This window comes from Xenopus tropicalis, chromosome 8, assembly GCF_000004195.4.
Source record: "Xenopus tropicalis strain Nigerian chromosome 8, UCB_Xtro_10.0, whole genome shotgun sequence".
Taxonomy (NCBI): Eukaryota; Metazoa; Chordata; class Amphibia; order Anura; family Pipidae; genus Xenopus; species Xenopus tropicalis.
In genome coordinates, this window is record NC_030684.2 from 36,900,843 (window position 1) to 37,029,628 (window position 128,786).

Here is a 128,786-nt window from a genome sequence, read left to right on the forward strand (position 1 = left end):
TGGGGTAAAGGTAAACACAAGTCAAGAAAAATGGGCAGGAATAAAATGCAAAGTGGGAAAATAGAACCGAGAGGGATCTGAGAAGATAACATGTAATTGGTAATACCCTGAGCCCCCACTTCTGGCAACTGGCATTGCTGCTTTATACCTGAGACCCTAGCAGTTGTTAAACCACATCTGTCTGCACTGTTTCTGAGCAACTGAAGGATTACTTGTAAAAAAAAAGGCATGATTGGTAGCCACACAGTGTGCTTGAAATCCCCTAAAGTGGTCCTCTGGCCAATACCTGTGCTGAAAAGTATAGCTTCAGCGTAAGTGCAGGTACACAGAGCAGAGAGTGGCCAAAAAATACACGAAAGCGGGAAGCTGTACTTAGAGGTGCAGATACACGGGGATGCGGAAAGCAGCAGACCCCCTTCTCTCAGTCTGCAAAATGATGCCCATGTACCCATGGCCTAACAAGCAAAGGTAGTGCCTGTTGGGCAATCATGGATGCACATGGGGAGATTATTTATATAATTAAACTGACAAACAAACTAAATCCATGATTGACCAATGGGCATTAACTTTTCTAGTAATTTGTACAGTATTTGTTTAGTAGTATAATGGTATTTACTGTAACCCTGAACTATTTCCGCTGTTTCAGTGTTACTATTGCTACAGGGCATTTATATCTGTATTTATTGGGGCAAATTCTAACTTAAGGTCAGGACTTTGACAATGATATAACACGCACAGTCTGCTGTAATTCTGCCCTCCTTTTTGATGTGCCTTCATAACACCAGTCTGTGTTTTAGGAAGACATATTTGCTGACCCCTATTTGTTTTCATGGGTGCCGTTTGCTCCAGGGCATTCACGTGGTGCCAGGTGCTCTAGCTCACAGTGGCGTAACGTAGAGCACTGTTGGAAGAATGATTGTTAATATCTGATTGATTGATGTGGTTTACTTGTCTGGCACCAACTTGGAGTAGCAAATGCATGTGGGTCAGTCTTCAAAGCAAAGTAGATGTTTGGGGGGCTTATTAATTCATTGGATGTTTGTACTGGCATAGATACTGCCATCATTAAGGGCAGTGACACACGGGAAGATTAGTCACTGCAATGCCATCCCACCGGCTAGAATGTAAATCGCTGGTGGGATGGCATACGTGGCGTCGCGATTTGCCGAAGTCGCCTTGAGAGGATAGCGAATCGCCTGCAACAACGAAGATTTGTCGCACAGTGACTAATCTTCCCATGTGTCACTGCCCTAAGAACCCATAATTCTGCACAAGGTGGGACACAATAGCCTTCCCCCTTCTGTAACTCCAAGTGACAGCTGGCTGAGGGAGTGGTGACCGCTTGGATTTTTCCTGTTTCACCTTGTATGTGTCTGTGGGGGAGTGATCGGCAGTGGGCTCTTCCTCTCTCTTGTGCTGCCCCTGACTACTTTAGGAATGCCATACTGACTATAATTAATAATAATTGGTGGGGCTATTACACAATGTAGTGGAATGAAAGGGATATCTAGAGAATTTCACAACATTCCCTACATGATCTGAATGTATTGCTGCACTGTATATGACTGCGGTGTAAGTTTCCTCTATAGACACGATGGAGGAAATTAGTGCACCCGCTGCCTGCTCAAGCAGGTGTGCACGTGCAAGTGGGCACAGAGGGCATGCACATAGTTTGCAGTGCGTAATGGGCCCTTCAAAAGACTTTTTTGCGGGAGGGCCCGGTGCCACTTTATTACGCTGCTGTCACTGAGCCATGCTATAGACAAAGGGGATATTTGACAAGATGATTTCTTTCAGCACAACAGATTGTCTGTATCAGAACTATTATATGTAAAAACGTGTAATGCAGTTTCTTTATCTGTCCCCCTATATCCACCTATATCCCTCACCCAGAACATGTGGGATGATGTTGGCCCCTTCACACTGTAGTTCTTAGAAAGATTTTATTCATTGTGGCCATAGGGCACCCTGGGTCTCCCTGCCCCTTTGATCAGCCTTTGGTTGCTTCCAGCCAGCTAGTACCCAACCTCTAGAGTTAAGCCCAGTGCTAAGCATCTCTAGCTTATGTATTTGATGGCACAAAGGCACACATTTGGGTCAGTGTAATCGGCCCTGGACTGTTTACCAGGAATTGGTCCTGTAGCTATTAGGAGTTATGCAAAATGAACAGACTATAATCCTCTACAGCCATATTTCCATACCATACCAATCAGTGGTTCAGGCTCAGGATTTGGGCACTTAGCCAGTCAGGGCCTGTTCTGATCCATCTTCCAGTTTTTCAAAGCTAATTACTGACTGATTGCTGTTGGTAACTGGACTTGTATCATTCAGGAGCTATGATATTAAATGAGCCCTATAACTGACAGACTTTGCACCGAAATTGTGCCACCGTAGCATTCATATTCATTCAATTCATATAGTCTGCAGCCAGGGGTGCCACCTAGAGGCAGTACTGGGAAAGGGAGTACTTTCTATTGCTCTTATGCTCGTAATTTCTACTGACACTAGCGACGCTTTGTAATGTGATTCTAAATATGTTTAGCATTTGTTTTATCTATTTGTAAATGTGCTACATTAATTAAAAGCCTTTTGTAACTAAATAGCCCATCTTCCTACAGAAATATATTCTCTTAGGATGGAGAGGTTTCAAAATGTGTAGGGGGAGGGTCTCCTTTTCTATTCAGTTATTGTTTTAGGGCAGTGTAAAAGATGTGCCATTGACCTAAGGCGCCATTACTTTTCTGTCTAAATGACCCTATAGTTAGGGGTTGGATAGGGTGCAGAGTGCAGGAGGTCTCAATTTAAATGCAAGTTATCTCTCTGACTGACACACATGAAGTGCCCCTTCACTTCTGGCCCAGTGGGCAGGAATTCTGCATGAGTTGCCAGGTTGACATGGTCGCAGTTCAGGGCATACTTTGTTCCTGAGTTAAGTTGGTCAAATTTGCAGTGGATGTAAGTTTCTGGATAGTTTGGAAGACATTGCCGTATATTGTATAAGAAACCAATAGTGGATTCAACATAAGATCAAAATCTCCTCCCAATATTACCAGGCCTTCAGAAATTGTTGGAAGGTCCTTATTTAGCCTTGGTTTGGTGAGTAAACAGGAGCAATTGTTATCATCATTTCTGCAAAACCTTTAATAAGCAGGTATCTCCCTTCGATATCATTCTTCATATCACTGAACCTTCATATCATTCAAACCGTTTAAGTAAAAACACAACATCTCAGAGAGACTTTTCTAATATGTGTTACAGCAGGGGTGGCCAATACGTCGATCACGGTCCACCACTCGATCCCCCTGTGGATTTCTGGTGGACCATGATGAAGCCGGGGGTGCGGAAGTGCTGTGTGAATGCGTACATATGCTGTGTCACGTACGTGCACATTCATGCCATTCCGGGGTCTTCAGTCGAGCGCGAATGTAAAAAGTTTGCCCCCTCCCCGTGTTATACGTAGCCATTAAAGGGGTGGTTCACCTTTAAGTTGAGTTTTAGGATGTTATATTGCTAGCATCTTTGCAATTGGTTTTCATTATTTATTTTTTTATAGTTTTTGAATGATTTGCCTTTCTTTTCTGCCTCTCTCCCACTGTTAAATGGGGGTCACTGACAAAAACTAATGCTCTGTGAGGCTACAGTTTATTATTTTTCCTTTATATTACTTATCTTTCCATTCAGGTCTTCTCTTCATATTTCAGTCTTTCATTCAAACCACACCCTGGTTGCTAAGGTAAATTTGAATCCTAGCAACCAAACAACTGCCAAACAAAAACTGAACTGAAAAAATGAAGAAGACCAATTGCAAATTGTCTCAGAATATTACTCTCTACATCAGTGATCCACAACCAGTGGTTCGTGAGCAGCACGTTGCTCACCAACCCCTTGGATGTTGCTCCCAGGGGCCTCAAAGCCGGTGTTTATTTTTGAATTCCTGGCTTGGAGGCAAGTTTTGGTTGCATAAAACCCAGTGTAATTGATAAAGAAAGCCTTCTATAGGCTGCCAGTCCACATAGGGCCTACCAAATAGCCTATTATAGCTCTTAATTGCACCCCCAGAACCTTTTTTCATGCTAGTGTTGCTCTCCAAATCCTTTTCCATTTGAATGTGGCTCACGGGTATAAAAGGTTGGGGACCCCTGCTCTACATCATACTAAAAGTTAACTCAACCAGCAACCAGGCAGTGGTTTGAAAGAGAGACTGGAAAATGAATAGGAGAGAGACTCATACAATAATGAGGACCAATTGCAAAGTTGCTAGGAATAACTAAAAGTTAACTTAAAGGTGAACCATTCCTTTAATAACATTCCTTTTGTCAGTTGGACTTGTCAGCTTACAGATTTTCGGGTGGGATAAAGGGGTAAGCTAATATGTTATACAGGGGTTCAGTAACGTGCTGCTGCAGACTTTATGGGGTTCATCCCCTTGGCTGGCAGGTAATGGCTGCAGTTACAGTTGGGGGGTAAATGATTGCTTCTCAGGATGAGGTGGCACTTAAGTGTATGGGCGTCAGGATGCAATGCCAGACTGCAATCAGCTTTCCCTACAGGAATATTATTTAAGTCAGTGAGAGAAGGAGGAATAAACAACACATGGCAGGTATACCCAATAACCAAAACAATAACAAAGTTGTGTAAAACCTTTACAGACAAAAGATTTTGGTATCTTATGTATTCCTTCTTCCTTATGGCTGTAACCTGCTGAGATCCTTTGCAGTCAGTCCTCATGAAAAAGTTAAAGTGGTTCTGACACTAAAAACTATTCTTCAGAATATTAATGTACAATAAAAGTTCCCTATAGGTCATGTTGATCTTTTTCACTGAAAGGGCTCCTTTTGTAAGTAATTCTAACTTGAAGTTCCTAAACCTGACTGTTTTGCCAACTTGACTGTCCCTTCTCAGCCTGACAGTTATAGCTTCTAATGCTAATGGTCTCCTGCTGCACAAATATGGCAGCCCCCTCATAGAGGAACATGGGGAATCAGATCGATAATATAAAAGTAGGGATTTATTGAATCAAGGATTCAGTTTGGGATTCGGCCAAGATTCAGCCATTTTCAGCAGGTTTCGGATTTGGCTGAATCCATGCCTCTGGCCAAACCAAATCATTAAAATCATGTGACTTTTTGTCACATAAACACACGGAAGTTAAAAATGTTTTACCATGCACAAAGCACATGGTTGTCTTTAAAGCAAATTAGGATTCGGTTCAGTATTCGGTCAGATCTTTTGTAAAGGATTCGGGGTTCAGCAGGGTCATAAAATAGTGAATTGGGTGCATCCCTATATAAAAGCATTGGGCAAATACTTTTATGACAAAAGTATAAATAATATGCATAGACAATGTTATGATAGGTATAAAAAAGGGTTTAATTTGTTGTGTTAGTATCTCTTTAAGTGCCCATTTCTAAGTTGCATTGAATTAGAGGGACTTTAGGCGCTCACTGGATCCCTCAGTTTTGGTTTGGATTAGTCACTTGGAGCCATTCTCCTTGGAGAGTAAAGTCCATTGCTTGTGTGCTGCAAGGTTCAGCAGGCCATTCCACTAGGCTGACTTGGGGTAGTTGTCATTCGGTGACAGAACAGATATACAAGTGTACATCTCAAACTTACCTTCTAAAGCCAACATCAGAAATATGATGCAGGAGGTGACGGCCACTATAAAGGGGGAAATACAAGACATATAAAGGGGGAAATACAAGACATAACAAAAACATATGCTTACTCTGACAGCGCGCACCGACGACCTAGAACATAACATAAGTAAGTGCACAACTAATCAGAAAACAATATATATGCATTTATAACAAAACAGTATTATTCTTGACCTCCAAAGACAGTTGGAAGATCAGGAGAACAGAAGTAGGAGAAACAAGAGGTCAGTAACCTCACATATAAGGCCTGTGTCATTAAACTCTCCCAGGATCTCTCTAGAACCATGTTATCCAAGCCACTCACTGACCTGAGGGAGAAGAATATTCCTTACAGATGGGACTGTAGCAGTGATTCACACGCCCACTGACACTACATCTACCAACCAATTACGTTTCCCCAAATTAAAGGTGCATTGCCCTTGTTAAACTATTTCAGCCAAGCGGAACTCCCCCAGTAAATCTACTGCGGCACATTGTTTACACTTTACTTTTGCTATTCAGCTACTTAGTTAGCTGGACTGTTCCCCCTTCCTAACCTCTCCTTTCCCCGTATTTCAAGCTACCAGCAAGTGTCAGCATAGTAATCTAGTAGGGCATGTAGAGTCAACCCACCAGAATGGCTGATCTAACAAATACGGACTGTACTGCCCTTTTCTTTAATGAACCTGTCAAGCAAGGAAAAATTCTATGAGCGTAAAAAAGCAAAGCCAAGATAGTGATCATCCAAGAGTCTCATTTTAGAAAACCATTCTTCAACTATGACCCATAAGTCGTGTCCCCATATATCCATGAGCAACAATCCCACAAAGAAAGCCGCTGGGGTTCTTACTTTTATTCATAAGGACCTACCATTTAAACATATAGACACACTTTTTGACACTGAGGGACAGTTCCTAATGATTAAAGGTAAATTAGCTGACCAGATATGTACAATTGCAAATGTCTGTGTTCCCAATTCAGGGCAGATTTGCTATATTAGACATTTTTGAAAACTTTTTAGAATACTTAAGTGAAGGTTTAATAATACTAGGTGGAGACTTTAATGCTACAGTGAACCCATTAGTAGACTTTTCCTCTAAAAGGAGTAATATCTCATATAAAGGACTCAAAGAGGCCAAAAACCTTTTAGCAGAAATGCAGCTGGTTGATGTAAGGCGGGCATTAAACCCAAAAAAGGGAGACTATACTCATTTTTCTAAAACATTCACAGTTTATTCAAGAATTGATTATATATTGGCTTCACAACAATATTTTCATATTCCCACCTATCCGACCATTCCCCAGTTAGACAAAATGTACAATTCCACGGACACCCAAATTTTAACGACTATTATATAGAGCAGATACAATCATGGATGGCCCAAATAATTCATAACAATTCTTCAGCAGAGATCTCGTCGGCAACGTTCTGGGAAACACCAAAGTGTGTGTTGAGAGGCCTCCTGATTGCGCTTGGCTGTAAAAGAGTAGATGATAAAGAAGTACGTAAGTTACTAGGCGGCATAACTGTTTTAGAGCAAACACACAAAGTGATTCTAGCACAAAACACCTTAACTACACTGGAGAGTAAAAGGCTACAACTGAAAACATTACTTAAAGGACATGTAAATCCCACACACAAAAATGTAATCAGCCTCTTTTAAATCCTTCAGTACCTGCCACTCTGGTTGTCCAGAGGTTAAAAGTAAAAGCCACCATACACGCAACTCGTTTCGTACGATATTCGGTGCCTGTATGGCAGCTCGACGAGACGACCAATATCGCTAAGGTTATGGATATCGGTCGTCTCGTCAATTGGACAGTTTAAAAGATTTTGATCGGGCGTCCGAGAATGTGGTTCCCATAGAAACTCAGCTCTAGACCGATTTCCTATTGTTCCTTTTTGATGACGACACTGTGTGCATGATAATAATTAAGCTAGAATGAACCAATATGGATACCTACGGTTTTATTTTATGTTCCAATGTTTTAGAAGCTTTAAGACAGAACATAGAAAAGATAGAAAGCATAAAACCCTGGTGGGCATTTTATTAGGCACCTCTTCTTTATAAAAACACCAGCAAAGGGTACTTTCCATGTGCCATTGTATCCCCCACTGCTGATTCAAGGTGGGCACAAGCACAGTACAGTAAGATCTGATAAATCTGCGGTAATGCCCCCCCAGGGCAGCCCAAAGGATACCAGGGAGAAACTGGCCCACAGGTTTAAGCTTTTATCCATTTTTAAGGTACATTAGAAAAATACCCCTTCTCTGGAAAACTCATGCTCCCACGTGTTATATAGAAGCCATACCTGTACTAACACAAGAGTCTTGTATTCTGTTCCACTATCTAATACTAATTCCCAAGGAAAGAAAACTAATGTATTAGTTACAGTTATTCCAGTGCTTACGAAAAACAAGATAACGAGCTACTCAATTAAAGTCGAGTTCCCTTTCAGATTGTCTTTCTTGTCACTCTGGCATCCATGTTTCATTCTGTTCCAGAAGCAGTGTATGCTCCCCCCTTTATCAGACAGGGGGTATTTGCATACCAAGTTTAGAACCCCCTGTAAATTCGACAGGGGGTATTTGCATACCGAGTTTAGAACCTGCACTGTGGCATAAGAACCCAGATCATTCAGGATCTGAACCTGCACTGAGACACGACAATGACATGCAAATGCTATCTGCTTTGTGCCACCGGACGTGGTAACGTAATACCAGCTGAAAAGCCGTAGAACTGCACTGAATTTTATCCAAATACCCTCAAAGAGTTACAAAATGGTTTTTATTCTTGCCAGAGCTATTTGGCTCCCATAATCTCTCCAGAGGACTCCCAAGTACAAAAGCCTGCCATTTTGGCTATGGAGAGCTCTTATAAAATACCGTTAACACTATGACAACTAAATACAGTTTGATCAGGTCCTGTTACATAATGAGAAGGCGGCCAGTGCTCAGTTTGCCTTTAAAAATTATTTTTACAAAAAGAGTTGTTAATACCACACTTTGGCCCTTCATTGTATGTGAGTCCTACACTGCCTTTTAGCATTCTAAGTCTATAGTGCAATTAAAATCAATTGTGACTAAGTAGTAAGACCATTTTTCCCTTGAGGGATCTGAATTGCACTACAGACTTAGAATGTTAAAAAGCAGTGTAGGACTCACGTACAATGAGGGGCCTCGACGTGGCACGTGAGCTTACATATTATGGCCAAAGTGTGGTACTAACACCTCATTTTTTGTAAAAATTATTTTTAAAGGCAAACTGAGCGCTGGCAAACTTTCTCCTTCTGTTTGTATACAAATAATGGCTTTTTATTGTTTATAGCAGCTGGTCAACTCCAGAACGTGGGTTAGCCCCTCAGCAGAGAGTCAGAACAAATACAATTGAATTCACAATTCAATTAGAATAGTGATGAGCGAATTTTTTCGGCAGGCATGGATTTGCAGCGAATTTCCGCATTTCAGCATCGGCGCAAAAAATTCGTTGCACAGAATTTTTTTGTTGCGCGTGAAATTGGGCACGGTTGCATCAAATTGGGTGCTGTCGCTTCGAAAAAAGGTGCGGCCGTGTAAAAAAACCGCGGCCGACAAAAAATAGACTTGGGCGACAAAAGAAAAATTGCGCAACAAATGCTTTTCACTAATTTTTTGCCGTTTTGCGAATTTTATGGCGAAACAGGACAGATTTGCTCATCACTAAATTAGAACAGAATTGTGTACATGGCAGTCAGATTGTAAGGTGAGCTCATTAATTACACAAGTGTTCCCTGTGCCCTTGGGTGTGGGCTTACATACCCCTATGGGCTTTGATCTGGATGAGCAATTTTTAAGATGCTCTACACAAGCAATATTAAGTGACTGTACCCTTTAGTATTTACTATGATGTAGACACATATTGCCATTTGAAAAAGAGGCAGAATGGAATGGCGATTAATTGAAAAAACTATAAAAAAGAGATTTGAAAACTTGCTGAGAATAAGAAATGATATAACCCACTAAAAGTTAACTTAAAGGACAAATACCCCTTTACGAATTCAGAAGAGCAATCTCAAGTCACCTATGTTGAGCTTTGTGTATCACACAGCAATATGGCTGGGTTAAGCTCAGCAACTAGAGATCCTCTGCACTCGCCCATTATCAATATATATAGGATATTATGATATTCTGTGCATTGAGCTACCAAGAAATGCCCTCCCCTTTAAGCAAAACGGGGATTGTTTGTCCATATATTGCAATATACTTCAAGCTGGCCAACTGCGTCAAAGTCATCCCTGGTCTGGCCAGTCCTACACTCACTTTTACAGTGGAGGAAATAATTATTTGACCCCTCACTGATTTTGTAAGTTTGTCCAATGACAAAGAAATGAAAAGTCTCAGAACAGTATCATTTCAATGGTAGGTTTATTTTAACAGTGGCAGATAGCACATCAAAAGGAAAATCGAAAAAATAACTTTAAATAAAAGATAGCAACTGATTTGCATTTCATTGAGTGAAATAAGTTTTTGAACCCTCTAACAAAAAAAGACTTAATACTTAGTGGAAAAACCCTTGTTTGCAAGCACAGAGGTCAAACGTTTCTTGTAATTGATGACCAAGTTTGCGCACATTTTAGGAGGAATGTTGGTCCCACTCCTCTTTGCAGATCATCTCTAAATCCCTAAGGTTTCGAGGCTGTCTCTGTGCAACTCTGAGCTTGAGCTCCCTCCATAGGTTTTCTATTGGATTAAGGTCCGGAGACTGACTAGGCCACTCCATGACCTTAATGTGCTTCTTCTTGAGCCACTCCTTTGTTGCCTTTGCTGTATGTTTTGGGTCATTGTCGTGCTGGAACACCCATCCACGACCCATTTTCAGTTTCCTGGCAGAGGGAAGGAGGTTGTCGTTCAGGATTTCACGATACATGGCTCCGTCCATTTTCCGGTTAATGCGAATAAGTTGTCCTGTGCCCTTAGCAGAAAAACACCCCCAAAGCAAAATGTTTCCACCCCCATGCTTGACGGTGGGGACGGTGTTTTGGGGGTCATAGGCAGCATTTTTCTTCCTCCAAACACAGTGAGTTGAGTTAATGCCAAAGAGCTCTATTTTGGTCTCATCAGACCACAGCACCTTCTCCCAGTCACTCACAGAATCATTCAGGTGTTCATTGGCAAACTTCAGACGGGCCTGCACATGTGCCTTCTTGAGCAGGGGGACCTTGCGAGCCCTGCAGGATTTTAATCCATTGCGGTGTAATGTGTTTCCAATGGTTTTCTTGGTGACTGTGGTCCCTGCTAATTTGAGGTCATTAACTAACTCCTCCCGTGTAGTTCTAGGATGCTTTTTCACCTTTCTCAGAATCATTGACACCCCACGAGGTGAGATCTTGCGTGGAGCCCCAGAGCGAGGTCGATTGATGGTCATTTTGTGCTCCTTCCATTTTCGAACAATCGCACCAACAGTTGTCACCTTCTCTCCCAGCTTCTTGCTAATGGTTTTGTAGCCCATTCCAGCCTTGTGCAGGTCTACAATTTTGTCTCTGACATCCTTGGACAGCTCTTTGGTCTTTCCCATGTTGGAGAGTTTGGAGTCTGCTTGATTGATTGATTCTGTGGACAGGTGTCTTTTATACAGGTGACTAGTTAAGACAGGTGTCCTTAATGAGGTTGACTAATTGAGTAGAAGTGTCTAACCACTCTGTGGGAGCCAGAACTCTTAATGGTTGGTAGGGGTTCAAAAACTTATTTCACTCAATGAAATGCAAATCAGTTGCTATCTTTTATTTAAAGTTATTTTTTCGATTTTCCTTTTGATGTGCTATCTGCCACTGTTAAAATAAACCTACCATTGAAATGATACTGTTCTGAGACTTTTCATTTCTTTGTCATTGGACAAACTTACAAAATCAGTGAGGGGTCAAATAATTATTTCCTCCACTGTATGTGGCTCATTTAGAATTCTACCGATACTTTAACTGATTCATTAAGAAATCCAGTGATACAATACACATATTTTTGCATGGCTTCCTTAAATGGAAATACAAACCCACAATATATAAATGGTACATATGCCAAAGTCATTTGCACTGGACTATAGTTATACTGTGCATAAAGTCCCAGCAGCTGCCACATACAGAGAAGGAGGCACGCCAGATAATATAGCGACAGATCTCATGACATTGCATTGAGAGATATGGACCAGAAAGTTTGACTAATCCTGCAAAAGGTGGAGCATATTATTTGTTTGTTTATCATTAGTGCCATGGATTGTCTGTGGAAGGTTTTGCTTTACCATCATCAAGTACCAGTGAGGTGAGAGTTCCTCAAACCATTAGTTTAACTAAAATTAATATATTGCATTTTTATCAGCCATGATCCACCAGAGAAGCCGCAAAAGTGAGGGTACTCTTTTTCCATAAAAATGCTGTGGTTAAGAAGATCATTCTTTATATTTTACAACAATTTTTGTGTTATCAATGCTGCTGGTCACATGACAAGTTTATCAGCAACACTCCCCTGATCTTTATTATCAGTGTTTTATACTTTACTGCTGATAAATGTCCCTCTCCTTCTTTGATGCAGATGACACCGGGTGAGCTGAAGTTTTCTGCCCATGTGGAATCTGTTTTGAATCGTGTGCCTCAGCCAGAGTACCGCCAGCTCCTAGTGGAAGCTATTTTGGTGCTGACCATGCTTGCTGATGTAGATATCCAGAGTGTTGGGGGTATCATCCACGTGGAAAAGATTGTGCATATTGCAAATGAACTGTTCTGTCAGGAGCAGGTAAGGATTTCCACTATGGCTGGATCTTAGTTACCATATTAGCTGAGTAACAAACGGAATAAGCACATGCCCACCCATCCAGGGGACAACATTGCTTTACCATTATCAAAGCCCATATCAGTTGAGTGTAAATCCATAATGTATTCTTTATTTTATCCTTATCTGAAATTTAATCTACAGTGGCTTGCAAAAGTATTCGGCCCCCTTGACCTTTTCCACATTTTGTCATATTACAGCCACAAACATGAATCAATTTTATTGGAATTCCACGTGAAAGACCAATACAAAGTGGTGTACACGTGAGAAGTGGAACGAAAATCATACATGATTCCAAACATTTTTTACAAATAAATAACTGCAAAGTGGGGTGTGCGTAATTATTCAGCCCCCTTTGGTCTGAGTGCAGTCAGTTGCCCATAGACATTGCCTGATGAGTGCTAATGACTAAATAGAGTGCACCTGTGTGTAATCTAATGTCAGTACAAATACAGCTGCTCTGTGACGGCCTCAGAGGTTGTCTAAGAGAATATTGGGAGCAACAACACCATGAAGCCCAAAGAACACACCAGACAGGTCAGGGATAAAGTTATTGAGAAATTTAAAGCAGGCTTAGGCTACAAAAAGATTTCCAAAGCCTTGAACATCCCACGGAGCCCTGTTCAAGCGAAGGAGTATGGCACAACTGTAAACCTACCAAGACAAGGCCGTCCACCTAAACTCACAGGCTGAACAAGGAGAGCGCTGATCAGAAATGCAGCCAAGAGGCCCATGGTGACTCTGGGGGAGCTGCAGAGATCTACAGCTCAGGTGGGGGAATCTGTCCATAGGACAACTATTAGCCGTGCACTGCACAAAGTTGGCCTTTATGGAAGAGTGGCAAGAAGAAAGCCATTGTTAACAGAAAACCATAAGAAGTCCCGTTTGCAGTTTGCCACATGCCATGTGGGGGACACAGCAAACATCTGGAAGAAGGTGCTCTGGTCAGATGAGACCAAAATGGAACTTTTTGGCCAAAATGCAAAACGCTATGTGTGGCGGAAAACTAACACTGCACATCACTCTGAACACACCATCCCCACTGTCACATATGGTGGTGGCAGCATCATGCTCTGGGGGGGCTTCTCTTCAGCAGGGACAGGGAAGCTGGTCAGAGTTGATGGGAAGATGGATGGAGCCAAATACAGGGCAATCTTGGAAGAAAACCTCTTGGAGTCTGCAAAAGACTTGAGACTGGGGCGGAGGTTCACCTTCCAGCAGGACAACGACCCTAAACATAAAGCCAGGGCAACAATGGAATGGTTTAAAACAAAACATATCCATGTGTTAGAATGGCCCAGTCACAGCCCAGATCTAAATCCAATTGAGAATCTGTGGCAAGATCTGAAAACTGCTGTTCACAAACGCTGTCCATCTAATCTGACTGAGCTGGAGCTGTTTTGCAAAGAAGAATGGGCAAGGATTTCAGTCTGTAGATGTGCAAAGCTGGTAGAGACATACCCTAAAAGACTGGCAGCTGGAATTGCAGCAAAAGGTGATTCTACAAAGTATTGACTCAGGGGGCTGAATAATTACGCACACCCCACTTTGCAGTTATTTATTTGTAAAAAATGTTTGGAATCATGTATGATTTTCCTTCCACTTCTCACGTGTACGCCATTTTGTATTGGTCTTTCACATGGAATTCCAATAAAATTGATTCATGTTTGTGGCTGTAATGTGACAAAATGTGGAAAAGTTCAAGGGGGCCGAATACTTTTGCAAGCCACTGTACATCAAGCATGTTATAGTAACCTACCCGTGGAAAGTAATTGTGACAGGAAAAAGGAATGGCACAATGTGTGTTTCATGGTATCCACACCCTGGTTTTTGTCTATGGTTATTGGCTGCTATCGTCAGCCAGATGGCATCAGTGGGCAAACTGTCTATTGTTAACAAAAGCACTGCTGTTCATGCTGGGAAGTCAGCCTCTCACTACTTTGTACCATCCCATGTACATGCATATTCATGTCAAGCAAAATCCCATTGAAATAAAAGTATATGTATTACTGAATAACACTATTCTGCTTTTTACATATAGGGCAGAGTGTTTAAAAGTTAGGTGAATATTATGTATTTTGGGCATAGCCTAGTTTTACAGGCCACTTAAAGGGAATATGCAACTTTTTCAGTTATATCAAAGCGGTGAGACTTAAAAAACAAAATCACTTGAATGTTTTTTTTAGTGTTTTTTATTTAAATACAGCATTTATATTACATAGAACAAATGCAGAGATAGAGATCGACAGTGGCAGCAGTGTGTTCATGTTGCACATGCACCAGTTTCCTCATCATTTGTATAATATTATTTCTGTTGCGTGCCCATAGATTAATAGTATGCAAGTGAGTAAGGACTAGACTAGGAATGCACAGAAGCACTTGAGCCTAGAGGTGGCCATACACTAAAAGATCCACTTGTTTGGCAAGGTCACCAAACGAGCAGTTCTTTCTACCGATATGCCCACCTAAGGTGGGTGGTATTTGGTGTAACCCAATCGTTTGAAACAAATGATTGAATTTCAATGACAGGTACAGTACCCTGCCATCCCCAGTCTGACCGCATCAATTTTAGGTCGGATATCGGTTGGGTAGGCTCTTCAGGGATGCACATAAATGGGCAGATAAGCTGCCTAATCGATCTGAAGAACCCAAATTGGCAGTCTAGATCTGCCCGTGTATGGGCCACCTTTACTGAAGTTGATTTCCCTTTTCCTACTGCCGATCTCTGTCTCTGCATAGTTACCCCTTCTCTAGAGGAGGATCCAAGCCCCTGCGATCAAGAAGGCATATGCGTAGTTTATCTATTGCATGTAATAGAGACATTTATTTTTTAAACAAGTTATGTTGGGGTGAAAAACCTTATTTTGTAGAGTTAAACCACTTTGAAAGGACCTAGGAGAACGGTGCACACATAAGATTTTGTATCCAAAGAACTAAACCATAGTAGATGCATAGCTTCTTTTTATATGCACCAGGGAGAGAGTAGTAAATCTGTGTGCAGGTTGGTAGCTAATACTACAGCATTTAATGCAGGTTTGAGGCCTACTATCTAAAGCTCCATATCTCTAGGTTCCTTACATATTGGGTATGACATACATTTTTGTAGTAATTTAGTCTGAAGACACACACAGCCATCAAGTTTTTTGGGTTTATTTTTCAAAGATGACAGAGTTTGTATTTTCTCCCAAGCATCTGAACAAGAAAGTTGTGATTAAATGGGAACTGTACTAAAAAACAACTTAAACTTTTTAAAAAGCAAACATAGTTTAAACAACTTTGCAATATATATCAATTGAAAAATATGCCTTTTTTTATGATATGCATTTTAATGTAATAATATGGTTTGAAACCGTTACCTAAGCTTAGCCCCCTGTTCTCCATTACAGTGCAATGCATTGTGGATTATGTAGTTCCTGTATGCAGTAAGAGTTAATGAAGTTTAGCTGATGCAAAGCCAAAAACATGTCCATATGAAATCTGACCCTTAATGTGAAAATAAATGGTAACATCTGAAGCACAAATGTTAAGGATGACAGACTTCTGCAAATACCCATATCCCTTTTCTCTGCCCTCTTTCCTATCATTTGCTGCTGTTCTGTAACCAAAGTAATGGGTAAGATGTGCAATTATCAGCACTAGTCTTCAAGTCCAGACACTAGCAGTGCTTTCTAACATGATTTTTACATAAGGATTTTGGAACTGTTATATGATCCTGATACTTCTGCATATCCTAGTGAAAGAATATATTTAAAGAAACAGACACGCAAAACAAATTAAATTGTTCAAGGAAAGTATACTTTGGCACAACTCTGGCACACAGCTTCCTGTGGAGGAAGGTGTCATTGATCGTTTCAAAGTAAAAATCTAACATAAAAGGAATATACGTATACCCTATACAACTGAAAAAGTTATGCAGCACAATCAGTTTAAATATGAAAATGTAAAAGAAGATTAATTGTTCTTAGACATAGAGTAAAAGAAGAATGTCTAATAACCAGCATAGCTGGCAGAGGGACTTGGTACTGTTAATCCCAGTGTAGTTACCAAATTGCAGTAAAAATGAAATTGTTCTATAGCAATTGAACTCCTAAAGCAACTGTACATATCTTGATGGAAGGAAGACCAGATCAGTTATACCATTGTACACTTGAAGTTAGCACTTAAAATTCTGTTCCTGTGTGACATTTATGGATGCACCAGATCCAGGATTTAAACAAATCCCAGCAATGTTCACAGTAGCTAAATTTTTAGTTTCTGCAAATCTGAATAAAATCAAATAGGAGAAAGGTAGAATCATTGGGAGGTGCCAAGTTGCCATCCTGTCTTTGATTCTAGTCGGTAACCTCAGACCACAGGCTGCCACTCTTTTTTCCCATAAAAGCACTGTCCCTGGGTACTTTACTTCTCTCCCTGCTTCTATGGTGCCCCTGCATCCCCTGCATTACCCTAGGCCTAGGTGATCACATGTGCAGGAGTGAAATCTTTGCTGAATTCAGTGATCTACAAGTGTACAGCGTGCTGGGACATTGGAAGAGTATAGCAAATGAATAGTACCTGGGGCTGTGAATTTCTGGAAAACAATGAGGGGTGCTGCTGGGGTCTGAAATAAGTGGCTACTAAAATCACTGGAGGAGGGGGGCAGATAACTTGCCACACCTCAGTGACTCTCCCTTTCCTTGTCCTTTAATGTCATGTGAGAAATGGCAGCGACACTATTTTTTTTCATTGATAATCACATTTTTGTCTTGTGTTACTGACCCCGATCGGCCAAAAAACTATTACTTTCTGAGGCTACAATTTTATTGTTGTTTTTTTATTACTTTCTGTTCAGGCCTTTCCTGTTCATATTCCAGTTTCTCATTCAATCTACTGCCTGGTTGCTAGGGTAATTTAGATCCTAGCAACCAGTTAGTTGCTAAAATTCCAAACTAGAGATATGCTGAACAAATAGCTAAATATTTACAAAACTAAAAAAGAAGACCAATTGCAAATTGTTTTGGAATAGCCCGCTACAACATACTAAAACCCTCTACCCATACTAACCCTCTAGAACATACTAAAAGTTCATTTAAAGGTGAACAACCCCTTTAGATGAGTAAAAGCCATATGTTTAATGTTTTTCTGGTATGGCCAAGTCACCAGACAAGTGGATCTTTATCCAGTTTAATCACACACACAGTGTGGGTGAATTGGGCAGATCTAAATGTTTGTCCCTTAAGCCAGCAATCAAATCACATGCAGCCATCATTGTAGGCCTTGGCCAATAGGATTCTAATGCAAGATAGCTTCATATTGTTCAAATGTGTCCATTATCTTCCGTGTATGTGTACAAACATACCATTTTAGGGAAATAATGGAAAACCTGCCGCCCTACAGATGTGGTTGATGGAGGCTGAAAATTATGGTTCAGCAAGTTCTAGTGGGCTGCACATAGGATTTGCCCGTTTTAGGGCTTTCTCTGAATTCTTTCTGATGCTGGTTTCATTTTAATTATTTCTCCCCATTTTTGTTTTGAGAAATTTTTATTTTGTCCCTGTTTATTTTACCACTCCATCCATACATGGATTGTTACTTCATATTGTGCGTTAGTGAATTCTATACCGTTTTTTGACCTTGTGATAATTTATCCAAATAGACATAAAAGTTTTATGTTTGGTAATATATATATATATATATATATATATATATATATATATTATTGGTCAGTCTTAACACCATTTTGCATTATGCCTCTGCAGAATGAGACATGCACGGGCCTCTGGAAAGGATACATAATGCTTCATATTTAATATAAACATAAGCTGCAATCTGCTTAATATTTGTGCATTGTGCCCAGATTGTCATGGAGGCATCTCCTATTACGCTGGGAATTCTGGGTAAAGAAACGGCAAAATTTGCAAATTGCACTGTTGGGAGATGAGCCACGTTGATAATTCTCTAGCAATGTTATCAGCAATTTGTATGTATATTTTCCCTGAATAATACTGTTTTTATTGAAACACAAAAGTTCTTTAAAAGTTAGAAAATGCCAAGGGAGGCAATTTCCAACAATTAAGCCAGACCACCATGAGTAATAGGCTTTACTTGCAGTGATCTTAATGTTATACTTTAGTAAGTCATTTTTGGGAGATTTGTTGCGCACGATAGTGCAGATTTAACCATCGGCAATAAGTCTTACTGTGTGCCATCACTCTTAGGGTGAAGATACACCGAGCTACTTAGTAGCAGCTACTTGTCACGGCTACTTAACGCCAGAAAATACCCTGACATAGACAATACTGAGAATTATCTCTGGTAAAACACGATTATCAGGAAATACCCAGCCTCCCTGCATTTGTATTGGCATATTTTGTAAAAAGGTAAAACATCCGTTTCTATTACATTGCCTATGCAAGTCCCAAAATGTGTTGTGGCTGCCATGTACATTACCTCTTACTGCAGACAAATCTCTCTCAGAACTGACCATAGAGTTTTATTGTAAACCCTCAGGCAGAAGTCATGTTCAGTGCATAGATGGGCGCAAAGCATAGATTGGTTAATCTGGGACCCTAAAAAGCATTTGTACCAGCTCTTGTTTAAACTAGAAGGGCAATTTCAGTTTTTTCTATGGCGCATTGGCCCAGCATCACTCCATGTGCAATTCACAAAGGCCTTGAGCATACTGGTGCTTCTACATGTGGCTATGATTTGACTAGCAAGTCGCTTCAAGCCTTAACACTTTTAAAGGGATAATAGTTTTAAAAACTGCTAGTGTATTACCCAGGGCCAGCTATTCTGGGGAGTGCCCGTCTTTCTTTAGGCCTCCTAAAGACCCAACTGGAGTTGCAGACTGACGAGGTGAGGAGATTATACTGGAAATGACAGCTGTCCAACCAGGCATGCTTTACAGCAGCTGAGATGCCCATAGTCATACCTTACCACAACTTACCTACCACATTCTGCAAAATTTGGCACTAAATACACGAGGGTACTATTATCACTGTTGGCAGTGTGCCCATTAAAGGATATGTAAAGTCTATTACACTGGGGATTGTCAAAATGCTGGGTCCCCCCCCCCCACTAATATTTTCCTTAGGCAGATTGTAAAGGGAAACAATGATGTTAATCACACATTAAGATTTATTTTATTATTATAATCTATTAAAATTTCTGAGCCCTTCCAAAGATATTAAGGGTATCAAGGGTATTAAGTCTGCCTCATAGAAGGAATGGCACTGCTCTGTTACTACATAAGACCATTTATTACCCAGCTAATATACCTTCTAATACTAATATATCTAACTAATACTAATATACCTATTAATTTGGTTCACCGAACCCATAAATAATGATGCAGACAACAACTTTATGTTAAATATGTGAAGATCACAGCTTTATTAAAAATATAATTTATGAAATGTGATGCTCACTGTAGGGTTATCAGATCACTGGAAATCAGAGGGCACATATAGAAAGAGCTGCACGCTGCAATATAAATGCACCTTCTATACGTGTCCTCCCATCACCAGAGGGTCTGGTAACCCCACCACATAGGGCTGTTTGATCCCAAGGAAGGCAAAAAACCTAGAGAGAAGCTTGGGCCAATCTGCTTCACTAGAGGCAAAAATTCCTTCCTGACTCCTAAATGGCAATCGGAATTATTCCCAGGATCAATACGCCTTATGGAGCTTTGAAAGAGTTAATAAATGTACAGTAATGGATAAATACATGTTTGCCTCTGTTTGTCTGTAGGGAAATGTGTTCAAAGGTAATTAAGAATGTATGGAAAGTGACAGCTCTGCTTGATGATGGTACTGGGTGCCCTGGCAATGTCACCCCCCCATGGTCCAGAAATAGTGATCCCCAATACTGTCACTTGTATTAAATGGTAAGTAGTATGGACATGTAGGCCTCAGTGTGTGCGTGTGTCTATCAGTAAGGAAATATGTATCCATATGGGTGAAGGTACGGCAGTGTATGCATGTATGGGTGCCAGTAGGAATCTGGGGGCATGTATGGGTGCCAGTAGGAATCTGGGGGCATGTATGGGTGCCAGTATGGAGGTGTTGGCATGTAGGGGTGCATGTATACTTGCCTGTATGGATCAGTGGGCCAGTATGTGTTGTGTAGCACATAACCGGCCCCTTCCATGTCCTGAGAATGGCTGGATCTTTCTGCCATCTCTAAGTGCTGGGAACCTGCTGTGTCCCTGGATGTTGATGCCACCTCTGGTGTTCTCTCTCTGCCTTCAGGTAGATGTTGGTTGGTAGGTGTTGCTGCAGGCCTTGTGGTGGGAGGATTAAAAGCTGGAAAGATTGCTGGATAAACTCCTGGCAGCAGCGGACGTAAAAAATAGTGGCCTATAGAGACTAGATGGCAGATCTTTTCCATGCACTCCTCAATTTGGTGTTCTGGGTAGTCAGTGGGGGCCACTTTGACAGGGTTGTTATAACAATAGATTTTATCTGCCACATTGAGGCAGCACAGTGCCATGAGAGATGGTTGGTGCATGTAGAACTCATGATGTTGGTTCAGGCACAGTGCTGCAATGCCTCGGGCAGCTGTTAGGCTTTTGGCTGCTCTTGTGAGCTGGGCAGGGGAACACTCCTCCTTGGTCAGTCTCAACAGGGAGAAGTGCTCCAAAAAGAAATCGATGGTTGGTACCCCCAGGCGAAACAGCAACTTCCTTAGGATGGTTCTCTCCAGGTGACGCATTTCAGCTGGTGTCATTCTGTAGTCAAACAGAGGTAGGAAGAGCTTGGGGGGGAGGGGGTACCGTAATTCAGCCACTTTGTAAGCCATGTAGAGGCAAGTGGCTCCCACTCTTGTTAGGGTGTCGGGGTCAGTAGGAGTGCAGGACACATACCGCTCCAGGAAGTTGATACCCAGGCACAGGGTCTGAAAGTCCAATCTCAGGTACCTGTGCACATTAATCATTAGGGTGGTGATGTGGTTCCAGGATGCAGCATTTATTTCCTTTTGATTTTCTAGGAAAATTTCCATCTGATAATCTCCCTCCAGGCCTTTTTTATAGAGGTAACACTCCTCTCCATACTCCCTGAAGGTCTGCAGGGCATCAGCCAGGTTGGTCAGGGTGTTCCATGGCTCCCCCTCTGGCACCGGTTCCTCAGCTGTAGGGGTGCTGGTCCCACGCAGATCACCCTGGGGCTTGGCCCTTTTGAATTCAGGGCTGCACCCAGGGGAAATGATCTCCTCTTCTTGCTCTTCTTCTTCTTCTCTTCTTCTTTTTCGCATGCCAACGCTCAGAGTCTCCATCATTTAGCTCCTCTCTCACCAACTGTCACAAAAGACTGTTGGGACCAACGATCTGTTAACCACAAGTCACCTCTGTTCTTCCCTGATTGGCTGGACATGTAAACAACTGATAGGCTGAATCTGAAGTACAAATCCATGAGTTGCTCTGACAGTTAACTTCTCCTTTATTTCTAGTGCCTTGCCTTGTACTTCAGCCGAGTGCTAACTATCCAGGATTTTGATTTTCATTATCATTTATACAGCTCATGGAACTCCAAGGTGTGTCTTCTAATATTTTAATGTGTTCTTTATTTTGCATCATGAACAGAATGAGTTTCAATATTTCAACCTTTTTTCATAGATCTCATATACCATTACTATTACAGTTTAAACACCCCCCCCCCCCCGATGGATTTCAGCGCCAAATGATGCCAAAACTTACCAAATAAAGCTGATCAGTTCTTTGTCATGTCAGTGGATATCTTTATGTGTTACTCCCAAACCACCACTAGGTGTCACCCATATATGGGACACTTTAGTCCATAACCAAAACAGTAGATTCATTACAGTCGTTCACAATATGTTACTTGTACCAAAGATCTATAAAAAAAATAAAAACTTTCCACACACAAAATAATTTTTTTTGCAGCAACCTACAGATAATAGGGGAGGATATACATATATATTTTTTTAAAACTAAAAAGCAGCTTAATTGTAACTGCCCAGTGAGCCCTTTGGGTGCCACACAATCTATTTCATGTATCCAGAAAGCCACTCATTTAAGCAAAGACTTTTCCAGGTAACCTCCCCTTGACTGCCTAGGCATGTGATTAATAGGCATTTAAATGTGGTGGGATCATACCAAGCCTTCAGCCAGTGATTAGCTATAGGTTGTTGTGCAAGGTTCTGTTTCTTAAGGGGGCCATACATGGGCCGATTGTAGCTGCCGATATCCGTCCCTTGGACTGATTCGGCAGCTTATCGGCCCATGTAGGGACAGGAACAAGGGGCATGCCCGACCGATATTTGGCCTGAAATTGGCCAGACATCTATCAGGCAGGTTAAAAGATTTAGTCGGATTGGGCACTGCATCGGCTCGTTGATGCGATCCCCGAACCGACTGCCCCATTGCCGCCATAATAATTCCCCAGGGCCAAACGATCGAATTTAGCCTACATGTTCCCCGATATCGCCCAGCCGTATGTGGGGATATCGGGTGAAGATCCACTCGCTTGGCAACCTTGCCAAGCAAGCAAATCTTCACGTGTATGGGCACCTTTAGTGTCCACTTTTCTGTCTGGGTCAAGTGCTGCTTTGATACTGCCTTGATCAATGTTTTAACTACAAGCTACCAGGGCTCCCCCACAAAAAAAACCTCCATTCTCAGCCAATCCTACACGGATCCTCTACCCGACTTTCCACCCTCCTGCCTGACCATATCCCCAGCTCCCACCCTCACTCTCAGGTAGATGATTGGCTGGGAAAGGGGTGATATTATATTATATTATAGAGGAAGCAGACCCCACTGCCTGGCACCCCTGTCACTGACCCTTCAGCAACTGAAGGGTCTGCTTCCTATATAGTGACGCCACTGGCAGCAGTCTATATAGTGGGTAATATAGAGAGTGAAAAGTGTATAAGGGCCAAATGATAAGTCAGAAGTACTGTAAGTATTAAAGGAAAGTTTAAATCATTGGGAGGTGCCAAATGGTAGGCACCCCCCAGTGATTGTAATCTGGCTCTTCCTATTCTTTCTCATTCATGTAATTTTGTTCTAATGTTCCACTATGGCACTATCAGATTTGTATGGTGTGGGGAATATTAGCATTTCTGAGTATTACACACAATAAGGGATGGGGTTTTATTTTGTTGCTGTCCCACTGCCTCCTGTGCCAGAAAAACAAGTTGCAGTCAGGGTCGGACTGGGCTGGAGGGACACCGGAAAAAAACCTGGTGGGCCCCGCCCCTTGTGAGCTTTGCCAACCCAGGCCCAATCACTGCCAGCAGCTTAGGTCCTCCCCTTCTAAGAATGCAACGTGGTGTGCGTGCAGGGGAGGTGAAGTTAATGTTCCGCCAATGGCTGGAGGAGACCTCTGTTTTAAAACAAGTGTTCAAAATTAGTGACAGAGCAAAATAAACAAATATGAAATATATATTCAATATTTTTTCTTAAAAAAAACATTTGTACTTTCACTGAATATAAAAGTAAAGTTTTTTTAATGTTAGATTTGAGGTGAAATGCTAAATATACAGTTCTGGTTTTTCTATGCATCTGTGATAAGAATAGCTTTACAGAGAATTGTATTCATGTTAAACAGTGTGGGTGAGCAGTCAGTAGTGCCACATATAATATTCCATGCAGATTTGGGGATTAATATAACCATAACAAACTCAGAATGAATGAAGGAAACATTTGTTAGACTGGAACTGAAATAGAACGTTCTACTTTATAGGGGCAGTTGGGCCTGGTCAGGGAACCTTAAAATCCAATAACCTCTACTTATCTTGTAAACATTGTGGCTGCTGAGGGGTTAACTCTTTTACTGCCAAGCACGTATGGCATACGTGCTGGCAGTAAAAGGGCTTAAACGCCAACGACGTGTCTCATACGTCGTTGGCGTTTAAGCGCTGCCCTCTGCAGCGGCGGCATGTGCCGCCGCTGCAGAGGGCTTCTAACAATGACAGCCCCCCTGGGCAATGTGCCAGGGGGGCTGTCATCAGGGTCCTGCGAGCCGATCGCTCGCAGGACCCTCCAGGAAGCAGCAGATGCGATCGCATCGCATCTGCTGCTTCCTGCTTCCTCTCTCTCCCCCAGCGCAGGCCCGAATGACGAAGGAGGCGATCGGTCTTCAGGAACAGGTAAGGACTTTTTTTTTTTATTGCATTTACACACTTTTACACACTTTTACACACTTATACATACATTTATACACACTTACATACATTTACACACACTTACAGCACACATTTTAGCATTTTTTTATTTTTTTTTTTTTTTTTTTTTTTTTTCATTTTTCACACTTTTATACACTTATTTACACTCATATACACACTTACACACTATCACACAACTTTTACACATGTACACACATGTATACACAAACACTTTGGGTTTTTTTTGTTTTGCTTTTTTTTTTTTTTTTTTTTCATTTTACCACTTTGTTTTTATTTTCTTTTACCTAAAAACTGTTTATTTTGACAGCGTAACTATTGGATCAGATATTCTGGCCACTAATTACACTGTCATGTAACTTATTTTGTTGTTTCACTGATTTGCACAATTTTTGTGGTTTTATCACATTTTATCCCTATATAAGTGTTCCTGATCTGTTTTTAGCGTAGCTTTGCCAGGTGTAACTTTGGTGTACAAAAATAACTTTACCCTTGTTGGATTTGTCAGAATGTGTACTTTCCAAAAATATATGGTTTTCTGGGGGTCCCTGTGTAGTTTGGGGGTCTTACTGCATATAATAGGCTGTCAGGGGGCTCTGTGTGCAAAAGCTGAGCTGGCAGGCGAGAAATCCTTATGCGCTATTTTCATTTAGGGTTCAGTACATACCGCAGACTTTGGTATATCTATGCATATTGGGCATCAATCTGTTCAGTAGACCTCTGGTGTTCCTATTTGGGGTGACTTGCCTTTGTACGCAAGAAATTGTGTGAGATAAATGCGGCAAATTGCAACATTTTTAGGCGATTTTCTGAAATCTCATAAAAACCGATAACTTTAGGAAAGCTTTGCGGCTTGGTACTTTGGTGTAGAAAGGACTCTTTACCCTTGTTGGATTTGTCAGAATGTGTACTTTCCAAAAATATATGGTTTTGTGGGGGTCTCTGTATAGTTAGGGGAAGTTTTGGCACATAATACACTGACAGGGGGCTCTGTGTGCAAAAGCTGAGCTGGCAGGCGAGAAATCCTTATGCGCTATTTTCATTTAGGGTTCAGTACATACTGCAGACTTTGGTATATCTATGCATATTGGGCATCAAACTGTTCAGTAGGCCTCTGGTGTTCCTATTTGGGGTGACTTGCCTTTGTACGCAAGAAATTGTGTGAGATAAATGCGACAAATTGCAACATTTTTAGGCAATTTTCTGAAATGTCATAAAAACCAATAACTTTAGGAAAGCTCTGCAGATTGGTACTTTGGTGTAGAAAGGACTCTTTACCCTTGTTGGATTTGTCAGAATGTGTACTTTCCAAAAATATATGGTTTTGTGGGGGATCTGTATAGTTAGGGGAAGTTTTGGCACATAATACACTGACAGGGGGCTCTGTGTGCAAAAGCTGAGCTGGCAGGCGAGAAATCCTTATGCGCTATTTTCATTTAGGGTTCAGTACATACCGCAGACTTTGGTATATCTATGCATATTGGGCATCAAACTGTTCAGTAGGCCTCTGGTGTTCCTATTTGGGGTGACTTGCCTTTGTACGCAAGAAATTGTGTGAGATAAATGCGGCAAATTGCAACATTTTTAGGCGATTTTCTGAAATGTCATAAAAACCGATAACTTTAGGAAAGCTTTGCGGCTTGGTACTTTGGTGTAGAAAGGACTCTTTACCTTTGTTGGATTTGTCAGAATGTGTACTTTCCAAAAATATATGGTTTTGTGGGGGTCTCTGTATAGTTAGGGGAAGTTTTGGCACATAATACACTGACAGGGGGCTCTGTGTGCAAAAGCTGAGCTGGCAGGCGAGAAATCCTTATGCGCTATTTTCATTTAGGGTTCAGTACATACCGCAGACTTTGGTATATCTATGCATATTGGGCATCAAACTGTTCAGTAGGCCTCTGGTGTTCCTATTTGGGGTGACTTGCCTTTGTACGCAAGAAATTGTGTGAGATAAATGCGGCAAATTGCAACATTTTTAGGCGATTTTCTGAAATGTCATAAAAACCGATAACTTTAGGAAAGCTTTGCGGCTTGGTACTTTGGTGTAGAAAGGACTCTTTACCTTTGTTGGATTTGTCAGAATGTGTACTTTCCAAAAATATATGGTTTTGTGGGGGTCTCTGTATAGTTAGGGGAAGTTTTGGCACATAATACACTGACAGGGGGCTCTGTGTGCAAAAGCTGAGCTGGCAGGCGAGAAATCCTTATGCGCTATTTTCATTTAGGGTTCAGTACATACTGCAGACTTTGGTATATCTATGCATATTGGGCATCAAACTGTTCAGTAGGCCTCTGGTGTTCCTATTTGGGGTGACTTGCCTTTGTACGCAAGAAATTGTGTGAGATAAATGCGACAAATTGCAACATTTTTAGGCGATTTTCTGAAATGTCATAAAAACCAATAACTTTAGGAAAGCTCTGCAGATTGGTACTTTGGTGTAGAAAGGACTCTTTACCCTTGTTGGATTTGTCAGAATGTGTACTTTCCAAAAATATATGGTTTTCTGGGGGTCACTGTATGGTTAGGGGAAGTTTTGGCACATAATACACTGACAGGGGGCTCTGTGTGCAAAAGCTGAGCTGGCAGGCGAGAAATCCTTATGCGCTATTTTCATTTAGGGTTCAGTACATACCGCAGACTTTGGTATATCTATGCATATTGGGCATCAAACTGTTCAGTAGACCTCTGGTGTTCCTTTTTGGGGTGATTTGTCTTTATCTGATCTTTATCAAGAAATTGTGAGAGATAAATGCGGCAAATTGCAACATTTTTATGCGATTTTCGAAAATGTCATATAAATCTGCAAACTTAGGAAAGCTTTACAGCTTGGTACTTTGTAGCAATAAGAAATATTTACCCATTATAGATTCGGGGGGATGTGTATTTTCCAAAAATATATGGCTTTCTGGGGTGAATGTACTTTTTTTGTAGCATTATCCCACATAAAGGATGTAAATGTGTTGATTTTGCAGGAGCTGAAATGATAGATCATATGGGGGTATGTTCCCATTGGGGCCCCTACATGCCACATACTTAGGTAAACCTATACATATTGGGCATCAAACTGTTCAGTGGACCCCTGGCGTTCAAATTTAGGGTGTTTTATCTTGGTACCTAACACTATGTGGGAGATAAGATGCTGCAAAGTGGAAGCTTTGAGGGGATTTTTGGAAATGTCATCAAAATTGCTAACTTTAGAAAAGCTGTGCGGCTTGGTACTTTGGAGTAGAAAGACATGGGTACCCATTTTAGATTCGGAGGAATGTGTACTTTCCAAAAATATATGACTTACTGGGGTGAGCGTACTTTTTTGTAGCTTTATCCCACATATAATGATGTAAATGTGTTGATTTTGCATGAGCTGAAATGACAGAAATGACAGTATATATGGGGGTATGTTCACATTGGGGCCCCTACATGCCACATACTTAGGTAAACCTATACATATTGGGCATCAAACTGTTCAGTGGACCCCTGGCGTTCAAATTCAGGGTGTTTTATCTTGGTACCTAATGCTATGTGGGAGATAAGATGCTTCAAAGTGGAAGCTTTGAGGGGATTTTTGGAAATGTCATCAAAATTGCTAACTTTAGAAAAGCTGTGCGGCTTGGTACTTTGGAGTAGAAAGACATGGGTACCCATTTTAGATTCGGGGGAATGTGTACTTTCCAAAAATATATGGCTTTCTGGGGTGAGCGTACTTTTTTGTAGCTTTATCTCACATATAATGATGTAAATGTGTTGATTTTGCAGGAGCTGAAATGACAGAAATGACAGTATATATGGGGGTATGTTCACATTCGGGCCCCTACATGCCACATACTTGGGTAAACCTATACATATTGGGCATCAAACTGTTCAGTGGACCCCTGGTGTTCAAATTCAGGGTGTTTTATCTTGGTACCTAATGCTATGTGGGAGATAAGATGCTGCAAAGTGGAAGCTTTGAGGGGATTTTTGGAAATGTCATCAAAATTGCTAACTTTAGAAAAGCTGTGCGGCTTGGTACTTTGGAGTAGAAAGACATGGGTACCCATTTTAGATTCGGGGGAATGTGTACTTTCCAAAAATATATGACTTTCTGGGGTGAGCGTACTTTTTTGTAGCTTTATCCCACATATAATGATGTAAATGTGTTGATTTTGCAGGAGCTGAAATGACAGAAATGACAGTATATATGGGGGTATGTTCACATTGGGGCCCCTACATGCCACATACTTAGGTAAACCTATACATATTGGGCATCAAACTGTTCAGTGGACCCCTGGCGTTCAAATTCAGGGTGTTTTATCTTGGTACCTAATGCTATGTGGGAGATAAGATGCTTCAAAATGGAAGCTTTGAGGGGATTTTTGGAAATGTCATCAAAATTGCTAACTTTAGAAAAGCTGTGCGGCTTGGTACTTTGGAGTAGAAAGACATGGGTACCCATTTTAGATTCGGGGGAATGTGTACTTTCCAAAAATATATGGCTTTCTGGGGTGAGCGTACTTTTTTGTAGCTTTATCTCACATATAATGATGTAAATGTGTTGATTTTGCAGGAGCTGAAATGACAGAAATGACAGTATATATGGGGGTATGTTCACATTCGGGCCCCTACATGCCACATACTTGGGTAAACCTATACATATTGGGCATCAAACTGTTCAGTGGACCCCTGGTGTTCAAATTCAGTGTGTTTTATCTTGGTACCTAATGCTATGTGGGAGATAAGATGCTTCAAAGTGGAAGCTTTGAGGGGATTTTTGGAAATGTCATCAAAATTGCTAACTTTAGAAAAGCTGTGCGGCTTGGTACTTTGGAGTAGAAAGACATAGGTACCCATTTTAGATTCGGGGGAATGTGTACTTTCCAAAAATATATGACTTTCTGGGGTGAGCATACTTTTTACTAGCTTTATCCCACATATAATGATGTAAATGTGTTGATTTTGCAGAAGCTGAAATGACAGAAATGACAGTTCATATGGGGGTATGTTCACATTCGGGCCCCTACATGCCACATACTTGGGTAAACCTATACATATTGGGCATCAAACTGTTCAGTGGACCCCTGGTGTTCAAATTCAGGGTGTTTTATCTTGGTACCTAATGCTATGTGGGAGATAAGATGCTTCAAAATGGAAGCTTTGAGGGGATTTTTGGAAATGTCATCAAAATTGCTAACTTTAGAAAAGCTGTGCGGCTTGGTACTTTGGAGTAGAAAGACATGGGTACCCATTTTAGATTCGGGGGAATGTGTACTTTCCAAAAATATATGACTTTCTGGGGTGAGCGTACTTTTTTGTAGCTTTATCCCACATATAATAATGTAAATGTGTTGATTTTGCAGGAGCTGAAATGACAGAAATGACAGTTCATATGGGGGTATGTTCACATTGGGGCCCCTACATGCCACATACTTAGGTAAACCTATACATATTGGGCATCAAACTGTTCAGTGGACCCCTGGCGTTCAAATTCAGGGTGTTTTATCTTGGTACCTAATGCTATGTGGGAGATAAGATGCTTCAAAGTGGAAGCTTTGAGGGGATTTTTGGAAATGTCATCAAAATTGCTAACTTTAGAAAAGCTGTGCGGCTTGGTACTTTGGAGTAGAAAGACATGGGTACCCATTTTAGATTCGGGGGAATGTGTACTTTCCAAAAATATATGACTTTCTGGGGTGAGCGTACTTTTTACTAGCTTCATCCCACATATAATGATGTAAATGTGTTGATTTTGCAGAAGCTGAAATGACAGAAATGACAGTTCATATGGGGTATGTTCACATTGGGGCCCCTACATGCGACATACTTAGGTAAACCTATACATATTGGGCATCAAACTGTTCAGTGGACCCCAGGCATTCATATTTAGGGTGTTTTATTTGGTTACTTTATGACCTGTAGGAGATAAGATACTATAGACTAGAAGCTTTGAAGCGATTTTTTAAAAAAATCACAAATTTTGATAAAAACCAATAACTTTAGGAAAGCATTGCGACTTGATAGTTTGGAGTAGACAGACAGTTGTGCCTATTCTGTATTCCCCAGAATCTGTTCTTTCCAAAAATGTACAATTTTCTGGGATAAACCTTCTGTTAGTGGAATTTTGGCCTTGAAATCCAAAGTATGCAGTTTTTTTGGAGCAGTGCTTTGGGAATTTGGTAGTGTACTGCTGGGAGTTTTTGACCTATACAAGTGAGAAATCTCCATAAAACTATATATATTTGGTATTGGCACGTTCAGGAGACATGGGACTTTCCAAATCAGTTGTATATTCGTGCATAAAATAATTTTTGTTTCTAGTATGTGTGATTATATTATGGAAAATTTGATTTTTTTTGCATTTTTAGACATTTAGAAGCCTATATCTTGTTACAGAATTGGAATTACACAAAAATTCTACCATATTTTGAAAGCTTAGGTTGTTCTGAAAAAAACGATATATTGTTTTCCTTGGTAAACTAAAAGTCCCCCCGAGGAAAGGCCCCTAAAGTGAAACAGTGCAAAATGTTCAAAAACTGTCTGGCAATACAAGTTCCGCTTTGACCAAAATGGCTGGCAGTAAAAGGGTTAATGGGCTGGGACATTCTGTGCCTTTGTACTACATAACACCATTTTTAATCCCTTTGAATTAGCATGACCATTCTTCAGTTTATTGCCCCCTAAACAGAAAAGGCAGATGATTTACCCTTTAATGCATACAGAATATTTTTTTAAATGTAAATTTGCACAGGACACGAAACCCCGATCAAGTCCACCAGTGGGAGCTTGAGGAGTTTAGCAAAATAATGATTACAAATCAGGTTGTAAATATATATAGAATAGTTCTGTCAGGACTAATGGCAAATATTTAAGGCCCATATTCTAAACAGGATCTAATTAAATATATTTCTGAACCTGCCTCCACTATTTCAGCAAGTTCTTACTGCATCCCCTCTTCTTTCCTGCTGGCACCCCCACCCTCCCACTATGGATTCTGCTCCCATAGTACTGGGGATCATTTACTCAAAGGTGCAACGTGCAAATATTGATTATTGGTTTATACTGGGTGGTGCAACTGGCATGTAAGGGGTTGCTCGTGGGTGCACATACATGGCCATTACCACTCGATTTCACAAGTACTAAAAGGAGCACATGTTGTTGCAAAGCACATTGTATACTTACTGCTGAAGCCTCGCACCTAGTGCCCGTGCTAACAAAGGTGCATGTAGAGCGTATGGTGCAGAGTGCTCTTGCATTGTGCCAGGTTAGGTGCAAGTGCAAGGTGTATAACGCCCTTTTGAGTGCAATCTTGCTTAAAATTACAGACCAATACGCTTTACATCAGTAGGGAACATTTTAGGAGGGATAGTTGGACATGCTATTTAGGAATATATTACAAAGACGTGCAACTGTTATCATATTGGTCCATTGCCTTTTGCTATTTTCCATCCTGGGTGTCTTGCTAAGTGCTACGTTACTATTTACTTGGAGTCTAGGGAAGCAAACATGATTCTACAAATCACTGTATTATACATTATGTTGCAACTTCATAGTTGGATACAGAACTGACATGGAGAGGTTCAGCAAAGAACAGTCAAATTAATGGAAGGGTTTAATAAGTATCTATCAAAGCTCAATATACTGCTGTCTTTAGAATAAAGGTGCCATAGAGAAGATATATTCCTTTTAGGCAAGAAAGGGCACGTGAAGTTATGTTTAAATTAAGCCAGCAGTAGTTTATCCAGCAAGCGTTCTGATAATGTTGTAAAGGGTTTGGGAACAGAAATATTTAACGTCCATCTTACTATATAATCTTAATATATTTATAGCTGAGAATGTGAAATGCTATCTAGCTCTATCTAGCTAGGCCGCAAGTACAGTTAGTGACTCTGGGGCAGAGATTCTTCACTTGTTTCATTTGGGACCCATTTATTTGGGAATTAGGCTGGTGACCCACATATTGGTTTACAATCATTTATTTACCTTATTTTAAATGCTACTGACTATATATGAAGCTTTTTTTTTCAACTATGGATCTTGATGACCCACCCTAAACACCAGTTTTGAGTTCTGACCCACAGATTAACAATCCCTGATATAGAGGTTCTATCTGTTCTCAAATGATGTTATCAATGTAACTTTACTGTGTGATAATTGTAAATAGAGTCCCATTTATACAGAGATTACATGTGCCTTATACAGATTCACAACATGGCTCCAAAATCACTCCCACAGCCAATCACACAGCAATTGTATGTCAGTATCTGGCACAAAGTAACAGAATTGATCTTGTAGATAAAAGTAACTTGTCTCTAGTGTTGCTTTAAAGCAGAGGTTCTGCGGGGTCCTACAGGGACCCAAATCTTCAGATGGGCCAATGAAATTTTGGGGCGAATGCCTATTTGCAGTTCTAGATTTCTCGGGAAGGACAATGATGGTGATATTTGCAGTGCAAATCTATTTGCTCTTTAGGAAAGCCTTGGAACTATGGCAGGATGATTGATACAATTACATTTTCATCTTGAACTTTGTTCTGAGATAAGTGGAACCCTGACAACATGATGGCCCTCAAACAGGTGCTTGGACCCGAAATGTCCAAAAAAGTCTTCAAAGGAAATCACACAAAAAAGATATAAAGAGATTAGCACAGGACAGCTCATGTTACCCAGTGGTGCCCCCAAACCCCCATTTTGGGGGCCAGTGGTCCTTTGTATCCATTTGTGACCCCAGCAGACGAGCACAAGGCTGGACGCATAGTTGTACCTTTTTATCTGATGAGGACACAGATGTGCAAATGTATCCCTGTTACCTGCATCACTCTTTTATGAGTATCCTTCTAAAGAAAACCTACATGGAGTTACAGCAGTTCAGTTTGCGCTTTATGTCGGTAACACAGTCAAGCAATTCATTTGTCTGGGGGCACAAGCAGTTCTGGAGTAAAGTCAAACTCATTCTGCCCCAGCCACAGCTCTGGGAGCTCATTTGCCCTGTCCAGACCCAGCTCCAAAACCAGGGACATGAGCACTTCTTCATCCACACGATCCAGCTCAAGCAGGTTACTGGCGCCACTGAGGGTCCCCTGGTTGTTTAAAGTCCATGCCTGTATCTCTTCCGAATCCTGGTACTGACTGTTGAGCATCTGAAGCTGCATGCTGGCCAGGAGGTTTTGGGGTGTGCCTAGTCCAAAGTTAGCCTGCTTTGAAGATATGGTGGAACCCGAGGAGCTTATAACTCCGACAGTGGCCAAATGCGAGGCTGCAATAACACCCGACTTGTTGCTGTTCATGGTTGATGGCTGGTAGAGATTTATTGCCAACGGTTCTCTATCCTTCATTCCCGGAGCTTTGCCTTTATCTATTGTTGTACACCTAGAAAGAGAAGAGTCATGTTATGTTTAACAAATATGTGCACTATATGTTTTACATAGAAAATACATTACTGAATGAAGTTTTCCATCCAAACACAACTTAAGCTTTTTGAAAAAAGTAAATATGATTTCATGCAACTTTGCAATATAAATCAATTAAAAAATATGCAGCCTTTTTATGATTTTTAATGTAATAATATAGTTTGGAGCAGTTACCTAAGCCTCCTGTTCCCCTGCTGATCCGCCTGGCTACTTTGAGGCTCAAATAAAATGCAACAGTGATCGAATATCCCCAGCCTGCATCTGCCAAATCCCACGATTCCCTGCACATGTGATGTCAATAAGGAAAGGAACATCACAGTGCAATGCATTGTGGGTTATGTAGTTCCTGCATGCTGTCTGTAAGCTGTGGAGAAGGTGTTACAATTTGTAACATCAATGTTTTAGTCCCTCCTCCCCTGCCAGGATTCAAATGATAAGAACTGTTTTGCAGCTGCTTTTCAGCATATAAAATTATATTTATTCTTACTTTTACTTTAAAGGAACAGATTGCAGTGATATATTAGTATATTAGGGTGGTTTTGTGTTGTGTGGGGCACTTTAACAAATTTGGTTAGGAAGCTGGAGTTCCCCTTTAAATAAAAAGTCTGTATTGATGTGTTTAGGCCTCGCCTCTAGCTGCAGGTAGGTGTTCAAATGCACCCAGGGTACACAGCAGCCAGAGTACATGGCAACTCCTTACATTACATACACACCATTGCCGCTTACTACTGCTTCGGAGCATACTGTACCTTGTTCCTGCACCCAGTGGGAGCCCAATTATTTATGTGGGGACACAAGTGGATACAGAAGCTGCAAAAACCCTGTGCATAAACCCGACATTTGGATGCATTTTGCAGCCACTTACCCCCATGTGTAATAAAAGGCACTAACCCATAACAACTAATAATAGCAGGTCACCAGTAAATGCTACCTGCTACTTGGTTGCTATAGGTTACTGCACCCAACAGTGTCTTTTATTGCATAATCCCTTTACAGGGTTATGTAATAAAATGTACAACTTTGCTACAAGCCTATTCTCCGAAAGCAACCAATCAGCAGGTAACTGGTTACCTCTTTAAAAGCAAACTTCTTATTGTACCTTTTATTACTTATGAAGGTTTGTGTCTTATCAGTAGGATATTCATTGCATTTAACGTACATAATAAAAAGTACTAGCAAGGTTTTGTGTCCATGCATCCGCACTGTAAATCCCTAATACCCAGCGCCGGCCCAGTAGCCCCTAGCCGTCACTGCCCCCCTCCCTTACTAACTTACAACCCCCATGGCCCACCTACCAACATAATGGTGGCCTGCACTATTAATAAATAAATAGCATGGTTATCCTACCTGTATCCCTCCCACCACGGAACTTCAGCTCCCAGCATCCCCAGAAAACAATACACCATACTACAGCTGAAGGCCGTACCCTGACACCATCGTAGCTCACTATATTCACAGTCACATGGTTCCAGCCAGCTTCTCTGACACAATCTTCACTCATTACATAATAGGGCAGTTACATTTCTGTTGCCAAACTACTTGATTTACAATACACACTAATCTACAGCAAGAGTGCATATGTCTAACATTTTTTCTTACTATACACATTATTCACTTTACTATACACATTATTCACCACATCTGGAGAAATTCCCCGATCCTATCTTACTAACCATACTCACTATCCCACATTTACCCCATGACACTATCTTGCCCTATATACGCAGTTGAACCCTTCCCAGAAAGAAAATAAATATGTACAGGTATGGGATCCATTGTCTGGAAACCCGTTTTGGAAGGCCGTCTCCCATAGATTCCATTTTATTCAAACAATGTAACAATTTTAACACATATTCCTTTTTTCTCTGTAATAATAAAACAGTACCTGTACTTGATCCCAACTAAGATATAATTACCCCTTATTGGGGGCAGAACAGTCCTATTGGGTTTATTTAATGGTTAAATGATTCCCTTTTCTCTGTAATAATAAAACAGTACCTGTACTTGATCCCAACTAAGATATAATTACCCCTTATTGGGGGCAGAACAGCCCTATTGGGTTTATTTAATGGTTAAATGATTCCCTTTTCTCTGTAATAATAAAACAGTACCTGTACTTGATCCCAACTAAGATATAATTACCCCTTATTGGGGGCAGAACAGCCCTATTGGGTTTATTTCATGGTTAAATGATTCCCTTTTCTCTGTAATAATAAAACAGTACCTGTACTTGATCCCAACTAAGATATAATTACCCCTAATTGCAAAACAATCCTATTGGGTTTATTTAATGCTTAAATTATTTTTTAGCAGACTTAAGGTATAAAGATCCAAATTACAGAAAGATCCCCTACCTGGAAAACCCCAGGCCCAAGCATTCTGGATAACAGGTCCCATACCTGTATGTTAACTTCCTCTTTAAAAATAATTGCTTCTCTCGGGGGGCTTTACAAAGGCTGAGGCCTATGGCTGCCAGGGGTACTGAGAGTTGTAGCTGAATGAACAAAAGTCCATAAGTCATTTACTTTATCTGCCCAAACAATAAAACTTTGATCATAAAAAACATTAAAAAATGGCTGCCCTTGTATATCTGTAACGAGTCAAACTCATTAGTATTTATGTGCCCTGAAATAAACCTGCTATAGTCGCCTAATAATTATGCATTATTAATCCACAGTTCCAATGAGCTCCGGCCGTAGCCACAATAATAACGTTTCCCTCCTCTTGAAGCTGTTTGTGCGGATACACCAGGAGCGGCACAATGGCCTCAGATGGGGAAATCCTCTTTTATTATTATTTCCTTACTCACTGGGAACTAAAATAGCAGCTTTTATTGTGCTTTTCCTCTTCTGGGAATAACATAGTACAGTTACCTAATCTTTTGCAATTCAGTTTAAAAGGGGTGGAACATTTCTATCTGCCAGCGAAATGCCCGCAAAGGCCTTTGTATTTGCCCTATGTCAATCACAGTGTGAAAAACAGTCTAATTACATATTTATGTGAAAAAGTGAGAGTAAATACATGGAACTGTTTATATTGCTGCCTGTGTGAATTGCAACATGTAAAAGGTACTTTCGGAAGCTTTGTTAAACATATTTACAGGCAACAAAATGCCCTTGTGCCATTGCCCTCAGTGTAACTTGTAGAACTACAGTGCAGCTGACCTGCTCTCTTTTGCTGGATCCCATGAAATCTGTGCAAAGTTACAAAAATATTTGATTTGCTTATTTTTATTCTGGAAGTCACGGTAACGCAGACCTTGCAAATCTGCTGTCCAACCTATCTAAAGGTCCCCATACACGGGCCAATTCTAGCTGCCGATATCGGTCCCTTAGTCCAATTTGGCTGCTAATCGGCCCGTGTATGGGCAGTACCGACAGGCCTGCCTGACTGATATCTGGCCTGAAATCGTCCAGATCACGATCAGGCAGGTTAAAAAGTCTAGTTGGATCGGGGACGCGGTCCCTGGACCGACTTTGCCTATACCTGTCATTATAATTTGATCATTTGGCCCCAGGGGTATGGGCACCTTAATTCTGCATGGAGCAGCGATCAAAGAGCTGGGGATCAGCTCAAGTTATGTCCAACAGATCTCAACCTCCATCTTTTTTATACACTGTTGGACAACAAAATACCGGGCCCTGTGCTCTATTTGTGTACAGAACATGCGGTTACGGTGTGCACTATTGTCTAGGGGCCACATGGTACTTCTGCTTACTGTAAGCAGGAGGATAAAATAAACCCAATAAGTGTTGAAGGGAGGACATTGGCTGTCAAATCCTTTATGTATAGCTGCCTTTGTGTGACGCCTGATGCACAAGGAAATGACAGGACTTTCTCTGGAGCACAAGGAACACAAAGCAGTTGACCCGAGCACCAAAGCCAAGTCTCCCTATGCCGGACTCCAGCGCCTGAAAGGGGTTGTTCATCTTTAAGCTAACTTGTTATAGAATGGATAATTCTAAGCAACTTTTTTATTCATTTTTTTTAATAGTTTTTGAATTATTTGCCTCCTGCTTCTACCTCCTTACAGCTTCCAAATAGGGGGTCACTGACCCCGGCAGCCAAAAATCTATTGCTCTAGCAACCAGATAGCTGCTGAAATTCCAAACTGGAGAGCTGCTGCGCCAAAAGCTAAATAATTCAAAAACCACAAATAAAAAACGAAGCCCAATTGCAGGTTGTCTTTAAGTATTACTCTCTACATCATACTAAAAGTTAAGTTGTAGGTGAACAACATTGAGCCATCCCTTCCCTCCTGATCATTAGAAATTGTTTCTTTTTGCTTTTACTTTTCTTTTGTATATGCCTTACATAGCAAGTTTTGGCACGCACACAGCCAGATCCACTTTGCTATTACCGGAGCACCACGGAATAAAGCGATGTTTCACTACTATACATAGAAGCTATTGCACCTCCATAAAATTCCCAAAACTCAAATTGGCAGAAACCTCTCCTAGTATAACTTACCTAACATAGGAAGTAAACATTAGGGTTTGAACCTATTATATGAATAAATATGCTCAGCCTGGCAACTACACCAGGGAACGCTATAGTGGCAATTGTATATTAAAGAGAAGTGGATATTGTACAAACCCTGTGTGCGCTGTACCCTATTGTATACTGATATATAAACATACCACTCCCTTTACCTGTGGATTTGTATATGAACATACACACTTCTATACTAAGGCAAAGCCATATTCTACTCAGTATTGACCTACCTTGTAGATTCCAGTTAATTGTTCTTCTAAAATACATGTTATATTCCAATATGTTGCCCAGTGCAAGTGAGAGCAGTTGCAAGTTAGATAAAAACAAACCCTCTGTTCACATTGCTGACAGTCACAGGGAACGGGTGGCAGGAAAGGTGTGTTTCCAAGTCCAGTGAGATAACTGCAAGGCTGCCTGTGTTTAGGAAACTGATCTAATAAGGAGGCATCAGGGCAGGAGTCAGTCTGATATTCCGAGTCCGATGTAAAACCTGAAGTGGATCTCGGACATGCCCAACGACAAGAACCCTCCTACTAAAAAAAAAAAAAAAAGAAGTGCAGGGTCAGCACAAAGGCATGAGGGAAAAGAGTGCAGCACCTCTTGATGTTCTTTGTGATAGATACTGACCTTGGGGCAGCAGGGTAGGGCCAGGGTGCTACTGACTAAAGAACCAGCACAAACCCATGACTCTCATGTCGTTCTAAATCAGACACAGCTGCCTTTGTGCTGTGTGTAAATATGGGACTCTACTCTACAGGGTGGTTGATGAAAGCCAGTCATCTTCCAGGGAACATATGCCCAGAGGGAAGCAATGACTACAGACTATAAAGGACTAGGTTTATATGTAAGGAGGGGTGACATTCTGACTGCCCATTATGAATACAGCATCAGACAGGGCTGGGTTTCTGTGTATTGTAAGGTGTCTATAGACAGACTCACAAGGGGAAGTATTTCTAACGTGGGGTGGCCTGATTACTATCCTCAAAACCCACCGAAAACTGGATTCGTGCCGAATATTTGGAGACCTTAAAAGCGCATATTATCAGGGCAGACTGACTCAGTAAAGGCATCTAGAAATCAATGACGGGCACAGTATCAGCCGCTCCCAAAATGAAAAGACTAATTGTTTGTGCCTCTGTTGTGTTATAGAAAAAAATACAGCTGGGGATATGCCACCCTCCTCCTTTCTAATTCCCCCTCAAAGCAACACAAAGGCCAGATTGTCTGAGGTTAATTAAAAAAAAGAAACAGATTTTCTTGGGTTATCGAGCAGGGTGAGTCTGAAACGAGGAACACTGGCTCCTTTGGCAACTTTATCCAGGCCAAGTGCCCTGCTCGACCCGCCTCGGTGGCTGCATTGGTCTGGCCTGTGTTAGTGGCCTTGCTAACAGCCTCCAGGACTCTCTCAAGTTCAGCGTTCAAAAGGAGGGGGCCAAGGAACGTGACAAATACAGGAGAGTACTCACTAATCTTTATTTATATAGCGCCCACCTATTCTGCCGCAGTATTATACATCATTCTCATCAGTCCCTGCCAAAATAAGGCTTACAATCTAACATCCCTATCACATTCATACACACTATGGGCAATTTTATTAGGAGCCAAATAGCCTGCCTGTGGGTTTTAGCTGTTTATATTGGATCTATTTACTGAATGACGTGTCTCTTTCAGCAGTGGAATTGAGCCCCTTAACTTTGGGAAGACTTCCCAGCTGCTTAACAGTCCCACTGGCCCCCTATAGTTCCTGGGACCCCCAGTTATTTCTATAGTTACACGCCTGCTTTTCAATGATTATATTTGTATAATAGAAGCTGTGGTTGAAAACTCATCAAGCCCAACCTTTTGTCCCAGGAAAACCAACGTGTTAGTTGATCTTTTGTGTAGCACTCAAGGGTCTGGTCAAAAATGTTGCTACTACAAGCTTGCATGGCCGTGGCAGACAAATAACTTATCGGGATTCCAAAATTTCTGATGGTCTCTCTGCATGTTCTTTTAATCTCAGTCTGACAGAAAGTGCAATCTTGTAGTGGAATAAAATGTGAGGCTTAGAGGTTTGTATCAGTAAGGGAGAACCCTGGCTTAAAGCTGGCCTTACTTGCCTATATTTGGTCAAAAAGTTTGGCTGAATTTGACCATTAAGCCCAACCATCACTGAGCATGGTTTATTAACATGACATAACCACCATCTGTGGTGAAGCAAGTGATGATTTCAGGGCTCTGGTCGCTCAGCTGGTCAGAGGTGTGGAAATGCCTATGCTACACCCCCTGCCCACATTTCTCGTCCTCTATACACACAGGTACAGGTGTCTGTACCAATGCCATTAGTACAGACACACCAACTCAGAGAGAAGGCTATTGGTGTAATGTTCCTATCATCCTACCAAAGACATAATGAGGCAGTTTCTGTCTCCAATTGCTACGTAGCTACCATCTCTGCCCAAACCCAGAGGATAAAAAGTAAAGCAGATCTGTATAAACGAACATACACATGGTTTATAAACAATGGTTTAATATTCGTTTAAAAATAGCAGTTAAAAGCAACAAGTTAAAAAATATATATTCTTGGAGCACACAGGACACACAGTAGAGGAATGTGGGTGATTGCAGTAGGACATGTTGCGCTGTGGCATCATATACACACAGACAACACTGCACTTGGTCTTTACGTGCAAAGTATGCATCAGCGGACTGAGACACGACAGGAGAAAACATTGTCTGTAGGGAAACGCCACTCTAAACCACTTGTTTCAAGTGACCTGTATGGGCAAGAAAAAAAGTAAGCAAGATTAATACATACTAAAAACCAAACACATAGAAATGAATAATCTGTAAAATATAAACAGTGCTCAGGGATGCTTATAGGTGTGCTTGGTACTAAGTGATGTCATTTGTGACACAAGACATAACAGAAAGAACTGGGTGGCATTAAGCATGGTACCACTATAGGATGCCACCATTACAGCAAGTCAGTTCATCAGGTTTGTGCCCTGCTAGAGTTGCCACGGTCAGCCCTAAGTAAAGTGACTAAACCAGCGACAGCTCAGTCACAAAGCAGCAGGCCGCTGAAAAGCCCCAGAGCAGGACTGTATGTTTTAACACTCACTGCCAATTCCCACACGTTGTCTGGAAGCAACAAGAGCACAAGACTGACTGTAAGCCTAACAGAGGTTTCTGTGGGACAGCAGCTGAACAAAAGCCCAACTCACCAGCCGGAGCAGTGTAAAGGTCTTCCCTACTGGAGTCCGGGTGAGGTACATGGCGCTGAATTTGGTGGAGGGAAAATTATAGTCTGGGGCAGGGTCCTCCCCCATAGGGGGCCCAAATAATTAGCCCACTTGTCAACTAAGACCCCTGGATGGTGGGCAATGCCCAATAGAAAATAAGGCCGCTCTTAAGCCCCTGATCCACTCTGGCCAATCCCCAGTTATGCCAAAACTTCACACATAATCCGGACAGACCCACTCCTTGCAAGATCCACCCTTTCTTGACCAGAATATCATGCTTTTCTATCTCAGGGTGCCCTACTGCCATGGGACCCCTGAGTGCATTACTCCTGCCCCCACCAGGTCTGGGGCTTTTTCCATGGTGCTACAGTAGCTGATTCCAGCCAAGAGACATTGAGCCTCATAGACTAAAAGTCACTAAACAAGAAGCTTCACCTCACTACTCACCTTTAATAGACTGTAAGATTTCCTGAACCTTCTGAGAGTCATTGCGGTCAGGCCGGCAGCTCGGTGTAACCTCTAGTACATAGTCAGGTCCGTATTCTGTGAAGAACTAGAAAGAGATAGTAATGTGAATGTCTGATAACAGAAAGGAACATCACACTCATCATAAAGGGGCAGTTCTCCTTCCAAATGCTTTTTCAGTTTTTATTGTTTTTAAATTGCTCAGCAGAAATGTTCTTTTCCCAACTGTTTTCTTTTTACCTCTATTTGATATCAAAGGGGTTGTTCACATTTAAATTAACTTTTGGTATGATGTATAAAAAGTTGCTTAGAATAGGTCATTCTATAACACACTAATCAGAACCACCCCTTTGAAGTTTTAAGTTATATTTTCCATCCACTTATACACAGTAATGTAGTTAGGTTGGTAAAATACAAGTTCAAGCCAAGTTCAAACTTTTACGTCTATAAAACCTGCCTAAGGGAGGTGGCACAAGGGAAGATTAGTCGCCCACAATAAATCTTTGTACCACGGGCAACTAATCTCCCCCAAATGCCATCCCACTGGCAAGAATGGATATCTCTGGTCAGAAGGCATACGCGCCACTTCGATCTTTGAATCTCATAAGCCACTAACCGCCCAGATTGCCAGTTTGTCAGGATCCTGCTGCAAGGATGCCACATCCTGTATGCAATTAGTTTGGCTGCAGAGTTTTGTGTCACCTGCAAACACTGATACATTACCTACAATACAAGTCATTTATGAACCAGATAAACAAAAGTGGTCCCTATACAGAACCCTGTGGGACCCCACTGAGAACCTTACCCCAAGCAGGGAATGTACTAATATCCACTCTCTGTACCCAGTCCTGTAGCCAGTTTCCTATCCATGTACAAACATCTTTATTAAGACCAACTTAGAAAGCAGTTGTTTGTGGGGAACGGTATCAAACACTTTGGCAAAATCCAAATAGATTATATCTACTGCATCCCCACTGTCCAGCTTCTTACTAATCTCATCATAAAAAGCAATCATATTTGTCTGACATGACCCACCCTTCATAAAGCCATGCTGATTACTGCTCATAACAAGCCTGCAAATACCTGCCCACCACAGATACCAAACTTACTGGCCTATAATTGCCAGGCTGATGTTGTATTCCCTTTTAAATATAGGAATTAAATCAGTTTTCCTCCAATCCACAGGTACCATACCAGATGACAGCGAGAAACCGGAAATAAGAAGCCTAGCCGAAACTGAACTAAGCTCTCTCTGTACCCGAGGGTGTATTCCATCTGCTGCCTTGTTAACACAAAGTTTGAGTAACCCTTTATGGACCATATCCTGTGTCAACTACTGACTAGACTGAGATGAGCCATCTGTGCCCCTATTGGGCAGGTCTTGAAACTCTTGACTCCTCAGTAGTATACACTGAAGATAAGAATTAGCACATCTGCCTTTGCTGTATTCTTTCTAACTCCATTATTTCCATTATTTAATAAAGCTACACTCAGAACCCAAATCTTTTTAATATTAATATTCTATTGATAAACTTTTTGGAGTTCTTTTTAGCCTCTGCCATAATCAGTTCTTCTTGTTCTATTATTGCCTTCCTGACTGCTGTTTTACAACATTTGTTATAGTGTTTATATTTATTGAACTGTTTCCCACCTCCGACTTACAGATTTTAAATGCATTCCTTTTCTTTCCTATTAACTTTTTTACTTCTGAATTGAGCCATATAGCATGGTCCTTAACACTCTTACATTTATTTCGTAAGGGAATAAAAGTAATGATTTAATATCATATTAAATGACAACAATTAATGTTTCATATTTTTAGCATAGAACATACCGCCCAGTCTATGTTCTATGTCCCTTAAGAAGCTAAAATGTAGGTTTCCCAGAAGCAGCTAATAAGGGAGTTGGGATGGGAAGGATAAATCTATGAACTGTTAACATTCCCTACATTAGTTCATACATTTCTTAACTTCACTCCTCTACTGAGCTTTACTAAAGGCTGGCTTTTGACAAATACATTAGTTAATGAAATTCCTCTGCCCCTAAGCAAACAATGAATCAGCTAATGTACTATTATGCAATTATACTCATGCCTACCCCCTCCACTAAAGGTGTAGGTACTGTATATAAATCCATGTGGTGGGTCAGGCTGGGCCAATCATTTTTGATCTGCAAATTACTTTTAGTAGTTGCCACCAAACTCAGTCTTTTCACACAGCATAAGCTTAAAGGGGTGGTTCATCTTTTAAAAAAAAAAAAAAAATGGCACTGTCATCCCTATTGCCACAAAAAGCATTTTGCCAATAGGGACCAGGATGCTTACCCAGACAAATGGACAGGGCAGCATAAGCTTCTCCGAATGAGCATTCCCTTATTCTTTATAACTAATCACTATAGCACAAATGGTTTTGGCTGGCAATATGATTAATACTATGGTAATGATGGAGAGAACAGTAAAAGATAGAGTTCCCCTGACTGTTCCTGGAATGAATGCAGGAATAGCACAACAGAAGGTTAGGGACTTCTCTGGCGGGACATGGGACCCCTCCCCCTTGGTTAGGTAAGCACTGCTCTTAAAATAAATCTCTTTATAGAGTGCAGTATGTTACATTATCATATGGCAATGAGGACAGCATAGCGGCATTTTTAAAAAGGCAAAACGCCCCTTTCAGCCAACTTTGCACATCATCAAATATGTCTTCTTCAAGTACATTTTTATATACAATAATATGCTGTGAGTCTGCTACCCACCTGGGGACTTTCCCCCTTGTGTCAAAAGTGCAATTTACAGCCCGTTTGTTTGGTCATAGTTCCAATGACTTTATGCAATGCCGCCAGATTGCCAGGCCTTGCCCCTTTTCAGCCTTTTGACCATGACAGTACAGGCAAGGGGAAGCTGATGGTAAAACTAAGCAATTAACACCGCAATTGGGGAAGCAAAAGAAGATAAATAAACACTATGATCTCCACATATAAAGTTATAATTGCCCTTTAAATAAACAGAATCTTGTAAGAATCATATACCCAAAAATCCTTTGCGTGTGGGGAGAAAAAAAATATTCTAATCTGCTTTGGAAGAACTAGAGGACTGTTGGCATTCGAAAGCCTTTGGAAATATAAAAAGGCAAGAGAATGAGGGCAGTCAGTAGATGCACAGAAGAGGTGTACTATTCAGACCTGAAGAACAAGGAGGCAGTATTTAAGTCACGCACAGAGGAGTCTTTGTTATGCAGTATCTTCTAACAAAACCACCATTCAGACTTTGAGGGGCTGGAGTGACTCAGGTTTAAATCTCTGTCCCCCAGCTCCCCACAAGCATCTCTCCCCCCTCAGGCATTTGATAAAGAGACAGACAGGAGAACAGTGTACCTCGTGGTCTGGGATTTCAGAAGATAAAGTTCTGCCAACTATAAGTGCGGTCAAGTATGTCCAGCAACGAGCTGTGTTTGGGAGATGGTAGCCCCCTAAAGTGTGAAAGGGAAAAAAAATACTGGGTGACAAATGAAAAGCAAAGCAGTGATGCATGCTGGTTAAAGAAAGGGAAGGTAAAGCAGAAAGGCTGAGAATTATTAACCAGGGGAAGACAGCAATAACACTAATGCAAACCTGTTTCTGAGAGGAAGCAAATACAGCGAAAACAAAAGGCCGAATTGAATGAAAATAAAAGTCAGAGTAAATGTGTGCAAAGTTATTGTCCTAACAATTTTCACAGTCACCAATGGAAGAGGTAGGCATGTATATGGAGTTGTGGCTTTCCATTTCTATACATTGCCCCTGATGTGCCTGCAACAGGCCAATTCACTCATACATGTTTAAACTTCCCAAAGAAGCACAACTATTTGTGCTCATCACATTTTCTCTGCCTCAGTAAAGGAGAAACTAAATATAAAAAAAAAAGGTGCTGGCTTCATAACCAACAGGAAACTAACACTCACGCTCAGAGTTTAGTAAGAACCAGTCTGCAGGGTAAACCTGATCTGAACAGTAACAGCATGATTCAAGTGAGCAGTTATGATTAAATTGGTACAGCTATGCGGCACACCTGCCATTCAATGGAAGTCTGCACGAGTGTGTCTACATAGATATAAGGATACTGAATTTTAACTTGCATATGAGAAGTGGTAAGAAAGTTGCATTACGCTCTTCCATATCACTGCATGCCTTTCCAAGCACAGTAATATAAAGAAAAAAAGCTGAATATCTATAACCCGTTAAAGTAAAACAAGACATAATATTGTATACATTTTCCCTAACCCAGCTACCAAGCCAGCAGTACTAACAGGTCCGGCTCTCAGACTTGGCTACCAGCCCAGCAGGACTGACAGAACCAGATGGATTTTAAAAAGATTTCTTTCACGGCCAAGAGGCAATAATGATTTCAGCCATGTCCCTAAAGTGTATGTAAAGATTTAAGAGTATGATTGGGAGAAAGATATTCTCACCTCCTCCCAGGATGAGTGTTGGAAGCTGCCACTGTAGAACATATTTTAGGCACTTTCCAATCCCCTGGGGTGTCATGTTAAAGGAACACATGGGATCCCCAGCTATTGTATCTGCTCCCAACTGCAGGACAACTGCCTCAGGGTTAAATGTTGTGAAAACCTCTTTTAGGACACTGCAAGAAAGCACAAGAAAACAAAAATACTCAGAGATATGTCAATGACAAAACATCAAAATTAACTAACAAAAGTAGTTAGATTATTTTAATACCTCAATGAATTTGGAGCCATTTTAAAAAGATGATAGGCCACAGCTCTGTATGATTCAGTGACAATTTAACATGTTAAGTGAAGATCCTGTTGCAGTTAAATTGGGGAGCTCAACCCTCTGGTCAGCATAACCGTAAGGGTATCAGGTGCAAATTACTGGAAGAACCCCACCTTGCATGGGGGCCAATACTCGGCAGCAAAAAAATTCAGTAGCACACTGAAATTGCAAGCTGTGTAAAAAAGTGTTTTATTTGCCCAAGACAAGAGCTCTTGTTTGTATGTACTTGGACAAATAAAACACTTTTTTACACGGCTTGCAATTTCAGTGTGCTACGGAATTTTTTTGCTGCTAAGTGAAGATCCTGTAGCACTTACTACAGAGTAAAGGAGGTATTATCATAAGGGCGGAGGCAGTCATCAGCATGTGAGACGCTTGTGTGCCTCTGTACCCATATGTATTCAGATGGTGGCAAATTAGCAGATCTTGATCGGGCAGGTCGATGGTGCCTATGCCCACCATTTTGGCCCAAGGGCCAAAGGATCAAATTAGCCCGATATTGCCAATCTAAGGATCACAAAGTGTATGGCCACCTCAAGTAATCATGATGGGTAACACTAAGGGGCTGATTTACTTACCCACGAACGGGTCGAATGGAGTCCGATTGCGTTTTTTTCGTAATGATCGGTACTTTGCGATTTTTTCGTATGTTTTGCGATTTTTTCGGATTCTTTACGAATTTTTCGGATCCAATACGATTTTTGCGTAAAAACGCGAGTTTTCCTATCCATTACGAAAGTTGCGTAAAAAGTTGCGCATTTTGCGTAGCGTTAAAACTTACGCGAAAAGTTGCGCATTTTTCGTAGCGTTAAGTTTTAACGCTACGAAAAATGCGCAACTTTTCGCGTAAGTTTTAACGCTACGCAAAATGCGCAACTTTTTACGCAACTTTCGTAATGGATACGAAAAACTCGCGTTTTTACGCAAAAATCGTATTGGTAACGAAAAATTCGTACAGAATCCGAAAAAATCGCAAAACATACGAAAAAGTCGCAAAATGTTCGTTTTCAAGTCGGAACTTTTCCAATTCGGGTCGGATTCGTGGGTTAGTAAATCAGCCCCTAAAGCTCTAAGTGCCGGAAAAAAAAACCAAAACAAAACATATTCCTGTTTCTAAATACTTTTCATATTTAAGTATTCACATGTACAGATTTATTTCCATGTACTTTGCAAAGGTAGAACTAACCTTGCACAACACCTGCATTAAAGGCACAATTCAAATTATATAGTAGGATCTCTTACCCCTCGCAGATTTGGTAATATTTTTCATCCTGTATTCCATCTTGCAATGGTACATTAACACTGTAGTAACGTCCCTTACCCAGGCCAATGTCACTTACATCACCGGTACCTTTATAAAAGAAATAGGGCATACCCATAGATTTGCTGGGAAGACTACAGCTGTAGTGAGAGTCTCTAACACCAAGCCACCCCCATGAAAATGTCCTTACCCATCCTTGCAATACAGCTGTTTCCTGGCTATATATATATATGACATTCAAACATCTACAGGTTTAACTCTGCAATAGCCAGTGTAGCTATTTGGGGGGAATTACATTGCAGCCCCAAACTAACTGCCTGGTCTGTTCTACTTGAAGTAGACTGGCAAATTTTATATGAAATTAACTCAATTTAAATGTCTAAAAGCTTGCTGCATCTACAGTGTTTCAGATTTGTAGTTATTATAGCTTTTATGTGAGTTTTTACTCAAAATAAAGAGCTAAAATATGTTGCTTTGTACTGAACAGGAAAGGGCCCGGCACTGAATACCAATATATAATATCTCCAGCAATACTACAGAATAAGTCATGCGCCGACTGTATCCCTCAGAATATTCTCTAAGTACACACACTTACCAGGAAAAAATCCAGGGGAAAATTTATGAAGAGAAACAGTCATTACTTTTGAAGTGAAACTAAAAGCGTCTTCAACCCCTGGGGAACAAGAAAGGAGGGAGATTTAACTTATGTTAAAACCTTGTTGTTCTGTTAAAGAGAATATCTTCTCAGCAATAACATTATCAGAGATTATCCTGAATTGCGTAAAGTGTTTTACATGTGGCGATCCACAAGTCAGTAAGGGGAAAAGCATTTATGGGAGATTTGTGGCCCTTGGGTAACGCAGGTTTTCTGCAGGCGACAAATCTTCCCATGTGCCGTAGCTCTTAAACCATATTTTTGGATTAAAATATCATCTCAGAACACAACCCACATATTATACCCTAATAATACACCTTTAAGGTAACTTTTTGTCAGCATGTGAGCATAACATCTAACCCATTCTGGAATTCTATGCAACCAAAACTGGCCCCTGAGCCAGGAATTAAAAAATGAGCACCTACTTTGAAGCCACTGGGAGCAACATCCAAGGGGTTGGGGAGCAACATGTTACTCACGAGCCACTGGTTAGGGATCACTGATATAGAGGAAGGCTGTCTAATGGCAACATGATGATACTTATATCACATTAAATGGTAAAAAAAAAAAAAAAAATGAATCAATACTGCAAAGTGGCTTCTTTTATACCTTTCTCCCTGCACTTATTCTCATGCAGATTCTGTATCAAAAACAGTTCAACTACAACTCACTTCTTTACTTCCTAGTCTAGCATGAAGCTTTACCCCCTCTTCTTTTCTGGGCTCTCCTTCTCTCTCTGTCTGTGAAGATGGTCGAAGAGGTGTCTACTGCACATGGTTACTGCCTCTGCTCAAATGGAAATCAACCAGGCATGCAGAGTAGGCACCTCTTTGGCCATCTTCACGGACAGAGAGAGGAGAGTTTGGCAAAGAAAAGGGGGTGGAGCTTCACGTTAGACTAGAAAGTAGCAGTGAGACCTGAAGCTGAGCTGCTTGTGATACAGAATCTGCATGAGAATGAGTGCACAGAGAAATTTATGTTAGTATGGAGGCTGTATAGTCATTTTAGATATTAAAAAAATTAAAAAAAAATACTTCTTTGTTAAGGTATTCTATCAGAATTACTGTATTTTGGGGAATTATTTTGCATGTTGTTAAAGAAGGAAAGCTACTCAGGCATTTTATTGCCAACAGACTAGTCATAATAGTGCAAGCTAGAACACCATATTTATTCTGCTTCACCATACCTAAGTAAACAGCCCTAGAAGCTCCCTCTTTTTGTTTAAGATAGCAGCTGCCATATTAGCTTGGTCTGACTTCACTTCCAGTCAGTGGCATCTAGGCCAGCTCTCAGCTCAGATTACAGCAGAGAGGGGAGGGGCAGAGGGGAGCAAACTGAGCAGGTGTGTGCCGTGCCCTAAAGGATTTTTCTGAAAGCAGGAAGTCTGACATAGAAGATCATGTACACAGAAGAGAAGGAAAGAAATGTTGTGTTTGTATAGAAGCAGTTCTGCGAGTGCTTATGGCTGTATTTACACAGACCTTTCTGATAAAGCTTACTTAGTTTTTACCTTTCCTTCTCCATTAAACAATGAGTAATAGCCTTTAGTTCTGTCCAATCTCTACTCTTTGTGCTGATGTTAGCCACACATGGGCTGGAGCCATTTGACATTTCACTGTTATTATTAGTAAAATTTAGGCAGCTGTATGGATAACCAAATTGGATTATTCATGAACCTACTGGTCACTAACAGTTACCTATACTATTTATATAAAAAACATGCAGACTGTATGAGAAATCTGATGAGTTAATCTATCCTATTTTTCTTTGCCAAAATAATTGTGAAATGGCAAAAATTTGCAAAATGCATTGAAGTCAACTAATTTTTCACTGTGACTTTTTCAGTACCACACAACTTTTTTTTGCATCTATGGGCATTTTTTCACGCTAAAAATATTTTAGCTCTGGACTGCAGTGTTTTTTAACCCTTCAAAATACATCAGCATTTCAACAAATCTTTCAGCAAATTTTGTAGAGGGTCTTTTAAAATGTTCCATAATAAGGACAAATGTAACCACCTGATTATGATATCTTTCCATCCACGATGGCAAAATTATGGTCTCACTCTATCTGAAGATACAGACTGTCTGGCATACAATGAAACATTGCCCTGCTCCATTAAAATCAACCAAACACATAGCATTGCATTTGTGAAAGTCACAAACAATAAGAAATTAGATTGAGAAAGAGAACCTAAGTTATATCACACTGAAAGGTCCCGAGACCTCAGAGGAAGCACGCAATGGTGTGAATGAGGTACCATGAGGCATTGGGATGTACCTTTCCATTTGGTATAGGATGCTTTGTTTTTTGATTTTTTGTGTTTAAATTCTGAGCCAATAAATGGTTGTTTATTTCACTGAATAATGTGTTAAATTAATTGCATGTGTGAAAGTCTCTGGATTTTTTTGTTACTGTGCAGCAATATCAATGGCGTGCTGCTGACTCCATACTTATGGTAAACCACAGCTTGAGTGGAACAAGGTAAGCAACCCACTACACATGGTCTAAAACAGATAAACGTTTGATTTAAGTGGAATTGGATATCAGTACGTTCTGCTATTCTGTCAGGTGATTTTAAACATTGGCAGAGAAAGCATATTAATGGCCCTCCAGCTGTTATTATCATCATCTGTGTATTACATATGCAGCTTAAGGCTGAATGACTGTGTTATGGACTAATTTCATCATGTTATACACCATTCCTGTGAGAGTGACGTATAAAGCTCAGAATTTCTTACCATCACCATGATGTAAATCCATATCTACGTACAGCACCCGGTCAAATTTTTCCCGCAGTTTCAAGATCCCCAGAACAGCATCATTAAGGTAACAGAATCCAGAAGCTTCATCTCTGTCAGGCAAATGATAAAGTTTAGGACATTATTCATTACTACCTGTAACTGTATATGTACCAGCCTATTTAAATTGTCTTAATATAACTAATTATAGTTTGTACTGGTTAAATTAGTAATGTGAAACAATGCATACTTCTTTGCATGATGCCAACCACCAGGCCAGTTTATGGCAATGCGCGTTTTGCCTGCCATAAGCTGTTCAGCAGCAGTTAAGGTGGCTCCCCCCACAGCAGCAGCATAGTCATATATTCCTTCAGTAATGGGGCAGTCATAGCCTAAATAGATTGCAAAATGAAAACAGTCATTAGAACACATAGGGTACAGAACAAACAGGCTTGCCAGGTTCATAAGGGACAAGCCATGGTAAAACAAAACCCAAAAAACATGGTCTGTCCTCGTAATGTACACATTGTGATAAACCCCCACCCAAAAATTGCCAAAATGAATTAGTCAATTCATACAGACAATTTTGTGACTCCTGACTTAGCTGACCTTTCGCTTTGTCCATAGTAGAGAACTTTGCTTGTTGGCACTGCCAGGGCAGGATTGAATGACCATCAATCCAAATTATGTTGATGACATAAAACTAAAGTATAAAATGAATTATTTTTAAGTAGTCTTTATCTGCCTGTCTATAGTTGCTTACTTTAAAATGGATCTTATCCCAAAACTATTTAACATAATGAAAGAAAATTAAATTCTAAGCAACTTTCTAATATAAATTAACAGATTTCAATGGTTTTAAAATGATTTGCCAGAGTATTTCCAATGAAAGCATTATTTTATTATCCCTTTTGTTCTCTGTACTGATAATAGTTTTGACTCTATTAGATGACGTCATAAAATGTTAAGTGCTCAACATCTGGATTCTACTCCATTGTTCTATGAGTCAGAGCAAATTACATAGAACATAAAAAGCCAGGCAGATACTGATTTCAACAGCAATTATTTTTACAAATATCTTTAAACCAACTGAAATGTTTAATAAATGCATATTAAAAAAGTTGCTTAATATTCCATTTTCTTTTATTACATAAAAACTATGTTTGGGTGAAAGCCCCCCTTTTAAATTGGACTTTAATAAGATGAAACCATAGTTGTGTGCATGAATAATACTTAGCCTGCAATACTGCATGCACACATATTAGTTAAACAGTTACAGAGGCTGGTAGAGAGGTACTTTTAACTCTGAGGTGCTGTTACAAAGCTTTTCATGCAGAGATTATTTTTAAAGAACCAGTAACAACAGGTAATGAAAAAAGGCAATACGTTACTTGCATAAGGGCCTGTCAAAATATTTTTTTAAAATAATTGTTTGATATGTTATATATGGCCACAGCCATCAGTGTACCTAGTCCATATTCAAGGGTTTCAGGATCATCATTGTCGCCCTCCTCGCTGACTTTATGTAGATGCTGGAGATATGAATCAGTGTGAAATGCAGCCATTTCTTCCATAGAAGCAACTTTTGGCTTCACTACCCTAAATAAATAAAATGACAGAAAAGAATGAGGCTAATGAATGGACATGGCAGGCCATCCTGGCATTCGTTATAACTGATAATTGATAAATGACAATTAAAAGTGCACCCTAATAGTCTTACGTTAATTTGATCTGAGGGTTTGCAAGTGCCGAGGTCACAGTATTTTCCATGAAATAAAAGTAATCTAAGAGGATCTAAAGCCCTAAATAAACCTGGCTATCTATTTATTTCCCAAAACATAGATAGGCATTATACAGCTACCGACTGAAACACATTACAAAGCACAGATTTATGCTCCTGATTTCTAAGTACTGATTTCTCAAGCCAACATGTTTCACTGTAATATTTGGTTCACTGGTGTGGGTCTGGGGTAAAAAAAGGCAGTCTTCGTGGTTAAGTGCATCACACAAAGTGGGACATTAATGATGTACTGCATAGGATAGCAGTATTATCACAGCTCCATGCCTACCTGGGAACTGATTGCTCTCTAATTTTCACTTACTGTTAGTTCATTAACATGATATCTGCAACATAATGCTTTTCATCTCAATTAACACATCACCGGATTTTAAATTGATCCACTTATTTGGCTTCTGGGTACAAGAAGATTAAGCTGACAAGAGCATGGCTACCTTATCTCTTTACATTTCCTAAAATAGTTTTTAAAAAATGACTAAAAACTAACAAATCATGATCAAAATAGCGAAGTGTGTCAGCAACTAATTACTGATAGCTGCACAACAAGTAGTACCTGGGCATAATTCTTTCTGAGAGTGACTGATACAATGGCAGTATCTGACCTCACCTCATCTCTTTGAGCAGCCCATATGCCTCTATTAATGAATGCACCATGCTGGCCTAGGAAGGAAAAAAAAACATGATTTGTATGTGAAATGCATTCTAATCTTTACATTTTATGTATAATTGACATAACCTTGCATCATAACACTAACACTGAAAAATGTTGTTCCTGCTGGCCATTCACATAACAATATATTTCCTAAATACAATTTTCAATATGTGATTGGCGGCCCACAAATTATGATTGTTACGTGTACTACAGATATTGGTCGGTTCAGGGATCAGTTGGGTTAGAAAATACCTGTTAATGCACCATATCGGTCAGTGTGTAGTACATGAGCAGATGAGGGCGTGAAGGGGAGCTGAAGCTCAGCCTACTGCTGCTCTGATTGTCTGGGGTGTCCTCCCAAATGATCACAACAATAAAAAGGTGGCAGTGCACTGTATTGCTGTTCTCTCTCACACGCGCGTAAATCAGTGCGATAGAATATCAGGTTGGCCCAAATGCATCTTTTGTATATTGCATATACTGCCTACTGAACACAAATATTGGTAACTTAGAGCGACTAAACCCACTACAGCCATTATAATGCTAATTGTATTATTTGCCACTGTTCATTTGATTTATCCTTTAGCACTAAATGATGTCTCATATCTGCTGATTACCATCTACCTGTGTTCATTATCCTGTATTTCAGTAACCCTAGTTCTGTATCCCTATAAGTATCCATTACTCCCCAGGCTCAATTGCTGGGCCAAGGGTGGAAATAAGAGGGTCCCTGGGAATGCAGGAAGGCCAGGATTCCCATCTGGAGGGTATAATAATATAAACCAGTCCAACCAAGCCTCATAATATTGTAGTGCAACAACTCCCACCCACCTTAACACACTTTCACATTACAACAGCTGGGGGGGCTTCAGGACTGACCCCCTGACATATGTACAGAAATTAACACTTAATGCCCTAAACCAGAAGTCCCTGCAATGCCAGGGGGCCAGAGACAACTTAAAACCAGCCCTGGCTCTTGGATTCTTCTCTCCTTCTTATCGTTACGGCTTTTCCTTACATGTCCCTACCCCCTCAGAGACATATATTGTTTGTGCAATAATGCCCCCCCTGCCCAGTTATATAACACAACCCCCAGCACTTCAAATTAACCCTCACCCGCCGGGGCACTTTGCTCTGCACATTATCACACAATTCGACATATTCGGCGCTGTGAATGTAAACCGGAAGCAGCGACTCCTCCATTTTGCCCAAGACCGGAAGTTTCTCTGTGCCACAGAAGCCCTCCGAAAACCATTCAAACGCTCAATGGTTCCGACCCTATAGTTCCCCGCAATGTGAGGATCGCTCAGCCCAGCGCCACAGGGGGGCGCCAGAGCTCACTCTTTATAGCTGTATAGGGTGCACTTGCTTAGTCCAACCTCCTGCTTCCTTTTATGTGGATAGCTGCGCTGTTACTGTGTATCCAGTCGGAGAGGATCAGGAGGGTTGGGTTTCATACAGGTGCCGATCCAACAGGAAACAGTGAGGGAGAAAATGTGCTGCAGCCACAATAAACTGTATGAATGGAGCAGCTTATATTCCGCACTAAAACTCCCTTACTTTGGCAAATTTTTTTGACCACGCCCCGTTTGTGGTCACGCCCCAATTACCACACCCCATTTTAAAAAAAATACCCCTTTTATATAGATCATATGGCGGGAGCAGACGAAAATGTGCTATACCCTCATACTGAATGACCTAAGGAAAACAATATAGCAACTCCTACATATAAATACAAATATAGAGAGAAGGCAGTGAGTTATAACTAAGTACCAGTTTTGCCCCCCCATACACAGTAGCCCCCAATACACAGTGCCCCCAATACACAGTGCCCCAATACACAGTAGCCCCCACATACACAGTAGCCCGCCCCATACACAGTAGCCCGCCCCATACACAGTAGCCCCCCATACACAGTAGCCCCCCCATACACAGTAGCCCCCCATACACAGTAGCCCCCCCATACACAGTAGCCCCCCAATACACAGTACCCCCATACACAGTACCATCCAATACACAGTAGCCCCCCATACACAGTATTCTCCCATACACAGTGCCCCCTATACACAGTAGCCCCCTATACACAGTAGCCCCCAATACACAGTGCCCCTATACACAGTAGCCCCCAATACACAGTGCCCCAATACACAGTAGCCCCCCAATACACAGTACCCCCATACACAGTACCATCCAATACACAGTAGCCCCCAATACACAGTAGCCCCCCAATACACAGTACCCCCATACACAGTACCATCCAAAACACAGTAGCCCCAATACACAGTAGCCCCCCAATACACAGTACCCCCATACACAGTACCATCCAATACACAGTAGTCTCCCATACACAGTAGCCCCCAATACACAGTAGTCTCCCATACACAGTAGCCCCCAATACACAGTGCCCCTATACACAGTAGCCCCCCAATACACAGTGCCCCCCAATACACAGTGTCCCCCAACACACAGTGTCCCCCTATCACAGTAGCCCCCTATCACAGTAGCCCCCCATTCACAGTACCTCCCATAGGCGCTCCGGCTTCATTATGCCTCTCCTTGTGCAGCGCGACAGTCCCTTTTATAAGGTTGCGCCCCGTGCGTAATGACGTCACACCCACAGGCGCAACCTTATAAAAGGGACTGTCGCGCTGCACAAGGAGAGGCATAACGAAGCAGCCGACAAAGGGTGAACATCCGGCACAGCAAGCGCATCCCGCTGTGCCGGATAGTTCCATGAATGTTCCGCAATGCGGGACATTCATGGAACTATCCGGGACAGCGGGATGCGCCATAAAAAGCGGGACTGTCCCGCGAAAAGCGGGACAGTTGGGGGGTATGGTATATTAACCCTAGATGTGCCAGTTTAATTTCACCAGAAAATGCAAATCTAGCATATTAATTCCACATGTGCCACTATAATCAATAAAGAAAATGGATAATTAGCATATTTCAGAGATATGCCTGTAAGATTACTGTAAAAATTGCAAATAAACACCCTATTAAACCCATGTGCTCCCATGCTGCTTGTCTCTCTTGTAAAAAGTCAAATTTTTCTCTACCATTTGCAGAGCAACGTGCTTACCAGAAATCAGCGGCTTGCTCACATAACTTCAGAGTGAATGGCCCAAGAGCCTGCCAGTTATCTTCACATGCATGTGCTTAATAGTCCCAACACGGCTGCCCAAACTGGGACCCTGGAAACTGTAGGTGGCATAGCACTTGCTATCGGCATTTTCTGGCCAAAGTATCATTATTTCCCCCAACTGGAGTGTGGGCTATTAGTGTGGGTTATTAAAGATCCAAAGTTGCATTTTGTACTGCTTTAATAAAGATTTCCCCCAACCCTCACTTGGGCCAGCTAACCAGCATCTCACCCTTCTGCTGGCTGCTTTCCCTGGCTGCATAGCAGAGCCTGAGGCACTCAGCACAGCGATCAGCAGTTAGGTGGACCTGAGAGGGGACTGCAGTATATTTTTCCCTGTGTGAAGGCAGCAGAACTGTAATTGGCTAACCGCATCTAGAGCTGTGATTGGCTGGCATCGTTAGGATGTACCCAATACTCAAATGTAGAAAGTAAAAGTGTAATTTTTATAGTTACCAGCCCTCTGTAGCTCACACTGAAACCAGGCACCAAATCTTATTCGTTATTGCCTACATGGTGAGGGTGACAAAAGGTAACATGTCCCCTTCAGTGTTCCTCCAGGCAGAGGTTTGAATGGCTCCTCTTGTACTTCCCAATCATTTTACACTGGATTCCCCTTTGCACAGAAAATAAGTGCTTTCCCCAAAATCACAGCCCAGAACTCCTCTTTATAATTTGCAGTATGTGGGACACCTTTAATATTATAATACATGCCTGATGTTTAGAGCTTCCTGCCCTGTATGACTTGGCCTGCAGCCTTTCACATTTATACGGCCACTGAACATTTCATTAAGGCTCATTTATTAACAGTGGGCAAACCTACTGTTTGCAGGAAAATCCAGGGAGGCTGTTAATTATTAGAATTATATAAAACCAGCAGAAAGGGGTTATTTGTGAGGAATTTGTATAGGTAAACTTGCCAAAGCTGCACCGTAAACAGCACAGGGATAGAGAGATTCTGCCTGCCCCCTGTCTGTCTGAGCTATTCCCTGCAGTCTGTCTGTCCCACTGTATTGCTCTGTGCTCTTACACAGCCTGCACAGGAGAGCACAGCTGCCCACAAGGAATTATGTGGGCATGAATGTGCCTCACACTGGTTGCTACTATATCTCTATATATATAAAATATTTCCCACAGACCTCAGGCATCTAGTGTGCAAACTGTTTTTTGTTTGTTTTTCTTTTAAAAAGTGCCTTCTTAACTATAATTGATTAAGGAATCTCTCAAACATGGGGATATCAGTGTTTTCTCAGCAAGATGAAAATGTTTTAGGGAGTTGGCTGGTGGGCCCTTGATACCCGGCTCTCTAGTGGGCCCTTGGTGCCCCAGTCTGACACTGATTTAGGTGCAGCACTCTGAAGGCCTGACCAATAAACCCCTGGCTCAAATAGACAGATGCTGTACAAGGTGCTGCATATATACAACCCGTTTTTTTTTTTAAAAATGGGTAACTGTAAAATATAAATATATATGTAAATCATATAAATCCTATATCTATTTGCAAACAGTACAAAGACAAGATATGATTGGTTTGAATTTGATGCAGCAACTTGTTTAAAAAAAGCTGGGACAGGGGCACACATATGTTGCTTTAAACCCAGTAAATATCTTTTAGCATTAATAGTTCCTCCCCAGCTTGCCATGTCACTAATGCAGCCAAATACCTTTATGGATGGATTCTTTAGAACTGTGCATTGATACTCCTTCTCCTCTTTAACCAGGGGGACCTGGTGTACATGATTTCCAAAAAGAAATTCAGATTTTGATTGGTCAGAGCACAGGACAGTTTTGTATTTGTGGATGCAGAGACAAACTATGTTCCCACACAATGCAGTGATTACATTTTTAAAGCAGTGCCAACTGAGGGCCCAAAGATCACTGCTATCCAGTATCAACTTCTTTGGCTTTGTTTTATGCATACGGAGATTTATTTGGATTCACTGAACATTTTAATGAATTGATTTACTGTAGATGATGGACTCCCCAAATTCTTAAAAAATTATGTTGAGGAACAGTATTGTTAAATTGTTGCAATATTTGCCCGTGCAGTGTTTCACACATTGGGTACCCCCTCCCCATCTTTATTTCTGAGAGACCCAACCTCTTTGGGATTTTGTCTTCTTTAGCAGGGGCGGGCCAAGTGGACCGGACGCCCTAGGCAACCTGGTCGGCCACCTCGCGTTTCAGCGCGCATGCGCAGTTCCGGGGGAAGGGGGGGCAGCGGCTACGAGAAAGTTCATTGCCCCCACCGCGTATTGACAAGCGGCAGGGGCAATGAAAAAGGAGCTAGGGGTAGGCAGGAGAGGTTCCTGCTTGGCGCCCCCCCAGTGTTTGCGCCCTAGGCAGCTGCCCCTTCTGCCTACCCCTAGTTCCGGCCCTGTTCTTTAGCAATACACAACTTTTCCACTCTGTCCCAACTTTTTTGAAATGTGTCGCTGACATCATAAATAAAATACAACATAACGTTTCTCAGATTCAACATTCAATATGCTGTCTTTGTACTATTTTTAATAAAATATAGGGTTTAAATCAGGGGTCGGGAACCTTTTTGGCTGAGGGAGCCATAAACACCACATATTTTAAAATGTAATTCAGTGAGAGCCATACAATATGTTTGGCCGCGGATGCTGCGGGGCAAGGTAGGGTGGGTTCCAAGGATGCAGGGTGCGATGCGGAGGAGGGCGTGGCCTGCGCTCGGCGGATAGAAGATGTGTTCTAAGGCTTAGAACACGTCTTCTATCCACCGAGTGCAGGCAACGCCCCCTGTTATTTTTTTTTATGAAAGATTTGGCAGCAAGCCAGATGCAGCCATCAAAAGAGACACATCTGGCTCGCGAGCTATAGGTTCCCTACCCCTGGTTTAAATGATTGCAAATCATCCCGTTATCTTTTTATTTACATTTTATACAGTGTCCCAACATTTTTGGAAACAGGGTTGTACAGCATCACCTTGTATTGTTCCATTCTTTGGGCCAGCCACCCAGGTGATCAGAACAGCAGGAGGTGTATTATCTTTTTAAATCCCCTTCACCGACTTGTCATACATGCCCAGATGGTTGGGCAGTATGGTCAAATTTGGCCAAACTGTCAGGCTGAGAAGGGACAGTCAGGTTTAGAAACTTCAAGTAACAATTACTTAAAAAGCAAACCTGTTAACGAAAAACCATCAACATGGCCTATAGGGAACTATCTATATTCATATTTGGAAAAGTAGTATTTTCATGTCAGTATCAAAATATTTAACAAATATTTAAACATTAAATAAACCCAATATGGATGTAATAAACTTGTTAGTGACAAGTACAGTGAACTGTTTTATTGTAACAGAGAAAAAAAGTTATTTTTTGTAAATGGATTCTATGGGAGATGGGCTTCCTGTAATTTGGAGCTTTCTGGATAATTGGTTTCTGGATAAGGGGTAGCATTCTATACAATAATTTGACAATCGGAGCTCTAAATGTATGAGCTAACAGGCTAACAACATGAGGCAGGGACTGGTGTAAATAATATCTGATTTTTACATTTAGGCAATGCTACATTGAAAAAGGGAATGAGAGGTTCCCGAAACTTCCATATTCCTTTTATTGTGATCTTACCATTTATCAAATGGAAATGCATTATGCCTTTATTGAAGGCTATTACTCTCTAGCTTTGATATAACTACGATATTTAATCTTTAGCATTGTTAATAAAACTGCCTTCCTACAGTCAATTTGCCAAATCTAAATTTAAGATGGGGGTGTAATTATAATCCCTTCTATAGTATTTAGTTTAAAAAATAGGAAAACATATTTATTCCTATTAAAAACATGCTATTATCAGTTTAAAAAATACATGCTTATTATTATTAAAATAATAGTTAGAATACATCCTGATAACTTCACATTTATTTATTGGGGTTTATCAACCAAATCTACACATGCCTTTATTGGCTCAAATCAAGTCACTATCAAGCTGCCTAACCAGAGTTTATAATTTTCTCTCTGTGTAACTAGACCCACAAACTCAAACTAAAGCTCTATAATGATGCTTATGGCATAGGGCTGATGAGACTCCAAGCACAGGAAATAGAGCACATGCAGTATGCTGCCTACTTGCTGACCATCAGATACATCCAAGAACAAACAGAGGTGAAAGGCTGTGGCATTGGAGTCTGAAAGGCAAGTTAAGGATGAAAGTGGGGCTCAATCATTAGTGTGATAGGGACACTAGCCATGGAAAATGGCATGGCAGCCCTATGAAATATAACTAACGTGCTGAATGGACTTGATTTTTTATTACTTTACTAAAAACAGAAAGGCATGTTTCAGATATTGATTCAAACAGGACAGGCCAGAGTGTTTGCTTCACTGTCACTTCTGGTTGTCTGTTGCAGTTGGAAGTAACGGGGCCAGGCCAATCAAACTCAAGGTTAAGTATGTTCAATGATTCAGGGACTTGAGGCTGAATTGCTGTGTACTGTGTAGGGTAATAAAGGGATCATCATTTTCAATTTTAGTGGCACCGGTCTCTTAATATTTTTCACACAGTCCCATTAACAGCAAACATATGCCTTGCTGCAGACATTTTTATAAATACTTAAAGACATACACGGTGCGATCTGCTTTGGTGAGGTCGCCAAATGAGTGGATTGTTTCCGGATATGCCCTATAGTGGCCAAATAATCCCGATATGCCCATCTAGGACCAAACAATGAAATTAAACTGGCGGGCATAGGCGCCGTTGGACTGAGGACCGCATCAACGATTTGATGCGGCCCCCAATCTGACAGCAAATCAAACCTGCCCGATTGAGATGTGGCCAGTTTTAGGCCAGATCTCGGTCTGCTAGGCCTGTCTGGGGTGCCCACACACGGACAGATAAGCTGCCAAATTGGTCTAAAAGACTTGAATTGCAGTTAAAATCTGCACGTGTTTGGCCTCCTTAACAAATATAATCCTACATTGTATGGCAACTGAAATCATGAGCTAATATACAGAGGTTGGCTTAACACTGAATACAATATAAACAGTATATATAACTCTATAATACAGTATATAATAACTCTAGCTGTACTAAAGAATATTTGTCTGAATAAGGCAACTCAACACTTACTGCTGTTCCAATTCCTGCTGTTTCAATCTGAATGAAGAGTATGATCCGTCCCCCAGATACTGTGCCTGGTTGGCCTGCATATACCCACCTTTTGATTACAGCAACCACTACTGTGACTTGTGCTTTACACAAACAGCTGGAGTTTTAAACCATATTGTTGAATGAAATATAGACATCTAACCCATTTGTGAACTTCTGAACAGCCAAAGTTAAATCTAAACAAATTAAAAAAGAACAAATGTTGACTCATTTATTAAAAAATCCAAAATAGCATGAACGAATAAAAATACAGAACCTAGAAATCCCTGTTTTTGTAAGAATTTTCATGAACTTGAACATGAAAACCTCTAATTCCATGAACTGAATAAAGATTTTACAATTTGATAAGGACAAGTCCCACTGACTGCTACATGACCCCTCCAGCTTTAAAATGGCAACGTTTTGGATTTGTGCTTTTATTATAATTTTTTTTTTACACTTGATAAATACTGAGCACACTATTTTGTGTGTGCATACACAGCCTGCAAATATCAGAGCAACCACTGCATGGCACCGTCACCAGCATAATTATAACACTCACGCTTGATCCTAATGGCAAATTACAATAAGGACATTATACATGGTGTGTGAGTGATAAGCATAGCATGGGGGCCCACAAATCACAATCACTATCCATGTACTTAGAATATTGGTTGGTTCAGGGATCAGTTGGCTTTGAAAATTGTATCTATTGATGCACCATATTGGTCAGTGTGTGGGTCATTGGCAGATGATGGTGTGAAAAGGAACTGAAGCTTCACCTCCTGCTGTTCTGATCGTTGGGGCTGCCTCACCATGCTGGCCTATGGAGGTAACACATAACATATATATGTGGAATGCAGTCTAATCTCTATATTTATCATATCAATGTATAATTATTATCAATGTATAATTATCAAAGCTGCATTATGTCATATTCTGAGCTGACACTGAATATAAATCCCTGCTATAAATCTATTGTTGTCACCTTTGCTCTTCTTTACACTGATATCTCTAACAGAACAGAGCACCACCATCTTGTCCTATAGCTCTAGGGATGATTTATTTTAGGCTGGTACAGTTTTTGCACTGGAGGGTGCCTAATATATTGCCATTACAGAGTAATATAGGAATACAAACTATACCACGAAAATCAGGACAGAATCCATTTAAGTTACCTAACGCAGTTCATTTATTGCTTACTGTACAATTTAAATAATTATTCCCATTATTGAAAAACAGTTAATTCATATGCAAATAAATACTGGCACATTGGGCACTCATATATATATATATTTATATAGTTCAGAAGCAAAACTGGCATCTGTTGGGCATAACAGGCTGCCTTTGTACTACTAGCTTAGCAAAAGGGTTGTATTTATTGCATTTCATTTAAATGCCAGCCACTGGTGATGTGAATATGTCAAGTTTCACTTTGCCAAAATATTTGCAAATCGTGGAAAAAATTTGTGAAACGCATAAAAAAAATGATGCTCGAAAAATTTTGCTCATCACTATCAACCACTTGCAATCAGGGCAGACCAACAACTTGCATTTAAAAGAACAAATGGACTGGTAACTTTACCCAGTTCTTCTAAAATGTACATACACACACGCTGGCCTGGAATTTGTGTCTGTACAGCTGTATAGGCAGATAATGGCGGGGCATTATGTCTGGCAGTGGCTCCATACGAGGAGCTGCACTTGCGCCTGAATCTAGCAAACTAAAAACAAGAAATTAGCACAGATTTCTTGAATTATGAGAATGAAAAGCTGTGATTCTGAGAGCAAGCATTTGTACCCTGAGATATATCTGCTGTCACTTTATGGTAAACTATGTGTATATTTAAAATCTATATGTGGATCAGTTTTGCATTAGATAAGCTTAGATATCAGATTTTCTCAAAGCTACAGAGGTTTATTCACATATAAGAGAAGAGGCTGAAGTACAAGGCAAGGCACTAGAAATATAGGAGAAGTTAACTGACAGAGCAACTCAAGCATTTGTACTTCAGATTCAGCCTATCAGTTGTTTACATGTCCAGCCAATCAGTGAAGAGCAGAGGTGACTTGTGGATAACGGATACTTGGTCCCAACAGTCTTTTGTGACAGTTGGTGAGAGAGGAGCTAAATGATGGAGACTCGTTGGAAAAGTGAAATGATGGAGAGCGTTGGAAAGCGAAAAAGAAGAAGAGAAGAAGAAGAAGAGCAAGAAGAGGAGATCATTTCCCCTGGGTGCAGCCCTGAATTCAAAAGGGCCAAGCCCCAGGGTGATCTGCGTGGGACCAGCACCCCTACAGCTGAGGAACCGGTGCCAGAGGGGGAGCCATGGAACACCCTGACCAACCTGGCTGATGCCCTGCAGACCTTCAGGGAGTATGGAGAGGAGTGTTACCTCTATAAAAAAGGCCTGGAGGGAGGTTATCAGATGGAAATTTTCCTAGAAAATCAAAAGGAAATAAATGCTGCATCCTGGAACCACATCACCACCCTAATGATTAATGTGCACAGGTACCTGAGATTGGACTTTCAGACCCTGTGCCTGGGTATCAACTTCCTGGAGCGGTATGTGTCCTGCACTCCTACTGACCCCGACACCCTAACAAGAGTGGGAGCCACTTGCCTCTACATGGCTTACAAAGTGGCTGAATTACGGTACCCCCTCCCCCCCAAGCTCTTCCTACCTCTGTTTGACTACAGAATGACACCAGCTGAAATGCGTCACCTGGAGAGAACCATCCTAAGGAAGTTGCTGTTTCGCCTGGGGGTACCAACCATCGATTTCTTTTTGGAGCACTTCTCCCTGTTGAGACTGACCAACCAGGAGGAGTGTTCCCCTGCCCAGCTCACAAGAGCAGCCAAAAGCCTAACCGCTGCCCGAGGCATCGCAGCACTGTGCCTGAACCAACATCAAGACTTCTACATGCACCAACCATCTCTCATGGCACTGTGCTGCCTCAATGTGGCAGACAAATTGTTTGATTATAACAACCCTGTCAAAGTGGCCCCCACTGACTTCCCAGAACACCAAATTGAGGAGTGCATGGAAAAGATCTGCCATCTAGTCTCTATAGGCCACTATTTTTTACATCCGCTGCTGCCAGGAGTTTATCCAGCAATCTTTCCAGCTTTTAATCCTCCCACCACAAGGCCTGAAGCAACACCTACCAACCAACATCTACCTGAAGGCAGAGAGAGAACACCAGAGGTGGCATCAACATCCAGGGACACAGCAGGTTCCCAGCACGTAGAGATGGCAGAAAGATCCAGCCATTCTCAGGACATGGAAGGGGCCGGTTATGTGCTACACAACACATACTGGCCCACTGATCCATACGGGCAAGTATACATGCACCCCTACATGCCAACACCTACATACTGGCACCCATACATGCCCCCAGATTCCTACTGGCACCCATACATGCATACACTGCCATACCTTCACCCATACGGATACATATTTCCTTACTGATAGACACACACACACACACACACACTGAGGCCTACATGTCCATACTACTTACCATTTAATACAAGTGACAGTATTGGGGATCACTATTTCTGGACCATGGGGGGGTGACATTGCCAGGGCACCCAGTACCATCATCAAGCAGTGCTGTCACTTTCCATACACTCTTAATCACCTATGAACACATTTCCCTACAGACAAACCGAGGCAAACATGTATTTATCCATTACTGTACATTTATTAACTCTTTCAAAGCTCCATAAGGCGTATTGATCCTGGGAATAATTCCGATTGCCATTTAGGAGTCAGGAAGGAATTTTTGCCTCTAGTGAAGCAGATTGGCTCAAGCTTCTCTCTAGGTTTTTTGCCTTCCTTGGGATCAAACAGCCCTATGTGGTGGGGTTACCAGACCCTCTGGTGATGGGAGGACACATATAGAAGGTGCATTTATATTGCAGCGTGCAGCTCTTTCTATATGTGCCCTCTGATTTCCAGTGATCTGATAACCCTACAGTGAGCATCACATTTCATAAATGATATTTTTAATAAAGCTGTGATCTTCACATATTTAACATAAAGTTGTTGTCTGCATCATTATTTATGGGCTCTGGAAACCAAATTAGTAGGTATATTAGTATTAGGTATATTAGCTGGGTAATAAATGGTCTTATGTAGTAACAGAGCAGTGCCATTCCTTCTATGAGGCAGACTTACCCTTTTATTAGATTATAATAATAAAATAAATCTAAATGCCTAATTAACATCATTGTTTCCCTTTACAATCTGCCTAAGGAAAATATTAGCGGGGGGGGGTTGGGTACCCAGCATTTTGACAACCACCAGTGAAATAGACCTTTGTGCAATTGCACATGGAGAAATTCTGGGCCAATGCGCCATAGAAAAAACTGAAATTGCCCTTCTAGTTTAAACAAGAGCTGGTACAAATGCTTTTTAGGGTCCCAGCTTAACCAATCTATGCTTTGCGCCCATCTATGCGCTGAACATGACTTCTGCCTGAGGGTTTACAATAAAACTCTATGGTCAGTTCTGAGAGAGATTTGTCTGCAGTAAGAGGTAATGTACATGGCAGCCACAACACATTTTGGGACTTGCATAGGCACAATGTAATAGAAACGGATGTTTTGCCTTTTTAAACAAAATATGCCCATACAAATGCAGGGAGGCTCGGTAGGCCCGTATTTCCCTCTGGGTGCGTCTGTGCAGGGAGGAATCCCCTCCCCAGTGAGCTGGCAGGAAGGAAGGCCTGCAGAGGCAGTGCTGGGGAGAAGCAGAGAGTAGGGGGAAGGCACAGAGATTATTGTGTGTAGGAAGTTAGTGGGGAAACCCCAGTGGCAGGAAAACATGCTCTGTTTAGGGTGCAGAAGCAAAGGGAGTCCTTGTCAACAAAGCTTGCTCTTTTCAGGACATGGAAAGCCAAAGGAAGTCTTTCTCAGGGCTCTAAAGAAACTGCCACATAAGTGAGGATCCCCCAGCAACTCAGCGACCAAACACGTCTGCAATATTATGCACCTTATTTAAAGTTACAGTGTTCTGAAAATAAACCTATTAACCTTTTCTCTGTGAGTAACTGTGGTTTAGAGACATCCCCAGGGAGGGGTATTACAGCCCAGTCTGTCCTGACCCTGGGCACAGCCATGTTACAGTGTACCTGCTCTCCCATATAGCGGAGGCACAGGACTCCTGTAGCGCCAAAACAAATTGGAAATCAGGCAGGATTTCCTTTTAGTAGCAGAACAGTGTTGGCTACACAAATGAACAAAAAAACCCACAGAACTACAGTGTTGGGCAGTTTTATTAAACAGAAATATAAACATCTTCCAATCATCACAAAAAAAAACATAATAGCAAGAAAATATAGAACTTTAGTTATTATTCATTTCAAAATAAAATATAGTTTTAGGTCTCCAAATTAAAATAATACTAGCAATAATATTATTGAGGATGGTAACTGTTTAGGGAAAGGAAAACTATGTAATAAAAAAAAAAAAAGCATCTGTGACAATATTCACCTTTTCTTTAAGGTGTTTGCTTTGATTTTGCTGCATATGTGCCAATATATAGGCCTCTTCAAAAATAATATTCTTTTGTGATATACTCACAGCAGCATAGGTAGCTTTTTCTTGTTGAATGTAAATGCAGGGAGCCAACAATGTTGGTATGTGAATGCTGAACTGCCCTTTTCACTTGTGGCTGGAAATCTGCCTAAGCAGTAGGTTGTACCATGGCTGTAAGGGTCAAGATACACAGAGCTACTAGTATCAGCTTTTTTTTCATGGCTACTAAACACCAGAAAATACCTGCCATAGACAATACTGAGAATTCCCTCTGCTAAAACACACGTAGAGACAACTATCAGTGAATGAACAGCATTGCCTATCTTAGTAGCCATGACAAGTAGCTGCCACTAAGTAGCTCTGTGTATCTTCACCCTAGGGGCTGTGGCACACGGGGGAGATTAGTCGCCCGTGACAAATCTCCTTTGTCACGGCGACTAATCTCCCCGAAATGCCATCCCACTGGTGAAAAATTTAAATCTCTGGTGGGATGGCATACACTGCGCCGCGATATCCCAAAATCACAGAAGTTGCCTTAAGAGGAAACTTCCGAAATTTCAGGAATTTGCGGAGCCGTGTATGCCATCCCTCCGGCGATTTACATTTTCGCCAGTGGGACGGTGTTTCGGGGAGATTAGTCGCCCGAGACAAGGAAGATTTGCCACGGGCGACTAATCTCCCCGTGTGTCACAGCCCTAAGAGTGATGGCACACAGTAAGACTTATTGCCGATGGTTAAATCTGCACTATCGTGCGCAACAAATCTCCCAAAAATGACTTACTAAAGTATAACATTAAGATCACTGCAAGTAAAGCCTATTACTCATGGTAGTCTGGCTTAATTGTTGGAAATTGCCTCCCTTGGCATTTTCTAACTTTTAAAGAACTTTTGTGTTTCAATAAAAACAGTATTATTCAGGGAAAATATACATACAAATTGCTGACAATATTGCAAGAGAACTATCAACATGGCTCATCTCCTAACAGTGCAATTTGCAAATTTTGCCGTTTCTTTACCCAGAATTCCCAGCGTAATAGGAGATGCCTCCATGACAATCTGGGCACAATGCACAAATATTAAGCAGATTGCAGCTTATGTTTATATTAAATATGAAGCATTATGTATCCTTTCCAGAGGCCCGTGCATGTCTCATTCTGCAGAGGCATAAGGCCAATAAAAAAAAATATATATATATTTTCCTAAACATAAAACTTTTATGTCTATTTGGATAAATTATCACAAGCTCAAAAAACAGTATAGAATTCACTAACGCACAATATGAAGTAACAATTATATGTTCTTGCAAAACACAAGTTCATAAATAAAATGGATGGAGTGGTAAAATAAAAAGAGACACAACAAAAAAATCTTCCAAATGAAAATGGGGAGAAATAATTAAAATGAAACCAGCATCAGAAAGAATTCAGAGAAAGCCCTAAAACGGGCAAATCCTATGTGCAGCCCGCTAGAACTTGCTGAACCATAATTTTCAGCCTCCATCAACCACATCTGTAGGGCGGCAGGTTTTCCATTATTTCCCTAAAATGGTATGTTTGTACACATACATGGAAGATAATGGACACATTTGAACAATATGAAGCTATCTTGCATTAGAATCCTATTGGCCAAGGCCTACAATGATGGCTGCATGTGATTTGATTGCTGGCTTAAGGGACAAACATTTAGATCTGCCCAATTCACCCACACTGTGTGTGTGATTAAACTGGATAAAGATCCACTTGTCTGGTGACTTGGCCATACCAGAAAAACATTAAACATATGGCTTTTACTCATCTAAAGGGGTTGTTCACCTTTAAATGAACTTTTAGTATGTTCTAGAGGGTTAGTATGTTGTAACGGGCTATTCCAAAACAATTTGCAATTGGTCTTCATTTTTAGTTTTGTAAATATTTAGCTATTTGTTCAGCATATCTCTAGTTTGGAATTTTAGCAACTATCTGGTTGCTAGGATCTAAATTACCCTAGCAACCAGGCAGTAGACTGAATGAGAAACTGGAATATGAACAGGAGAGGCCTGAACAGAAAGTAATAAAAAACAACAACAATAAAATTGTAGCCTCAGAAAGTAATAGTTTTTTGGCCGATTGGGGTCAATAACCCCCAGATGAAAGAATCAAAGAGGAAGAAGAGGAAGGAAAATAATTAAAAAACTATAAAAAAATAAAAAATGAGGAAAAGTTGAGAAATGGCCAATCTATAACATACTAAAAGTTAACTTAAAGTTGTACCACCCCTTTAACCCACTGTAGCTGTATACTTGTTGGTTGAAGGAGGCGAGTAACAGATACAATGCTAGAAGTACTGGAAGGGTGCTGGGAGCAGCAATTGTACAGCAGTCTTTACAAGAATAGATCTCAGTGCATTTACTGCAATAGATGGTATAACTGATCCCAGACAAACAGAAATCTCTACACTGGCGGTACATGCACATCATGTACATACACATCAAAATTGTAACTGGCTGTTATGGGTTACTATACCAGAGCAAATTTGCCCACCTTCAGTAATTTTGTAAAAGGGATACACTGAATCCATAATTTTTGCATTCAGCTAGATACTGAATCCTTTGCAAAAGCTTTAGATGGATACCAAACCCTAAACCTAATTTTAACATGTAAATCAGAGGATCCTTCATTAATATTGTATATGGAAAACTGTGTCTCTGCCAATTGTAAAATGATAATAAAGGACAAGGAAAGGGAGCGTCACTGAGGTGTGGCAAGTTATCTGCCCTCCCTCCTCCAGTGATTTTAGTAGCCACTTATTTCAGACCCCAGCAGCACCTCTCATTGTTTTCCAGAAATTCACAGCCCCAGGTACTATTAATTTGCTGTACTCTTCCAATGTCCCAGCACGCTGTACACTTGTAGATCACTGAAATCAGCAAAGATTTAACTCCTGCACATGTGATCACCTAGGCCTAGGGTAATGCAGGGGATGCAGGGGCACCATAGAAGCAAGGAGAGAAGTAAAGTACCCAGGGACAGTGCTTTTATGGAAAAAAAAAGAGTGGCAGCCTGTGGTCTGAGGTTACCAAATAGAATTAAAGACAGGGTGGCAACTTGGCACCTCCCATCTTTCTCCTTTCAGCATTTTATTCAGATTTGCAGAAACTAAAAAATTAGCTACTGTGAACATAGTTAGGATTTGTTTAAATGCCTAACTAAATCCTGGATCTGGTGCATCCATAAATGTCACACAGGAACAGAATTTTAAGTGCTAACTTCAAGTGTACAATGGTATAACTGATCTGGTCTTCCTTCCATCAAGATATGTACAGTTGCTTTAGGAGTTCAATTGCTATAGAACAATTTCATTTTTACTGCAATTTGGTAACTACACTGGGATTAACAGTACCAAGTCCCTCTGCCAGCTATGCAGGTTATAAGACATTTTTCTTTTTGCTATGTCAAAGAAAAATTGATCTCCTTTTACATTTTCATATCTAAACTGATTGTGTTGTATAACTTTTTCAGTTGTATAGGGTATACGTATATTCCTTTTATGTTAGATTTTTACTTTGAAGTATACTTTCCTTGAACAATTTGATTTGTTTTGCGTGTCTGCTTCTTTAAATATATTCTTTCACTAGGATATGCAGAAGTATCAGGATCATATAGCAGGTCAAAAATCCTTATGTAAAAATCATGTTAGAAAACACTGCTAGTGCCTGCACTTGAAGACTAGTGCTGATAATTGCACATCTTACCCATTACTTTTGGTTACTCCTTCACAGTGGCTCTCAGGATACCAGCAGCTTTAGTGTAAACAGACTGTATATGTCACTGCATGGAACATCCGCTGTGGGGTAAGGACTCCTGCAGGGTGATGGCTACTGATTTAGAGAGATAAGTCATTGTCCCAAAACGTCCACTGGGGGCACTGTCATAGAGCAAAAGGCAAATACCAGCCGTTGGATCAACATTCAACATGGTGTCATCCGCACCAAGCACCTTCTGTGAATGATAGAGATGAAAGAGAAAACCATGTTAGCTGTACCTCAACAGGATATGGCCATAACATATTTACCCCAATTTCCATTATTTCATAGTACATTATTGCTGTTTCAAGTAAGGGTTAGGAAATATGGGCATGAAAAAATGGCAGAGAAAAGGGAAGCGGGTATTTGCAAAAGTCTGTCATCCTTTACATTTAGTGCCTTCATATGTTACCATTTATTATCTGACACATTAGAGGTCAGATTTCATATGGACATGTTTGTTTGCTTTGCATCAGCTAAACTTCCATAGGGCCGTGACAGACGGGGAGATTAGTCGCCCGCGATAAATCTCCCTTGTTGCGGGCGCCTAATCTCCCCGGAATGCAATCCCACCAGCTAGAATGTAAATCGCCGGTGGGATGGCATATGCAGCGCGGCAATTTCCCAAAATCAGCAAAGTTGCCTTGAAAGGAAACTTAGGCGATTTCTGCGCTGCGTATGCCATCCCACCGGCGATTTACATTGGCATTTCAGGGAGATTAGTCGCCCGCGATAAGGGAGATTTGTCACGCAGCAACTAATCTCCCCATCTGACACGGCCCTTAACTCTTACATTTAAACAGAGCAGATAAGCTCAGGCAGCATTGCATTCAAAGTAATGTAGATTTTTAAAAGGGTAAATTATCCTGCCAAGTAATCTGTGAGACACTTGCTCTGTACCTAATGTAAATTGCCAGTGGGATTGGCATATGCGGCACAGTGATCGCTGAGGTTGCCTATTGAGGTGATTTTGGCAAATCGCTGCGCCACGTATGCCATCCCACCAGCGATTTACATTCTAGCCGGTGGGATGCCATTTCAGGGAGATTAGTCGCCCACGACAAGGGCAACTATACCCACGACACCTGTTATAATGTTAATTGCATTATTTGCCACTGTTTATTTGCTTTATCCATTAGCACTGAATGTTGTCTTATACCTGCTGATTACCATCTACCTGTGTTCATTATCCTGTATTTCAGTAACCTTAGTTCTGTATCCGTATAAGTATCCATTACTCCCCAGGCTCAATTGCTGGGCCAAGGGTGGAAATAAGAGGGTCCCTGGGAATGCAGGAAGGCCAGGACTCCCATCTGGAGGGTATAATAATATAAACCAGTCCAACCAAGCCTCATAATATTGTAGTGCAACAACTCCCACCCACCTTAACACACTTTCACATTACAACAGCTGGGGGGGCTTCAGGACTGACCCCCTGACATATGTACAGAAATTAACACTTAATGCCCTAAACCAGAAGTCCCTGCAATGCCAGGGGGCCAGAGACAACTTAAAACCAGCCCTGGCTCTGGGATTCTTCTCTCCTTCTTATCGTTACGACTTTTCCTTACATGTCCCTACCCCCTCAGAGACATTTATTGTTTGTGCAATAATGCCCTCTGCCCAATTATATAACGCAAAATTCGGCGCTGTGAATATAAACCGGAAGCAGCGACTCCTCCTGTGTTCCCAGGACCGGAAGTTCCTCTGTGCCACAGAAGCCCTCCGAAAACTATTCAGACGCTCAATGGTTCCGACCCTACAGTTCCCCGCAATGTGAGGATCGCTCAGCCCAGCGCCACAGGGGGGCGCCAGAGCTCACTCTTTATAGCTGTATAGGGTGCACTTGCTTAGTCCAACCTCCTGCTTCCTTTTATGTGGATAGCTGCGCTGTTACTGTGTATCCAGTCGGAGAGGATCAGGAGGGTTGGGTTTCATACAGGTGCCGATCCAACAGGAAACAGTGAGGGAGAAAATGTGCTGCAGCCACAATAAACTGTATGAATGGAGCAGCTTATATTCCGCACTAAAACTCCCTTACTTTGCTGTCCCGGTGAGCTCTAGGCAAGTGCCCTTTGCCTATTTATGGCTCTAGTACCTGTCCCAAATGCACAAGCATCACAGTGTGACATATACTTGGGAAAGTGCATTCCACAGAACAGAGCTTTAGGCCAAAGCAGCTCTTCCAATAAAGGCTTCTATTACTGGCACATATAAAAGTACATCATTGAGCCCTTGCCGTGCTGATACCTCGCAGGCTCTGCCTTAAATTACAGCCATTTGGGTATGTGCACTTGCAGTAGCCCCTGCCCCCCTTCCCACATGGCTGCGGGGTCGGCTCCCTCTATATTTACATCACTGAGCACTTGTATTCTGATATCACATCATATCAACCCATGTAATTCCCTCTGTTTCACCTAGTGTTGGACTGGTGTGCCACCATATTAACCCCAGATATGCCTGCATAATCCCTACATAAAATGGAAGAGTATATTAACCCTAGATGTGCCAGTTTATTTTCACCAGAAAATGCAAAACTAGCATATTAATGCCACATGTGCCACTATAATCAATAAAATAGAATAAAACAAGAAAATAGATAAATAGCATATTTCAGAGATTTGCCTGTAAGATTACTGTAAAAATTGCAAATAAACACCCTATTAAACCCATGTGCTCCCATGCTGCTTGTCTCGTAAAAAAGTGGCCAAAAGTTCAAGAAAAATCATTTATTTATAAAGTGCCAACATATTCCGCAGCGCTGTACAATAAGTGGGTTTCATACATTGGACATACAGAGTAACATATAAAGCAACTAATAACCGATACAAGGGGTGAAGAGGACCCTGCCTAAAGAGCTTACAATCTATAGTGAGGTCCTGTAAAGAAATCAGATAATTTCCCACACTGTTCCTAATGGCTCAATCACAGCCAGCAATACACATCAGTGGAAGTTGGGGATAAGGCCCCGGGGAATGAGGGAAGCAAGTGCTACAGCACACTAAGGGAGAGAGGATCGGCATCCTTTATAGCTGAAGTCAAATTTTTCTCTACCATTTGCAGAGCAACGTGCTTACCAGAAATCAGCGGCTTGCTCACATAACTTCAGAGTGAATGGCCCAAGAGCCTGCCAGTTATCTTCACATGCATGTGCTTAATAGTCCCAACACGGCTGCCCAAACTGGGACCCTGGAAACTGTAGGTGGCATAGCACTTGCTATCGGCATTTTCTGGCCAAAGTATCATTATTTCCCCCAACTGGAGTGTGGGCTATTAGTGTGGGTTATTAAAGATCCAAAGTTGCATTTTGTACTGCTTTAATAAAGATTTACCCCAACCCTCACTTGGACCCTTCTGCTGGCTGCTTTCCCTGGCTGCATAGCAGAGCCTGAGGCACTCAGCACAGCGATCAGCAGTTAGGTGGACCTGAGAGGGGACTGCAGTATATTTTTCCCTGTGTGAAGGCAGCAGAACTGTAATTGGCTAACCGCATCTAGAGCTGTGATTGGCTGGCATCGTTAGGATGTGCCCAATACTCAAATGTAGAAAGTAAAAGTGTAATTTTTATAGTTACCAGCCCTCTGTAGCTCACACTGAAAACAGGCACCAAATCTTATTCGTTATTGCCTACATGGTGAGGGTGACAAAAGGTAACATGTCCCCTTCAGTGTTCCTCCAGGCAGGGGTTTGAATGGCTCCTCTTGTACTTCCCAATCATTTTACACAGGATTCCCCTTTGCACAGAAAATAAGTGCTTTCCCCAAAATCACAGCCCAGAACTCCTCTTTATAATTTGCAGTATGTGGGACACCTTTAATATTATAATACATGCCTGATGTTTAGAGCTTCCTGCCCTGTATGACTTGGCCTGCAGCCTTTTACATTTATACGGCCACTGAACATTTCATTAAGGCTCATTTATTAACAGTGGGCAAACCTACTGTTTGCAGGAAAATCCAGGGAGGCTGTTAATTATTTGAATTATATAAAACCAGCAGAAAGGGGTTATTTGTCAGGAATTTGTATAGGTTTACTTGCCAAAGCTGCACCGTAAACAGCACAGGGATAGAGAGATTCTGCCTGCCCCCTGTCTGTCTGAGCTATTCCCTGCAGTCTGTCCCACTGTATTGCTCTGTGCTTTTACACAGCTTGTACAGGAGAGCACAGCTGCCCACAAGGAATTATGTGGGCATGAATGTGCCTCACACTGGTTGCTACTATATCTCTATATATATAAAATATTTCCCACAGACCTCAGGCATCTAGTGTGCAAACTGTTTTTGTTTTTTTTTTAAGTGCCTTCTTAGCTATAATTGATTAAGGAATCTCTCAAACATGGGGATATCAGTGTTTTCTCAGCAAGATGAAAATGTTTTAGGGAGTTGGCTGGTCGGCCCTTGATACCCGGCTCTCTAGTGGGCCCTTGGTGCCCCAGTCTGACACTGATTTAGGTGCAGCACTCTGAAGGCCTGACCAATCAACCCCTGGCTCAAACAGACAGATGCTGTACAAGGTGCTGCATATATACAACCCCGTTTTTTTAAAAAATGGGTAACTGTAAAATATACAGTGGTGTGAAAAACTATTTGCCCCCTTCCTGATTTCTTATTCTTTTGCATGTTTGTCACACAAAATGTTTCTGATCATCAAACACATTTAACTATTAGTCAAAGATAACACAAGTAAACACAAAATGCAGTTTTTAAATGAGGGTTTTTATTATTTAGGGAGAAAAAAAATCCAAACCTACATGGCCCTGTGTGAAAAAGTAATTGCCCCCTGAACCTAATAACTGGTTGGGCCACCCTTAGCAGCAATAACTGCAATCAAGCGTTTGCGATAACTTGCAACTAGTCTTTTACAGCGCTCTGGAGGAATTTTGGCCCACTCATCTTTGCAGAATTGTTGTAATTCAGCTTTATTTGAGGGTTTTCTAGCATGAACCGCCTTTTTAAGGTCATGCCACAACATCTCAATAGGATTCAGGTCAGGACTTTGACTAGGCCACTCCAAAGTCTTCATTTTGTTTTTCTTCAGCCATTCAGAGGTGGATTTGCTGGTGTGTTTTGGGTCATTGTCCTGCTGCAGCACCCAAGATCGCTTCAGCTTGAGTTGACGAACAGATGGCCGGACATTCTCCTTCAGGATTTTTTGGAAGACAGTAGAATTCATGGTTCCATCTATCACAGCAAGCCTTCCAGGTCCTGAAGCAGCAAAACAACCCCAGACCATCACACTACCACCACCATATTTTACTGCTGGTATGATGTTCTTTTTCTGAAATGCTGTGTTACTTTTACGCCAGATGTAACGGGACACGCACCTTCCAAAAAGTTCAACTTTTGTCTCGTCGGTCCACAAGGTATTTTCTCAAAAGTTCCCTACCCCTGGTTTAAATGATTGCAAATCATCCCATTATCTTTTTATTTACATTTTACACAGTGTCCCAACATTTTTGGAAACGGGGTTGTACATTATCACCTTGTATTGTTCCATTCTTTGGGCCAGCCACCCAGGTGATCAGAACAGCAGGTGTATTATCTTTTTAAATCCCCTTCACCGACTTGTCATACATGCCCAGATGGTTGGGCAGTATGGTCAAATTTGGTCAAACTGTCAGGCTGAGAAGGGACAGTCAGGTTTAGAAACTTCAAGTAGCAATTACTTAAAAAGCAAACCTGTTAACGAAAAACCATCAACATGGCCTATAAACTTGTAATAAACTTGTTAGTGACAAGTACAGTGAACTGTTTTATTGTAACAGAGAAAAAAGTTATATTTTTTAAATGGATTCTATGGGAGATGGGCTTCCTGTAATTTGGAGCTTTCTGGATTATTGGTTTCTGGATAAGGGGTAGCATTCTATACAATAATTGGACAATCGGAGCTCTAAATGTATGAGCTAACAGGCTAACAACATGAGGCAGGGACTGGTGTAAATAATATCTGATTTTTACATTTAGGCAATGCTACATTGAAAAAGGGAATGAGAGGTTCCCGAAACTTCCGTATTCCTTTTTTACTGATTACTCCAATAAACCTGCATGGAGGCAGTATTTTGCACCTACTGAATCGTGAGTGACTTCCTTTTTTGTATTTTGCACTGATTTTTACATTATTCACCCAGGGCCGGAACTAGGGGTAGGCAGAGTAGGCGCCTGCCTAGGGCGCAATCACTTGGGGGCGCATTTTAAAGGGGGGGAAAAAATTTTTTTTTTTTTTTTTTGTAACAGTATTTATAACCACCTAGTTGGCCATTATTAACCCGCCGCCCAAACCCCCCTCTGGCATAATTACCTTTTCTTTAAGGTCCCTCCCAGCCAGGAACCGAGCGCCCTTCCTTCCCTCCCTTCCCTATACTGGCGGCGCTTATCTCCGTGCGCCTGTATGACACGCATGCGTATTGGGCACGCCCCCCCCTACGCATGCGTGTCATTGAAACACAAGGCGCCAGAAGGCGCAGAAGGCGCTTGGGTGCGGCGGCCGTTGGTTGTGGTGTGAGCAGGACTGCTGGGCGCTGGCCTTGGCTGACTGGGACTGGGATTTCGAGGCATTGCTGGTACAGGTACAGATGCTGGGGCCTTGCTGGGGGCGCAATATAAGGGGGGCTTGGCTGCTGGCACAGTACAGATGGGGGGCTTGGCTGCTGACACAGGTACAGATGCTGGGGCCTGGGGGGGGGCAATATGAGGGGGCCTTTGCTGCTGGCACAGTACAGATGGGGGGGAATACGAGGGGGGCTTGGCTGCTGGCACAGTACAGATGGGGGCAATATGAGGGGGGCTTGGCTGCTGGCACAGTACAGATGGGGGCAATATGAGGGGGGCTTGGCTGCTGGCACAGTACAGATGGGGGGCTTGGCTGCTGGCACAGTACAGATGGGGGGCTTGGCTGCTGGCACAGTACAGATGGGGGGCTTGGCTGCTGACACAGGTACAGATGCTGGGGCCTGGGGGGGGCAATATGAGGGGGCCTTTGCTGCTGGCACAGTACAGATGGGGGGGAATATGAGGGGGGCTTGGCTGCTGGCACAGTACAGATGGGGAATATGAGGGGGGCTTGGCTGCTGGCACAGTACAGATGGGGGGCTTGGCTGCTGACACAGGTACAGATGCTGGGGCCTGGGGGGGCAATATGAGGGGGGCTTGGCTGCTGGCACAGTACAGATGGGGGGGAATATGAGGGGGGCTTGGCTGCTGGCACAGTACAGATGGGGAATATGAGGGGGGCTTGGCTGCTGGCACAGTACAGATGGGGGGCAATATGAGGGGGGCTTGGCTGCTGGCACAGTACAGATGGGGGCAATATGAGGGGGGCTTGGCTGCTGGCACAGTACAGATGGGGGCAATATGAGGGGGGCTTGGCTGCTGGCACAGTACAGATGGGGGCAATATGAGGGGGGCTTGGCTGCTGGCACAGTACAGATGGGGGCAATATGAGGGGGGCTTGGCTGCTGGCACAGTACAGATGGGGGCAATATGAGGGGGGCTTGGCTGCTGGCACAGTACAGATGGGGGCAATATGAGGGGGGCTTGGCTGCTGGCACAGTACAGATGGGGGCAATATGAGGGGGGCTTGGCTGCTGGCACAGTACAGATGGGGGCAATATGAGGGGGGCTTGGCTGCTGGCACAGTACAGATGGGGGCAATATGAGGGGGGCTTGGCTGCTGGCACAGTACAGATGAGGGCAATATGAGGGGGGCTTGGCTGCTGGCACAGTACAGATGGGGGCAATATGAGGGGGGCTTGGCTGCTGGCACAATACAGATGGAGGGCAATATGAGGGGGGGCTTGGCTGCTGGCACAGGTACAGATGCTGGGGCCTGGGGGAGCAATATGAGGGGGCTTGGCTGCTGGCACAGTACAAATGGGGGGCAATATGAGGGGTGGCTTGGCTGCTGGCACAGTACAGATGGGGGCAATATGAGGGGTGTTGGTACTGGTACATGGGGGCAATTGGGGGCTTTTTTTATGTGGCATGATAATGGCAGCTACCCATTTTTTAGTTCTATCTACTTGGGCCGTGGCTGGGCTTCGGGTGGGGCAATACATGTGACTGGGGGTGGTTGCTGCTGTGCTGGAACTGATTAGGTTTATGTGTGCTGTGACTAGGGGGTAGGGGCTTTTGTTTTAGCACTGATAAGGGTTATGCATGTTGTGACTAGGGGTGGGGTGGTGTTTCATGTGTGCTCTGATTATTTGGTTTTAAGTTTGGGCTGATGTGCTGCCTGTGACTGTTTTGTGTGATTTATTATAAAAAATTTGCCAAGATTTAATAAGAAGCTTTTTGATGTTTTTAATGTATGGAGCTAAATATTTTTTCACTAAATGGGCTGTTAATAAGAATTTAGTGTGCCTTAACTGTAAATCATCAGGCCATTCGTGTAACATTGACTATTTGTCCTAGGGCTGGGCTTCAGATCTCACTGTTTTGTTGCTTATCAATATGATGTTTGTGCCTTTATAATGTTGATGATGCCTCGTGGCTCTGGGTAACATTTTTATGCCTGTCCTGCTCTGTGTTGTGTCTACCATTCTGTGATGTAGATAGTGACAATTTGCAGTTGGTCTTGATTTTCTTTGTGATTTTTTCAATTATGTAGATTTTTATTTAGCAGCTCTCCAAACATTTCCAGCAGCTATATGGGTGCTAGGGACCACTTTAAAGGAACAGTAACACCAAAAAATGAAAGAGCTTTAAAGTAATAAAAATATAATGCACTGTTGCCCTGCACTGGTACAGCTGGGGTGTTTGCTACAGTAACACTACTATAATTTATATAATAAGCTGCTGTGTAGCCACGGGACAGCCATTCAAGCTGGAAAAAAGGAGAAAAGGCACAGGTTACATAGCAGATAACAGATAAGTTCTGTAGAATACAATAGTGTTTTATCTGCTATGTGCCTGTGCCTGTTCTCCTTTGAATGGCTGCCCCCATGGCTACATAGCAGCTTATTTATATAAATTATCAAAACAAAAATCAAAAACACTAATGGACACCTCAGTGGATTTTGAGTTTCTTTCTTGCCCTGCCCTTGTGACATTTGAGTTGTCACAATTACAGAAAGCTGCATCTGATCTTGCTTTAAAATACAACAAGGATTTGGATGCTTCTGAATTGTGCTCAGAGATTGAGAGCTTTAGACATCAAGTGGAAGCTATATTGCCAGATGCAAAGTCTGCAACACCTTTAGACCTGTGTCAGATGATACAGGACTATTCACTTGCAGATTGTTATCCAAACATCGATACTGCATTTCGCATATTCCTGACTTTGCCTGTAACTGTAGCATCATGCGAAAGAAGTTTTAGTAAGCTGAAACTTATTAAAAATTATTTACGTTCATCTATGGGACAAGAGAGGCTTTCAAACCTCAGCATCCTTTCAATTGAGCATGAGATGGCAAGGAAAATAGACTTCGATGATGTTATAGATCATTTTGCTGCCATGAAAGCAAGAAAAATTGCACTTTAAGTTCTTTATGTTCTACTGTACTTATTACCTTTTTTACTTGAATGTTGAATGTGTTTACAACTGTAGGTTAAATGTCTTTGTGTTTTTGCCACAGCGACATGACCATTTTTCATATTTGCACAATTCAGTGTATAAATAGTGGCAGAAGGATTTGCTGAAATATCTGCAGCTTTCACTTCCAGCATGCCTATTTTGAGCTAGCTTAATATGTTATATTGCACTCTTTTTATAGGTGTTGTCTTAAAAGTTAAATTTTGTAGACATTCCAGCATTGATGTTAACTAAACCCTTTATTTGCACTTGTTTATTGTTATTTATTTACATTTATTTATTTGAAAAATTGTTTAACAGGATAGAATTATCCTACTGAAAAAAGGTGTTTTGGTTTTTCTGACATTTTTTAGTGTACCTTATTTTTGTTTGTTAACATTACATATTTATATAAATTAAAAGTTTCTTTCATAAATGTGTTGTAAGTTTTCTTTATTAAAAAAAATGAAACCATTCATTGTATTGCTACCAATTAAATTATCTAAAATGCTGGAAAAAAAAAAAGAGTTAAAAAAAAATTTGAAACCATATAATGGTAAGGTGTGAAATTGTAATGGGGGGGGGGGGGCGCTGATTGAAGCCCTTGCCTAGGGTGCCAAAATACCTTGGCCCGGCCCTGTATTCACCATGTGAATGCACTAATAAGTAAAATGCGCTAGATTTGCCCAGGTTAAGTTGTGCATAGCAAACGAATAAGATCTGCTTTATAACAGGCCACCAGTAAATCTGCTTCTCTACAGGGCTTTGACTTTGCATTTTGAATGCCTAGAGGAAGGTGAAAAGGAAGCTGATCCTTATATTGTGATCTTACCATTTATCAAATGGAAATGCATTATGCCTTTATTGAAGGCTATTACTCTCTAGCTTTGATATAGCTATGATATTTAATCTTTAGCATTGTTAATAAAACTGCCTTCCTACAGTCAATTTGCCAAATCTAAATTTAAGATGGGGGTATAATTATAATCCCTTCTATAGAATTTAGTTTAAAAAATAGGAAAACAAATTTATTCCTATTAAAAACATGCTATTATCAGTTTAAAAAATACATGCTTATTATTATTAAAATAATAGTTAGAATACATCCTGATAACTTCACATTTATTTATTGGGGTTTATCAACCAAATCTACACATGCCTTTATTGGCTCAAATCAAGTCACTATCAAGCTGCCTATCCAGAGTTTATAATTTTCTCTCTGTGTAACTAGACCCACAAACTCAAACTAAAGCCCTATAATGATGCTTATGGCATAGGGCTGATGAGACTCCAAGCACAGGAAATAGAGCACATGCAGTATGCTGCCTCCTTGCTGACCATCAGATACATCCAAGAACAAACAGAGGTGAAAGGCTGTGGCATTGGAGTCTGAAAGGCAAGTTAAGGACGAAGGTGGGGCTCAGTCATTAGTGTGATAGGGACACTAGCCATGGAAAATGGCATGGCAGCCCTATGAAATATAACTAACGTGCTGAATGGACTTGATTTTTTATTACTTTACTAAAAACAGAAAGGCATGTTTCAGATATTGATTCAAACAGGACAGGCCAGAGTGTTTGCTTCACTGTCACTTCTGGTTGTCTGTTGCAGTTGGAAGTAACGGGGCCAGGCCAATCAAACTCAAGGTTAAGTATGTTCAATGATTCAGGGACTTGAGGCTGAATTGCTGTGTACTGTGTAGGGTAATAAAGGGATCATCATTTTCAATTTTAGTGGCACCGGTCTCTTAATATTTTTCACACAGTCCCATGATTAACAGCAAACATATGCCTTGCTGCAGACATTTTTATAAATACTTAAAGACATACACGGTGCGATCTGCTTTGGTGAGGTCGCCAAATGAGTGGATTGTTTCCGGATATGCCCTATAGTGGCCAAATAATCCCGATATGCCCATCTAGGACCAAACAATCAAATTAAACTGGCGGGCATAGGCGCCGTTGGACTGAGGACCGCATCAACGATTTGATGCAGCCCCCAATCTGACAGCAAATCAAACCTGCCCGATTGAGATGTGGCCAGTTTTAGGCCAGATCTCGGTCTGCTAGGCCTGTCTGGGGTGCCCACACACGGACAGATAAGCTGCCAAATTGGTCTAAAAGACTTAAATTGCAGTTAAAATCTGCACGTGTTAGGCCTCCTTAACAAATATAATCCTACATTGTATGGCAACTGAAATCAAGAGCTAATATACAGAAGATGGTCTTAACACTGAATATAATATATACAGTATATATAACTCTATAATACAGTATATAATAACTCTAGCTGTACTAAAGAATATTTGTCTGAATAAGGCAACTCAACACTTCCTGCTGTTCCAATTTTGTGGGGGGGGGGTCAATCTGAATGAAAAGTATGATCCGTCCCCCAGATACTGTGCCTGGTTGGCCTGCATATACCCACCTTTTGATTACAGCAACCACTACTGTGACTTGTGCTTTACACAAACAGCTGGAGTTTTAAACCATATTGTTGAATGAAATATAGACATCTAACCCATTTGTGAACTTCTGAACAGCCAAAGTTAAATCTAAACAAATTAAAAAAGAACAAATGTTGACTCATTTATTAAAAAATCCAAAATAGCATGAACAAATAAAAATACAGAACCTAGAAATCCCTGTTTTTGTAAGAATTTTCATGAACTTGAACATGAAAACCTCTAATTCCATGAACTGAATAAGGACCCACTGACTGCTACATGATCCCTCCAGCTTTAAAATGGCAACGTTTTGCATTTGTGCTTTTATTATAATTTTTTTTTTACACTTGATAACTAATGAGCACACTATTTTGTGTGTGCATACACAGCCTGCAAATATCAGAGCAACCACTGCATGGCACCGTCACCAGCTTAATTATAACACTCACTCTTGATCCTAATGGCAAATTACAATAAGGACATTATACATGGTGTGTGAGTGATAAGCATAGCATGGGGGCCCACAAATCACAATCACTATCCATGTACTTAGAATATTGGTTGGTTCAGGGATCAGTTGGCTTTGAAAATTGTATCTATTGATGCACCATATTGGTCAGTGTGTGGGTCATTGGCAGATGATGGTGTGAAAAGGAACTGAAGCTTCACCTCCTGCTGTTCTGATCGTTGGGGCTGCCTCACCATGCTGGCCTATGGAGGTAACACATAACATATATATGTGGAATGCAGTCTAATCTCTATATTTATCATATCAATGTATAATTATTATCAATGTATAATTATCAAAGCTGCATTAAGTAATATTCTGAGCTGACACTGAATATAAATCCCTGCTATAAATCTATTGTTGTCACCTTTGCTCTTCTTTACACTGATATCTCTAACAGAACAGAGCACCACCATCTTGTCCTATAGCTCTAGGGATGATTTATTTTAGGCTGGTACAGTTTTTGCACTGGAGGGTGCCTAATATATTGCCATTACAGAGTAATATAGGAATACAAACTATACCATGAAAATCAGGACAGAATCCATTTAAGTTACCTAACGCAGTTCATTTATTGCTTACTGTACAATTTAAATAATTATTCCCATTATTGTAAAACAGTTAATTCATATGCAAATAAATACTGGCACATTGGGCACTCATATATATATATATTTATATAGATCAGAAGCAAAACTGGCATCTGTTGGGCATAACAGGCTGCCTTTGTACTACTAGCTTAGCAAAAGGGTTGTATTTATTGCATTTCATTTAAATGCCAGCCACTGGTGATGTGAATATGTCAAGTTTCACTTTGCCAAAATATTTGCAAATCGTGGAAAAAATTTGTGAAACGCATAAAAAAAATGATGCTAGAAAAATTTTGCTCATCACTATCAACCACTTGCAATCAGGGCAGACCAACAACTTGCATTTAAAAGAACAAATGGACTGGTAACTTTACCCAGTTCTTCTAAAATGTACATACACACACGCTGGCCTGGAATTTGTGTCTGTACAGCTGTATAGGCAGATAATGGCGGGGCATTATGTCTGGCAGTGGCTCCATACGAGGAGCTGCACTTGCGCCTGAATCTAGCAAACTAAAAAAAAGAAATTTGCACAGATTTCTTATTATGAGAATGAAAAGCTGTGATTCTGAGAGCAAGCATTTGTACCCTGAGATATATCTGCTGTCACTTTATGGTAAACTATGTGTATATTTAAAATCTATATGTGGATCAGTTTTGCATTAGATAAGCTTAGATATCAGATTTTCTCAAAGCTACAGAGGTTTATTCACATATAAGAGAAGAGGCTGAAGTACAAGGCAAAGCACTAGAAATAAAGGAGAAGTTAACTGACAAAGCAACTCAAGCATTTGTACTTCAGATTCAGCCTATCAGTTGTTTACATGTCCAGCCAATCAGTGAAGAGCAGAGGTGACTTGTGGATAACGGATACTTGGTCCCAACAGTCTTTTGTGACAGTTGGTGAGAGAGGAGCTAAATGATGGAGACTCGTTGGAAAAGTGAAATGATGGAGAGCGTTGAAAAGCGAAAAAGAAGAAGAGAAGAAGAAGAAGAGCAAGAAGAGGAGATCATTTCCCCTGGGTGCAGCCCTGAATTCAAAAGGGCCAAGCCCCAGGGTGATCTGCGTGGGACCAGCACCCCTACAGCTGAGGAACCGGTGCCAGAGGGGGAGCCATGGAACACCCTGACCAACCTGGCTGATGCCCTGCAGACCTTCAGGGAGTACGGAGAGGAGTGTTACCTCTATAAAAAAGGCCTGGAGGGAGGTTATCAGATGGAAATTTTCCTAGAAAATCAAAAGGAAATAAATGCTGCATCCTGGAACCACATCACCACCCTAATGATTAATGTGCACAGGTACCTGAGATTGGACTTTCAGACCCTGTGCCTGGGTATCAACTTCCTGGAGCGGTATGTGTCCTGCACTCCTACTGACCCCGACACCCTAACAAGAGTGGGAGCCACTTGCCTCTACATGGCTTACAAAGTGGCTGAATTACGGTACCCCCTCCCCCCCAAGCTCTTCCTACCTCTGTTTGACTACAGAATGACACCAGCTGAAATGCGTCACCTGGAGAGAACCATCCTAAGGAAGTTGCTGTTTCGCCTGGGGGTACCAACCATCGATTTCTTTTTGGAGCACTTCTCCCTGTTGAGACTGACCAAGGAGGAGTGTTCCCCTGCCCAGCTCACAAGAGCAGCCAAAAGCGTAACAGCTGCCCGAGGCATCGCAGCACTGTGCCTGAACCAACATCAAGACTTCTACATGCACCAACCATCTCTCATGGCACTGTGCTGCCTCAATGTGGCAGACAAATTGTTTTATTACAACAACCCTGTCAAAGTGGCCACTGACTTCCCAGAACACCAAATTGAGGAGTGCATGGAAAAGATCTGCCATCTAGTCTCTATAGGCCACTATTTTTTACATCCGCTGCTGCCAGGAGTTTATCCAGAAATATTTCCATCTTTTAATCCTCCCACCACGAGGCCTGCAGCAACACCTACCAACCAACATCTACCTGAAGGCAGAGAGAGAACACCAGAGGTGGCATCAACATCCAGGGACACAGCAGGTTCCCAGCACATAGAGATGGCAGAAAGATCCAGCCATTCTCAGGACATGGAAGGGGCCGGTTATGTGCTACACAACACATACTGGCCCACTGATCCATACGGGCAAGTATACATGCACCCCTACATGCCAACACCTCCATACTGGCACCCATACATGCCCCCAGATTCCTACTGGCACCCATACATGCATACACTGCCATACCTTCACCCATACGGATACATATTTCCTTACTGATAGACACACACACACACTGAGGCCTACATGTCCATACTACTTACCATTTAATACAAGTGACAGTATTGGGGATCACTATTTCTGGACCATGGGGAGGTGACATTGCCAGGGCACCCAGTACCATCATCAAGCAGAGCTGTCACTTTCCATACACTCTTAATCACCTATGAACACATTTCCCTACAGACAAACAGAGGCAAACGTGTATTTATCCATTACTGTACATTTATTAACTCTTTCAAAGCTCCATAAGGCGTATTGATCCTGGGAATAATTCCGATTGCCATTTAGGAGTCAGGAAGGAATTTTTGCCTCTAGTGAAGCAGATTGGCTCAAGCTTCTCTCTAGGTTTTTTGCCTTCCTTGGGATCAAACAGCCCTATGTGGTGGGGTTACCAGACCCTCTGGTAATGGGAGGACACATATAGAAGGTGCATTTATATTGCAGCGTGCAGCTCTTTCTATATGTGCCCTCTGATTTCCAGTGATCTGATAACCCTACAGTGAGCATCACATTTCATAAATGATATTTTTAATAAAGCTGTGATCTTCACATATTAAACATAAAGTTGTTGTCTGCATCATTATTTATGGGTTCTGGGAACCAAATTAGTAGATATATTAGTATTAGTTAGATATATTAGTATTAGGTATATTAGCTGGGTAATAAATGGTCTTATGTAGTAACAGAGCAGTGCCATTCCTTCTATGAGGCAGACTTACCCTTTTATTAGATTATAATAATAAAATAAATCTAAATGCCTAATTAACATCATTGTTTCCCTTTACAATCTGCCTAAGGAAAATATTAGCGGGGGGGGGGGGGGGGGTTGGGTACCCAGCATTTTGACACCCACCAGTGAAATAGACCTTTGTGCAATTGCACATGGAGAAATTCTGGGCCAATGCGCCATAGAAAAAACTGAAATTGCCCTTCTAGTTTAAACAAGAGCTGGTACAAATGCTTTTTAGGGTCCCAGCTTAACCAATCTATGCTTTGCGCCCATCTATGCGCTGAACATGACTTCTGCCTGAGGGTTTACAATAAAACTCTATGGTCAGTTCTGAGAGAGATTTGTCTGCAGTAAGAGGTAATGTACATGGCAGCCACAACACATTTTGGGACTTGCATAGGCACAATGTAATAGAAATGGATATTTTGCCTTTTTAAACAAAATATGCCCATACAAATGCAGGGAGGCTCGGTAGGCCCGTATTTCCCTCTGGGTGCATCTGTGCAGGGAGGAATCCCCTCCCCAGTGAGCTGGCAGGAAGGAAGGCCTGCAGAGACAGTGCTGGGGAGAAGCAGAGAGTAGGGGGAGATTATTGTGTGTGGGAAGTTAGTGGGGAAACCCCAGTGGCAGAAAAACATGCTCTGTTTAGGGTGCAGAAGCAAAGGGAGTCCTTGTCAACAAAGCTTGCTCTTTTCAGGACATGGAAAGCCAAAGGAAGTCTTTCTCAGGGCTCTAAAGAAACTGCCCCATAAGTGAGGATCCCCCAGCAACTCAGCAACCAAACACGTCTGCAATATTATGCACCTTATTTAAAGTTACAGTGTTCTGAAAATAAACCTATTAACCTTTTCTCTGTGAGTGACTGTGGTTTAGAGACATCCCCAGGGAGGGGTATTACAGCCCAGTCTGTCCTGACCCTGGGCACAGCCATGTTACAGTGTACCTGCTCTCCCATATAGCGGAGGCACAGGACTCCTGTAGCGCCAAATCAAATTGGAAATCAGGCAGGATTTCCTTTTAGTAGCAGAACAGTGTTGGCTACACAAATGAACAAAAAAACCCACAGAACTACAGTGTTGGGCAGTTTTATTAAACAGAAATGTAAACATCTTACAATCATCACAAAAAAACATAATAGCAAGAAAATATAGATCTTTAGTTATTATTCATTTCAAAATAAAATATAGTTTTAGGTCTCCAAATTAAAATAATACTAGCAATAATATTATTGAGGATGGCAGCTGTTTAGGGAAAGGAAAACTATGTAATAAAAAAAAAAAAAGCATCTGTGACAATATTCACCTTTTCTTTAAGGTGTTTGCTTTGATTTTGCTGCATATGTGCCAATATATAGGCCTCTTCAAAAATAATATTCTTTTGTGATATACTCACAGCAGCATAGGTAGCTTTTTCTTGTTGAATGTAAATGCAGGGAGCCAACAATGTTGGTATGTGAATGCTGAACTGCCCTTTTCACTTGTGGCTGGAAATCTGCCTAAGCAGTAGGTTGTACCATGGCTGTAAGGGTCAAGATACACAGAGCTACTAGTATCAGCTTTTTTTTCATGGCTACTAAACACCAGAAAATACCTGCCATAGACAATACTGAGAATTCCCTCTGCTAAAACACACGTAGAGACAACTATCAGTGAATGAACAGCATTGCCTATCTTAGTAGCCATGACAAGTAGCTGCCACTAAGTAGCTCTGTGTATCTTCACCCTAGGGGCTGTGGCACACGGGGGAGATTAGTCGCCCGTGACAAATCTCCTTTGTCACGGCGACTAATCTCCCCGAAATGCCATCCCACTGGTGAAAAATGTAAATCTCTGGTGGGATGGCATACGCTGCGCCGCGATATCCCAAAATCGCAGAAGTTGCCTTAAGAGGAAACTTCCGAAATTTCAGGAATTTGCGGAGCCGTGTATGCCATCCCTCCGGCGATTTACATTTTCGCCAGTGGGACGGTGTTTCGGGGAGATTAGTCGCCCGAGACAAGGGAGATTTGTCACGGGCGACTAATCTCCCCGTGTCACAGCCCTAAGAGTTATGGCACACAGTAAGACTTATTGCCGATGGTTAAATCTGCACTATCGTGCGCAACAAATCTCCCAAAAATGACTTACTAAAGTATAACATTAAGATCACTGCAAGTAAAGCCTATTACTCATGGTGGTCTGGCTTAATTGTTGGAAATTGCCTCCCTTGGCATTTTCTAACTTTTAAAGAACTTTTGTGTTTCAATAAAACAGTATTATTCAGGGAAAATATACATACAAATTGCTGACAATATTGCAAGAGAACTATCAACGTGGCTCATCTCCTAACAGTGCAATTTGCAAATTTTGCCGTTTCTTTACCCAGAATTCCCAGCATAATAGGAGATGCCTCCATGACAATCTGGGTACAATGCACAAATATTAAGCAGATTGCAGCTTATGTTTATATTAAATATGAAGCATTATGTATCCTTTCCAGAGGCCCGTGCATGTCTCATTCTGCAGAGGCATAAGGCCAATAAAAAAAAAAATAAAAATATATATATATATATATATATATATATATATATATATATTCCTAAACATAAAACTTTTATGTCTATTTGGATAAATTATCACAAGGTCAAAAAACAGTATAGAATTCACTAAAGCACAATATGAAGTAACAATTATATGTTCTTGCAAAACACAAGTTCATAAATAAAATGGATGGAGTGGTAAAATAAAAAGAGACACAACAAAAAAATCTTCCAAATGAAAATGGGGAGAAATAATTAAAATGAAACCAGCATCAGAAAGAATTCAGAGAAAGCCCTAAAACGGGCAAATCCTATGTGCAGCCCACTAGAACTTGCTGAACCATAATTTTCAGCCTCCATCAACCACATCTGTAGGGCGGCAGGTTTTCCATTATTTCCCTAAAATGGTATGTTTGTACACATACATGGAAGATAATGGACACATTTGAACAATATGAAGCTATCTTGCATGAGAATCCTATTGGCCAAGGCCTACAATGATGGCTGCATGTGATTTGATTGCTGGCTTAAGGGACAAACATTTAGATCTGCCCAATTCACCCACACTGTGTGTGTGATTAAACTGGATAAAGATCCACTTGTCTGGTGACTTGGCCATACCAGAAAAACATTAAACATATGGCTTTTACTCATCTAAAGGGGTTGTTCACCTTTAAATGAACTTTTAGTATGTTCTAGAGGGTTAGTATGGGTAGAGGGTTTTAGTATGTTGTAACGGGCTATTCCAAAACAATTTGCAATCTTCATTTTTAATTATCTTTAGTTTTGTAAATATTTAGCTATTTGTTCAGCATATCTCTAGTTTGGAATTTTAGCAACTATCTGGTTGCTAGGATCTAAATTACCCTAGCAACCAGGCAGTAGACTGAATGAGAAACTGGAATATGAACAGGAGAGGCCTGAACAGAAAGTAATAAAAAACAACAACAATAAAATTGTAGCCTCAGAAAGTAATAGTTTTTTGGCCGATTGGGGTCAATAACCCCCAGCTGAAAGAATCAAAGAGCAAGAAGAGGAAGGAAAATAATTAAAAAACTATAAAAAAAATAAAAAATGAGGAAAAGTTGAGAAATGGCCAATCTATAACATACTAAAAGTTAACTTAAAGTTGTACCACCCCTTAAACCCACTGTAGCTGTATACTTGTTGGTTGAAAGAGGCGAGTAACAGATACAATGCTAGAAGTACTGGAAGGGTGCTGGAAGCAGCAATTGTACAGCAGTCTTTACAAGAATAGATCTCAGTGCATTTACTGCAATAGATGGTATAACTGATCCCAGACAAACAGAAATCTCTACACTGGAGGTACATGCACATCTTGTACATGCACATCAAAATTGTAACTGGCTGTTATGGGTAACTATACCAGAGCAAATTTGCCCACCTTCAGTAATTTTGTAAAAGGGATACACTGAATCCATAATTTTTGCATTCAGCTAGATACTGAATCCTTTGCAAAAGCTTTAGATGGATACCAAACCCTAAACCTAATTTTAACATGTAAATCAGAGGATCCTCCATTAATATTGTATATTGAAAACTGTGTCTCTGCCAATTGTAACATGATAATAAAGGACAAGGAAAGGGAGAGTCACTGAGGTGTGGCAAGTTATCTGCCCTCCCTCCTCCAGTGATTTTAGTAGCCACTTATTTCAGACCCCAGCAGCACCCCTCATTGTTTTCCAGAAATTCACAGCCCCAGGTACTATTCATTTGCTATACTCTTCCAATGTCCCAGCACGCTGTACACTTGTAGATCACTGAAATCAGCAAAGATTTCACTCCTGCACATGTGATCACCTAGGCCTAGGGTAATGCAGGGGCACCATAGAAGCAGGGAGAGAAGTAAAGTACCCAGGGACAGTGCTTTTATGGGAAAAAAAAGAGTGGCAGCCTGTGGTCTGAGGTTACCAAATAGAATTAAAGACAGGGTGGCAACTTGGCACCTCCCACCTTTCTCCTTTCAGCATTTTATTCAGATTTGCAGAAACTAAAAAATTAGCTACTGTGAACATAGTTAGGATTTGTTTAAATGCCTAACTAAATCCTGGATCTGGTGCATCCATAAATGTCACACAGGAACAGAATTTTAAGTGCTAACTTCAAGTGTACAATGGTATAACTGATCTGGTCTTCCTTCCATCAAGATATGTACAGTTGCTTTAGGAGTTCAATTGCTATAGAACAATTTCATTTTTACTGCAATTTGGTAACTACACTGGGATTAACAGTACCAAGTCCCTCTGCCAGCTATGCAGGTTATAAGACATTTTTCTTTTTGCTATGTCAAAGAAAAATTGATCTCCTTTTACATTTTCATATCTAAACTGATTGTGTTGTATAACTTTTTTAGTTGTATAGGGTATACGTATATTCCTTTCATGTTAGATTTTTACTTTGAAGTATACTTTCCTTGAACAATTTGATTTGTTTTGCGTGTCTGCTTCTTTAAATATATTCTTTCACTAGGATATGCAGAAGTATCAGGATCATATAGCAGGTCCAAAATCCTTATGTAAAAATCATGTTAGAAAGCACTGCTAGTGCCTGCACTTGAAGACTAGTGCTGATATTTGCACATCTTACCCATTACTTTTGGTTACTCCTTCACAGTGGCTCTCAGGATACCAGCAGCTTTAGTGTAAACAGACTGTATATGTCACTGCATGGAACATCCGCTGTGGGGTAAGGACTCCTGCAGGGTGATGGCTACTGATTTAGAGAGATAAGTCATTGTCCCAAAACGTCCACTGGGGGCACTGTCATAGAGCAAATGGCAAATACCAGCCGTTGGATCAACATTCAACATGGTGTCATCCGCACCAAGCACCTTCTGTGAATGATAGAGATGAAAGAGAAAACCATGTTAGCTGTACCTCAACAGGATATGGCCATAACATATTTACCCCAATTTCCATTATTTCATAGTACATTATTGCTGTTTCAAGTAAGGGTTAGGAAATATGGGCATGAAAAAATGGCAGAGAAAAGGGAAGCGGGTATTTGCAAAAGTCTGTCATCCTTTACATTTAGTGCCTTCATACGTTACCATTTATTATCTGACACATTAGAGGTCAGATTTCATATGGACATGTTTGTTTGCTTTGCATCAGCTAAACTTCCTTAGGGCCGTGACAGACGGGGAGATTAGTCGCCCGCGATAAATCTCCCTTGTTGCGGGCGCCTAATCTCCCCGGAATGCAATCCCACCGGCTAGAATGTAAATCACCGGTGGGATGGCATATGCAGCGCGGCAATTTCCCAAAATCAGCAAAGTTGCCTTGAAAGGAAACTTAGGCGATTTCTGCGCTGCGTATGCCATCCCACCGGCGATTTACATTGGCATTTAAGGCAGATTAGTCGCCCGCGATAAGGGAGATTTGTCACGCAGCAACTAATCTCCCCATCTGACACGGCCCTTAACTCTTACATTTAAACAGAGCAGATAAGCTCAGGCAGCATTGCATTCAAAGTAATGTAGATTTTTAAAAGGGTAAATTATCCTGCCAAGTAATCTGTGAGACACTTGCTCTGTACCTATAACCTGTGCCAAAAAGCAAGATGGGACAGCAGTTTTTAAAAGTACCATAAGCTATTTTCAAGCATAAGAAACCTCTAATATACCTATAAATGTAATCTGTTTCTTTAAAAAGTATATATAAATAACCTCTATATAAGATAAAATCCAGCGGCAAAACAGTTCTTCTCTTTCTGCATCATTTGAAATCCTGGCAGGGGAGAAGGGACTAAAACATTGATGTTGCAAACTGTAACAACTTCTCCGCAGCTTAGATGGCATGCAGGAACTACATAATCCAGAATGCATTGCATTGTGATGGAGAACAGGGGCCAAATCTTAGGTAACTGTTCCAAACCATATTATTACATTAATAATAAATTACTATATAAATGAATGTCATACCCAATGTGTAAGGCACCAGGAGTTTTAGAGCTTTAGATAGTAGGCCTCAAACCAGCATTAAATGCTGTAGTATTAGCTACCATCCTGCACATAGATTTACTACTCTCTCCCTGGTGCATATAAAAAGAAGCTATGCATCTACTATGGTTTAGTTCTTTGGATACAAAGCCATATGTGTCCACTGTTCTCTGAGGTCCTTTCAAAGTGGTTTGACTTTACAAAAACAAGGTTTCCCACCAATATAATAGTTTAAAAAAATAAATGTCTCTATTATATGCAATAGATAAACTATGCATGTGCCGTTTCGATCGTGCAGCCATTTCTTCCATAGATGCAACCTTTGGCTTCACTACCCTAAATAAATAAAATGACAGAAAAGAATGAAGCTAATACATGGGCATGGCAGGCTACGCTGGCATTCATTATAACTGATAATTAATGACAATTAAAAGTGCACCCTAATCAGTCTTACATTAATTTGATCTGAGGGTTTGCATGCCTTTAAAGTGCCATGGCCACAGTATTTTCCATGAGATAAAAGTAATCTAGGTTAAAAACTATAAAATAGTTTTTAAAAACTAAAAATCATGATCAAAATAGTCAGCAATAGTGCAATAGCAATAGTGTTAGCAACTAATTACTGATAGCTGCACAACAAATAGTACCTGGGCATAATTCTTTCTGAGAGTGACTGACACAATGGCAGTATCTGACCTCACCCCATCTCTTTGAGCAGCCCATATGCCTCTATTAATGAATGCACCATGCTGGCCTAGGAAGGAAAAAAAAACATGATTTGTATGTGCAATGCATTTTAATCTTATATCTTATTTATAATTGACATAACCTTGCATCATAATACTAACACTGAAAAAAGTTGTTCCTGTTGGCCATTCACATAAATTTCTTTCATAAAAATTTCAATAGGTGATTGGCGGCCCACAAATTATGATTATCACGTGTATTATAGATACTGGTTGGTTATGGGATCAGTTGGGTTAGAAAATATCTATTAATGCACCATATCGGTCAGTGTGTAGTACATGAGCAGATGAGGGCGTGAAGGGGAGCTGAAGCTCAACCTACTGCTGCTCTGATTGTCTGGGTTGTCCTCCCAAATGATCACAACAATAAAAAGGTGGCAGTGCACTGTATTGCTGTTCTCTTACTCTCACACGCGCGTAAATCAGTGCGATAGAATATCAGGTTGGCCCACATGCATCTTTTGTATATTGCATATACTGCCTACTGAACACAAATATTGGTAACTTAGGACTGTGGCAGACGGGGAGATAAGTCGCCGCATGACAAATCTCCCTTGTCGCGGGCGACTAATCTCCACGAAATGGCATCCCACCGGCGAGAATGTAAATTGCCAGTGGGATTGGCATATGCGGCACAGTGATCGCTGAAGTTGCCTCTCAAGGTGATTCTGGCAAATCGCTGCACCACGTATGCCATCCCACCAGCGATTTACATTCTAGCCGGTGGGATGCCATTTCAGGGAGATTAGTCACCCACGACAAGGGCAACTATACCCACGACACCTGTTATAATGCTAATTGCATTATTTGCCACTGTTCATTTGCTTTATCCATTAGCACTGAATGTTGTCTTATATCTGCTGATAACCATCTACATGTGTTCATTATCCTGTATTTCAGTAACCCTAGTTCTGTATCCCTATAAGTATCCATTACTCCCCAGGCTCAATTGCTGGGCCAAGGGTGGAAATAAGAGCGTCCCTGGGAATGCAGGAAGGCCAGGATTCCCATCTGGAGGGTATAATAATATAAACCAGTCCAACCAAGCCTCATAATATTGTAGTGCAACAACTCCCACCCACCTTAACACACTTTCACATTACAACAGCTGGGGGGGCTTCAGGACTGACCCCCTGACATATGTACAGAAATTAACACTTAATGCCCTAAACCAGAAGCCCCTGCAATGCCAGGGGGCCAGAGACAACTTAAAACCAGCCCTGGCTCTTGGATTCTTCTCTCCTTATTGCAGCGTTACGGCTTTTCCTTACATGTCCCCTCAGAGACATATATTGTTTGTGTAATAATGCCCCCCCTGCCCAGTTATATAACGCAACCCTCACCCGCCGGGGCACTTTGCTCTGCACATTATCACACAATTCTACATATTCGGCGCTGTAAATATAAACCGGAAGCAGCGACTCCTCCAATTTGCCCAGGACCGGAAGTTTCTCTGTGCCACAGATGCCCTCCGAAAACCATGGTTCCGACCCTACAGTTCCCCGCAATGTGAGGATCGCTCAGCCCAGCGCCACAGGGGGGCGCCAGAGCTCACTCTTTATAGCTGTATAGGGTGCACTTGCTTAGTCCAACCTCCTGCTTCCTTTTATGTGGATAGCTGCGCTGTTACTGTGTATCCAGTCGGAGAGGATCAGGAGGGTTGGGTTTCATACAGGTGCCGATCCAACAGGAAACAGTGAGGGAGAAAATGTGCTGCAGCCACAATAAACTGTATGAATGGAGCAGCTTATATTCCGCACTAAAACTCCCTTACTTTGCTGTCCCGGTGAGCTCTAGGCAAGTGCCCTTTGCCTATTTATGGCTCTAGTACCTGTCCCAAATGCACAAGCATCACAGTGTGACATATACTTGGGAAAGTGCATTCCACAGAACAGAGCTTTAGGCCAAAGCAGCTCTTCCAATAAAGGCTTCTATTACTGGCACATATAAAAGTACATCATTGAGCCCTTGCCGTGCTGATACCTCACAGGCTCTGCCTTAAATTACAGCCATTTGGGTATGTGCACTTGCAGTAGCCCCTGCCCCCCTTCCCACATGGCTGCGGGGTCGGCTCCCTCTATATTTACATCACTGAGCACTTGTATTCTGATATCACATCATATCAACCCATGTAATTCCCTCTGTTTCACCTAGGGGCTGATTTACTAAGACACGAATTCGAATCCGAATTGGAAAAATTCCGATTGGAAAACGAACATTTTGCGTCTTTTTCGTATTTTTGCGATTTTTTTCGGCGCCTTTACGACTTTTCGGAAATTGTCGCGACTTTTTCGTTACCAATACGATTTTCGTGAAAAAACTTGAGTTTTTCGTAGCCATTACGATTCGCTCGTATCTTGTCGCGACTTTTTCGTATTGAGCGCTCGTAAGCGGCGGGCGAAACTTTCAGACTTAGCATGATTTTGGAAGCCTCCCATAGGACTCAATGGCACTCTGCAGCTCCAACCCGGCCCAAGGAAAGTCTCCCATAGGGCTCAATGGCACTCTGCAGCTCCAACCTGGCCCAAGGAAAGTCTCCCATAGGGCTCAATGGCACTCTGCAGCTCCAACCTGGCCCAAGGAAAGTCTCCCATAGGGCTCAATGGCACCCTGCAGCTCCAACCCGGCCCAAGGAAAGTCTCCCATAGGACTCAATGGCACTCTGCAGCTCCAACCCGGCCCAAGGAAAGTCTCCCATAGGGCTCAATGGCACTCTGTAGCTCCAACCCGTCCCAAGGAAAGTCTCCCATAGGACTCAATGGCACTCTGCAGCTCCAACCCGGCCCAAGGAAAGTCTCCCATAGGGCTCAATGGCACTCTGCAGCTCCAACCCGGCCCAAGGAAAGTCTCCCATAGGGCTCAATGGCACTCTGCAGCTCCAACCTGGCCCAAGGAAAGTCTCCCATAGGGCTCAATGGCACTCTGTAGCTCCAACCCGGCCCAAGGAAAGTCTCCCATAGGGCTCAATGGCACTCTGCAGCTCCAACCTGGCCCAAGGAAAGTCTCCCATAGGGCTCAATGGCACTCTGCAGCTCCAACCCGGCCCAAGGAAAGTCTCCCATAGGACTCAATGGCACCCTGCAGCTCCAACCTGGCCCAAGAAAAGTCACCATACTGAAGCTTGAATGAATCCGAACGCTACGAAAAAATCGCAACATTTTGCGCAACTTTCGGAATGGCTACGAAAAAGTCGCGATAATTTTCCGAAAAAATCGCCAAATACCGATCATTACGAAAAAAACGCAATCGGACGCATTCGGCCAGTTCGTGAGTAAGTAAATGGGCCCCCTAGTGTTGGACTGTGTGCCACCATATTAACCCCAGATATGCCTGCATAATCCCTACATAAAATGGAAGAGTATATTAACAATTGTGCCTGCATCCATAGTAGTTACGCCACTGGTGTGATGGGTGCTTTCAGTAAATAGCTTGATGGGGTGGTTCAGAACATTTTGTTACAGCCAGCAATACACATCAGTGGAAGTTGGGGATAAGGCCCCCGGGAATGAGGGCTTGAGTGCTAGGGAAGCAAGTGCCATAGCACACTCAGGGATAGCTGGTAAGAGCCGGTAAGGCGCCACTTGGCTTCCTTTAGAGCTTAAGCCAAATTTTTCTCTGCCATTTGCAGAGCAACGTGCTTACCAGAAATCAGCGGCTTGCTCACATAACTTCAGAGTGAATGGCCCAAGAGCCTGCCAGTTATCTTCACATGCATGTGCTTAATAGTCCCAACACGGCTGCCCAAACTGGGACCCTGGAAACTGTAGGTGGCATAGCACTTGCTATCGGCATTTTCTGGCCAAAGTATTATTATTTCCCCCAACTGGAGTGTGGGCTATTAGTGTGGGTTATTAAAGATCCAAAGTTGCATTTTGTACTGCTTTAATAAAGATTTACACCAACCCTCACTTGGGCCAGCTAACCAGCATCTCACCCTTCTGCTGGCTGCTTTCCCTGGCTGCATAGCAGAGCCTGAGGCACTCAGCACAGCGATCAGCAGTTAGGTGGACCTGAGAGGGGACTGCAGAATATTTTTCCTGTGTGAAGGCAGCAGAACTGTAATTGGCTAACCGTATCTAGAGCTGTGATTGGCTGGCATCATTAGGATGTGCCCATCACTCAAATGTAAAAAGTAAAAGTGTAATTTTTATAGTTACCAGCCCTCTGTAGCTCACACTGAAAACAGGCACCAAATCTTATTCCTCCAGGCAGGGGTTTGAATGGCTCCTCTTGTACTTCCCAATCATTTTACACAGGATTCCCCTTTGCACAGAAAATAAGTGCTTTCCCCAAAATCACAGCCCAGAACTCCTCTTTATAATTTGCAGTATGTGGGACACCTTTAATATTATAATACATGCCTGATGTTTAGAGCTTCCTGCCCTGTATGACTTGGCCTGCAGCCTTTCACATTTATACGGCCACTGACTGGGTCGGACTGGGCCCCCAGGACACCGGGAAAAATCCCGGTGGGCCCCAGCGGGCCCCAGCGGCCCAGACCCGACCCTTGGGGCGCTCCCCTTACCCGACCGCTCCTCCCCTGGAGCGTTAAATTTACATGCTCGGTGGAGGATGTCAGGTGGGGGGCCCTGCGAGGGGGATTAGAGGGGCCCCTCCGGGGGGGCGCAGGCACCTTCAGGGCCCCTGGGGCAGGACCCCCGGTGGGCCCTTCACCCCCAGTCTGACCGTGGCCACTGAACATTTCATTAAGGCTCATTTATTAACAGTGGACAAACCTACTGTTTGCAGGAAAATCCAGGGAGGCTGTTAATTATTAGAATTATATAGAACCATCAGAAAGGGGTCCTTTGTGAGGAATTTGTATAGGTTTACTTCCCAAAGCTGCACCGTAAACAGCACAGGGATAGAAAGACTCTGCCTCCCCCCTGTCTGTCTGAGGTACCCCCTGCAGTCTGTCTGTCCCACTGTACTGCTCTGTGCTCTTACACAGCCTGCACAGGAGAGCACAGCTGCCCACATGGAATTATGTGGGCATGAATGTGCCTCACACTGGTTGCTACTATATCTCTATATATACAGTATATATATATATATAAAATATTTCCCACAGACCTCAGGGATCTAGTGTGCATATTGTTTTTTTTTTTTGTTTGTTTTTTTTAGAAAAAAACTGAAACTGTTGTAGGGTGTTGGCTGGTGGGCCCTTGAAACGTGGCTCTATAGTGGGCCCTTGGTGCCCCAGTCTAACACTGATTTAGATGCAGCACTCTGAAGGCCTGACCAATCAACCCCTGGCTCAAATAGACAATCACAATGCAGTGATTAAGTTTTTAAAGCAGTGCCAACTGAGGGCCCAAATATCACTGCTATCCAGTATCGGCTTCTTTGGCTTTGTTTTATGCATACAGATTATTTGGATTCACTGAACATTTTAATGAAATTAATTACTATAGATGATGGACTCCCCAAATTCTTAAAAATGTTATGTTGAGGAACAGTATTGTTAAATTGTTGCAATATTTGCCCGTGCAGTGTTTCACAGATTGAGTACCCCCTCCCCATCTTTATTTCTGAGAGACCCAACCTCTTTGGGATTTTGTCTTCTTTAGCAATACACAACTTTTCCACTCTGTCCCAACTTTTTTGAAATGTGTCGCTGACATCATAAATTAAATACAACATAAAGTTTCTCAGTTTCAACATTTAATATACTGTCTTGTTTTAATATACTATACTGTACTGTTTTTAATAAAATAAAGGGTTTAAGTGATTGCAAATCATCCCGTTATCTTTTTATTTCCATTTTACACAGTGTCCCAACATTTTTGGAAACAGGGCTGTACAGCATCACCTTGTATTATTCCATTCTTTGGGCCAGCCACCCAGATGTCCAGAACAGCAGGAGGTGTATTAACTTTTTAAATCCCCTTCACCGACTTGTCATACATGCCCAGATGGTTGTGCATTATGGTCAAATTTGGCCAAACTGCCTAGCCAAATCATGCACTGACAGCTTAAATGGCTTGGTGAGATTCTCTCCCTGCTGCAAATCTACAGAGTACACCCTTTTTTGAGACCACATCGTATATATATTTCTACATGTTCTCCTCTGCCAATAATAGGACAATATTTAGTCCAGCGTTAGGTGGCATCCTGTTTCCCAGTATTACAGGGCACAGTGAATCCAGGAGCATTAAATAGCACAATGTATCCCCCAGCATTAGGTCTGTACAAATATTAAGTAGCAATCTCAGGGCATTCAGTGGTAAACTGTATAATTCTGCATTATGTGGCATTGGCACAGTGTATCCCCCTACACTGAGCTGTATATCAGTACTGTGGATGTCGCTCTGTGGAAAGCATTAGCACAGCACTGTAAAGCAGGCAGTTTAACAGGGAGGAGAGGCAGGAGCTGTCAAATATGTTGGCTGGGTGCAGAGTTATAGTCGAGCAGAAACAGAGGGTCAAAGCCTCATGGGAATCAGAAGGCTGGTTGCACATTTATCGGCTGCATTTTGTCCACCTCCGGTTCTGGGCAGAAGAAAGGATGATGATGGAGAATAAAATTTGAGGCAGGAGTTAATTTCCTCTGCCCATATTTTTGCATTTTGCACACAGCATATTGGCTTTCTTGTATTACTGCAGGTCCCTATGCCCCATTTCAGACAGCAGAGACCTGGGGCATCAACTTTCTCTAATTTAGATGACTATACCTTAAAGAGATACTGACACCAGAAATCTTTTTTTTACATATATCATAACATTGTTTTCTACAAAGAGAAAGAAAGTTTGCCAGCGCTTAGTTTGCCTTTAAAAATAATTTTTACAAAAAATGAGGTGTTAGTACCACACTTTGGCCAAAATATGTAAGCTCACGTGCCACATCAAGGCCCCTCATTGTACGTGAGTCCTACACTGTCTAATGACTTTGAGTCTGTGATGCAATTAACATTGTTTTCTGCAAGAACTTTATAATTTTGCCATAAAAGTCTGATGCTTTAACAATACCTGATGTGATCCCCCATGTTCCTCTATGAGGGGGCTGCCATGTTGGTGCAGCAGTAGGCCATTAGCATCAGAAGCTATAACTGTCAGGCTGAAAAGGGACAGTCAGGTTGGCAAAACAGTCAGATTCAGGAACTCAAGTAAAAATTACTTAAAAACCAAACCTGATAGCAAAAAACCATCAACATGTATATTCATATTTTTAAAGGTATTTTTTTTGTGTCAGTATTGAAATATTTAACAAATATTTAAACATTAAATAAACCCAATATGGATGTAAGCAGCTTAGTTAGGAACAAGTATAGTGAACTGTTTTATTTAGTAAAACAGTTCAATGTTGACAAGTGCAAAGTTATGCATTTTGGTAGAAATAATATCAACGCGAACTATCTCTTGAATGGTAGTTTGTTGGGGGGTTTCCTTAATGGAAAAGGATCTAGGGGTTTTTGTAGATAACAAGTTGTCTAATTCCAGGCAATGTCATTCTGTGGCTACTAAAGCAAATAAAGTGCTGTCTTGTATAAAAAAGGCATTGACTCAAGGGATGAGAACATAATTTTGCCTCTTTATAGGTCCCTGGTAAGGCCTCACCTTGAGTATGCAGTGCAGTTTTGGGCTCCAGTCCTTAAGAAGGATATTAATGAGCTGGAGAGAGTGCAGAGACGTGCAACTAAACTGGTAAAGGGGATGGAAGATTTAAACTATGAGGTTAGACTGTCGAGGTTGGGGTTGTTTTCTCTGGAAAAGAGGCGCTTGCAAGGGGACATGATTACTCTGTACAAGTACATTAGAGGGGATTATAGGCAGATAGGGGGTGTTCTTTTTTCCCATAAAAACAATCAACGCACCAGAGGCCACCCCTTTAGATTAGAGGAACGGAGCTTCCATTTGAAGCAGCGTAGGGGGTTTTTCACGGTGAGGGCAGTGAGGTTGGGGAATGCCCTTCCTAGAGATGTGGTAATGGCAGATTCTGTTAATGCCTATAAGAGGGGCCTGGATGAGTTCTTGAACAAGTTGAATATCCAAGGCTATTGTGATACTAATATCTACAGTTAGTACTAGTAGTTGTATTTATAGTTTATGTATGTGAGTGTATAGATAGATCAGTATAGGTTTGTGTGTGCTGGGTTTACTTGGATGGGTTGAACTTAATGGACTCTATGTAACTATTATGACAGAGAAAATGAAGTCATTAAAAATTAGAAATGATTAGAAATTAGAATTATTTTTTGTAAATGGATTCTATGGGAGATGGGCTTCCAGTAATTTGGAGCTTTCTGAATAAGGGGTAGCATACTATACAATAATTGGACAATCGGAGCTCTAAATGTATGAGCTAACAGGCTAACAACATGAGGCAGGGACTGGTGTAAATAATATATTTGTAGAGTATTCTGATTTTTACATTATTCGCCATGTGAATGCACTAATAAATAAAATGCACTAAATTTGCCCACATTAAGTCATACATAGCAAACCAATAAGATCTGCTTTTTAACAGGTCACCAGTAAATCTGCTTCTCTACAGGGCTTTGACTTTGCATTTTGAAGGCCTAGAGGAGGGTGAAAAGGGAGGCTGATATCCTTATATTGTGATCTTACCATTTCTCAGGTCCAGTCCACATGGAAATGCATTATGCCTTTACTGAAGGCTATTACTCTCTAGCTTTGATATAGCTATGATATTTAATATTAAGCACTGTTAATAAAACTGCCTTCCTACAGTTAATTTGCCAAATCTAAATTTAAGATGCGGTATAATTATAATCCCTTCTATAGTGCTTAGTTTAAAAAATAGCATATTTTTTCCTATTAAAAACATGCTATTATCAGTTTAAAAAATACATGCTTATTTCTATTAAAAGAATAGTCAGAATACATCCTGATAACGTCACATTTATTTATTGGGTTTTATCAACCAAATCTACACATGCCCTTATTGGCTCAAGTCAAGTCACTATCAAGCTGCCTATCCAGAATTTATCATTTTCTCTCTGTGTAGGGTAGTAAAGGAACCATCATTTTCAATTTTAGTGGCACTGGACTCTTAATATTTTCCACACAGTCCCATAATTAACAGCAAACATTTGCCTTGCTGCAGTCATAATACATTATTATAAATATTTAAAAACATACACGGTGTGATCTGCCGTGGCGAAGTCGCCAAATGAGTGGATTGTTTCCGGATATGCCCACCTTGGACCAAACAATCAAATTAAACTGGCAGGCATATCAGGGCAGACCAACAACTTGCATTTAAAAGAACAAATGGACTGGTAACTTTACCCAGTTCTTCTAAAATGTACATTCACACACCCCTGGCCTGGAATTTGTGTCTGTACAGCTGTATAGGCAGATAATGGTGGGGCGTGATGTCTGGCAGTGGCTCCATACGAGGAGCTGCACTTGCACCTGAATCTAGCAAAAAAAAAAAAAAATTTGCACAGATTTCTTGAATTATGAGAATGAAAAGCTGTGATTCTGAGAGCAAGCATTTGTACCCTGAGATATATCTGCTGTCACTTTATGGTAAACTATGTGTATATTTAAAATCTATATATGGATCATTTTTGCATTAGATAAGCTTAGATATCAGATTTTCTGAAAGCTACAGAGCTTTATTCACATATAAGAAAAGAGGCTGAAGTACAAGGCAAGGCACTAGAAATAAAGGAGAAGTTAAATGACAGAGCAACTCAAGCATTTGTACTTCAGATTCAGCCTATCAGTTGTTTACATGTCCAGCCAATCAGTGAAGAGCAGAGGTGACTTGTGGATAACGGATACTTGGTCCCAACAGTCTTTTGTGACAGTTGGTGAGAGAGGAGCTAAATGATGGAGACTCTGAGCGTTGGAAAGCGAAAAAGAAGAAGAGAAGAAGAAGAAGAGCAAGAAGAGGAGATCATTTCCCCTGGGTGCAGCCCTGAATTCAAAAGGGCCAAGCCCCAGGGTGATCTGCGTGGGACCAGCACCCCTACAGCTGAGGAACCGGTGCCAGAGGGGGAGCCATGGAACACCCTGACCAACCTGGCTGATGCCCTGCAGACCTTCAGGGAGTATGGAGAGGAGTGTTACCTCTATAAAAAAGGCCTGGAGGGAGGTTATCAGCTGGAAAATTTCCTAGAAAATCAAAAGGAAATAAATGCTGCATCCTGGAACCACATCACCACCCTAATGATTAATGTGCACAGGTACCTGAGATTGGACTTTCAGACCCTGTGCCTGGGTATAAACTTCCTGGAGCGGTATGTGTCCTGCACTCCTACTGACCCCGACACCCTAACAAGAGTGGGAGCCACTTGCCTCTACATGGCTTACAAAGTGGCTGAATTACGGTACCCCCTCCCCCCCAAACTCTTCCTACCTCTGTTTGACTACAGAATGACACCAGCTGAAATGCGTCACCTGGAGAGAACCATCCTAAGGAAGTTGCTGTTTCGCCTGGGGGTACCAACCATCGATTTCTTTTTGGAGCACTTCTCCCTGTTGAGACTGACCAAGGAGGAGTGTTCCCCTGCCCAGCTCACAAGAGCAGCCAAAAGCCTAACAGCTGCCCGAGGCATCGCAGCACTGTGCCTGAACCAACATCATGACTTCTACATGCACCAACCATCTCTCATGGCACTGTGCTGCCTCAATGTGGCAGATAAAATCTATTCCTTTAACAACCCTGTCAAAGTGGCCCCCACTGACTACCCAGAACACCAAATTGAGGAGTGCATGGAAAAGATCTGCCATCTAGTCTCTATAGGCCACTATTTTTTACATCCGCTTCTGCCAGGAGTTTATCCAGCAATCTTTCCAGCTTTTAATCCTCCCACCACAAGGCCTGCAGCAACACCTACCAACCAACATCTACCTGAAGGCAGAGAAAGAACACCAGAGGTGGCATCAACATCCAGGGACGCAGCAGGTTCCCAGCACTTAGAGATGGCAGAAAGATCCAGCCATTCTCAGGACATGGAAGGGGCCGGTTATGTGCTACACAACACATACTGGCCCACTGATCCATACAGGCAAGTATACATGCACCCCTACATGCCAACACCTCCATACTGGCACCCATACATGCCCCCAGTTTCCTACTGGCACCCATACATGCATACACTGCCGTACCTTCACCCATACGGATACATATTTCCTTACTGATAGACACACGCACACACTGAGGCCTACATGTCCATACTACTTACCATTTAATACAAGTGACAGTATTGGGGATCTCTATTTCTGGACCATGGGGGGGTGACATTGCCAGGGCACCCAGTACCATCATCAAGCAGAGCTGTCACTTTCCATACACTCTTAATTACCTATGAACACATTTCCCTACAGACAAACAGAGGCAAACATGTATTTACCCATTACTGTACATTTATTAACTCTTTCAAAGCTCCATAGGGCGCATTGATCCTGGGAATAATTCCGATTGCCATTTAGGAGTCAGGAAGGAATTTTTGCCTCTAGTGAAGCAGATTGGCCCAAGCTTCTCTCTAGGTTTTTTGCCTTCCTTGGGATCAAACAGCCCTATGTGGTGGGGTTACCAGACCCTCTGGTGATGGGAGGACACGTATAGAAGGTGCATTTATATTGCAGCGTGCAGCTCTTTCTATATGTGCCCTCTGATTTCCAGTGATCTGATAACCCTACAGTGAGCATCACATTTCATAAATTATATTTTTAATAAAGCTGTGATCTTCACAGATTTTACATAAAGTTGTTGTCTGTGTTATTATTTATGGGTTCTGGAAACCAAATTAGTAGGTATATTAGCATTAGTAGGTATATTAATATTAGGTATATTAGCAGGGTAATAAATGGTCTTATGTAGTAACAGAGCAGTGCCATTCCTTCTATGAGGCAGACTTAACCTTTTAATAGATTATAATAATAAAATAAATCTAAATGCCTAATTAACATCATTGTTTCCCTTTACAATCTGCCTAAGGAAAATATTAGTGGGGGGGGTGGGGTACCCAGCATTTTGACACCCGCCAGTGAAATAGACCTTTGTGCAATTGCACATGGAGAAATTCTGGGCCAATGCGCCATAGAAAAAAAATGAAATTGCCCTTCTAGTTTAAACAAGAGCTGGTACAAATGCTTTTTAGGGTCCCAGATTAACCAATCTATGCTTTGCGCCCATCTATGCGCTGAACATGACTTCTGCCTGAGGGTTCACAATAAAACTCTATGGTCAGTTCTGAGAGAGGTTTGTCTGCAGTAAGAGGTAATGTACAAGGCAGCCGCAACACATTTTGGGACTTGCAAAGGCACAATGTAATAGAAACGGATGTTTTACCTTTTTAAACAAAATATGCCAATACAAATGCAGGGAGGCTGGGTATACCCATCTCTCTATCTGGGTGAGTCTGTGCAGGGAGGAATCCCCTCCCCAGTGAGCTGGCAGGAAGGAAGGCCTGCAGAGGCAGTGCTGGGGAGAAGCAGAGAGTAGGGTGAAGGCACAGAGATTATTGTGTGTGGGAAGTAAGTGGGGAAACCCCAGTGGCAGAAAAACATGCTCTGTTTAGGGTGCAGAAGCAAAGGGAGTCTCAGGACATGGAAAGCCAAAGGAAGTCTTTATCAGGGCTCTAAAGAAACTGCCACATAAGTGAGGATCCCCCAGCAACTCAGCGACCAAACACGTCTGCAATATTATGCACCTTATTTAAAGTTACAGTGTTCTGAAAATAAACCTATTAACCTTTTCTCTGTGAGTGACTGTGGTTTAGAGACATCCCCAGGGAGGGGTATTACAGCCCAGTCTGTCCTGACCCTGGGCACAGCCATGTTACAGTGTACCTGCTCTCCCATATAGCGGAGGCACAGGACTCCTGTAGCGCCAAAACAAAGTGCAAATCAGGCAGGATTTCCTTCTAGTAGCAGAACAGTGTTGGCTACACAAATAAAAAAAAAACCAAAGAAATACAGTGTTGGGCAGTTTTATTAAACAGAAATGTAAACATCTTCCAATCATCACAAAAAAAACATAATAGCAAGAAAATATAGAACTTTAGTTATTATTCATTTCAAAATAAAATATAGTTTTAGGTCTCCAAATTAAAATAATATTAGCAATAATATTACTGAGGGTAGCCGCTGTTTAGGGAAAGGAAAACTATGTAATAAAAAAAAAAGCATCTGTGACAATATTAGCCTTTTTTTTAAGGTGTTTGCTTTGATTTTGCTGCATATGTGCCAATATATAGGCCTCTTCAAAAATAATATTCCTGTGGGATATACTCACAGCAGCATAGGTGGCTTTTTGTTGAATTAAATGCGGGGAGCCAACAATGTTGGTATGTGAATGCTGAACTGCCCTTTTCACTTGTGGCTGGAAATCTGCCTAAGCAGTAGGTTGTACCATGGCTGTAAAGCTGGCCATACACGCACCAATAATATCGGCGAGTTGACCGGTATTGCAGGAAGCTGCTATCGGTCGACTCGCCGATCGGCCAGGTCAAAAGATTTTGATCGGGTGCCATTGAAGGCGCCTGAGCAAAATCTGCCGTCAGGGCTGAATCAGCAGAAGGAGGTAGAAATCCTATTGTTTCTACCTTTTTATCTGCCGTTTCAGCCCTGAAGGTTAGTGGCGAGTCTGATGATCTTTCGTGTGACCGATGACACACAGAGCTACTAGTATCAGCTTCTTTTTCATGGCTACTAAACACCAGAAAAAACCTGCCATAGACAATACTGAGAATTGCCTCTGCTAAAACACACGTAGAGACAACTATCAGTGAATGAACAGGATTGTCTTAGTAGCCATGACAAGTAGCTGCTACTAAGTAGCTCTGTGTATCTTCACCCTAGGGGCTGTGGCACACGGGGAAAATTAGTCGCCCGTGACCATCTCCCCGAAATGCCATCCAACCGGCAAAAAATGTAAATCTGGTGGGATGGCATACGCTGCAATATCCCAAAATCGCAGAAGTTGCCTTAAGAGGAAACTTCCGAAATTTCAGGAAATCGCGGCGCCGCATATGCCATCCCTCCGGCGATTTACATTTTCACCAGTGGGACGGCATTTCGGGGAGATTAGTCACCCGCGACGAGGGAGATTCGTCACGGGCGACTAATCTCCCCGTGTGTAACAGCCCTAAGAGTGATGGCACACAGTAAGACTTATCACTGATGGTTAAATCTGCACTATCGTGGGCAACAAATCTCCCAAAAATGACTTACTAAAGTATAACATTAAGATCACTGCAAGTAAAGCCTATTACTCATGGTGGTCTGGCTTAATTGTTGGAAATTGCCTCCCTTGGCATTTTCTAACTTTTAAAGAACTTTTCAATAAAAACAGTATTATTCAGGGAAAATATACATACAAATTACTGATAACATTGCTAACAGTGCAATTTGCAAATTTTGCCGTTTCTTTACCCAGAATTCCCAGCATAATAGGAGGTGCCTCCATGACAATCTGGGCACAATGCACAAATATTAAGCAGATTGCAGCTTATGTTGATATTAAATATGAAGCATTATGTATCCTTTCCAGAGGCCCGTGCATGTCTCATTCTGCAGAGGCATAAGGCCAATAAAAAATATATATATATTCCTAAACATAAAACTTTTATGTCTATTTGGATAAATTATCACAAGCTCAAAAAACAGTATAGAATTCACTAAAGCACAATATGAAGTAACAATTATATGTTCTTGCAAAACACAAGTTCATAAATAAAATGGATGGAGTGGTAAAATAAAAAGGGACACAAACAAAAAAAATCTTCCAAATGAAAATGGGGAAAAATAATTAAAATGAAACCAGCATCAGAAAGAATTCAGAGAAAGCCCTAAAACGGGCAAATCCTATGTGCAGCCCGCTAGAACTTGCTGAACCATAATTTTCAGCCTCCTCCATCAACCACATCTGTAGGGCGGCAGGTTTTCCATTATTTCCCTAAAATGGTATGTTTGTACACATACATGGAAGATAATGGACACATTTGAACAATATGTAGTGGAGAATGGCATTATGAGAATGGCATTATGAGCAGTAATCAGCATGGCTTTATGAAGGACAGGTCATGTCAGACCAATTTAATTGCTTTTTATGATGAGGTAAGTAAGAAGCTGGACAGTGGGGATGCAGTAGATATAATCTATTTGGATTTTGCCAAAGCATTTGATACCGTTCCCCACAAACGACTGCTTTCTAAGCTAAGGTCTATTGGTCTTAGTGAAGTCGTTTGCACATGGATAGAAAACTGGCTACAGGATCGGGTACAGAGGGTGGTTGTTAATGGCACATTCTCTACTTGGAGTAAGGTTCTCAGTGGGGTCCCTCAGGGTTCTGTACTGGGTCCACTTTTGTTTAATTTGTTCATAAATGACTTAGGGGAGGGTATTATGAGTAATGTATCAGTGTTTGCAGATGACACAAAACTCTGCAGACCAGTCAATTCTATCCAGGATGTGACATCCCTGCAGCAGGATCTTGACCAACTGGCAATCTGGGCAGCTAAGTGGCAGATGAGATTTAATGTGGATAAATGTAAGGTCATGCACCTGGGATGTAAAAATATGCAAGCCCCGTATAACCTTAATGGGACTGCACTAGGCAAATCCATAATGGAGAAGGATCTTGGAGTCCTTGTAGATAATAAACTTGGCTGTAGCAAGCAATGCCAGGCAGCAGCTGCAAGGGCAAACAAGGTTCTGAGCTGTATTAAAAGGGGTATAGATTCACGGGAGGAGGGGGTTATTCTTCCCCTTTACAGAGCACTGGTAAGGCCCCATCTAGAATATGCTGTTCAGTTTTGGTCTCCAGTGCTCAAACGGGACATTATTGAGCTAGAGAGGGTCCAGAGAAGGGCAACTAAGCTGGTAAAGGGTATGGAAAGTCTCGGTTATGAAGAAAGACTGGCCAAGTTGGGTCTGTTTACACTGGAGAAGAGGCGCTTAAGAGGTGACATGATAACTATGTATAAATATATAAGGGGATCATATAATAACCTCTCTAATGTTTTATTTACCAGTAGGTCCTTCCAACGGACACGAGGGCACCCACTCCGTTTAGAAGAAGGGAGGTTCCATTTAAATATTCGGAAAGGATTTTTTACAGTGAGAGCTGTGAAGTTGTGGAATTCCCTCCCCGAATCAGTCGTACTGGCTGATACATTATATAGCTTTAAGAAGGGGCTGGATGGATTCTTAGCAAGTGAGGGAATACAGGGTTATGGGAGATAGCTCTTAGTACAAGTTGATACAGGGACTGGTCCGATTGCCATCTTGGAGTCAGGAAGGAATTTTTTCCCCTCTGAGGCAAATTAGAGAGGCTTCAGATGGGGTTTTTTGCCTTCCTCTGGATCAACTTGTAGTTAGGCAGGTTAGGTATAGGCATTATGGTTGAACTTGATGGACGTATGTCTTTTTTCAACCCAACTTACTATGTTACTATGTAATATGAAGCTATCTTGCATTAGAATCCTATTGGCCAAGGCCTACAATGATGGCTGCATGTGATTTGATTGCTGGCTTAAGGGACAAACATTTAGATCTGCCCAATTCACCCACACTGTGTGTGTGATTAAACTGGATAAAGATCCACTTGTCTGGTGACTTGGCCATACCAGAAAAACATTAAACATATGGCTTTTACTCATCTAAAGGGTTTGTTCACCTTTAAATGAACTTTTAGTATATTCTAGAGGGTTAGTATGGGTAGAGGGTTTTAGTATGTTAAAGCGGGCTATTCCAAAACAATTTGCAATTGGTCTTCATTTTTAGTTTTGTAAATATTTAGCTATTTGTTCAGCATATCTCTAGTTTGGAATTTTAGCAACTATCTGGTTGCTAGGATCTAATTTACCCTAGCAACCAGGCAGTAGACTGAATGAGAAACTGGAATATGAACAGGAGAGGCCTGAACAGAAAGTAATAAAAAACAACAACAATAAAATTGTAGCCTCAGAAAGTAATAGTTTTTTGGCCGATTGGGGTCAATAACCCCCAGATGAAAGAATCAAAGAGGAAGAAGAGGAAGGAAAATAATTAAAAAACTATAAAAAAATAAAAAATGAGGAAAAGTTGAGAAATGGCCAATCTATAACATACTAAAAGTTAACTTAAAGTTGTACCACCCCTTTAACCCACTGTAGCTGTATACTTGTTGGTTGAAGGAGGCGAGTAACAGATACAATGCTAGAAGTACTGGAAGGGTGCTGGGAGCAGCAATTGTACAGCAGTCTTTACAAGAAGAGATCCCAGTGCATTTACTGCAATAGATGGTATAACTGATCCCAGACAAACAGAAATCTCTACACTGGAGGTACATGCACATCATGTACATACACATCAAAATTGTAACTGGCTGTTATGGGTTACTATACCAGAGCAAATTTGCCCACCTTCAGTAATTTTGTAAAAGGGATACACTGAATCCATAATTTTTGCATTCAGCTAGATACTGAATCCTTTGCAAAAGCTTTAGATGGATACCAAACCCTAAACCTAATTTTAACATGTAAATCAGAGGATCCTCCATTAATATTGTATATGGAAAACTGTGTCTCTGCCAATTGTAAAATGATAATAAAGGACAAGGAAAGGGAGCGTCACTGAGGTGTGGCAAGTTACCTGCCCTCCCTCCTCCAGTGATTTTAGTAGCCACTTATTTCAGACCCCAGCAGCACCCCTCATTGTTTTCCAGAAATTCACAGCCCCAGGTACTATTAATTTGCTGTACTCTTCCAATGTCCCAGCACGCTGTACACTTGTAGATCACTGAAATCAGCAAAGATTTAACTCCTGCACATGTGATCACCTAGGCCTAGGGTAATGCAGGGGATGCAGGGGCACCATAGAAGCAGGGAGAGAAGTAAAGTACCCAGGGACAGTGCTTTTATGAAAAAAAAAGAGTGGCAGCCTATGGTCTGAGGTTACCAAATAGAATCAAAGACAGGGTGGCAACTTGGCACCTCCCACCTTTCTCCTTTCAGCATTTTATTCAGATTTGCAGAAACTAAAAAATTAGCTACTGTGAACATAGTTAGGATTTGTTTAAATGCCTAACTAAATCCTGGATCTGGTGCATCCATAAATGTCACACAGGAACAGAATTTTAAGTGCTAACTTCAAGTGTACAATGGTATAACTGATCTGGTCTTCCTTCCATCAAGATATGTACAGTTGCTTTAGGAGTTCAATTGCTATAGAACAATTTCATTTTTACTGCAATTTGGTAACTACACTGGGATTAACAGTACCAAGTCCCTCTGCCAGCTATGCAGGTTATAAGACATTTTTCTTTTTGCTATGTCAAAGAAAAATTGATCTCCTTTTACATTTTCATATCTAAACTGATTGTGTTGTATAACTTTTTCAGTTGTATAGGGTATACGTATATTCCTTTTATGTTAGATTTTTACTTTGAAGTATACTTTCCTTGAACAATTTGATTTGTTTTGCGTGTCTGCTTCTTTAAATATATTCTTTCACTAGGATATGCAGAAGTATCAGGATCATATAGCAGGTCCAAAATCCTTATGTAAAAATCATGTTAGAAAACACTGCTAGTGCCTGCACTTGAAGACTAGTGCTGATAATTGCACATCTTACCCATTACTTTTGGTTACTCCTTCACAGTGGCTCTCAGGATACCAGCAGCTTTAGTGTAAACAGACTGTATATGTCACTGCATGGAACATCCGCTGTGGGGTAAGGACTCCTGCTGGGTGATGGCTACTGATTTAGAGAGATAAGTCATTGTCCCAAAACGTCCACTGGGGGCACTGTCATAGAGCAAAAGGCAAATACCAGCCGTTGGATCAACATTCAACATGGTGTCATCCGCACCAAGCACCTTCTGTGAATGATAGAGATGAAAGAGAAAACCATGTTAGCTGTACCTCAACAGGATATGGCCATAACATATTTACCCCAATTTCCATTATTTCATAGTACATTATTGCTGTTTCAAGTAAGGGTTAGGAAATATGGGCATGAAAAAATGGCAGAGAAAAGGGAAGCGGGTATTTGCAAAAGTCTGTCATCCTTTACATTTAGTGCCTTCATATGTTACCATTTATTATCTGACACATTAGAGGTCAGATTTCATATGGACATGTTTGTTTGCTTTGCATCAGCTAAACTTCCATAGGGCCGTGACAGACGGGGAGATTAGTCGCCCGCGATAAATCTCCCTTGTTGCGGGCGCCTAACCTCCCCGGAATGCAATCCCACCTGCTAGAATGTAAATCGCCGGTGGGATGGCATATGCAGCGCGGCAATTTCACAAAATCAGCAAAGTTGCCTTGAAAGGAAACTTAGGCGATTTCTGCGCTGCGTATGCCATCCCACCGGCGATTTACATTGGCATTTCAGGGAGATTAGTCGCCCGCGATAAGGGAGATTTGTCACGCAGCAACTAATCTCCCCATCTGACACGGCCCTTAACTCTTACATTTAAACAGAGCAGATAAGCTCAGGCAGCATTGCATTCAAAGTAATGTAGATTTTTAAATGGGTAAATTATCCTGCCAAGTAATCTGTGAGACACTTGCTCTGTACCTAATGTAAATTGCCAGTGGGATTGGCATATGCGGCACAGTGATCGCTGAGGTTGCCTATTGAGGTGATTTTGGCAAATCGCTGCGCCACGTATGCCATCCCACCAGTGATTTACATTCTAGCCAGTGGGATGCCATTTCAGGGAGATTAGTCGCCCACGACAAGGGCAAATATACCCACGACACCTGTTATTATGCTAATTGCATTATTTGCCACTGTTTATTTGCTTTATCCATTAGCACTGAATGTTGTCTTATACCTGCTGATTACCATCTACCTGTGTTCATTATCCTGTATTTCAGTAACCCTAGTTCTGTATCCCTATAAGTATCCATTACTCCCCAGGCTCAATTGCTGGGCCAAGGGTGGAAATAAGAGGGTCCCTGGGAATGCAGGAAGGCCAGGACTCCCATCTGGAGGGTATAATAATATAAACCAGTCCAACCAAGCCTCATAATATTGTAGTGCAACAACTCCCACCCACCTTAACACACTTTCACATTACAACAGCTGGGGGGGCTTCAGGACTGACCCCCTGACATATGTACAGAAATTAACACTTAATGCCCTAAACCAGAAGCCCCTGCAATGCCAGGGGGCCAGAGACAACTTAAAACCAGCCCTGGCTCTTGGATTCTTCTCTCCTTCTTATCGTTACGGCTTTTCCTTACATGTCCCTACCCCCTCAGAGACATTTATTGTTTGTGCAATAATGCCCTCTGCCCAATTATATAACGCAAAATTCGGCGCTGTGAATATAAACCGGAAGCAGCGACTCCTCTGTATTCCCAGGACCGGAAGTTTCTCTGTGCCACAGAAGCCCTCCGAAAACTATTCAGACGCTCAAAGGTTCCGACCCTATAGTTCCCCGCAATGTGAGGATCGCTCAGCCCAGCGCCACAGGGGGGCGCCAGAGCTCACTCTTTATAGCTGTATAGGGTGCACTTGCTTAGTCCAACCTCCTGCTTCCTTTTATGTGGATAGCTGCGCTGTTACTGTGTATCCAGTCGGAGAGGATCAGGAGGGTTGGGTTTCATACAGGTGCCGATCCAACAGGAAACAGTGAGGGAGAAAATGTGCTGCAGCCACAATAAACTGTATGAATGGAGCAGCTTATATTCCGCACTAAAACTCCCTTACTTTGCTGTCCCGGTGAGCTCTAGGCAAGTGCCCTTTGCCTATTTATGGCTCTAGTACCTGTCCCAAATGCACAAGCATCACAGTGTGACATATACTTGGGAAAGTGCATTCCACAGAACAGAGCTTTAGGCCAAAGCAGCTCTTCCAATAAAGGCTTCTATTACTGGCACATATAAAAGTACATCATTGAGCCCTTGCCGTGCTGATACCTCACAGGCTCTGCCTTAAATTACAGCCATTTGGGTATGTGCACTTGCAGTAGCCCCTGCCCCCCTTCCCACATGGCTGCGGGGTCGGCTCCCTCTATATTTACATCACTGAGCACTTGTATTCTGATATCACATCATATCAACCCATGTAATTCCCTCTGTTTCACCTAGTGTTGGACTGGTGTGCCACCATATTAACCCCAGATATGCCTGCATAATCCCTACATAAAATGGAAGAGTATATTAACCCTAGATGTGCCAGTTTATTTTCACCAGAAAATGCAAAACTAGCATATTAATGCCACATGTGCCACTATAATAAATAAAATAGAATAAAACAAGAAAATAGATAAATAGCATATTTCAGAGATATGCCTGTAAGATTACTGTAAAAATTGCAAATAAACACCCTATTAAACCCATGTGCTCCCATGCTGCTTGTCTCGTAAAAAAGTGGCCAAAAGTTCAAGAAAAATCATTTATTTATAAAGTGCCAACATATTCCGCAGCGCTGTACAATAAGTGGGTTTCATACATTGGACATACAGAGTAACATATAAAGCAACTAATAACCGATACAAGCGGTGAAGAGGACCCTGCCTAAAGAGCTTACAATCTATAGTGAGGTCCTGTAAAGAAATCAGATAATTTCCCACACTGTTCCTAATGGCTCAATCACAGCCAGCAATACACATCAGTGGAAGTTGGGGATAAGGCCCCGGGGAATGAGGGAAGCAAGTGCTACAGCACACTAAGGGAGAGAGGATCGGCATCCTTTATAGCTGAAGTCAAATTTTTCTCTACCATTTGCAGAGCAACGTGCTTACCAGAAATCAGCGGCTTGCTCACATAACTTCAGAGTGAATGGCCCAAGAGCCTGCCAGTTATCTTCACATGCATGTGCTTAATAGTCCCAACACGGCTGCCCAAACTGGGACCCTGGAAACTGTAGGTGGCATAGCACTTGCTATCGGCATTTTCTGGCCAAAGTATCATTATTTCCCCCAACTGGAGTGTGGGCTATTAGTGTGGGTTATTAAAGATCCAAAGTTGCATTTTGTACTGCTTTAATAAAGATTTACCCCAACCCTCACTTGGACCCTTCTGCTGGCTGCTTTCCCTGGCTGCATAGCAGAGCCTGAGGCACTCAGCACAGCGATCAGCAGTTAGGTGGACCTGAGAGGGGACTGCAGTATATTTTTCCCTGTGTGAAGGCAGCAGAACTGTAATTGGCTAACCGCATCTAGAGCTGTGATTGGCTGGCATCGTTAGGATGTGCCCAATACTCAAATGTAGAAAGTAAAAGTGTAATTTTTATAGTTACCAGCCCTCTGTAGCTCACACTGAAAACAGGCACCAAATCTTATTCGTTATTGCCTACATGGTGAGGGTGACAAAAGGTAACATGTCCCCTTCAGTGTTCCTCCAGGCAGGGGTTTGAATGGCTCCTCTTGTACTTCCCAATCATTTTACACAGGATTCCCCTTTGCACAGAAAATAAGTGCTTTCCCCAAAATCACAGCCCAGAACTCCTCTTTATAATTTGCAGTATGTGGGACACCTTTAATATTATAATACATGCCTGATGTTTAGAGCTTCCTGCCCTGTATGACTTGGCCTGCAGCCTTTTACATTTATACGGCCACTGAACATTTCATTAAGGCTCATTTATTAACAGTGGGCAAACCTACTGTTTGCAGGAAAATCCAGGGAGGCTGTTAATTATTTGAATTATATAAAACCAGCAGAAAGGGGTTATTTGTCAGGAATTTGTATAGGTTTACTTGCCAAAGCTGCACCGTAAACAGCACAGGGATAGAGAGATTCTGCCTGCCCCCTGTCTGTCTGAGCTATTCCCTGCAGTCTGTCTGTCCCACTGTATTGCTCTGTGCTTTTACACAGCTTGCACAGGAGAGCACAGCTGCCCACAAGGAATTATGTGGGCATGAATGTGCCTCACACTGGTTGCTACTATATCTCTATATATATAAAATATTTCACACAGACCTCAGGCATCTAGTGTGCAAACTGTTTTTGTTTTTTTTTTAAGTGCCTTCTTAGCTATAATTGATTAAGGAATCTCTCAAACATGGGGATATCAGTGTTTTCTCAGCAAGATGAAAATGTTTTAGGGAGTTGGCTGGTGGGCCCTTGATACCCGGCTCTCTAGTGGGCCCTTGGTGCCCCAGTCTGACACTGATTTAGGTGCAGCACTCTGAAGGCCTGACCAATCAACCCCTGGCTCAAACAGACAGATGCTGTACAAGGTGCTGCATATATACTACCCCGTTTTTTTAAAAAATGGGTAACTGTAAAATATACAGTGGTGTGAAAAACTATTCCTGATTTCTTATTCTTTTGCATGTTTGTCACACAAAATGTTTCTGATCATCAAACACATTTAACTATTAGTCAAAGATAACACAAGTAAACACAAAATGCAGTTTTTAAATGAGGGTTTTTATTATTTAGGGAGAAAAAAATTCCAAACCTACATGGCCCTGTGTGAAAAAGTAATTGCCCCCTGAACCTAATAACTGGTTGGGCCACCCTTAGCAGCAATAACTGCAATCAAGCGTTTGCGATAACTTGCAACTAGTCTTTTACAGCGCTCTGGAGGAATTTTGGCCCACTCATCTTTGCAGAATTGTTGTAATTCAGCTTTATTTGAGGGTTTTCTAGCATGAACCGCCTTTTTAAGGTCATGCCACAACATCTCAATAGGATTCAGGTCAGGACTTTGACTAGGCCACTCCAAAGTCTTCATTTTGTTTTTCTTCAGCCATTCAGAGGTGGATTTGCTGGTGTGTTTTGGGTCATTGTCCTGCTGCAGCACCCAAGATCGCTTCAGCTTGAGTTGACGAACAGATGGCCGGACATTCTCCTTCAGGATTTTTTGGAAGACAGTAGAATTCATGGTTCCATCTATCACAGCAAGCCTTCCAGGTCCTGAAGCAGCAAAACAACCCCAGACCATCACACTACCACCACCATATTTTACTGCTGGTATGATGTTCTTTTTCTGAAATGCTGTGTTACTTTTACGCCAGATGTAACGGGACACGCACCTTCCAAAAAGTTCAACTTTTGTCTCGTCGGTCCACAAGGTATTTTCCCAAAAGTTCCCTACCCCTGGTTTAAATGATTGCAAATCATCCCATTATCTTTTTATTTACATTTTACACAGTGTCCCAACATTTTTGGAAACAGGGTTGTACATTATCACCTTGTATTGTTCCATTCTTTGGGCCAGCCACCCAGGTGATCAGAACAGCAGGAGGTGTATTATCTTTTTAAATCCCCTTCACCGACTTGTCATACATGCCCAGATGGTTGGGCAGTATGGTCAAATTTGGTAAAACTGTCAGGCTGAGAAGGGACAGTCAGGTTTAGAAACTTCAAGTAGCAATTACTTAAAAAGCAAACCTGTTAACGAAAAACCATCAACATGGCCTATAAACTTGTAATAAACTTGTTAGTGACAAGTACAGTGAACTGTTTTATTGTAACAGAGAAAAAAGTTATATTTTGTAAATGGATTCTATGGGAGATGGGCTTCCTGTAATTTGGAGCTTTCTGGATTATTGGTTTCTGGATAAGGGGTAGCATTCTATATAATAATTGGACAATCGGAGCTCTAAATGTATGAGCTAACAGGCTCAGCTAACAACATGAGGCAGGGACTGGTGTAAATAATATCTGATTTTTACATTTAGGCAATGCTACATTGAAAAAGGGAATGAGAGGTTCCCGAAACTTTCGTATTCCTTTTTTACTGATTACTCCAATAAACCTGCATGGAGGCAGTATTTTGCACCTACTGAATCGTGAGTGACTTCCTTTTTTGTATTTTGCACTGATTTTTACATTATTCACCATGTGAATGCACTAATAAGTAAAATGCGCTAGATTTGCCCAGGTTAAGTTGTGCATAGCAAACGAATAAGATCTGCTTTATAACAGGTCACCAGTAAATCTGCTTCTCTACAGGGCTTTGACTTTGCATTTTGAAGGCCTAGAGGAGGGTGAAAAGGAAGCTGATCCTTATATTGTGATCTTACCATTTATCAAATGGAAATGCATTATGCCTTTATTGAAGGCTATTACTCTCTAGCTTTGATATAGCTATGATATTTAATCTTTAGCATTGTTAATAAAACTGCCTTCCTACAGGCAATTTGCCAAATCTAAATTTAAGATGGGGGTATAATTATAATCCCTTCTATAGTATTTAGTTTAAAAAATAGGAAAACAAATTTATTCCTATTAAAAACATGCTATTATCAGTTTAAAAAATACATGCTTATTATTATTAAAAGAATAGTTAGAATACATCCTGATAACTTCACATTTATTTATTGGGGTTTATCAACCAAATCTACACATGCCTTTATTGGCTCAAATCAAGTCAAGTCACTATCAAGCTGCCTATCCAGAGTTTATAATTTTCTCTCTGTGTAACTAGACCCACAAACTCAAACTAAAGCCCTATAATGATGCTTATGGCATAGGGCTGATGAGACTCCAAGCACAGGAAATAGAGCACATGCAGTATGCTGCCTCCTTGCTGACCATCAGATACATCCAAGAACAAACAGAGGTGAAAGGCTGTGGCATTGGAGTCTGAAAGGCAAGTTAAGGACGAAGGTGGGGCTCAGTCATTAGTGTGATAGGGACACTAGCCATGGAAAATGGCATGGCAGCCCTATGAAATATAACTAACGTGCTGAATGGACTTGATTTTTTATTACTTTACTAAAAACAGAAAGGCATGTTTCAGATATTGATTCAAACAGGACAGGCCAGAGTGTTTGCTTCACTGTCACTTCTGGTTGTCTGTTGCAGTTGGAAGTAACGGGGCCAGGCCAATCAAACTCAAGGTTAAGTATGTTCAATGATTCAGGGACTTGAGGCTGAATTGCTGTGTACTGTGTAGGGTAGTAAAGGGATCATCATTTTCAATTTTAGTGGCACCGGTCTCTTAATATTTTTCACACAGTCCCATTAACAGCAAACATATGCCTTGCTGCAGACATTTTTATAAATACTTAAAGACATACACGGTGCGATCTGCTTTGGTGAGGTCGCCAAATGAGTGGATTGTTTCCGGATATGCCCTATAGTGGCCAAATAATCCCGATATGCCCATCTAGGACCAAACAATCAAATTAAACTGGCGGGCATAGGCGCCGTTGGACTGAGGATCGCATCAACGATTTGATGCGGCCCCCAATCTGACAGCAAATCAAACCTGCCCAATTGAGATGTGGCCAGTTTTAGGCCAGATCTCGGTCTGCTAGGCCTGTCTGGGGTGCCCACACACGGACAGATAAGCTGCCAAATTGGTCTAAAAGACTTAAATTGCAGTTAAAATCTGCACGTGTTAAGCCTCCTTAACAAATATAATCCTACATTGTATAGCAACTGAAATCAAGAGCTAATATACAGAAGATGGTCTTAACACTGAATATAATATATACAGTATATATAACTCTATAATACAGTATATAATAACTCTATCTGTACTAAAGAATATTTGTCTGAATAAGGCAACTCAACACTTCCTGCTGTTCCAATTTTGTGGGGGGGGGGGGTCAATCTGAATGAAAAGTATGATCCGTCCCCCAGATACTGTGCCTGGTTGGCCTGCATATACCCACCTTTTGATTACAGCAACCACTACTGTGACTTGTGCTTTACACAAACAGCTGGAGTTTTAAACCATATTGTTGAATGAAATATAGACATCTAACCCATTTGTGAACTTCTGAACAGCCAAAGTTAAATCTAAACAAATTAAAAAAGAACAAATGTTGACTCATTTATTAAAAAATCCAAAATAGCATGAACGAATAAAAATACAGAACCTAGAAATCCCTGTTTTTGTAAGAATTTTCATGAACTTGAACATGAAAACCTCTAATTCCATGAACTGAATAAAGACAAGTCCCACTGACTGCTACATGACCCCTTCAGCTTTAAAATGGCAACGTTTTGGATTTGTGCTTTTATTATAATTTTTTTTTTACACTTGATAAATACTGAGCACACTATTTTGTGTGTGCATACACAGCCTGCAAATATCAGAGCAACCACTGCATGGCACCGTCACCAGCATAATTATAACACTCACTCTTGATCCTAATGGCAAATTACAATAAGGACATTATACATGGTGTGTGAGTGATAAGCATAGCATGGGGGCCCACAAATCACAATCACTATCCATGTACTTAGAATATTGGTTGGTTCAGGGATCAGTTGGCATTGAAAATTGTATTTATTGATGCACCATATTGGTCAGTGTGTGGGTCATTGGCAGATGATGGTGTGAAAAGGAACTGAAGCTTCACCTCCTGCTGTCCTGATCGTTGGGGCTGCCTCACCATGCTGGCCTATGGAGGTAACACATAACATATATATGTGGAATGCAGTCTAATCTCTATATTTATCATATCAATGTATAATTATTATCAATGTATAATTATCAAAGCTGCATTAAGTCATATTCTGAGCTGACACTGAATATAAATCCCTGCTATAAATCTATTGTTGTCACCTTTGCTCTTCTTTACACTGATATCTCTAACAGAACAGAGCACCACCTTCTTGTCCTATAGCTCTAGGGATGATTTATTTTAGGCTGGTACAGTTTTTGCACTGGAGGGTGCCTAATATATTGCCATTACAGAGTAATAAAGGAATACAAACTATACCATGAAAATCAGGACAGAATCCATTTAAGTTACCTAACGCAGTTCATTTATTGCTTACTGTACAATTTAAATAATTATTCCCATTATTGAAAAACAGTTAATTCATATGCAAATAAATACTGGCACATTGGGCACTCATATATATATATATTTATATAGATCAGAAGCAAAACTGGCATCTGTTGGGCAGAACAGGCTGCCTTTGTACTACTAGCTTAGCAAAAGGGTTGTATTTATTGCATTTCATTTAAATGCCAGCCACTGGTGATGTGAATATGTCAAGTTTCACTTTGCCAAAATATTTGCAAATCGTGGAAAAAATTTCTGAAACGCATAAAAAAAATGATGCTAGAAAAATTTTGCTCATCACTATCAACCACTTGCAATCAGGGCAGACCAACAACTTGCATTTAAAAGAACAAATGGACTGGTAACTTTACCCAGTTCTTCTAAAATGTACATACACACACGCTGGCCTGGAATTTGTGTCTGTACAGCTGTATAGGCAGATAATGGCGGGGCGTTATGTCTGGCAGTGGCTCCATACGAGGAGCTGCACTTGCGCCTGAATCTAGCAAACTAAAAAAAAGAAATTTGCACAGATTTCTTATTATGAGAATGAAAAGCTGTGATTCTGAGAGCAAGCATTTGTACCCTGAGATATATCTGCTGTCACTTTATTGTAAACTATGTGTATATTTAAAATCTATATGTGGATCAGTTTGGCATTAGATAAGCTTAGATATCAGATTTTCTCAAAGCTACAGAGGAAAGAGAAGAGGCTGAAGTACAAGGCAAAGCACTAGAAATAAAGGAGAAGTTAACTGACAAAGCAACTCAAGCATTTGTACTTCAGATTCAGCCTATCAGTTGTTTACATGTCCAGCCAATCAGTGAAGAGCAGAGGTGAATTGTGGATAACGGATACTTGGTCCCAACAGTCTTTTGTGACAGTTGGTGAGAGAGGAGCTAAATGATGGAGACTCGTTGGAAAAGTGAAATGATGGAGAGCGTTGGAAAGCGAAAAAGAAGAAGAGAAGAAGAAGAAGAAGAAGAGCAAGAAGAGGAGATCATTTCCCCTGGGTGCAGCCCTGAATTCAAAAGGGCCAAGCCCCAGGGTGATCTGCGTGGGACCAGCACCCCTACAGCTGAGGAACCGGTGCCAGAGGGGGAGCCATGGAACACCCTGACCAACCTGGCTGATGCCCTGCAGACCTTCAGGGAGTATGGAGAGGAGTGTTACCTCTATAAAAAAGGCCTGGAGGGAGATTATCAGATGGAAATTTTCCTAGAAAATCAAAAGGAAATAAATGCTGCATCCTGGAACCACATCACCACCCTAATGATTAATGTGCACAGGTACCTGAGATTGGACTTTCAGACCCTGTGCCTGGGTATCAACTTCCTGGAGCGGTATGTGTCCTGCACTCCTACTGACCCCGACACCCTAACAAGAGTGGGAGCCACTTGCCTCTACATGGCTTACAAAGTGGCTGAATTAAGGTACCCCCTCCCCCCCAAGCTCTTCCTACCTCTGTTTGACTACAGAATGACACCAGCTGAAATGCGTCACCTGGAGAGAACCATCCTAAGGAAGTTGCTGTTTCGCCTGGGGGTACCAACCATCGATTTCTTTTTGGAGCACTTCTCCCTGTTGAGACTGACCAACCAGGAGGAGTGTTCCCCTGCCCAGCTCACAAGAGCAGCCAAAAGCCTAACAGCTGCCCGAGGCATCGCAGCACTGTGCCTGAACCAACATCAAGACTTCTACATGCACCAACCATCTCTCATGGCACTGTGCTGCCTCAATGTGGCAGACAAATTGTTTTATTACAACAACCCTGTCAAAGTGGCCACTGACTTCCCAGAACACCAAATTGAGGAGTGCATGGAAAAGATCTGCCATCTAGTCTCTATAGGCCACTATTTTTTACATCCGCTGCTGCCAGGAGTTTATCCAGAAATATTTCCATCTTTTAATCCTCCCACCACGAGGCCTGCAGCAACACCTACCAACCAACATCTACCTGAAGGCAGAGAGAGAACACCAGAGGTGGCATCAACATCCAGGGACACAGCAGGTTCCCAGCACGTAGAGATGGCAGAAAGATCCAGCCATTCTCAGGACATGGAAGGGGCCGGTTATGTGCTACACAACACATACTGGCCCACTTATCCATACGGGCAAGTATACATGCACCCCTACATGCCAACACCTCCATACTGGCACCCATACATGCCCCCAGATTCCTACTGGCACCCATACATGCATACACTGCCATACCTTCACCCATACGGATACATATTTCCTTACTGATAGACACACACACACACTGAGGCCTACATGTCCATACTACTTACCATTTAATACAAGTGACAGTATTGGGGATCACTATTTCTGGACCATGGGGGGGTGACATTGCCAGGGCACCCAGTACCATCATCAAGCAGAGCTGTCACTTTCCATACACTCTTAATCACCTATGAACACATTTCCCTACAGACAAACAGAGGCAAACATGTATTTATCCATTACTGTACATTTATTAACTCTTTCAAAGCTCCATAAGGCGTATTGATCCTGGGAATAATTCCGATTGCCATTTAGGAGTCAGGAAGGAATTTTTGCCTCTAGTGAAGCAGATTGGCTCAAGCTTCTCTCTAGGTTTTTTGCCTTCCTTGGGATCAAACAGCCCTATGTGGTGGGGTTACCAGACCCTCTGGTGATGGGAGGACACATATAGAAGGTGCATTTATATTGCAGCGTGCAGCTCTTTCTATATGTGCCCTCTGATTTCCAGTGATCTGATAACCCTACAGTGAGCATCACATTTCATAAATGATATTTTTAATAAAGCTGTGATCTTCACATATTAAACATAAAGTTGTTGTCTGCATCATTATTTATGGGTTCTGGGAACCAAATTAGTAGGTATATTAGTATTAGGTATATTAGCTGGGTAATAAATGGTCTTATGTAGTAACAGAGCAGTGCCATTCCTTCTATGAGGCAGACTTACCCTTTTATTAGATTATAATAATAAAATAAATCTAAATGCCTAATTAACATCATTGTTTCCCTTTACAATCTGCCTAAGGAAAATATTAGCGGGGGGGGGTTGGGTACCCAGCATTTTGACACCCACCGTTGGGTACCCAGCATTTTGACACCCACCAGTGAAATAGACCTTTGTGCAATTGCACATGGAGAAATTCTGGGCCAATGCGCCATAGAAAAAACTGAAATTGCCCTTCTAGTTTAAACAAGAGCTGGTACAAATGCTTTTTAGGGTCCCAGCTTAACCAATCTATGCTTTGCGCCCATCTATGCGCTGAACATGACTTCTGCCTGAGGGTTTACAATAAAACTCTATGGTCAGTTCTGAGAGAGATTTGTCTGCAGTAAGGGGTAATGTACATGGAAGCCACAACACATTTTGGGACTTGCATAGGCACAATGTAATAGAAATGGATGTTTTGCCTTTTTAAACAAAATATGCCTATACAAATGCAGGGAGGCTCGGTAGGCCCGTATTTCCCTCTGGGTGCGTCTGTGCAGGGAGGAATCCCCTCCCCAGTGAGCTGGCAGGAAGGACGGCCTGCAGAGACAGTGCTGGGGAGAAGCAGAGAGTAGGGGGAGATTATTGTGTGTGGGAAGTTAGTGGGGAAACCCCAGTGGCAGAAAAACATGCTCTGTTTAGGGTGCAGAAGCAAAGGGAGTCCTTGTCAACAAAGCTTGCTCTTTTCAGGACATGGAAAGCCAAAGGAAGTCTTTCTCAGGGCTCTAAAGAAACTGCCACATAAGTGAGGATCCCCCAGCAACTCAGCAACCAAACACGTCTGCAATATTATGCACCTTATTTAAAGTTACAGTGTTCTGAAAATAAACCTATTAACCTTTTCTCTGTGAGTGACTGTGGTTTAGAGACATCCCCAGGGAGGGGTATTACAGCCCAGTCTGTCCTGACCCTGGGCACAGCCATGTTACAGTGTACCTGCTCTCCCATATAGCGGAGGCACAGGACTCCTGTAGCGCCAAATCAAATTGGAAATCAGGCAGGATTTCCTTTTAGTAGCAGAACAGTGTTGGCTACACAAATGAAAATACCTGCCATAGACAATACTGAGAATTCCCTCTGCTAAAACACACGTAGAGACAACTATCAGTGAATGAACAGCATTGCCTATCTTAGTAGCCATGACAACTAGCTGCCACTAAGTAGCTCTGTGTATCTTCACCCTAGGGGCTGTGGCACACGGGGGAGATTAGTCGCCCGTGACAAATCTCCTTTGTCACGGCGACTAATCTCCTCGAAATGCCATCCCACTGGTGAAAAATGTAAATCTCTGGTGGGATGGCATACGCTGCGCCGCGATATCCCAAAATCGCAGAAGTTACCTTAAGAGGAAACTTCCGAAATTTCAGGAATTTGCGGAGCCGTGTATGCCATCCCTCCGGCGATTTACATTTTCGCCAGTGGGACGGTGTTTCGGGGAGATTAGTCGCCCGAGACAAGGGAGATTTGTGACGGGCGACTAATCTCCCCGTGTGTCACAGCCCTAAGAGGGATGGCACACAGTAAGACTTATCGCCGATGGTTAAATCTGCACTATCGTGCGCAACAAATCTCCCAAAAATGACTTACTAAAGTATAACATTAAGATCACTGCAAGTAAAGCCTATTACTCATGGTGGTCTGGCTTAATTGTTGGAAATTGCCTCCCTTGGCATTTTCTAACATTTAAAGAACTTTTGTGTTTCAATAAAAACAGTATTATTCAGGGAAAATATACATACAAATTGCTGACAATATTGCAAGAGAACTATCAACATGGCTCATCTCCTAACAGTGCAATTTGCAAATTTTGCCGTTTCTTTACCCAGAATTCCCAGCATAATAGGAGATGCCTCCATGACAATCTGGGCACAACGCACAAATATTAAGCAGATTGCAGCTTATGTTTATATTAAATATGAAGCATTATGTATCCTTTCCAGAGGCCCGTGCATGTCTCATTCTGCAGAGGCATAATGCCAATAAAAAAAATATATATATATATTCCTAAACATAAAACTTTTATGTCTATTTGGATAAATTATCACAAGCTCAAAAAAAACAGTATAGAATTCACTAAAGCACAATATGAAGTAACAATTATATGTTCTTGCAAAACACAAGTTCATAAATAAAATGGATGGAGTGGTAAAATAAAAAGAGACACAACAAAAAAATCTTCCAAATGAAAATGGGGAGAAATAATTAAAATGAAACCAGCATCAGAAAGAATTCAGAGAAAGCCCTAAAACGGGCAAATCCTATGTGCAGCCCGCTAGAACTTGCTGAACCATAATTTTCAGCCTCGATCAACCACATCTGTAGGGCGGCAGGTTTTCCATTATTTCCCTAAAATGGTATGTTTGTACACATACATGGAAGATAATGGACACATTTGAACAATATGAAGCTATCTTGCATTAGAATCCTATTGGCCAAGGCCTACAATGATGGCTGCATGTGATTTGATTGCTGGCTTAAGGGACAAACATTTAGATCTGCCCAATTCACCCACACTGTGTGTGTGATTAAACTGGATAAAGATCCACTTGTCTGGTGACTTGGCCATACCAGAAAAACATTAAACATATGGCTTTTACTCATCTAAAGGGGTTGTTCACCTTTAAATGAACTTTTAGTATGTTCTAGAGGGTTAGTATGGGTAGAGGGTTTTAGTATGTTGTAACGGGCTATTCCAAAACAATTTGCAATTGGTCTTCATTTTTAATTATCTATAGTTTTGTAAATATTTAGCTATTTGTTCAGCATATCTCTAGTTTGAAATTTTAGCAACTATCTGGTTGCTAGGATCTAAATTACCCTAGCAACCAGGCAGTAGACTGAATGAGAAACTGGAATATGAACAGGAGAGGCCTGAACAGAAAGTAATAAAAAAGAAAACAATAAAATTGTAGCCTCAGAAAGTAATAGTTTTTTGGCCGATTGGGGTCAATAACCCCCAGATGAAAGAATCAAAGAGGAAGAAGAGGAAGGAAAATAATTAAAAAACTATAAAAAAATAAAAAATGAGGAAAAGTTGAGAAATGGCCAATCTATAACATACTAAAAGTTAACTTAAAGTTGTACCACCCCTTTAACCCACTGTAGCTGTATACTTGTTGGTTGAAGGAGGCGAGTAACAGATACAATGCTAGAAGTACTGGAAGGGTGCTGGGAGCAGCAATTGTACAGCAGTCTTTACAAGAATAGATCCCAGTGCATTTACTGCAATAGATGGTATAACTGATCCCAGACAAACAGAAATCTCTACACTGGAGGTACATGCACATCTTGTACATACACATCAAAATTGTAACTGGCTGTTATGGGTTACTATAC

General features: G+C 41.6%; 8 protein-coding genes across 15 annotated transcripts; 5 read left to right on the forward strand and 3 right to left on the reverse strand.

The window, feature by feature from the left end:
• Window positions 1-12,064: 12,064 nt before the first annotated feature.
• LOC105948139 (phosphorylase b kinase regulatory subunit alpha, skeletal muscle isoform) lies at window positions 12,065-43,641 on the forward strand. The gene is made up of 2 exons (XM_031890666.1): window positions 12,065-12,396; window positions 43,310-43,641. Exons 1-2 carry the CDS (start codon window positions 12,190-12,192, stop codon window positions 43,343-43,345), a joined length of 243 nt encoding a protein of 80 aa, XP_031746526.1. The 5' UTR covers window positions 12,065-12,189; the 3' UTR covers window positions 43,346-43,641.
• Window positions 19,783-21,702, reverse strand: LOC100496868 (cyclin-O protein B). The gene has a single exon (XM_002941599.5). It carries the CDS (start codon window positions 21,688-21,690, stop codon window positions 20,344-20,346), a length of 1,347 nt encoding a protein of 448 aa, XP_002941645.1. The 5' UTR covers window positions 21,691-21,702; the 3' UTR covers window positions 19,783-20,343.
• Window positions 32,244-38,972, reverse strand: cited1 (Cbp/p300 interacting transactivator with Glu/Asp rich carboxy-terminal domain 1). Its single transcript, XM_031890662.1, has 2 exons — window positions 38,666-38,972; window positions 32,244-33,900 (listed from the first exon to the last, which is right to left on the reverse strand). The coding sequence occupies exon 2, from the start codon at window positions 33,864-33,866 to the stop codon at window positions 33,438-33,440; it is 429 nt and encodes a 142-aa protein (XP_031746522.1). The 5' UTR covers window positions 33,867-33,900; window positions 38,666-38,972; the 3' UTR covers window positions 32,244-33,437.
• hdac8 (histone deacetylase 8) lies at window positions 40,925-96,290 on the reverse strand. 8 transcript variants are annotated; one of them, XM_031890215.1, is made up of 14 exons: window positions 96,185-96,290; window positions 94,743-94,849; window positions 92,742-92,988; window positions 71,528-71,774; window positions 53,954-54,006; window positions 53,017-53,147; window positions 51,799-51,940; window positions 51,549-51,661; window positions 48,748-48,825; window positions 48,134-48,242; window positions 46,567-46,739; window positions 45,494-45,588; window positions 42,107-42,212; window positions 40,925-41,191 (listed from the first exon to the last, which is right to left on the reverse strand). In XM_031890215.1, the coding sequence occupies exons 5-14, from the start codon at window positions 53,998-54,000 to the stop codon at window positions 41,169-41,171; spliced, it is 1,017 nt and encodes a 338-aa protein (XP_031746075.1). In that variant the 5' UTR covers window positions 54,001-54,006; window positions 71,528-71,774; window positions 92,742-92,988; window positions 94,743-94,849; window positions 96,185-96,290; the 3' UTR covers window positions 40,925-41,168.
• Window positions 64,250-66,300, forward strand: LOC100497033 (cyclin-O protein B-like). Its single transcript, XM_031890641.1, has one exon. The coding sequence runs from the start codon at window positions 64,385-64,387 to the stop codon at window positions 65,723-65,725; it is 1,341 nt and encodes a 446-aa protein (XP_031746501.1). The 5' UTR covers window positions 64,250-64,384; the 3' UTR covers window positions 65,726-66,300.
• LOC101734092 (cyclin-O protein B) lies at window positions 85,416-87,450 on the forward strand. The gene has a single exon (XM_031890644.1). The coding sequence runs from the start codon at window positions 85,549-85,551 to the stop codon at window positions 86,881-86,883; it is 1,335 nt and encodes a 444-aa protein (XP_031746504.1). The 5' UTR covers window positions 85,416-85,548; the 3' UTR covers window positions 86,884-87,450.
• Window positions 96,291-104,233: 7,943 nt separating the features above from the next.
• LOC105948066 (cyclin-O protein B-like) lies at window positions 104,234-106,523 on the forward strand. Its single transcript, XM_031890647.1, has one exon. The coding sequence runs from the start codon at window positions 104,640-104,642 to the stop codon at window positions 105,954-105,956; it is 1,317 nt and encodes a 438-aa protein (XP_031746507.1). The 5' UTR covers window positions 104,234-104,639; the 3' UTR covers window positions 105,957-106,523.
• A 16,797-nt stretch (window positions 106,524-123,320) lies between these two features.
• LOC108648358 (cyclin-O protein B) lies at window positions 123,321-125,275 on the forward strand. Its single transcript, XM_031890640.1, has one exon. The coding sequence runs from the start codon at window positions 123,365-123,367 to the stop codon at window positions 124,706-124,708; it is 1,344 nt and encodes a 447-aa protein (XP_031746500.1). The 5' UTR covers window positions 123,321-123,364; the 3' UTR covers window positions 124,709-125,275.
• The last annotated feature ends 3,511 nt before the right edge of the window (window positions 125,276-128,786 follow it).

Excerpts from the sequence above, each read along its gene's own strand:
- cited1 (XM_031890662.1), bottom strand. The coding sequence starts at position 33,866 with ATGAAGGATAGAGAACCGTTGGCAATAAATCTCTACCAGCCATCAACC.
- LOC100496868 (XM_002941599.5), bottom strand. The coding sequence starts at position 21,690 with ATGATGGAGACTCTGAGCGTTGGCATGCGAAAAAGAAGAAGAGAAGAA.
- LOC108648358 (XM_031890640.1), top strand. The coding sequence starts at position 123,365 with ATGATGGAGACTCGTTGGAAAAGTGAAATGATGGAGAGCGTTGGAAAG.
- LOC105948066 (XM_031890647.1), top strand. The coding sequence starts at position 104,640 with ATGATGGAGACTCTGAGCGTTGGAAAGCGAAAAAGAAGAAGAGAAGAA.
- LOC105948139 (XM_031890666.1), top strand. The coding sequence starts at position 12,190 with ATGCAGATGACACCGGGTGAGCTGAAGTTTTCTGCCCATGTGGAATCT. Across the intron at positions 12,397-43,309 it reads AACTGTTCTGTCAGGAGCAG|GTACCATACCAGATGACAGC; the intron begins GTAAGGATTTCC and ends TCCAATCCACAG.
- hdac8 (XM_031890215.1), bottom strand. The coding sequence starts at position 54,000 with ATGGTGCATTCATTAATAGAGGCATATGGGCTGCTCAAAGAGATGAG. Across the intron at positions 53,148-53,953 it reads GGGCTGCTCAAAGAGATGAG|GGTAGTGAAGCCAAAAGTTG; the intron begins GTGAGGTCAGAT and ends TTATTTATTTAG. Across the intron at positions 46,740-48,133 it reads TATTACCAAATCTGCGAGGG|TGTCCTAAAAGAGGTTTTCA; the intron begins GTAAGAGATCCT and ends GCTTTCTTGCAG.
- LOC101734092 (XM_031890644.1), top strand. The coding sequence starts at position 85,549 with ATGATGGAGACTCGTTGGAAAAGTGAAATGATGGAGAGCGTTGAAAAG.
- LOC100497033 (XM_031890641.1), top strand. The coding sequence starts at position 64,385 with ATGATGGAGACTCGTTGGAAAAGTGAAATGATGGAGAGCGTTGGAAAG.